The 116,248-nt window shown below is 40.7% G+C and overlaps 2 protein-coding genes and 1 long non-coding RNA gene across 10 annotated transcripts; 1 reads left to right on the forward strand and 2 right to left on the reverse strand.

Moving 5' to 3' along the window:
- Window positions 1-30,719: 30,719 nt before the first annotated feature.
- Window positions 30,720-35,674, reverse strand: LOC126392373 (uncharacterized). The gene is made up of 3 exons (XR_007570173.1): window positions 35,535-35,674; window positions 33,985-34,063; window positions 30,720-33,698 (listed from the first exon to the last, which is right to left on the reverse strand). It is a non-coding gene; the product is annotated as an uncharacterized LOC126392373 (long non-coding RNA).
- On the forward strand, window positions 34,982-95,357 carry znrf2b (zinc and ring finger 2b). 7 transcript variants are annotated; one of them, XR_007570167.1, is made up of 7 exons: window positions 34,982-35,802; window positions 71,237-71,332; window positions 87,159-87,264; window positions 89,584-89,656; window positions 89,773-93,856; window positions 93,895-94,058; window positions 94,125-95,357. XR_007570167.1 is itself a non-coding variant. In XM_050047738.1 (5 exons), exons 1-4 carry the CDS (start codon window positions 35,382-35,384, stop codon window positions 89,639-89,641), a joined length of 681 nt encoding a protein of 226 aa, XP_049903695.1. In that variant the 5' UTR covers window positions 34,982-35,381; the 3' UTR covers window positions 89,642-89,656; window positions 89,773-95,357. The 7 variants fall into 7 exon arrangements, 1 of the variants encoding a protein (XP_049903695.1); XR_007570169.1 differs by having other exon boundaries at window positions 93,895-93,960; window positions 94,059-95,357; XR_007570171.1 differs by having other exon boundaries at window positions 93,895-93,960; window positions 94,092-95,357.
- Window positions 95,358-96,871: 1,514 nt separating this feature from the next.
- Window positions 96,872-114,750, reverse strand: nod1 (nucleotide-binding oligomerization domain containing 1). 2 transcript variants are annotated; one of them, XM_050047706.1, is made up of 12 exons: window positions 114,603-114,750; window positions 113,258-113,448; window positions 112,908-113,082; window positions 104,961-106,770; window positions 104,761-104,844; window positions 102,036-102,119; window positions 101,115-101,198; window positions 100,643-100,726; window positions 100,466-100,549; window positions 100,294-100,377; window positions 100,092-100,175; window positions 96,872-98,412 (listed from the first exon to the last, which is right to left on the reverse strand). In XM_050047706.1, exons 1-12 carry the CDS (start codon window positions 114,622-114,624, stop codon window positions 98,340-98,342), a joined length of 2,859 nt encoding a protein of 952 aa, XP_049903663.1. In that variant the 5' UTR covers window positions 114,625-114,750; the 3' UTR covers window positions 96,872-98,339. The 2 variants fall into 2 exon arrangements, with proteins under 2 accessions (XP_049903663.1, XP_049903664.1); XM_050047707.1 differs by lacking the exons at window positions 113,258-113,448; window positions 114,603-114,750 and having other exon boundaries at window positions 104,961-106,766; window positions 112,908-113,046.
- Window positions 114,751-116,248: the final 1,498 nt, after the last annotated feature.

Below are 116,248 nucleotides of genomic sequence, written 5' to 3' on the forward strand. Positions count from 1 at the left end.
ATGTATTCGGGCTGCTTAGTGTGGGATGAGAGTAGGGCTGGTTGATTCGGAGAAAATCAAATATCATGATATTTTTGGACAAATACCTCAAAAACAACTGCGGTAATATTGTAGGGTTGATGGTTGACTGGTGCTATCACAAATCATTTAAACAATTACATGTTTAATGAATAATCATCAGTAAGGTGGCTATAATGACTAACTGGGTAAAGGCAGAAGAGTCTGGTTTGTTCAGAAATTACATCACTTCACTGTAATGTAGCCTTTAAAACCAGGAAAGGTCAACACTATGATATTACAAGATCCAAAATTTAAGACAATATCTAATCTCATATCGCGATATCAATTTAATATGGATATATTGCCAAGCCCTAGTTGAGACAAAAACATGTTTGTATTAGTATTTGGCCTTTTTGTTACTGGAATATTAAGATAGAGTCTACAATTAGTCTACAGTCACCCATTACAAAACCAACAGTTTTTAATGCAAGGAGCTTTTTTTACTTCTTATTTTCTCAACATGCATGTTTTCCCCTGGGTTTGATTTCAGCAGCCAACTGTCATATCTCTTAGATTTTACAGTCCCTCCAGGATTTCACAGACTGTTTTTGGGACTGTCGTAGCCAGAAGTGTCTGATTTCATGGCGGCTTTTATAAAAAATAGTGATGCATGTTGCTATGTTTATAGGCGTTCTTGCAATTAAGTTGCGGGGGCAAGTGAAAATCACAAATATAGTTGTGATGTGATGCTGTCTCAGACTCAAATCGTATTATTATTACTAGTATTCAGTGTTTCCCACAGAATTAGAATCTATGGGCGACGTTTGACGCAGCGCTGAAGGACTGTCTAGGGTTGCCCTAGATTGGCCCTCATTTATCAAATGAACGTACGCCAGAGTAGTGGGTGTACGCTCATTTCCACGCCAACTTTGGCATTAATCAATTTGGACGTGAGCTGAGGGTACAATCAAATCTCACACCAGGTCTCAGCTCGTGTACGCAAGTTTTAAATCGGTGTGGACTTGCAGTGCAGTGTGTGGCTGTGTCGGATATTGTTATTAGATCATACTAATGCAGTGCTGTTGTTAATAATAATAATAATAATAATACAGTCACATATTCACTTAAAAATATGTAGCCTATGTTGTAAGATTAATTTCTCTTTCATTTTGAGACAGCCTACTTGTCAGACCAGACTACATGTGACATAATTACAAGCAATTTGATTAATTTACATTAACAGGTAGCCTAACCTATTTGCAGTGTGATAGGTCAGATGCTAATTCAGTCAGCTATTTAAACAAGCTTGGACAGTCATCAAACCTTGGCAATGGCAGACCTGGCTTTACTAGAAGACCTCTACGCGCCAGTAAGACGTGAGAGGTTTTTTCGAGACTATAGAGATCTTTTTCAAGAAAGTGACGAATGGCTTATGAGTCGCTTTTGTCTCCCATGCCATCTCCTCCTCCATTTATGCCAGACTTTGGAACCGCAATTGAAGAGAGAGACCAGACGCTCAAATGCAATACCTGTGCTGGTGCAGGTGCTCTCCACATTGGGGTTTTTGGCCACTGGGACCTTTTAGCGGGAGATCGGGGATAGGTCTGGCATTTCACAGCCCTCCATCAACCGAACCATACCAGCAGTCTTGACGGCTATAAAGTCCCTTTCCGCACAGTATATTTCATTCCCATATACTGATGCTCAGCAAACTGTGATTAAACAGGATTTTTATGAGATTGCTGAATTGCTGAATCTCCTTTTGTGATAGGTGTGATTGATTGTACCCATGTGCATCTGAAGCCACCATCCACAAATAACTACACATTCATCAATCGCAAAAACTATCACTCAATAAATGTTCAGGTGATTTGTGATGCCGGCCTATCCCTCCTGAACATGGCAGCTCGGTGGCCTGGGGGGACGCACGACTCCTACATATTTCAAAGCAGCAGCGTGGGAACACGGCTACAGGAGGGCGCACTGCAGGGCCGGAGTCAACTCCTCGGTGAGTAACGGCATTAAAGTAATATTTTACAAGTATTCAAATGACTAACATTTTTGTGTGATTCGTTTACTAGGTGACAAAGGCTGTCCCCTCACCGAGTACCTCCTTACTCCACTGGCCAACCCTGCAACTGACCAGGAGCGCAGGTACAACAGTGCGCACATACACACACTGGCCACAGTGGAACGCTGCATCGGGCTGCTTAAGGGCAGATGGCTGTGGGAGCAGCAGGGGGGACCCTGCTGTACACACCTGAAAAGGTGTGTGACATCATTTTGGCATGTGGGATTCTTCACAATATTGTACAGAATCATTACGTGCCATTTGAGGCCCCAGCGCAGCCAGACGAGCCCATGCCCAGAGGGGAACTGCCCATTGATCCGACAGCCCATAGTTCCGACCATATTAAACCCATTGTTCTGAAGTCCATTCCGAAATCATCATGATGCCCTGTGGTTAAGGTCTGGTTAGGTTTAGGCACAAAAACCATTTGGTTAGGGTCAGGAAAAGATCATGGTGTGGGTTAAAATGAAAAAGAAAGTGACAAACACATAAGCCGTGAGCCTGCTTCGTCTCAAGCCTTTCCCAGCTGACCCAGAGCCAGTCGTGGCGCACCATCAAGGTAGAAATACGCCAGCCGGGAGCCGTTCAGCACCGTGGACCGTCAGACTAATGGGATGTCGGACCAATGGGCTGTCGGACCAATGACATGGACCCGCCCAGAGAGCCCTGTCCGGCACAGCCCCACCTGAGAGCTATAAGGAGGAGACAGGACATCATTCAGCGCTTCTAAAATGTAAAGTATGAAATACTTATGTCCAGCAAGTAAACTATTCAGTACGAGAAAAAACCCCACTGCACAACATTGAGTGATTTATTTTATTTCTGTGATATTCTTTTGAGGTTTTCATTCATCTCTTTTAATGTCTCATTTATTGCTACCAGAGGCCGATTTATTTCTGCCATTGACCGACAGATTTCTGCCTGTTGCCTGGTCTGGCCCTGTGCAGCTGGATCCAGGCCGCTTTGTGCGGCTGAGGGCCCAGCACTGGTACCTGGCTCTACATCTGAGAAAAAATGTTATTTTGTAAAATATCCTAAGCTATCCTAATAAATTGAAAACAGTCAAATAAACTCTGCAGATGTGTATTTCTTCTGAATAGGGCACATTTTAATATTTACCATTATCTGGCTTAGACACAGGTGGTGCGTCGGTGTCTCCTCCGCTCCTCAGTCTGGGTCAGTGCCAGGCTGGGGTCCAGCTGGCCTCCTCCAGTCTGGGTGCTGCTGCACTTAAGAGCAGCAACACGTCTTTTAGTGGCGATTTTCAGATCTGACCACTTTTTCTTGACCTAATTGTACAGATAAAATTGCGATAAGCTTTTATATATTTTATATGACTTGTGCAATATCACAGGTGTATAAATTAAATATTCAAACCTCAGCTGGAGTTGTGGAGCTGTCGACTGCAGCAGTGATTTCTTTCCACACTGCTGCCTTCTGACTTCCTTTGAAGCCACTTTTTTGGCTTCCAAACAGAGCTAATTTGTTTCTCTGGACTTCCGACATTATGGTCTCAATTTCGGCGTCTGAGAAGTTTCTCTTCTCGCTCAATTTCTGCATCACCGTGTTGTAAACTCTAGGGGTGAGGCCTCTAAACTGTGAATATATAGGTGCGTGGTATTCAAATTACGATTGTTTTCATCCGCCACATTTATCAACACCCGATCATTAGTATGCCGTGATTGGCCTGATACAAACATTTCATGAATCACACGTGCAACCTGGCGTAAGATGATTTCTGCAAACATGATGAGGACGAACAGCATTTCCAGGGTAAGGTCCAGGTTTGTACGACCCATCCACCACCTAATCCATTTCCTTGTTAACTACGCTCAGTGCATTAGTCATGTGATAGCAGCCTTTCAAAATATGTGACGTGTACAAATTTGGGTGCATTACTTCTCATGAGAAAACGTACGTGTTTGTGAGAACAGCTTGGAATCAACACATCCCTACTCATCATATTTTGCAGTTTGGGCAGAAGCCACACAGCAGCGGTTAACATCCAACACCAAGCCATTAATCGAACACCGACACCGAAATGACTCGACTCTGTCCTTAAACCTGAGTGAATCAATATCCTGCGTGCAGCTCTACAATGAAATGAGAATTTACCCATTTTAAATTGTCAAATTTGCCATAAAGTTGGACAAAAGTACAAGGTCGCATAGAATTTACAGGGAAGACTGAATTTGTGTTAACTGTTGTGATTCCAACATCCTGGAGGGACTGATTTTAGAGCTTTTTACCAGCATGTGGATGAACCACCATTTTCGGCCTGTACAGGTGGGCTGTGGCCCTAATTTCTACCCAGAGTTAAGAGACTTTAAAGAATTGACCCTCCACTAAGCCCCGCCCCTTTGTCATGATCCATCAAGCTTGTTGGAGTTAGCATGGAGCCCATACTGTCACTAACTGCACTCCTTGAAAAAAATCTTATATATTTTTGGAAAAACAGATAAAAGCCTTTCTATAGGCTACAGATGACAGTCAAGGTCAAGGTCAAGGTCAAGGTCAAATTTATTTATATAGCACATTTAAAACAACCGAGGTTTGCCAAAGTGCTGTACAATCTAGCTAACACCCACATCACTCGTGATCAAGACAGAAGACAATAAATATGAAGGGAAACTTTGCTGAAATTCAGCCAGCTGTGTGGCATCGCACTTTGTGCACTGGGTGGTTCATCTGCACACACTACGATGACACACTGCCGGCTTAATATTGGCAAAGTTTTTCTGCTTCCCTTCGCTGATTCCTATAGAGCAAGGTAGGCCTTTATTCTATGTTATAATTTTTAAAAAAAGTATGTATATATATTCAGTACACTGTGCCTTCAGTAGCTAGTTAGCTAACCCTACACTTTTCAGGGTCTGATTTTGGTTTTGAAACTGGGAAGAAACATGTATGTCCTTTCAACCCCTCCAGGTAACAAGTACCATTAATACATCCGCCCTGGGCACCATGTCAAGCTCGAAATTTACAAAACCAGCCTGAAAATAAAGAAAATCTGACACTATAGCATGAGTCAATGGAGCACAGCTGTGTTGTTGTCGGACCGGTGTCAGAGCTGGCAGATGCCACGCTGTGATTGGCCAATCATGGGCATACATTGATACATTGTTGCACTTTTGTTCTGGTTGGGTTACTGTACGAACTGACTTTTTACAAACCAACCAATTGGAGTTAACATGATGTACGACTGACAGGTGGGGTGGGGGGGCACAGTAAGTCCAGGGCACCGTGTGCTAGTTCCGGCACTGCATTGAAGTTTTACAAGCAGGCCAGAGGAGTAAATACAAATTTCACAATTGATGAACAATAGTTTATACTAATATTAGTTTCAAATAAGGCACAGAAACCCCACTCAGACAGCCAGGTTGCACATGTAGAAATGTGATCACCTGTTCAGAGTCATTGTTAAGCCCATAGCTGTGCACTGTTGGCATGGTCACCAGGGTGCTGTGTCACAAAAGCTCTTTGTTGCTCCTTCTCATGTGGCAAACAACTATAATGGCTCTTTAAAAACAGGAGTGCAGTTTCCGATCCCCTTTCTGGTGTTACATTGTATCTGTACACATCCTGAGGATGAACCTGCAGTGTTTCCCACCTCCTGTGTGTGTGTGTGTGTGTGTGTGTGTGTGTGTGTGTGTGTGTGCGCGCGTGCTGGGACAGGTGGTGAGGCTGAGCCTACACTGGGAGAACTTCTCTGCAGAGGTTGGGCCAGCTGTCTGAATCGCCCTTGTCTTAAGTAAATTATGACATGATGTGTTGACAGACCAAACAAAGGTAAAGAGATCTTCCCATGGTGTAGGATCCCTGGCCTCCAGGCTGAACACACCACACACTGTGTTCCCATACAGACGAGCCACAGTTAATTGCAAGTTAGCCAAGTTAGGATTACATAAATGAAAGTAAAGGCTGTTTACTTTGGCTCTGTGTTTATTCTACCTGTAATTTGCTCTGATAAATACATGTTGGACATGTTCAGTATTGCAAGTAATAAATTAGTGCTTGTTATTAGCTTTATTATTTCCTACAGGCAACTATATTTGTCTGTCTGTCTTTCAGTTACATACAGAAAGCATTTTGTCAGGTGTTTTTATGGATTTCTTTAACATTTCTATAACATTTAGAACATTAAAGGGACAGTTCACCTCTTATTCAAAAATACACAGTTTCCCCTTACCTTGCCATCTAGTTCCATTATATTGGAGAGTAGCCAGCCAACTCTACCGCCGATATCTCCAACACTCAACAATTCACACCAAAACAATCTAGATTAGTAAGTAGCACCTAAAATAAGAGGGAACATAACATGTTTTTTGGGGGGGTGAACTGTCCCTTTAATATAGCAGGACACAGCTGTTTGCTATGTGGGGATAAAGTGGAGTAATGGTGTCCTGCGCAGAGAATGAAGTCACGCTACCTCTCTGTGCATTGTAATGTGAGCTGCTCTCTTCTCTGTAGTAGTAGACAGTCTGGTGGTGTGTCCGTGTTACTGCATGTCACTTTGTGTGTATCCTACTGGCTAGCTAACTCCCATCACTCTACACTGCTCTCATATGGTGGTTACTGCTGATAATGGCAATGCCATTGCTGTGGAAGTGCAGCTCCCACCCTCTGTTTCCTCTCTGGTTAACAATATTAGCTCTTCAAGCATTGTTGCCATTGTTAGCACCGTGTTAGGCTCATTACTCTTAAGATGTAATGTATTACTCATTACTCGTTATTCTTTTCAAAGCCTGCCAGCAGTTATTTGTTAAACTAATAATTATAAAACTTTTCCGTTACACCCCATAAAACCTGTAATTGCGTACTTCCCCAAAATTCAGATGTGTGCCTCTGTGTGAATGTCAGGGTAATCACTGGTATGTGTAGCTAAGGCTAGATAGCATGCAATCTTTTTTTTCTTTTTACCTTTGGGTCTTCAGTTGCCTGTGACTGTTTTTTTCCCAAGCAACATTTCATCCACAACATATCCAATCAATCCAGCCACGAGCTTCATTAGTTCTTTGTAGCCTGCAGCTGTCCACGATTAAAATCCAGTTTCAGTCGTTTAGCCAGAGTAGCACTACAGCCGACCTACGCAGCCGCAGAGAGCTCCCCTTTGGTGGGGTGTATCTCCTGGAGCTGCATGTTGTTGTGCTGTCGGTCGTAGTAGCCTAGGTGTTTCAGACCTGAGGTTTGAGGACGTGTTTTTGCAGTAGAAAGAGTTTTAGTCCGACCACCTGCAGCAACAGTGTTCTTGTCATCTTTCCCCCCAATAAAATCAAAGTCATGGGAAAATTTCCAGCCACTAAGGTAAGTGTTTCTATCTTGCAAACTAGCTTGCTGCTTTGCATGCTTTGTGTGCGATGAATACCAAAATAAATCTGCTGATGTGATGTTATATTTAGAGTCAGCAGTGGAGTGATATAAAAAATAACAACAACAACAACAACTTGTTTGGTTATGGGGTACATTTTATTTTATTACTTAAAATCCATTAGTTATTGGTTACACTACTTGTTACTGGAAAAAGTCATTTTAGCACTCTAACGCGTTACTGCCCAACTCTGGTTAGCACTGTTCATGCTGTTAGCACCGTTAGCTGCTCAGCCACCTTCATTTTGTTAATCATGTGCAGACAACCTTTGGATCGTAGATATGCTCTGTGTGTCTTATACTGTAACATCTGCTTTAATGAAAAGATTCTGCGCTCACATCTTTGTCTCAGTAACTTCTACCGCTTAGTATTTTGATAAAAGCATTTGCCCTTTTCATACTGATGCCAAAAGAAAACAGTCCATAATCTGAAGAAGAGAAAAGGTGAGAATTTGCTGCTTTTCACCAGTCTTGTAAACTTAATGTGGGATTTATTTATTTTTTAATTTTATTTTATTTATTTATTTATTTTCATTTTGGTTTTGGACAAAACAATCACTTGAAGAATTTGTGATGGGCATTTTTTGACTATTTTTGATATAACATCCACCAAACAGTTAATCTGATTAACATTAAGCAGATTAATCTATGATGAAAATATGATTACTTGCAGCCCTACACTGAATCCATCTCATGCTCTGCCCTGTGAATGGTGCCTTTATGTAGTTACAGAATTTACTCTCCTTCTCTCCCTGCTTTTAGTGAAACGTGTTCAGACAGTAAAATGATCAGAGCCTTAGACACAACCTCACATAAATTAATAAATAGTTTTATATTGGTCACTCAGGTTTTTACTGTAACAACAAACAATGTAGAAAGGGAGATTGTTGTGAATAATGCACTGTTACAGCATGACAGGACTACATGAATATGAGCTTTTTTTTGTTGTGTACACTTACAAAATGCCAATTAGTTGCATTCTGACATGTTTTCTTTTTTTATTCTGTTTCTTGTTTTGTTAATAATTGAGATGTTTTTTTCCCAGATCAACTGGGGAGAAATGTACTCCTTATATCAGTTTGCTGGTAAGCTGTTGCACACAGAACATCTCAAAAACCTGCCTCCAAATGCAGTTTTGGTCATTTTGTGTCAAATATTGTAGAAATCTGTTAAGATTTTGTGTCTCTGGTCCCTTCTGAGGTTTTAGCTCTCTGGTTCACAACCATGTACACTGAGAGTCTGAGAGAGAAAAGGAGCTTTTCTGATATGTTCCTCAAGACCTTTTTTATATTCCTCTCAATAATAATAACATATGATAAATAAATTCATAAAATCACTTTGGCATGATTTTTTTGCTCAAAAAGGACTAACTAATTGTGATTTAAATTGGATTTTAAAATCCCTGATATTCCCACAGGAAAGAGTGACGTTTCATCCTTCATCTTAAAGATGGAACACTGCTTTGATTTTTCTCTACAAGCATATTTATTGAGAGATTTTTTACATCCCATCACTAAAGAAAAGAGTTCTCTGCTGTGATATCTGTAATATAGACCAAGGGGCTCATTGACCTTCAGAAATGTTATGGTGCAACAGTGAAGCAATGGATGAAGACATGCTGAGGCCATAAGAGTAAGACATTGAGTCAGGTCAGATAAACACTGAAAAATATTTCTGTGCTTCAGAGTTTCATAAAATCCAGCACAGGGTGAAGACAAAAACAAAGCAACAGTTAAAGAGTGAATACACAGGGGTGGTCTCAGCCCCTTTAATCCAAAGGGGCCAGACTGTGGCCACCTGAGGGGCCAGTTAAATCAACCCTGAAACAAGGAGCTGATTTTAGCAGTCTGGCTGGCTACTTCCACTTTAGCATGTTGATAATTTGAATGGGGATAAAATGATTTAATTTTGTGGCTCATCTAGACTTTCCAAATGTTCTCGGATCAAATCCAAATACTGAGTCATTTTGTGGGCCTGGTGACACTCAGAATAGTCTGTCCACTTGTTTACAGACATCTCTTTCACAATGTGAGTCTATGGGAAACTTCATTCAGATGATGACAACTTCACCTTTCTTCCTTTGGGCCCAATGGCATCACATAATGGACCCATCAGTTGTAATTCCACTGTTTCACCACTATGCAAATTGGCCTCACAGCCCGGCACACTTCCTGGGAGTCTGGTATATGGCTGTTAACTGTTGCGGATTTAAACACATGGGTAACATGTTGAAGTGGTCGCAGTTGCACAAAACTACATGCTTAGATTAAGAAGCCAAACTCATTTTGTTCAGGTAAAAATAAGTACCTTTGTTACTAAACGTATCTCATGTGACACGTTACATACATCACATCAAATCACTCATGTGATATACTGTGTGTCGACATACTACATTATGTTGTGAAAATAACTCATGGTTGACTTTTGGTTTCACACAGGACACGGACATCAGTCTTGTGGATGACAGTCAGGTGCTTGTTTTACCCATCAACCTAAGCAGATGTTGTTGCTCTTCATACTACATCAACTGACTTCCTCCTTTGCTAATTACTAGCAATGTTTAGAATTTCCTGCTTGTGAAAACTTTATATGTAGTCATGTATTTTGAAAGGAGGACAGTCCCCTATGCCGTGGTCTTGTTAGGGAACACACACACAGTCACAGAGAGACCTTAACCACTGGGAAACAAACAGACTGAGAGAAAAAGACAGAAAGAGATGCAGACAGAGATGGGGAGAAAGAGAGGGTGTTATTTCATGTGAAATATTGTTGTCTTGTCTTTCATGAAGATGAGCCATTGATGTCATGTAGCGTCCCAGTGCATTATTTGCTCTGATGGTCACCATGGGACCATAACTAGTCTCAAAATACCGGAGCTGATGTCATTAGCATGACTGACAAGCAGTTATGTTATTGAATTGATGTTAACTTTCTTGTGTAGTTATAAGGCCAGGGTTTGACAGAGGCTTATGGTTCATTTTAGAGTTTTTTCACGGGTCCATTCACAGATTGGCAGTGACATGATCCTGACCACATCTGACTGTTTGATACTTAATTCAAATTATGCCAACTTCACCTCTCTCCCTCCTGGTAGATGTCAGTAAGGGTGCAAAACTGTGTTTGACCATACACACACTGGCTGAGTGCTTACAGCCCAGAGGGGCACTGTTTCATCAGTTTCAATTACATCGAGGAAACTCAATGACAAATGGTGCAACAACAACACAAGTGTCGATTATCTGATACAGAAAAAAAGTCAGATAATAGGGGGGCACAAGGGGTCCAGGCTTAATGCCACAGGGTCACATCCCCCCAACCACCACATACTACACTTAAGCTGAAGCCTCAGGTTAGGCTCTGTCTACACATATACAGGTATATTTGAATAGAGGTTTTTTTTTTTTTTTTAATTCTGTCCACACAACCTACATTTTCCAAAATATCTCTGTCCACACTGGAATGCAAAAATGACTCCAAATGCTTATTCACGTTAGCCATCTTCCTCAGTCTCCCCCAGTCACAAAGGTGGGAAAGTGTACAGGCTTTTTAAAAAAAACCTATTGGAGATCTCATCACTGTTGATTCCCCTTTATTATAAAGATGAAGGAGCTCACTCAAACATATGAGTGATGCTCCGAACATGAATAGATCAACAACAGGCCCACTCTGTAAAGTGTCCTACCCTCTGTTGGTTCAACCGGGACTGATCTAGAATCATAGTTTCTGGTGAACTTTAAACCATGGACGCTGAGGTGGACCACATTAGCCTTGGGCGTATTACAGAACGGACCTACCGGGCCAATGCTCGTGGGGCCCCTGAGCCAAAGTTGGCTATTATTAACTTTGCATTTCTTTTCAAAGGCCAGAGTCAAGGTGTCAATAAAAGAGCCCCAAAAGTTCTGAAAGAAGTTCTAGAAAAACTGAGGGAATAGCCTAAACATTGATTTTGAAGATGAGTAGTCAATGTATGTATGCTATACATACATTGCATATAGTATGCAATTTGGGCCCCTCAGCTCTGTGGGGATAAACAACAGCATGTTGTACCTACCCAAAGAGGAGTAAGGGGGCCTTTTACACATCCGGGCACCTATGGGCGCAGCATACGCCTCTGTTTGCCCATGAAGTGGTGTAACTACTATGCTGAAGTGTAAAGTTATCAGGAAATTGAGGAAATGATGTCATCATTCCCAAAACACTTCTTACCAAATGGAAACCACCAGGGCTGAAAAATGAAGCCAGCACAGAAGTGCCAAAAACTGAAGGTTCTTGGCATGGCTCCAAAAGCCAGTCAATTTCCACAGACCCCCACGTTAAAATGTCAGACTTTACAGCAGAAATAAACATGTTTACAGCCTGCTACAAACACATTTTTAGTCTCTACAGCTAATATCCCCCTTCATAACAACTGTACAGGTGGTGAATGTTTTTTTAAGTTACCAGGCTGTCTGCCGATAGTGTCCTCAACTTTTCGGTCAGATCCACCCCTGACTCCTCCACAGCATCAGCATCTCATCCAAATATGGTCACTTCTGGCTCCAACAAACCAAGATAGTGATGCCCAAAATGCTAAACGCGAGGCTTCAAAACAGGAGTCCACAAACCTAACCAAATCTGCATCAAGAACCCATAACTTCCCGTTATATAGATTTTATTGTATATCTAAAGTATCTAATATATCTAAAGTATCTAATGTGTATACATATATATATATATATATATATATAGTATCAATATCTAAAGTTCTCTCTTGGCAAAAGTTGGAAAACTTACTAAAACTGAGCTTCTATAAGGCAATGAATATTGTGGAGGGCGTGGCTCATCACATAAAGGTGTATAACATCTCAAGGGTTTCATCAATCACCACACAACTTTGTAGGCATATGACCACACATAATCTGAGGGGACCCCTCCATTATTGACCGGATCAAACAAAATGGGGGCGCTAGAGAGCTAATTTATTATCTATGCCTAACCGCCATATTGATTTTTACTAAACTTGGTAGATATATAGAACAGGATGCCTCAAGGTGACTGGAGAAATTTAACTCTAATTGGCAACTGGGTGGCGCTATAACAACAGAAAAATGCTTAAAAATGGCTAAAATGCGACTAATCGCTGTGGCTCCCCCTGTGGCCGAATGTTTTTTTCTAGTTTTTGGTATGACTAAGTCATGGTATGGTATGCTGTACATAATCACGGAAACTGTCAGTGTGTCATTCTGTCTGTCTCACGTTTTTCTACTCACTGACGTGGTCAGTCTATGTGAAACTGCACATAGGCACTGAGGATTGGCATAGGTAGAAGGTGACAAAGCTACCAATGGGTATGGGGTAGTATCTTTAAAGCATTACAATTGTTAAGAACAGTCCAAGTTATAGAGCGCCAGCTGTTCCCTGACCTGTATAAATACCAAAATAAATTATCTTGAGCAATAAATACAAATTGTTATTCACATTTGAAGAATATTACTGAACAGAGCAACTGAATATCATTGGGTTGATCTGTTAAGTAATAGCCTAACAATTTTTTAAATTTAGCCAGTATTTCCATAGTTGATTTGTGTGCTGCAAAGGTCCTGTATGACTGTTGGTAGACTGCAGAGAAGGAGCAGAAATGGAAGAAAATCCATGTATGTGTGTTCATGTTTTTATCCCAGTCATACAAAGGATGTTTCTGCAGCTGAATAGGAGCAGAGAATGTGGCGGGTTGGGGGGAACTGCTCTGATATCTGGCTCATTTGAAGTGTTGATAGGCGAACAGCCACAAAAAGCTGAGTTAATAAGCAATTTAGAGCTTTAGACCCAGTCCATGATGAAAGTTTAATGATATCAACACAAATTTGCTGTCACATAATCTCCCCTTTTAATCATTTCCCACTGTCAGCACAGGGCTAACAGAAAAACAAGCCTAATCCACCTGATTGACATCTCCCACTAAATTGGCTGGGAGAAGGACTGGAAAATATGTCAGGCAATTAATTAAGTGCTTTTTTTCTTCTTTTCAAGTTTTTGTCTGGAATGCAGAGTGGCGTAGCCGGAGTCAGAACACACAGAGGCAGTGTTGGTGTATTACTGAGGTCACTCAGTGGTCACTCGTGTAATCGGATAATATGTGCCTGTAAACTGGAGCTACGCATCACAATCAGAATTCACATCAACCCCATGAGATTTAAAACCACAAAGCTGCCAGACAAGCACACACTATATCACACACACACACACACACACACACACACACACACACACACACACACACAGAGTACAGACAAGCACACGAGTGTAAGACAAGTGCAAACACACATTAACAGACAAACACATGTGTAAAAGTCATATAAGTTTCAGTGTCTTAAGTTTTTGTCATAATGTTATATTTCACCCAAGGCTATGTTACAGCTAACCCAGACTACAGGGTGAATTGTATTATTTCACTCCTTGTGTTTAAGATTAAACCATGCATTTTGAAATCTAAAATAAAGACACAAATGTCAAAAATGTTATAACCATCCCAGTCTCCTCTATCAAAACTTTAATGTAACTTAGTTTTAAAGGATGCTGTTCAAGTACTCAGTACTGTCTCTGTGAAGACTGTGTCGATTTGTAAGCCTGGCTAAAGCTGACATTATGTGGACCAAACTGTAAATGTTTTCTTTCCTTTTTTGACCCAAAGTGCATTGCATGCAAATGTGAAACTTGCAAAGTCAGTCACCTCCCAAACTGCATGACTGTCACAGACACCAACCTCTACATTAGCACCCCTGTCTTTGTACATGGATAATATCCAGATTTGAATGTTGACATTTTGATATGAGTCTGGATTCTTTTGATTCTTTAAAGCTGGTTTAAGGTTCATACACAATAGTTGTCACAAATCCTTAAACTCACGCCTAAAAAAGGCAGCTAGCTGGATCATGACAACGATCTTTTAGGATGAAACCAAACAAATGATAGAAAATTAAAGTTTGTACACTAACAAAGAACCAATCCAAAGAATCAATCTCAATGTAGAATGAGATACTGAGCACAAAACATAGCCTTAATTCAACTGTAAGATTTTGACTGTTAAAGGACCAAGGGAGTCAGAGCATATGGCATTTAATTTTGCGCTAAAATTGGAATTTGTCATGTGAACACTACAGGCCCAGACACACAAAAGTCTTAGCAGCAACAAAAACCCGCCTCATGTCACCTGTGTCTCGGCCAAATAGTTGCACATGAGCACACTTGCATGAAAGCATGAAAGAAAATAACTCTCCACACTAGCAGGTCATGGCGATGTTCTGTAATTGTCATTCAAAAACGGAAACTAAAAGGCTGTCATGACACTAGTTAGCCAGTTTGCACATTAACAACACATATTGAGTTTGAAAGAATAAAGCATATTTACTGTGCACCAGTAAACAATAACACAACCCATCAGAAAACGTTTCTCCTGAAGAGCTCAGTGGCTAAAGAAAAATAATTTTACCTTTTGTAACAATTTTGCTTTGATCTCACTTCCTCTTGACTTAAGCTCTTTGTTTACTTTCCTCACTTCTGTTTCTCTTCTCATGCACTGAGCTGAACTGCCCATCAGAGTGTTTTCATTCACCAACAGGCTCTGCTGTCACTGACACTCATTCAGCATGCTGAATCGGCTAGAAAATATCCGATAAGAGCCGGCAAGGGCTGGCAAGGGCCAACCGTGCAGGACACACTACAAAGACTAGGGCAAGAGATGCTCACCAATGGCCTAACATTGACCGACAACCAATCATCAACTTAGTGTGTCAGTGCCTTAAAATGTATTGAATAACTCTCTTTCCTAAAGAGTGTTGCAAGTGATGCAATGAAAGCTGCTTTTTAAAGACATTTTGGTAGGTTTTGATTGTCTTAGCAGACTTAAAATGCTTGAGAGTATCTTGCTAGGCCATGAGAAGAACCTTACCAATCATACAACAACATTTCTCAAAGCCTGACCACATTCACCAGTAATATCATCTACAGTGATGACCTTGTGGAAACAGTAACAATTTTCTTATAATACAAACAGACCACAATACAAACAATTTGAGGAACTTTTTCATAGGTCTAGGAACCTGGCTTTTAGAATCCCCCTTTTTGTTGTTTCTGCACCACAAAAACAAGGACTGACTGTAGTTCTTAGAACGCCGTTTTGAGAGACTTTTTTAGCGATTATTTCAGAGTAGGTACTCTCCCAGTACAAGAGGAACCATGAGTGACGTAAGTATACATTGATTGGTCAAACACAGCCTGTATAGCCCTGGCAACCGCTATTTTCAAAAACCTGAGACAACAAACAACACAAAACACAACAACGGTTTGTAACAGAAAAAATTGATTAAAACTTGGACAAATGGACCTTTAGCAGATTACAAGCATTTCAGAGCACATGCTAAGACAGTGGAAATACAATGCAGTTTTGACTCATCTAAGCAAAAGGGACACTACTTGTTGGCTGGCTTACAGTCACTTGAGAGCTCCCATTGGCGGTTTGAACACAAACAGAAAAATAGCCCTTGAAAGTATCTAGTTCTCTGGGCTGTTCCCTGGACAGTTTCTCTCGGGGAGTCCCTGGCAGTGTTAGGTCCGAATAGGGGCGATTGCTCTGAGACAGCAAGGGAGGCTGAACTTCCCCTAAAATTTCATAGAAGAAATGGTCAAATATGCACTATTGAATTTACATGAAAATAAGAATTTGCATTGCATTAAACGTGCGCTAGGATGCGTTTAACATCATGATCATCATGAACATCATCATATGATGTTCAAACGTCAGCTGTTTATCACCAGTTTTCAAACGTGACCTCCTTGTCATACATTCTCGCGGAGCCTCCAAGCATTCCTATGAGACAGCGCTGAGCAGGTTTTTTTTCACGCAGCAAAGCGAGACGGTCATTGGATAAATGCGACAAAATCGTCACTTCCAGGGAGGCTCAGCTTCCATGGGACCTAATGGAGCAGTAGGCGGGAGAGGACGCTCAGTGTATGCATGATGATTGGAGGAATTGTCTAAAAGGCGGAACCCCTTTGTGACTGACAGCGCTTTTAAATACACACTGGCATCACCACATTTCGAGCTCAGTCCCATGCAGATATTTGCGAGTGGAGTCTTCTGACAGAGTGCCGTCTGGAGTTCCTTATTTCCATAAGCGATATAGCTCATTTTCACCATTTTAAACCCATCTGAAAATCTTTGAGGTGTGTTTTGCTGTGGTTCTACGGCATGAGTGTGGTTGAAAAACGGTTTCAATTAAATGTTCCTTTTATAACTTACTGCCTCGCTACAATATGACAAATGTTATGATGTAAACTTAAAGTGAACTTCCCCTGTTTGAAAGACCAGCAGCTGCCACTGGGTCTGAAATACACATAAAATGAGATTTATAAAATATTCTATTGCCCCAGTGCATGCTTGGAGGGTCCCTAAGACCCCCACCTCATGCATCTGCAATCACATGATTAGCACTCAGCCAATCATAAAAATGCTTATTATGGTATTATCGCTCCACTCATGTTGCCTTAATTTCAAAATAAGGATCATTTTAGCCTGATAGCAGCATGTTAGCTTGGATTAGTTAAATCACATTTGAGTCTCACATGAAGCATCAATCACTCCCGCTAACATCAGGCTTGTCTCACCCAAATACTTGAGGAATTTTTGAGGGAACTGGTGCTCACAGCCTGCATTTTTTTCTGTCTGTGTGATTCACATTTCACCTATCAATGTTTTAAAAGCATGGGTGTAAGAAGAATTCCCAGTTTATTAAAATTAAGCTTTTGGCTGTAATCAACCCAAGCATCAAAGATTGTTGTATGTAGTGTACTGTAGAAGTAATTTGAAAAAACTGCAACTTGAGGCTTCATGTGTTTGCCAAGAGCCTTAAAATGCCAGCTAAAATGTCCAGTACAGCACCAGTATGCTGCCAGAACCATAGTGTATAATGTGATAAAGTCCCCTCTGCAATTTTTCATTTGTCACACTGCAGTGAAATAGAATAAAGGAATAATCAGAAACAGTTATACTGTTGGCAGAATAGTGTTTCTAGCCCTGGTCTCAGTCAATGCTGTCTCATATAGGCTAGTGTCCAGTACTTGAATTCATATTTAACATTAAGCAAGCTGCGCCTGACTGCACAACTTGTCAACATAAACACTTCAGCAGTGACCAAACCACTCTGATTTATCATAAAATCATATGGATTAATATGTAAATAAAACAACAATAAGTGAAATATTTAATGACAATTACATTATAGAGTTTTACTGGAAATCATTTTTACATCACAACGTATCCTCATACAACGGTTCATATGATATTTTATAAAAACACTAATACATCGGTTTGTATAATATCTGACAAATTAGTGCCCCACAAAGGGGGTCGTCACATTACGTAGCCTACTTGACATGAAGTTCCACAGGTTGGGTGTAGGAAAAGAAACATGATTGGGCAACGTAGGTTAGGTTTAGCCAAGTACAGATACGTAGGTAGGATCAGGAAAAGAAAAATGGTGATAACCTATCTCAAAATAACTCAAAGTTCCTTTGGTTTCACATGATCCCAAACATGAGTTACCCAGGGGAAGTCCTGTCTTATTTACCCCATCCCAACCTGCCTCCTTATATGGACCTTTAGCCTTTATACGACTTCACTTTTTAATTCCGTCAGCACATTGGTAACTTGATCACAGCCTTCCACATTACCTGGGTTACACATTAATTGGCTCATGATTATGTGGGTTTATATACAAATTGTTGTGCATTACTTTTTGTAGGTATATGTACAAACAGTTCACGAGAACAGCCTGTTATTTTGTTATTGACAGTTTGTCTTTTTTTAATTTTATATCATATTTTCACCCTGAATTGCCAAGGTAAACTGTCCTCCTGTGACTCTAGCTAGCCAGGTTGAGGTCTTCAAATATAAACATCAGTAAACATTGGGGAAAAGATAGAGAAGAATGAGCACCAGCCAAACTAGCATCGTGCTAGCCATTGTAAAGATGTTGAAAAATAAACTTTACGATAACCTCCGTGCCACATCAGTTTCCAACAGGATATCAGAACTGTAATATTCTTTGATTCACCAAAAATCCTTGACAGCACCATTCAACCAGGTGACTCTTTTTCTATTTGCCGATTAGACAGTGCAGATGACTCTGACCTAAGAGGGAGAGGAGGATTGTGCTTTACGGTGAATGTGGACCAGTGTGATGGTGGAAATGTGAGAAGCTGTCCTGGTCCTGCTGTGGATCACTGCTATATTAGGCCCGTTTCCACTGAAGAAGTTCCTGGTACTATTTGGGGGGCAGGAACTACTACAGGAACGTCCTCTCGCTCGGCCCTCTCAACCGCCGTGTCTCGACTGAGAGCGGAGTAGGAGGAAGGTTCCTGTAAAGTTACTGGGCTCTGGATGTGACGTAATCGTTGCGTGACCATTTTGACCGGAGCGATGTAGGGGCGTAGGGACGCTGTTAGCTGTTAGCCCTTAGCGGTGTCTATAATACTCAGTAACTCAATAAATGGTCCATGAAAAAAAAATTTTTCCAGCGGATGTCTTAGTTACAACATGATTGCGCTAACTGGAGTAGTTTCATGTCGTATCCCACAACGGGAGGCTTTTAACAGATGACGTCCTGATGTTAGCTTTGCTGCTGCTGTTAGCTGTCCCTGTCAGCTGCAGCCTGATGCTTTCTAGACATCGTGATTTCCCAAAACTGAATAAATACCACACATAGCAACACAAAACTGCTTTGCTAGCTCACTCATGTTGTAACTAAGACATCCGTTGGAAAAAATATTTTTTTTACAGACCATTTATTGAGTTACTGAAGCTATGAACGAGCTAACCCTCGTCTACTGAGTTTTAAAAATGCCAGCTATTTTGTCGCTTTCTGTTGACGTCACATCCCGTCTTGAGTATATCCAATCAGCACCAATTAATCCCCAAGCCCCAGCCAGGAGTTTCTCGGGGCCGTTCTGAGTACCTACTCCGAGGCAGGGACTTGTTTAGCCCCTGTAAAAGTTCCGGAACTCTGTCCTTCGGAGGTGGTTCCTGCGGTGGAGACACGCACCAACGGCCCCTGCCTCGTAAAATTACCCCGAAGTTTCTGCGGTGGAAACGGGCCTATTATGCTGTTCAGAGATGGCTGCAGTGTGGTGCTGCCCATGTTCCGGATAAGCGACAATGCGGCCATCTTGTTGGGGTCATCATGTGTGGACAGTTAAATCATTCCATAACCAGAAACCATGGATTTACCAGAACCATCCAGAATCGTGGACAATTGTAAATCAGCAGGCACAGCAATGTAAGAAGATGCAAAAAAAGGACTAAATGACAGTGTACAAGTCAAAGGAGCTGATGGGATCACGTCACCAGAGTTGTACCTTTTATCATTCCATTTGACAAATAAATGCTTGATTGATTGATTGATTGATTGATTGATTTTACTTATTTATTTTAATGTGTAGTTTGCATATATTGTGGGCAAATTATGTAAATGATAATTATAATAAAGTCACATTTTGTATGACTAACGCTTTCATTCGTAGGCCGAGTAATCTACCGATGTTATCCCTACACAGTAACACTATCAACCAAAGACGTGTTAGATATATTATGTAAAGCTAATAGCAGTTCTTTTTCCACCAGTGTGTATTACCTCACCACAGACTGAACCCACCTGCAGCTGCAGCAAGAGTTGAATAAATACTTACTACTCACAAAATCTTGTAACCAGGTGCAAAATCTTATTTCTACTGTTTTGCTACATTTTGTGTGACATTATGGACATATGTAGCTGCTGAAGTTGGATATTGTTGACAGTCTCTTTTGTCCTGAAGTGCCTGAGCTGATTTTATTAAAGCGACACTGCCACCCAGTGGTGTGTAGGGGTGAAACATGCACATTTGCTCTCAATGGGCCCATAGAGACATCACAAGTGTGTAGCCTTGGGGGAATCTCTCCACAGACACTGGATGTACCATTGATGAGTTGCATTCAGCTGTGTTCTGGTCTCTGTAGTGTTGTCTGTGTGATTATTGACTGCCACAGTTTGAAGGATGTTTGTTCTGGCTATTTTGCTTCATGTCTGAACCTCAGAATCAATCTGTTAGAGGACACAACTAAGTGGAGTCAAGAAGAAAGTCAAGTGACATGTTATTTACACAATGATACACTGACACTCTCCTCTAGAAGCGTATTACTTTTGAATTAATCTTAAGTAACATGGGATGGCAGCAGGAACTGATCTGACCCAAGCCCTCCTGTGTTAACAAAGCCTGAGTCACTATCTTCTCTATGGCTTCATGTTTGCTGATACAGGTTTTGAAAATTTCTGATTCTAAAATGCAGAGAAAGAAAAGAAAGAAAGAAAGAAAGAAAGAAAGAAAGAAAGAAAGAAAGAAAGAAAGAAAAAGAAAGAGAAAAAGGCTAATGTATTTTAACAGTCTTTAACATTTAACACTGTAAACGTCACCCTGAACCAGCCCCCGAGCAGGGGCAGGAAGCATGGTGCCAGGTAATCCTACATTGCTTTGATCTACCCTTGGTTCAGTCCTCTAAATATACCAAACTCTCAGATCTTTGGGGTTTTCACTTACCACCCACACTGCTTATAGTAAACTTAGTCACAGTGCTCAAGTGATTTTAGGGTTGTAACATGTCTACTTTGATTGTTGGCAGTAAGCATAGTAATAGTCTGAACAAAAGAGGAATGGAGAAGGTGAGAGTTTCTGTCATGTTAGACACTGAGTGCAAGACTGTGGCTATTTCCTGGAAATAATACTTTAAACCTGATATATTCTGATCAAGAAAAAAAAGATTTATTTGTTCATTTTTTTACCACAACTAACTATGGTCCAGGAACCAAACGTACCTCCTGTTATCCTCAGTTAAAATACAGGTAAAATTTCTGTCCTTCAAAAAAGGTTTCTGGTTCCTTTGGAAAGTTCCTGTGGCCGAAACTGCAATGAAAGCTAATCGTCAGTCTGTAAAGGGCAAGAATTGCACGTTAATCTTAAAATATTACCTGTGGTCTTCACCCACAAAATGAATATTTGTATAAAAGATAGTTATGCTGTGTTACCTTGAATTAGTGAAGAAAACTCTGTTCTTGCCTCACTCTGCTGTGTTTGGAAAATGGCAAACATGTTGATTTATCGACTGATTCGGGACCGCGTTTAACACCACTGAAACTTTATCAAAGCATCGGTTTGCAAACTCTCACACAACTCTTACAGTAAAATCCAAGTCTTATTTATCCAGTCATATGCTCAGTATCTCCTAATCACATGCATTTTTGCCAAAAACCTTGTTATTAAAAACTAAGCTGAAAGTGAAACTTATATCTTTTCAAAGCCAGACTCCAATAATAAAGTTTTTTAGTGTAAATGCATTTTTTTGGAAGTACTGAGCATCCAACTGGATAAATAAGACTTGTATTATATTGTACTAGTTGTGTGAGAGTTTGTAAACTGATGTTATGATATAGTTTTGCTGTTGTTAAATGTGGTCACCAATCAATCACTTAGTATTTTCTGTGGAGGCATGCAAGAAAAACCATGCTTTCTTCATGAATTCAAGGTAAGATGACACGAGTAATTGATATACAAATGGTCATTTTGTTGTGAGATATTCCTTTAAGGTTTACATATATATTTATATATTTTCAATCAGAGGGTTTTGATAATTGTAAATTTGCAATCACTGGTGACATTCCACGCTCCCAAAACCAGACATGGAGTAGAGCCCTCCTCCTTCACATCGAAAGGGGTCAGTCTCACTTTGTCTCGACTTCAGTCATTTGTTTACTTTACTCACTTCTCTCTGTCTTCTCAAATACAGAGCTGAACTGCCACTCAGAGTGATTTCATTCACAGATGGGCTTTGCTGTCTCCAACACTGCACGCGACATGCTGAATTGGCAGAAAAAATGCAGACAATGGCCAACTACTGCCAACGGTGCAGGACACACTGCAAAAGCTAAGGCAACAAACACGACACTGAAGGCCCGACATTTACCAACAGCTGACCATCCACTTGGTGTGTCAGGGACCTTTGTGCATGTGTGTATCACACAGGCTACTTCATCGCCACCGCTCTGCACTGTGCACATATGGCAGTTACAACTTATGTTGGGACAATGGCGTAGCACCCAATGTTCCATTCCCTCCAGTTAACATCGTTAGCTCTGTTAGCACTGTTGCTGTTGTTTAGCACCATTTATTGAGTTAGCACAGTTAACTGCTAGCCACCAGCTAAGTCTCCTCCATGTTGAGAACTGTGTCCAAACAACTCATTCTCTTGGAATATCATATAGGTAAGTGTGTATTACATGTAATATGTGTTTTCACATATTAGATTACAATATTGGATTGTTTAGGATTTTTCATTACAATGATTTATGGGAGTCTTTGTAACAGTAACTTTTTTGTAAGCTGTAGTCTCCTCTGGTGGCCAGCAGAGGGGATTTTGGTATTCTGTCAGGTACTTAATATTATCCCTTCTAATAAAAAATAGAAAATACTATGATAAATTATTAATGATAAATAATGATTGTTCTCATTACAAGGTGTTATTTTATACTGGGAACATTAACAGGAGCCTAGTAAATAAAACTTGAGACTGTGTTTTGAGTCTTCTGAACTAATCCAAGCAAACCAAAGCAGAGACACATCATAAGATTTGTGATGTCTGAATGATGTAATGTTGTGCTGTGACTCAGGCTGGACGGCCGTCCATGATGCAACCTGAAGTCCTCCTGAAAGTAAAAGGTGTGATCTATGGCTGATGAGGTGAGGGATTTGAAAAGGAGTCTGTGCTTGATTTATGGACTTTGAAGTCTTACAGCTCAATTTGGTCAAAGAATGGGATCAGTGTGGGAATCAGGATTCACAAAGACCTGAATCCACATCCTTCCAAATGATGAAATGTTTGGCTTTTAAATGTCTCCCTGACATCTTGATACTACTTGTCCAAATACTGCTATAATGAGGGCTCATAGATAAATAAGAGCAGTCCAGTCGCCAGAAAAAAAAATGTTGGCACAGTGCATTTCTGCATACCACAGATTTGTTAGATCTGTATGTTTCACATGTATCATATCAACATTTCTAAAGTGACATAATATATGAACTGATTTTATCATCAGGAGGTGGAGGCGATGGTGGATGGCGTGATGGTGGAGGGAGTGTGACCTAGATGAGACACCTGCCAAGACCACTGTTCAAGACCAGCAAACAACAAAACCAGCTGTTCTTTTAGCGACCCATCCCAGTGTTTCCACTGGGCATAGTGCCACGAAAAGAAGCTGTTTTTTTTTTTTTTTTGTTAACAAGACATCAATGCTCTCTCCAGCTGTGATGTGCCAGCAAAACCAGGTATTTTGAGCCTATACATGATCTTTTCCAAAATCTAGTTGTTTTTCCCCTAAACCTAACCACACATGAACCACAGCGTTACTGAAATGCAAAGCTCCGACGTCTCCATTTCATAACAGCGTACAAAGGTAGCGTGTCCTTGGTTTATGTCGGGGCTTCAGGACACTTGGATCACTACAGACGAGCAGTATGGAGATATTTTGTGGTTTCAATTATGTGTTTTTGGACGTTTGAATCTGGGGCGCCATAAGCCTCCATTAGGTGGAGTTGTATTGCTACCCCCTCTCCCCTGGGATCTCAGCCAGTGTCGTGAGGACTCTAAAACTTCACCTGATCCTCTATCGGCATGAGGGTGAGTAGATAATGGCTGAATTTTCATGTTGGGTGCACTATCCCTTTAAGATAGTGTGGTTGATAGAAAATTAAATATATGTCAGGGAAAGTGTTTGACAGTATACTTGCTCCAAGTTCTGGCCACTTGGGGACTGTTCATTACTTACAGGGAGGCCAAAAAGGGGGAGGCATGTTAAATAAGTTTTTAGCACTGGGGAGGAACTTGTGTTTTTTATTTTGCTTAGGGGAGGGGCATCAAATTAAATGGTTTATTATGTATTATTTTACTGTGGGCAGGTTTGGAAGGCATGTTTTCTAAAAAAAAATAACATTACATTATAACAACATTACACCATTTATCATAGCCAGAAATTGTTAAAACACAAATTTTCATTGGATTTTAAATTTTTTGACAATCCTTGGACACAACATGTGCGACGAATGCTTCTGTCAGAAAAAGAAACGAAAGAAGATCTGAGCCTAAAATAGTGATATTTCATCAAAATCTCTTTATTCTAAGTTTCATTTCAAATTTGGCCAAAAATAAAGCGTTTGCATGAACTAACCAGCATGCACGACAAGAGTGAAAAACCAAGGCTTTTTTCAACTCCAGGATTTCGTCTTCAACTTTCACCTTTAAAACAGGGTAAGTTTTATTAATCTATAATCTATAATAAGTAATTTACGGTGGAGGGAGGGTCATGCATTTACAACCAGTCACTCAGGGAGGCTCAAGGAAAAATATTTGTAGCTTCAGTGTGGGTTAAAAAAAAAGAAGAAGAAAAAAACACCCCAGCCAATCCACTCATCACATAAGTAAAGAACAGTCCCTTAGTCTGCAAAGTATCTTAGTTTAACTCATGTTCCACTGAATCAAATTTGACTTTCATGTGAAAACCAAATACACTCAGGCAGGGAAAACTGAATGAAGGTTTATTTGTAAATGTGATTATGTTGTGTTCTGAAAGCTAAACCTATTCCAAGCCAATAGGTGGCGCTATGTACCTGCTGATGTAACTTGAGATGAAGAAAAGACAGGAAGTATTAGTGTGTGTTGTGACAGTGGGGTTGACAGTAAAGCGACATAACACATTATTCTCTGTCCAGTAGGCTCATTCTGTTTAAGTGTGTTATACAAACAGATTACAACTTCACTGAAGATGATTTTTATCCAAGGTTACATCACAGCCCAGTCCATTACCAACTTGATGTTCTATTCCTACTTATATGACACTATCACCAATTACACATTCTCACACAGTATCACACAGTCATACAGTTGTTTCAAAAATTTGCAGACTTCCAGGATCTTTCCAGCACCACGTTGTCCTATACCTTATACCCATACGCACTATAAACTTTCTTACAGCACTACCACCTGTAGTAAATTACCAAAATACACCTGTATTCTATCACTTAAAAACATAATGATAGCAAATAGAAACACTACATAACCCATATATCCACCTGATGTTCATCTATAATACAGTACTCAACATATACATAAACAGTTGTATAAACTTGACCTGACCTGTCCAGCAGCAGACATCAGACAGACACAGTTTAAGACCAGCTGGTAAACATACTGGAGCATTTAGCAGTTAAAGGGACACATATGTACCTCAGGAGTTATTGGAGACCAAACCAGAGCTGAAATGAGCTTGAATATTGGACACAAATACAAATAAATTCTAAAATTAAACTGAGTCTGTTTGGTGTGATTACACAGCTGTTTGCTAACACTTCAGCCAGATCAACTTAATGATGCCAAAATATGCCAGTGTTGTGTTTATGGCTTGTTACACTGCCTTCAGTGTTCAAAAAAAAAGAAAAAAGACAACCAGTCACACTGACTCATTCACACACAGGTGGCTACCATACAAGGTGCCACCTGCTAGTCAGTTTTTAACACACTCACACACTGATGAAAAGGCCATCAGGGGTAATTTGGGGTTCAGTTTTTTGCTCAAGGGTACTTTGACATGCAGACTGGAGGAGCCAGGGACCAAACTGCTGATCTTCTGATTAGTGGACAACCCACTCGACCTTCTGAGCCACAGCCGCCCCTTAAAGCTGCAGCTGTGAGCCGTTGCCTCTGGTTTAGCAACGTTTTCTCTCCTGATATTAACAAGTGTTGTATTTCATTTATGTCAGACTCTCTTTAGACTCTCCTTTTGTTAAGCCTGTCCTTTTTTCTTTTTTTGGGGGGGGGGGGGGGTTTGCTTTGCAGTGGAGGTAGCTGTTTCCAATGCCAGTGAAGCCACTTTCTCTGCAGGATCCTCTGCCATTGAATCAGGCTGTTGTCAAAGGGACATGCACACACATGTGGGTAATAGGAACTGTTACTGTTCTCTCAGACCACTTGAATTACAACATGCTTGAAGGTTACTATGGGGATTTTTTCCCAGTGACACCAAAATTAAACTGCATAACCCAGCTTTAATTACAGTGAGTATCGATCTATCAACCCTAATGCACACATGGGGCTTTGTGGTTGAAGTACTTTGTCTCGGGAAATGTGCCTTACAACAACATAAATGTAGGCTACAGTTTACTGCAGAGTATAGATTACAGGCTTCAAGGCACAGAATCAGTCGTCTGTGGGTGCAAGGTCAAGGTCAAGGTAGAGACAGAGATCTGATCACTGTATTACCAGCCAACGTTTTGTTTTCAGCTTGTGAGTCTGAGTGTTTGTTTTGATTCTGTGTGTGTGTGTGTGTGTGTGTGTGTGTGTGTGTGTGTGTGTGTGTGTGTGTGTGTGTGTGTGTGTGTGTGCATGTGTCATCATGGCAAAATGGAATTCCTGGTGACACTTATTGTAGTAGGAACTACCACAGTGAGATAGCATCTCAACCGTGTGCAAGATGCAGTTGAGTAACTTTACAGGTGTGGAGGTGAGATCAAAATGAAGGCTGAGTTTGAAGACAGGTGTAGTCAGGGCAAGGGGGCCGAGGGAGGGGGGCAGGACATTACTTTAAAGTCATGGATCGCTGTATTTTTGCTGGAGTTATCCAATTGTAAGATGGTCCCTAGTTTTATCTTCTTTTATTTGGATTTGTTTAAGGTAGGAGAAGGGATCTGTTTTGACAGTTACATTAAGTATTAAGAAAGTATGTATATGCAGAAATACTACAGTGAAATTATTATAACGTCTATCACCAAATACAGCTGAACACCTTCACAACATGTTGGCACTTTACATCAGGGGTAGACAATCTGTGGCTCTGGAGCCACATGTAGCTCTTTAGCCCTTCTTCAGTGGCTCCCTGTGGCTTTGACAGTGAAAAACAACACATGAAAATGAATAACAGCTGTTTATTTTAGCATTTTCTTTTATCATTGTTGTAGGCCTAAAGAAATTATGCACCTAAGCACCAAATAAAAAAACAGTTTTCATCAAGTAAAATGTGCTTCTTTTTTTTCTCCAAACCTCAAGAGTGGTGGCTCCCTAGCTAGGCTAGCTCAAGGTTTTGGAGGAGAATAGAAAATTTAATAGTGTGTGAACAGCTTTATTTGCTTTTACCGCCAGTTTTGCAAAGTTAAAGATCCAAATAATCATAAATTGCTCACTGCAGAATAGGCACCTTGTGGTAAAACATGTTAATGAATGCTCATTGAGACCTACTAGTAATGCTGATGGGCTAATTTAGATTTAATAGTCCATGTTAACCTTCATTATAAGGCTTAAATTTGTTTTGTGGCTCAGACAGATTTTGTTTTTATTATTTTTGGTCAAAAATGGCTCTTCTCTGGGCGCGGGTGGCTTAGTGGCAGAGTAGGCACCCCATGTACAAGGCTGTTGCCACAGCGGCCAGGGTTCGAATCCAGCCTGTGGCCCTTTGCTGCATGTCATCCCCCCTCTCTCTCTCCCCCTTCACGCTTACCTGTCCTGTCCATTAAAGGCAAAATGGCCAAAAAAAATATCTTAAAAAAAAAAAAAGGCTCTTCTGGTAGTAAAGGTTGCCAACCCCTGCTTTACATAAACCAAAGGCATCATAACACAACTGAAAACACAATTAAAGTGTTATTCAAAGTAATCTGAGAATTTATTTGGGAATAATTTAAATGTCATTGACTACTTCTGACCTCTGGGGGGTGCAGCTGCACACCTTGCGTCCCAGCTAAATTCACCAGAAGCGAGTGGGTCAGAGTTAGATTAATACTTAATGGTTTGGTGACTTTTTCCCCTGAAAAACTGGAAAATCTCACGTTATCCACCTCTGCTATGATTGTGTGATGACTGATATAAAAAATACTGTTTTATTAGATCTGATGATTAAATTGATTCATCTTATTACGTATATATTGCAGGTTTTCTTCAGATACCGTTGTTAGACTCCTGTCTTTCAATAGAGTTTCAGCTTGTGTGTCACGTTGTCTAAATGCTGCCTCAGAAGCTTAACACACCCCTAATTCCCAGCACAGCACAAGCCCACAAAGATACCATCCAACACCACCAACCACTAAATAATGCTACCACAGTGACAGCTCATTCACACAAACACAAGCCATTAAGGCTAATGTAATTGTGGTTTTGCTGTGTTGCTGCCGGCTGATGGATGTTGTGGCCATCAATCGACAGATAACCCGGACTATTTCCAGCCAGAGGAGATTAGGAGGATTAACGCAGTCGAGGGTGAGAAAACCACTCACCTTGCACACCGGCTCTGTGAACTCATGCTGTCCACACAATGTGCCTGCTGTTGTTGACAGAGAGTCATTCTGCAGGCAAAGCCACAAGAAATCCTCAGGGAGTCATCACTCAAGTTTTCTGCAGACTCTTTTACCACAATGAATTTATACACATTTAAAAGCATGCATTCATAACTGTAACTTCATCATTTTACAATGATGAGTTCAGTTGTTCACAAGAAATCTTTACAGCCTTTCTTTGCTTCTATAGCTAATCTAGGCTCTGCATATACCATCACATCTGCAGCCACTCAGCTCAGTTTCCTGTAGCAATAATTTAAATTCTATCAGACAGACAGATTCCAACTACAGGGACCACATTTAGAAGGACTGACATAAGTCCTGGACTGATGTCATTGCACAAACAAGACGGTAGCAAAAAGAACAAAGTGTTTACACCATGCCAAGACAACACCACCTGAATGCTGCGTGTTGTTTGTGACTTCAAAACATTACAATGAGGAGTTGAGGAGGAAGACCGTACATGTAGCGTGAGACTCTTTGGTGTTACTGACGTTGCTGCGCTGGTGCTGACGTCACCCGACGCGAAGGTCCAAGTCGATCAAGTTTCCATATATACACACACACCATCAGACTAACAATAATCCCTTTAGATTTCACAATAAGAGCATGACTTCCGTTCTGGAAAATCATATTAAAGATTAGGTTGCACAGAGATAACAGTGTATCAAGTGTTCTAATCAGGCCAGCTGTTACATAAGATATGACTTGAGTTCTGGAGTGACTTATGATACAAAAATTACAAAATGTCCTTTAACAGACCTTAACCAGTTCGACATGATGGAAGATGTCTGTTAAAAAGTTAACCAGGGGCGCAGTGTGAATAACCTTAAAAGTAAGTCAACTAAACATAAATGAGTAAGCCTGTTCAGTCTTTAGCAGAGTGTGTTATTAAGTTGCTTGGCAATGCAAGTTGCAGTTAAAATTAATCTTGTGTATGGTAACTTGGCACACACACTGTAAATACTGATATCCATTGTTTGGACAAAGCGGTAGATTCAGCCTGGGCCAGCTTGACCTTCAATTGCCAGCCATGTAGGTCACACAGACACTCAGCAACTTCAGATGGTGTATTGAGGAATATAATTAATCGCTTGTGTCCTTGTATAGCTTTTCTGATGTGGCAATAAGGCTGCTGCAGTGCCTCTATTTCATAAAGGCAGGTCATTACAAGGTTAAACTGTACTGTCATTTAATGTAAAGTTCTGCAGTTGTGATACATAAAAGATGCCATACAATACAGATTTATATATTGCATATTGCAAGGGCGAACTACAAGAAAACCCAGAAACCTGATTTTCACCAAGGGACTGTTCTTTACTTATCAGATTAGGGGGATAGCTGGGATGTGAGTTTGTTTTTTAATTTTATTTTGACCCTCTCCAAAGCTTCAATTATTTTTCCCTGAGTGACTGTCCAAAAATGCATGACCCTCCCTCCGCTATAAATTAGTTATTAGAGATTTTAAAATGACCCTTTGATGTTTGAAAGTTAAAGTTTGTTTTGGCAAAATTTTAAATGAGATATAGCATAGTGATATTTCATCAATATCACTATTTTAAGATCAGATTTGGGTGTAGATTTTTTTCTTTTTTCTGACAGGCAGTATTCGTCCCAAATGATGCATCCAAGGACCGTTGGAAATTAAAATCCAATGATAATTTCTGTTTTAACAGTTTCTGCCTGTAATAAATAGTGTAACATGCCTTTTTTTCTTTAAAAATCAGGGGTAAAAAAACAAAACAGAATACAGCCATTTAAAGTTGTATGCCCCCCCCCCTCCCCAGCCAAAATAAAAACAAAAGTCCCTCCCCAGTGCTTTAAAAAATATGTGACATGCCTCCCCCTTTTTGCATCATCCCTTCCTCCCTCACAAATAACAACCAGTCCCTAATAGTATTATATATTTTTCCCTTAAGTACCATGTAAGTATTTTACACTTTACAGTGAGTTTACAGGTGATGTACAGTGTACTTTACATAACTGCTCACAGTTTTGCAAAGCATATCATAGTAGGTTTTTCTGTTTGTTTGGTTCAGTTTGTTTTTTGCTATCTTGAGATTATGGCAATTGTTCTAAATAAAAGTGCATTTATTGTTGTTACATAATTGTTGTGTGTGCTCAGTTGAACAGGACGGCTACATAAAATGATGCAGTGCATTACTGTGGAAAGATAAGGAGCACTGCCAACAATAAACAGCAGTCATGATAATAATTGTGATAAATAATTGTCTAATGTAGATTACAGGTCTACAGGTTTGTACTTGGGGAACTCCATATTTTCAGAATTCATACATGTTATTCCTATGGTCGAAGAGAGTCCAAAAAATATAAGTAAAGAGGAACAAGACTACTAAATCAAAAAACTAAAGTGCCAAAACTCCAGTTTGTGATGTTATATGGCAGGGATACTCAGCTTGCTTTGCCTGGGGGCCACACAGTTAACTATATACTATACTATACTATACTATACTATATTTATCAGCATAAATAAATTGCCTGTTTTGAACATTTCAACATTTTCTCTTGTCCTCGCTTATCTTCGCCAAGAGGCAAATCCTGTGGCAGCAGCGCAGCACAGGTCAGGTGTAAACAGGGATGTTTCTAGGATATGAGGACATTGTGTGCTCACAATATCCCCCAGACACCTCGACAGAGTCCCTGGGGATCCTCTGCTGGAACTTTATTTTGATAAACAAGTTCTACTTTGATGCTCTCTCTCTGCACTCTGGCACCTTATTTAAATTCAAATTTTAAAAGAAATCCCAGAGTGAATCAATATATTTTCAAAGTGAATAAGAAAATGGTCGGTGGACCACCTGGCACTCTATCTGGCCCACGGGCCTTGAGGTGAGTATCACTGTCATGGGGTATAAACTCGGGCTGCTACATAGACAATGAATTGTGTAAGATGTTGTAGATGACATCCAGCAGCACCCAGGGGAATGTTTTGTGTATATGATAACATAACTGAGAACACTATAGTAGAATAAAACTCACGAGTATAAAAAAGCAAACAAACATTCTGTGTGTCCACAAAATCAGTCTCTTACTCATTGTTTATGGAGCAGCTGCAGACTTTATACTTGATGAAATCACAAGTTTGAGACTTACTTTTCTGGTTTGTGGCTTTGAGAAAGAGTAGCTAATGTGTATAAATATGGACTGAGCTTTCCGGGGCCATTTGAATAACATATTGGAATTCTTAATTTAGGTGGTGATGCCCTTTAAAGGTACAACATTAGAGCCAGGTATTAGCTTATATGTCGGTGCCAATATATAATCAGAAACAGTATAAACATGCCAAAGTATGTCACTCAGGGATAGTGTTGTTTTTATATAGTCTGTTCGCCTGAGAGCAGAGACAAGTTTTCTTTTAGCCACATTAGCAGTCTGGCAGATGTCAGTGGGTTTATTTCTTAACAACTATTAGATATTGTACCTTGTGTGTATTGTTAAGTAGCGTGAATCAGCAAGACTCAGATAGTGACCATAGTAAACACTGCCTGCTTAAAATCACCATGTTAACATTTTAATTTTAAGCATATTAGCATGCTAATGTGAGCCTGAAGCACTGCTTTGCAGCCTCACAGAGTCAATATTGTTGCTGTAGCTTGTTTCTCTGTGAAGTGTCCTGCTCAATGAATTAATATCAATAACGGTATTGACAGTATTTATATAAATTCAGGTAGACTAAGAAACACCTTACTATGTAACACAATACAAACAGCAAACTACAGCAGTAGCACTGCCAAGGAGTGACCAGGGGCTGATGGACAGAGAGTTCAAACAGGTTGTGTGTACAGGCTGTGAGGGTCTGCAGTGATGTTACCTGCCCGTTTCCTGACTCTGGAGGTATATAAGTCCTGAATTAAGGGTAGGCTGCACCAATGACTATTTTTTTACAGTCCTGACTGTCCGCTGTAGTCTGTTCCTGTCCTGTTTGGCTGATCCAAACCAGACAGTGATGGATGTGCAGAGAGTGGACTGGATTATTGCTGTGTAGAATTGTATTAGCAGCTCCTGAGGCAGGTGCAACTCACTGAGCTGGTGCAGGCAGTACATCCTCTGCCAAGCCTTTTTCCCTGATAGTGTCTATTTTGGAAGTCCACTTGCGGACCCAGAAACCTGATGGCTGCCATAGCAGACGCAGAGCTGTTCAGTATGGTGAGGGAGGGCAGTGTTGGAGGGCTCATCCTGAAATCCACTATCATCTCCACAGTTTTTTAGAGCGTTCAGTTCCAGGTTGTTCTGACCACACAGGATCACCAGATAAGGCAGATGACACTTGTATCATTTGCAAACTTCAGGAGTTTAACAGACTCCTAAGGCACAGTTGTTGGTGTAGAGAGAGAAGCAGTGGGAAGAGCACACATTGCTGGGGGCTGCCAGTGCTGATGCTTTGGGTGCTGGATGTGATTTCCCCTTGCCTCGCCACCTGCTGCCCCCGGTCTGTCGAGACGGTTGTGATCCACTGACAGGTGGGGGCTGTCACAGTGAGCTGAGTGAGTTTGGTGTGATGGATGTCTGGGATGGTGGTGTTGAGTGGTGTTGTTGAACAATGAACAAGATTCTTACGAATGTCCCTGGGAAGTTGAAGTGTTGATGTAACACAGTCCCATTTTGACTCCATCATCCACTGACCTGTTTGCGCAGTAAGCAATCTGCAGGGGGTCCAGCAGAGAGCTGTGATGTCCTTCAGGTGAGTCAGCAACAGTCTTTTAGAGGATTTCATGACCACAGATGTCAGGTGGCAGGCTTTTGTCATTTTATCTACTAATGGAGGGATTTTTTTGGACCAGGACAATAGTGGAGCCTCTGAAGTATAGAGCTGCAATGATTAATTGACAAGTTATAAACTATCAAATGAACTGCCAACTAATTTGATGATTGATTAATGGATTTGAAAAAAAAAAGACGTAACTTGTCTTCTCAAGTTCGGTCGACTTGAAATTTTAAGGCAGCCTGAACACAAACTTTTTTTAATGTTCTCGCACTTAAACCTTCAGTTTATATTACTAACGGAATATAGTACAACTGAATTAGGAGTTAATTTGACGAAAAAAGTCAATTTGTTTTAACTCATGAACTTTTTAAAGTAAAAAAAAACTAGTTACTTTGTAACTTGTGCGGTGGTGTGTCTGTGTCACTCTGCAGTTACACCTCCAACACTGGTCGGGGGGTTTCTGTGAAGTTCTGTAAAGAAAACACACATTAAACAATTACAATTTCAAACACAAGCACACAAATCAGCTTCATTATCCACAGACAAAACACCTGTCTTTTGGTGGACACATTTTCCCCACAAATACAACATGCTAATGTTATTAGCACGAGCGTATGGTATTTTACATTGTATAAATTAGCCTAACGGCTAGCAGACATTTCCTGTACTCATATGAAGCCAGGATAAATCACACACAGGACATAAAATGCTATTTTGTGGGTTCTTTATTGTCTTCACAATTTATTGTTTCTTATCTGTGAAACAAAAGTAATTAAAAGCTTTGTTTCCACTGAGGGAAATGGTTTTAAGTTTACAAAAAGAGACATGAGGTCTGCATTGCTGCAACACGTTTCAGGGGAGGCGCATGTCAGGCTATGGTGTCGATTTGATGCAGAAGTATAAATCCCACTTTAGGCTTTGGGAAACACTGATTGATATTTTTCATAGTTTTTTGACATTTGTAGACCAGATTGGAAATCATCAGATCAGTAATCATGAAATTAGGCTAATTATTAGTTGAAGCCCTAGTTTGAGGCAGGGGGGGACTTAACAGTGGTGGCCCCATCTGGCCACCCCTATGAAGCATTTCTGTGTGCGCCACTGAACTACAGAATATCAAATTTTTGAGGCAGGGCATTTTTTTATCTAGTGGACCTAATAAACTGGACAGTGTTAATGCTCCCTGTGAAACACCGCAATGGCGTTACTTTGAAACTCCGTGGCGGAAGTCCGCGTGAGCTCAGCTAACTTGACAGCTAGCCTGCGCACCGAGTCTCCTTGCAGCCACTGATAAAACGGTTTTGTGCAGGGCTTTCTCCTCCATCACTTCCTTCCTTTGAGCAATGCGTAGTGAGGCAGGGAGGTGTGAGGAGCCCGGCTCTTCACTCCTTCATGCTGCTCAGGAGCCATGGCGGAGCGGACACTGAGGAGGAATCAGCCGGAGCTCAGCGGGTCCACAGCGGCGGCTCAAACCAACCAGGATCCACGTTACCTGCAGCACAGCCACAACTATTACTGACGGAATACAATGGTGACGGCTTCTAAAGTTTTACACACATCTTTAGCTTATGTCACAGCTGGTCGGTTCAACTTTTCACTAACTGGCATTTCCCTAATGTCGAGGGGGGGTCACAGCGACGCAGAGTTTGTTCCGCTTTTCTTTTCTTGCAGTAACGTTACGTGTGTCCTGTAAAGCCATCTGCCTCAGGCGTAAATCTGGCGCACTGTCCCGCAGTGGCTCACTGAGCGCCTCTTTAATATTGCAAAGCCGAGTCACTGGAGGTTAACATGGGGGCAAAGCAGAGCAGCCCGACTGCTAATCCAGCTGCTAACGGACGGACCAGAGCCTACTCCGGCTCGGACCTGCCCTCCAGCACGTCCAGCAGCAATGGCAGTAGTGTTAGCAGGACTACCGCCGGGGGTGTGAGGTACCATGCGTACAGTGCGTCCGGAGCCTCCGGAGCCTCGTCCAGCACTAGCCAGCACCTTGGAGCCAGGGCCAGGTCTGTGGGGGGCTCCGGAGGCTCCGGGACCAGACCTCAGTCCGGTATCAACATTCCGAACAGCAGCGGAGCCTACAGCTCCCAGGAGTCCGGCGGCAGCAGCCCGGAGGAGGCGGCGGACAGGGAGCGCTCAGGCGGAGGGCACGAAGGTCCCCGGCTGTTGATAGGATCTCTACCAGCTCACCTCTCGCCTCATCTGTTCGGAGGTAAGAGGGCACAGCCGCTGTGTGCTGTTGACACAGCTCAGTGGTTCACTGAACTGTAGTGACACTGACACATGCTTGTTTACAGCAGTGCTTGGCACATCGGTTAGGATGGAGCCACAGTGTTTGTGTACACATGTAAACTCAAATACAGTTTACAGATCTGTACTGAACACTTTAACCAATCATTTTATATAGTTTAATATATGATAGATAACTTATTGCAAACTATTAGAGTGAGCACAGGGTTAAGAAACAGAGCTCTGGAGCAGAACACTGTTTTGTTTTCACAACTGAATAAAGTCTTAGGGACTGTTCTTTACTTATCAGAGGAGGTGACTGGGGTGTGACTTTGTTTTGGGGTTTTTTATATTTGTTTTTTGATCTTCCCAAAAGCTACAAATATATTTCCTCAAGCCTCCCAGCGTGACTTGGGGGAAATTGCATGACCCTCCCTCCACCATAAATTAGTGGTTAGATATAAAAAAAACGTATCCTTTGTTGTTTGAAAGTGAAAAGTTGAAGACAAAATCCTGGAGTTAAAAAAGCTTTAGTTTTTCACTCGTGCATGCTGGTTAGTTTGTGCAAAGAGTTTATTATTGGCAAATGTATAAATGAGACATGTTGAATGAAGTGATTTTAGATGAAATATCACCATTTTAAGCTCAAATTTGGTTATGTTTTTTTGACGGAAGCGTTCATCCCACATAATGTATCCAAGGACTGTCGGGAATTTGAAAATCCAACAAAATCTTTTGTTTTGACAGTTTCTGGCTATGATAGGTGGTGTAATTTTGGCAATTTTTAAAGACTGATGAGTCAGTTGACTGTATTTTCTTTAAAAAACCCGCTGGTGGGTGTGGAAGGCATGTTTTCTGTAAAAAAAAAAGAAAAGAAAATTGCAGTAAAATAAATACAAAATACAGCCATTTATTTTTTGTATGCCCCTCCCCTAAGCTGAAATAAAAAAAATTAAAAAAACACAGGTCCCTCCCCAGTGCTTAAAAAATTGTTTGAAAAGCCCCCGCCCCCCCCCATAAGTGGAACAGTCCATTGCTTAAATCAATGTACAGGCTGCATTCATTAAAATAATCATGTGACAGAAGAAAAAAACAAAACACTTTTTTGGTCTTTAAACAGACCATATCTGAAAACATATCAATGCATTTAATGGAAAAAATAAAAACCTTACAAAAGCAAAACATGGCCACAGCTAAGATGCCGAGGTCATGACCCCTAATTCAACCCAGCACACTTGGCAAATTTTGACAACAAAACTAATAATGTAGAAATTCTGTGTATTTATTCCTTTAGTAAATTGTCTAATCTCATTTTGTATAAATTTGATTTCCCAGAGTCTGTTTTCAAATGTTTCTCTGCATTTGCCAGGAATCAATGGCTGACCTGGAAATACTGAAGTCTTCATTTATTATTGTCCTAAACAATAGTCCAATTTAAATTTATTGAGAGTTAAAACCAGTGGCATCAGCCAATAAAATATCTATTGTGTGTTAGCTTTGTAAAACAGTCAAACTCCCCCAGGTTGCTAAAACAGTGGAACAAATCGATTTCCTGTATAAGTTAAGGTGTGACTCCCCGCGAGGCTGAGCTCCCTTCACGACAGCTCACTAAACCAAGTACTTTCCCATTGGGTAGTTCAAAGGGTTTCACGCAGTCACACATCAGTCAGTGTGAATAGTCTGTCTCAACGCAGAGTTCATTGTCACACAGAAAGACAGGCACTGCATCCAGGTAGACAAAGACAATATCAAGATAAAATAAAACAAAGTATTACTTTCTCCTCTGCAGTCTCTTTTACAGCACTAGGATATATATTGTACATGAACCCGATGACTACTTTGTGTCTTCTACCATGGTGTGGCAGCGCCATTACTGCAGTGGCAAGTAGCAGTGTCTGCTGATGGTGACAGCAGCAAAGGTTGAAGATTTCCTAAATTATCTCAGCTAATAAAAAAAACTGTGGCCTAAAATGAAGATATTGTTGTTGCCAAATAACAGTAAAGTTTTCCATGGCTAAAAAAACAACAACAACAACAACAACAACAACAACAACAAAAAAGCAGTCCTATGATAGAGCTGCTGGTGTTTGATTTAACAACCGTGATAAGTGGTGACTTTCAGCCATAGTAACTTTAATTAATGGTTGCCATAGACAATAAACAAAGGAATATGTATTTAAAATCGACTTACTGAAGGCTTTTACAAGGACACCTACAGGTTTTGTTCAGGTTTTCAACAGCTGTCATCACTTCGAACAACCATGATGCTTTCGACTGAGTCACCAGTTAAGACTTATTTAATAAACTGAACAACACCGAACAGAAATTTACGTGTTCTGTTTGTGGTGACATACTTCGCTAATTCCGTGACCCTTAGGGAGTCCTCAGAGTTAATGAAAGGGGGCTGCCAAATTATTGTTTGACTATTCAAGTTTTAATTGTTTTTTTGTTTTTTTTTCTTCTCCAAAAATGAAAATAGGTCTGGAAATACACATTAACATGAATCCAACATATAAGCAAATTTATATTGGCCTATTTATAAAATAAAAAAACATTTAATGTGTGGTTCACAACATTATTGCTAACTGTTATCCATGAATTGTGCATTTATGTGAGCTAGCTAACGCTAAATCACTGTGCAGCACCTGTCCATAACGGCAACGTGAACTAGCTAGCTTAAAATTCCGCACTATTGAAACATACAGGTCAGTTGGCTGGTTAATTGTGATTATTCCAAATGTACGGACATTCTTGTGAGCCACTATGGATGGTTTTGTAACTTTTCCAGCAAGAGACTGGAAAAGTTCAAGAGAAATGTTGAAGACACTGGTCTAGCCTTTACTTGGAGGTTTTTTAAGAGCGACACACATTGGGTTTGTGTACTTGAAATTTCGTGTGCTTTTTGGGGTGACGAGAGCAGTCATGCTAACCAAAACCCAAAACTACACCAATATCACAACATTTTGGATTTTAGGCTGAGGAAAGACGTGTTCTAACTGGCTATAGACGCTGGTTTTAGCGCAACATTTCTTCAGGTTGTCTTTCTAGTGCCCAGTGGATGAAGTTGAAATAAGAAATTATCTGTATGACACCTTCTTATTTTACTACAAAAACCTAATACAGTGGCAGCTGGTTGAGTGAAAACAAGCTAAGCTAACGGTACTTGCTGTTGGCTATATTGTATGTAATTTCCAGCTAATATCACAACAAGAAACGTATGTTTTCTGTTTTAAAAAGCAACGTTACAGACATAGGAATATGGCAAGTAGGCTACTCACTCATCTTCCTTCAAATGTCTTTATGTCTCCAGTTTGATCTCGAGCACGCAGCACATAGACATGGTTTGTTTACGTGATGTAAGGGAAGTGCATATTTATCAGACTCAGTGTGGACAGAGAGCTCTGATGTAATTTGATGCTATGCAGTAGTCAAACGCTTTTTTCTGTTGGGACAGGGTGTCATTATGTTCCACTCTGGGAGGGTTGTGGGACACCTGGTAAAATTCGGTATACCATTCTAGTGTGGGTTGAAAACTTGTAGTTATTTAAAGCCGGAATATCTGATCCTAAGATAAGTCAATATGGTATAGCATCTGAGTATTTTATGTCACCTTTTCAACTTGATCCATACTCAGAAAGTGGTTTAATAAGCAGACCCACTGAGACGCTGAAATGTTGTGCTGATATGATATCACTTACACAGACTGATGGAGACACTGGCCACTGACTGAGTGGCCCCTGCTGATTTTAATAGCATTCATGTGTGAGGATGATGACTCACATGTGCGAGTTGCCAAACACTGTTAAGATAAACAGTGTGAGCCTCCTTGTGAATGTCTTCTTGTTGGTCCATTGATCAACCGTGACAACCGTTTGTTATGCTTTGTAGGAAAGTCGAGGATTTTGCCTCAAGTAGACCAGAGATTAGTTTTGATATTCCTTTTGGCTGGTTGGTTGTTCTGTGTCTTTGGTTTCTTGTAAAACTCAAGTGGTGGAAAGTGTTTGCTCACAGAGGAAAGGCAAAAACTCTCTGAATTCTTAGAGGCACTTGAGGAAGACAATAGGCTTGTTTGAGATGAATCGAGCGTCGCCTGGAAAGTGGATGAGAGCAGGTGGTTGCAGCCGGGAGAAGTGACAAAAAAGCTGCAGGCGAATTGGACCGTTTCCAGCAGAATAAAAAGAATATACAGAAAGTCATATAAACATTCATGAGATTCACAGTGAATAAAATGTTATTCACAATACTAATCTATTCAGCTTTTACTGAGTCACCAATAACTGTTGCTTTAATGATTCTTTGGTAATACAAGGCCTGATAGCTGAGATATTTCTGACAGCATTTATTGTTGTATTGCAGAAATTGTTTCACATACAAATTTCATATAAACTCAAAGTCATCCAAATCCCAAAATAAATCCAAAACACCATCAACAGTCAGAATAACCTCACAATACAAGGAGAGAGGAAGAGCAGTAACGCAAGCACATATTTCTATCATCCATTTGTCAAGCACTTTCCATTAGTACAAAAGAGCTCTCATGTCCTTACTCTTATGAAGAGTTTTCAATAATTACATTAGTATTATTCTGTTACTGCATGTGAAACATTTGGAATTAATTTATTCTGCCTGTGACATGCAGTGCCAACTGTCTTCCCACTAACTTCCTACCATCTTCACTTTCCTACATGTATCATTTTTTCACGTCCTTCTCTCTCTTTATCTGGCCCAAATATCCACATATGAAAGAGGCAGTTGTTGACTTAGCACAAATGCTTAGTAATTTTGGTGACTATAGAGAGTCTTTGAACATCTTTATCAGTAAGATATGTATGCATAATGGGGGTGGAAAACAGAGCTTGTCTTAATCCAGGGATTTTCCTGAATTGAGGATTTTTTGGCGACCCCCAAAGAGGTTTTAGCCAGAGCCCAGAGCCAAAGAAAAATCACCAGCAAGAATTGAGAATAATTCAGATTCAATTCAAATCCTCTCCGCATGTGTTTGATAGCATTTTATCAAAGAAATGTTGGACAAGCAGAACATAAACTTAGGCTATATCCGCACTAACATGTTTTTGTTTTAATTTACCATTTTAATTTTTAATTATTCATTTCCATATGTTTTTTTTTGTCAAAGCCATTTCATTTAATTGAATAGTTTTTTTTAATATAAAGAGTATTCTGAGTTTTTATAGTTTATGGAAGAATAAGCCTTTAATTTTGTTATAGACTGCTACGGACTATTTTACCCAAAAAAGGAAAGAAGAGAAAAGAAGAGAAAACAAAAAAAAAAAAATCATGACAGATGGATTTGCATTTTTGTGGGCATATAGCCTGTTGCAAATGGCACCTTTTTTTTTGTTGATAAATGCAGGTGTAGTTCCAAAGTGAGTCATTCGCAAGGGCCCCCCAACACATGAGCCCCAGTGCAACCGCACTGCCTGCACTGTCTATATTAACACCGATTGTTGCATTTTAGTCTGGATGGGTGGAAAGGGAGTCTTCTGAAAATGATAAGCTCCCTGATTGGGTCCTCCTATCAATCACGATGTGTCAACTTAAAACGTTACAGCAAGGTCTACATACTTTTTGTGATTTCATCCTTCTTTGTGTGATATCGTTACTCCTTTACCACTGCCATGGTTTACTTCGTCGATGGCTAATGCTCCTGGTATCAGTCTGGTATGTTGCTTTATTTATTTCATAGCGACTCCTTACTCCTGTTACTTTCAGTGACAATCCCACCTTATCTTCTGTCCAAGCAAAGAAATCTCAGCGCAGGGCTCGGCATTAATGCTCACCTGGGGCAAGTAAACTGTGTGATCGGAAAAGTCTCATGCAGTTTTCCAATTGCACAAGTGAAAAATAAAGGTGATGTTAATGTAACATTATCTGAAAATAAACTGCGTACTGTATCGATGAAGTGGAGCTTTCTAAGCTGAACCGCCAAGCATCGAACAGGACGCTATAGAAGATAACTCTGGGGTTGACAACGTCATACATGACATAATGTTACATGAGATATCTCTCTCGCTATAAGCCCAGAAGCTAACCATGGTGCCATTCCATGGGGGGGCTAGTGCAATCGTATCCCTTTGAGAAACTTTGTAATGATACCTATTAATTTTCGATTTTCCACGTTTAAAACAGTAATTGTTGCTGTTAACCGTCCACTAGCCATCCGTGATACCTTGGATTGAGTCTGTTGACCAATTAGAGGCTGTGTTCCTGCCTTGTCGACCAATCAGAGGCTGTGTTTCTGATTGTGTGTGGTCTCAAACACCAGAACCCAGAACACATAATGCACAGCTGTCTTGTTTTTGCCCTAAAATGTGCCTTCAACCATCTAAAATTGACCAAGTATCAGGCAAAACATGCAATAAAATGATGTTTAGGTTAGAATCATCTCATACAGCCCTGGATTTCCTAAATCAACTCACAAGTGTAATTCCTTGTGAGGTGCTCATCATGCCATAGTCCCTTTAGTCTTACTATTTATTTTGTCATATTGCATAACGCACTTGAAAATGTAGGTTATTCATATCAGTCTGCATACAAGTGAGTGTATTTACTAAAACAAACACACATGCATGCACAGTACACACATTCGGCCGCTGTGTACACAGGTTGTTAATGTGAGTGTGAGTCAGCAGAGAAGTGCCTAATAATTAACTCAACTCGTTAAGTCTCCCTCGTATATAATAGTGCATGGTTGAATAAATAGTGAGCGCAAACACACACACACACACACACACACACACACACACACACATATACATATATGTGTCTGCAGGTTGTGTTAGCAGGTGGTGTGGTTTTCTCTCTCTTAGTGGTGTTGGATCTTAATTTAAAGACTTCTAGATTTAACAGCCTCAGAAGTCTGATGAAAATGCAGCGGAGCATCCTGGAAATATTTAAGACAACAAGTAAGTGAATTGTCAGTTTGTTCACTGAAGCGTGCTGAACGCTGATGATGCACCAACGTCTGAGAAATACAGATTAGGGTTAATCTGCACCGATCAATTCTACACAGCAACCTGATGAATGGCACAGCAAGGCTTGTATATCATTGTGTGTGTGTGTGTGTGTGTGTGTGTGTGTGTGTGTGTGTGTGTGTGTGTGTGTGTGAAGGACAAAAGGAAGGGAGGGAGGGAGGACTCGTGGTATCTAGCCATAAGATCTAGATGATTTTGGTTTTATCTGCCCAGGTTTTGAGATATGTCTCTGAAATTTCTGCCACTGCCCAAATACACTGGAGGCTCAAATAAATTAATGAAATAATTAAAGAATGACATTCAAAAACATTAAGGAAACATCTCTTAAACAGTTCATAATTACTCAGGGTAATCCAAATGCTTTGTTGCCAACAGTTTTCATTGGAAACTACAGTACCTTCTACAGAGGAAATCTCTGTGAAAACTGTACATTGTTCATTCATTCATTTTCAATAACCACTAATCCTGTTGGGGGGCTGGAGCCTACCCAAAATGACACTGGGCAAGATGCGTGGTAAACCCTGGACAGGTTGCCAGATTATCTCTATTCACGCTCACATTCACACCTATGTCACCAATTAACCTAACCTGGATTGTGGGAGGAAGCTGGAGTATCCAGAGAAGACCCACACTCACACGGGGAGAACATCCAGACCCCAGGTTCAAACCAAGGACCCTCTTGCTTTGAGGCGACAAAACAAAACTTTGCCCCACTATGCTGCCACTGTACATTGTGCTCTCTGAATTAACAGGGACAGTAAAATGAACAAATAAGTAAATGAGTGTATGTTTGAAACATACACAGTAAAGAAAACATTTATCCTCATCAACCGCTAGTTGATGAGGAAAACTCATCAAGCAGTTCTTATTCCAAAATCATAAAATATCGTCGCTTGGTCGGTGATTTTGGCGTCAGACGCTGATGAATAAAGACATCCTTTTTGCGGTGGTAAAATATGCCGCCAGGTGGCATCAGTGTATAACTTCACCGGACAACAACACAATTTAAGAAGCTGGAAAGTCCCTACAGGATGGGCAGATGGGTGGTGGTGGATAGGTCCAACAATACCGGACTCCCACCCAAAAGCCCGGTGTTCGCTTCCTGTGTGAATTGAGCCAAACCATGATGTTCTTTTCCAAACCTATCCATGTACTTTTGCTGCACAGGGAAATAAACGTAATTACAATGTGTTTTACCAACATTGTAAGTTTATTGGACACAGTGTCCTGGGACGTCAGCAACAGACGGATCCAGGATACTTAACACATTATATGTACACGTGAAACGGATGAAACAGTAATATCTGACGAGTTGGGAGTGAGAATGTGTTGAACTCACCTGTTGCTGGGCTGAATTTTTGAGAAAAACATATTTACATGAATTTGACGGTTGTTTTTGCAGTGTGTTTATTCACCCCACAGCTATACTGACGTTAGCCCAAAACTAGATAATCAGCAAGTTACACATACAAAACTTAAACGTGTTGACAGCTCAACCTCACACTCTTACTCATCCAGAGGTCTTCAAACAAAGTTCATTTTGTTGTTTTCCCTCAGACTAGAACCATGAGTTATCAATCGGTTAATTGATTAATCAACTTATTTGTCATATACAATCATAAGACACAATTTCAGTGAAATGTAACCCTATCAATTTAAGCATTGAAAAGAGTGATGTATGTGTTTGATTCTACAAGAACAAAAATCTAAGTCTATCTTCGTAAATTGATGATCACAAAAGAAACAAAAAAATCATCTCTGTTCGAAGTTACAGTTAAAGTCTTCTGCAGGATTAATCTCGGGGTTAAGGCAAAGTTGAGATAAATTAACAGCTTTTAAGACTATGGTTTTGTTAGCTAATTCAGAAAGCGATGAGACGACCCAATGCGAGCGGACTAGAATGCCCATCATACACACAACACCATAGACGTCGGAACTAGGGGTGTGGGGGGTGCGGCTGCACCCCCTCCTATCCGCACCCCGCACCCCCGCACCCCAGCCTCCCTACCCACTGCATTACGCTTTAAAAAAAATAAAGAATCTGAATTTAAACTCAATTTGTCTGACTTACATTTATCTCTTTCATATCATTAATGCATAGATCTATGCTTTTGATGTGATATGCAACCTGCCTGACTACATACAGTAGCCTTGGCATCCAGGATGTTGTGTCCATCCTGCAAACCTTGCAGCCCCAAACCCGCTCCATGCTGTCGGAGGTGGAGAAGCTCATTAAGCTCTGTCTGGCCCTGCCCATATCTGTCGCGGCATCCGAGCGCTCTTTCTCAGCCTTGCGCAGGCTGAAAACCTGGCTGCGCAACACCATGACGCAGGAGAGACTAACACATTTGGCCATTATGAACGCTCACAGTGACTCACAGTATGGATGAAAGTGATGTCTCGACCCTGCTTAAAATCTTCATCAGTAGATCAACTGAGAGAAGGTCCACTTTTGGAAATGCATGAAAGCCCTGAGTCAGGAGCGCAGACTTTTCTTTTTTTTCATTCAAGGTTACAAATAATGCTGTTATGTTCCTTAAATGGCTTGATTTAGTTATCAAAGTTTCATTTTTTTAACAATAAAGATGCCGTGTTCATCCATTCTAGTTCTCTTATAACTACATGTTATTATAAAATAACTTCAAATCAAATCCTTAATCATTGATAAGTGTGTGTGCTTCCCCCGCCCCTCCCAACAAAAATCCCGCCCCCCCTCTCAGAAATAGTTCCGACGTCCATGCACAACACTGGGATGTAAGGCACCGCCCCTGGATGAAATACCAAGTTTTCAGGGAGTTCCCTGTCTTATCTAAAGTAGTCCTTACTATTAGTGTAAATTCCATTCTTCAGTCGGCACTCATCCTGTCATGCTTACTTCTTTGAATGGAATGTACCGGTAGGCTACTCAAGATGGACGAACCATGTTATTGAGAGCTCTCGCTCATCACTGGCTAGCCAGTTTGCTATCAGGGACTAAAAAATATGGGTGTTAAATTTTAGCTACGAGAAATCTGAGGCACTAATAGAAATTGTAAAACTGACATAATATCAATTCCGAATTAATTGTCTTAGCAGTTGATATAGTATACTCGTCAATACATGGTCCAGTAAATTTAAAATGTCATTATACGGGTTGAGTAGCCTTTTATTCACTAGGTATTCATATTGATTCTTATCTTAATTGTCATTTCCATACAGACCTAACAACTGTGCTGCTGCCATTTTGTACTTTGAATTTAGGACAGGGTCTAAGCCATCCTAATTTATGATTCCTAATTTAGAAAATCCCAACATTAGGATGGTTCCGTAATTGCTAAGACAGACTAGAATTACTAAATGCAGTTATGAAACATGTTTCTGTACCAAAAGTCCTACATGTCATCAGAAACTGAATAAGATTTCAGACCTGGGAAGTTTAGGTAATGAGGCTCCTGGACTCTAACAACTCAGCCATGCGTCGTTCCAGGCGACTGAACTGAAGGCAGTATTTTGCTCTGGGACCTGACTAAATCTGGTATGTAGATTGTTACAGCAAGTGAAAACCATATAGTATCTGCACCAGTGGTTACATATTAAATTGTTTTCCTGAAAAATCATATGGTTGAAAGCTGTCATAGATGTATGACACCCAATACATTTATAATGAAATCGTTTTTTCTTTTCAAACTTTTAATATCACTCATAGGTTCATGGGGTTTTTTTGGGGGGGGATTTGGGCTGTAGGTATACTGCAAGTATAATTACCTTTATCCACTGCATAATAGACAGCACGAGTCCTAAACTGAAACCATCCGAGCACATCTGGAACTTAAATTATCTCATTCCCATGCATTAAGAAACTTGCACCGCCTTTTTTTTTTTTTTTTTTTTTCCACAAAGCGGGCTCCATGCAAGACAACTGAAAAGATGCAGACATGGCAGGCCCTATAGGAGAGCTTTGCTTTGCTTTCCAGATAACAGCAGCAACCATGCACATTCAAAAAAAGGAAATACTGTATCTCTGGAAAGGTACACTGTAGCCTCAGGCTGCTACAAAAAGATCTGGGTTGAACTCTGGATGTCTTCAAATCTTTGAATCATGGGAAAGGTTATGTGTCGGTTATGGACTTCATTTCCTGCACAAGCAGTCTGTGTGTATGGAGCGATGATGTCAGAGTCCAAAGTCTTTAACCATTGTGTTTGGGCTGCCTGTAAACTCATGCTGGAAATACTTTCCTGTTGTCAGTGTGTAATTTGAATGGATATAGCTTCTTATCACAGAGTGTGATAACAGGTCAGCAATCTGGTTTTCCACATGGATACAGATCTCAGTTGCAGCAAACTTGTGATTTCATGGATGTGCTCATAGTGGGCTGGGCCCAGACTGAGAAATTGGATTTAAGGACCTTTAGGGACTTTTTATTTGGGCAAAGATTTTCCATCTGCACCTCATTTATTCAGTTGCTGTTTCCTGTTTTTCTGCAGAAAGTAATTATAGCTGGGTCAAAGGTTTGCTAAATCAGTGTTAAATGTCGTAGAGAGCTATAGATTTTCTAAATTGTATTCTGTGCATGTCTCTCTATAACAATAGCAACACCAGCTGTAATAGTCTTCTGTTATATGCGTCCCATTTTCAACAGACTGTTATCCTTTCTATATAGTACCTCCTATACATTTTTATGACTGCCAAGAGGCATGGAGGCAATGCAGCAATGTGGCAGTGACACCTCTGCAGTGTTGCTATCCTGCTTTTTTTATTCTGGGTATTTCTGAAAGTGAAGTAGCGACAGCACAGTAAATCGTCTTTCCGAACATAATGCCCCATTATCTAACAGGCAGTTTTTTGCTGAGCATATTCATGCTCCCATGGGGATACACCCTTTTGAATTGTAAGACCTGATGCTCTTCCTCTATCACCACCCTCAGAGCAAACTTTTCAGTATGAGCCCGACTACTGTTATGTCTCAAGCTGTTTTCTCTGAGAAACAGGTCCAGACATTGTCCGGTGCCCCTTTCAAACATAAAGCACACAACCAGAGATTGTCTGTGTCAGAAGCATTCTCAGTTACTGGAAATACTACATTAGCTTTAGGTGAGGTTTGGCCCCTAGGTAGAGCGTGCAGAAGGCAGGACATGATGCAGATTACACTATGGTTACATAAACGTTTTGTAAGTTGGCCATAAATAGCAGAGTGTTTTACCGTTCCTTGAATTTCTCTGACAATATCAGCTTCAGCCCTTAATGCCAGATGTTCCCAAATCTCGTCCTCTCTCCAGTTTGACATTTTTGTTGCTGTCTTCCTGTAAACGACCGTTCTTCCTTACCCTTTTATATTTGTTTTCTTACAGTTTTGTGCAAGGCGCATGATAGAAACACGCCCACTTGCTCACCTTGAATTCTCTGCACGATTAACTGCTCTATTCACACATGGGCTTAACTGGACATTACATAGACTGTGTACCAGGGAGCCCCATTGGGGCTCCACCTTGGCACCCTGAGACAAATCTTTGCTATTATCGTCCTATCAGGAGGCATCAACAATATGCTATAAAACACCATGATGTTGTTCATCTCCCTTTTCACTTTGCAATCTTGAGCCTACACACAACTGAGACAAGGTTTTGCTTAATTTTGCTGAGTACTAGGATATCTCAGCATCACCTGCGGTAGTCCTCTAGCTAGTCTGTGAGGGATTTCCGGCTTTTCCACTACCTCTTTGACGACAGTGCCCACACTTATGCGAAGCCCCCTTTCCACCAAGCAGTCCAGTACTGTTCAGTTCAGTTCAGTAGGCATATTTTCCATTTCCACTGTGAAAAGTTGTGGATGGTACCAATGGAACCGCCTCTGTTGGGGTGCCTAGCACACAGATCTTGTAGTAAAAGGTGGAGCTAGAAATGCTGCTCTCCATTTCTCCACAGTGTCTGCATTGTACTGAGCGCTTTATAACTGGCCACAGAGAGATGCCTCTTCACACCATTATGTATCATGTTGGTGCTGATATGTGCCAGTATTATTGTGCATCCCTAATATGAACAGTTTCTTTTGTCGTCATAATGCAAAGAGAAAGTTAAGGATTACAGTAAGCCACATAAAGCTGATCTACTGTTTCTATTTAGGACTGAATTCCTAAGAACTACACAACAGAAACAGGTAGATTATTACACCAAGGCCAGACTGCAGACAACATATGTAGCATTTGTCCCTGTTTGACCTATGATTAAACAGTACCAGCTGTCTGCTCTCTTGGAATACTGTAACTCACCTCAGACAAGGTCCGATGGTAAAGCTGTGGCACCAAACAATATCAATAAGTAATAGAGTTCAATCAGTTTGATGAGTTGTAAAATGCTCTGCTGTTATTTTTTATTAGGTTGTAATATGGTAACAAGGCAATTTAAAGGGATAGTGCACCCAAAAATGAAACAGCACACCTAATGGCAGACGGCGCCCCAGACTAACGTCCAAGAACACAAAATTGAATCCACAAAATATCTCCAACATGCTCATCCGTAGTGATCCAAGTGTGCTGCAGCCCCGACATAAAAAGTTGTTTCGAAAAACGTCATATGAGCGCGGAGCACAGAGAAGAAGTCAGAGCTACAGGCTACAGTGAGGCTAAAAACAGAGTTCATATGACGTTTATCGAAACACCTTTTTATGTCGGGGCTGCAGCACACTTGGATCACTATGGATGAGCAGTATGGAGATACTTTGTGGATTCAATTTTGTGTTCTTGGATGTTAGTCTGGGGTGCCGTCTGCCATTAGGTGTGCTAGCCGCTCCCCCCGCCGATCTTCACAAGGGATGTGAGGACTCTAAAACTTCACCAGGGCCTCCGTCGGCATATGGGTGAGTAGAAAATGGCTGAATTTTCATTTTTGGGTGCACTATCCCTTTAAGGTTCATTATGATTCTGTGTTAATTATATGTAATGATTGCTAATCAAACAACATGCAGTCTACAGTAGATCCATTACTGCACTACTTTATTATATATGTCAGAAGTCATCATCAGTCTCAGTATTGGCCATACCTCTAATATTGCTGTTGTGAATATTTTGTGAAATTTTTTTATTAACTTTTGCTCTGGCTCTTGCAGATTGGTGTATTTATGAACTTAGAGTACCACTGACTTTTCTCACAATGGTCATGAAGAAAACACAAGTGCAGAGCTTCTGCTGTCTTTATGGACAGATGGGATCAGCTTTTAAGGGGGAAATCCACACGTAAATGGAATCCACATACAGTGTGATACCTCTGTGATTTTGTACAGCTGAGGTGTAATTTATCACCTAGACCAAGTCCTTCCTTAAAGTGAATAGTAAAGAGACAGACTGCATTGATGATGTCACCTAGAGACAACCTCTGGAGCTGATCCACAGACAGTAAAATCACAAAGCTGCGTGTTATTTTACCATTCACTCTGATATGGGGACATTTTCAGATTCACAGCCAGAGGCCCTAAAACACATCTGAAATACAGTATATCACAAGGATGTGTGAATGAAGTTCGCAGTACCACTTGACCTGCAATTCATGCTATTAACTGATAGCAAGCCATCTTGACAGTGGTCATTTTAGGGGAGAGAGAGCTGTCAAAAATGGAGGAATCTAGCTGTGGAGCAGAATTCACTTTTATGTAACCCTCCTCTGTTGGAGTATAGACCGAATCATATTTGTTTACAGTAACTTTGTGGGTAATAAAACCCCCACATCACGCACATGAAATCAAACCGTGCTGAGCATATGCTGCCTCAATTGGTTAGTTTTTAGTCACTTATAAAAAAGCCCACCTAAAAATATCAGTATCACTTTAAGTGTACACTATATTTAAAACATTTTCACCACTTTACCTTGCCTGCAGACACAGCCCTTTTTGATGGGAAACTGAAGCTGTTATCTCACAGCCACCAGACTCCAGTTACAAAAACAGTCTTTACTTTCAGACCAGCAACACCACTGTCTATTGCTGCCTTGATCAGTTAGTGTGTAAGGTAAAGCAGAGTAAATTTTCCAAATATTACATTTATAGTTGGCTTCAATGCGTTTTGCTGTGGCCCTGTCCACAGCTGTACATTGCTTAGCCTCTGTGCAAGTAGATTTGGTTTATCACAGTAGAAACGTCAGATAGGTTGGACTGTCATGTTTAACTATGCATCCTAAAAAGTTACAGCAGGAATTCTCAACTTGCTTTGCTTGGGGTCACTTTTGCAAATTGACAGGGGGCCAGGGGCCAGTAGCAGAAGCCCCATACACGTTCACAGGGGTGTTTCTAGGATTTTAGGACATTAGCGGCTCAGCTAGAACCTCTGTCGGGGGGGGGATCCTCCAATGGTACTGTTTTTGATAAACAGCATCTATTTTGATACTTTTTTATGCACTCTGGCACCTTTATGTATATAGAAAGTACAAAAATAACTCCCAGTATGAATCAATATATTTCTATTGTGAATAAGGAAATGGTTGGGGTGCCACCCAGCACTCTATTGTAGTTCAGATTTGGCCCACACAGTCTGTAAGTTGAGTATCACTGCATTACAGTTAAGGCTTAAAATGACATCAGAATTGAACAAGTCTTTACAGTTTTACATATCTCCATAACTGAAATCATTTGCCAGTTTTCGCAAAACATTCTCACTCGAACACGTCACATATCGCCGTTTGGTCTTGGACTCTCCACATCAAGATGGAACATGCAAGGAACCCTGGGAATGTAGGTTGTTGACATTCTGGGACGTGTCAAGTTCAGCCTCTTACATGCATTGTTGGTTTTTAAAATACACTTAAGTTTTCACAGGAAATGTACAGATTGCATACAGTCTCTTTCAAAATAAATGCACTACGTCAGTACAACACGCTAATTGATGGGTTTTTTCCGCACGTGGTTGGGTTTAGGAAAAAAGAACACGGTTTGGCTTCACAATCTTACGGGAAGTGAACATCGGCCTCCCGGGAGAAAGTTGGTGGTTGTTGGACCCATCCATTGCCACTCCTGCCAGCCCTATGTGGAATTCCACCACCTTAACTTTCATTGTTGTCCCTGCATGTTTCCCCCCACGTATCATGCCAACATGAAAGTACGTTTTTTTTGGTCAGTGTCTGATGCTGGAAGTCACTGACCAAGTGCCAGATTTCGACAACCTGGTTAGTTATCTATTTGGAAGTAATAGTAGTTGTTAGCGCATCATCACAGTGGGTTGGTCTATAATCTGTTCCTTAAAAAAGCAGCGGTTTGCAGACAGTTGTCAGACACGAGTTGATCCCACAAATACGTTTTATAATTTACCCAGCTAAGCTAACAAAGAAGTCTGTTAACTGACAGTTTCTCCTCTTCAATAACAGTTTGAAGAAACTAGTGTAATGAACATAATGCAAAGGGCTAGCGCTAGTCTGACCTGCTAACGAACCTCACCAAGTACAGCAGTTCACTAACTTGCCTCGCAATTAGTCACTACTTACACAACAATCGACAACCAAATATTTAGCAAATGAACAGATGAATTAGTAGTTCAGGTCAATGCTGTACATTGATTTTATTTTACTTATTTATTGGTACAATAAAGCTAAACAGTAGAAATAAGAACAAAAGAACAAGCAAACTGTGCAGTTGAGCTTTAAAAAACCCCTGAAAGGCTTATAGAAGGAATTTCATTTCAATATGCATTACAAGCAAATAAAGTCATGTAATCTACAAAAGTAATTAAACAAGCAAACAGAGAATCAAAAGGCAAACAAAGTAAGCAATATAAAACAAGCTAGAACAAAATAATGAAGTGAGAGTGTATTTGGGTAAGTGCTGTGTGTGTGTGTGTGTGTGTGTGTGTGTGTGTGTGTGTCCTCTGCAAAGCTGCCCAGGTGGAAACTACACGTTTTCATGCATTCAGTGATAAAAAGATTACCTTTCTTTTCACATAAATCAGTTCAAATTTCCCACGAGATCAAGCTGTGACAATTGTTTGCCATAACTAATGAAGGCTGTTGTAGACAAATCCTTTGGTAATTTCATTTTTGTGTTTTTTTCCCCAAACAGTAGCTGCACTTTTTCATTCCTTTTGATGAAAATCAGCAGGAGTCTGTTTTTTAGTCTGTCAGATTGTTCAAAGAAGGTGGCTGATGTAGTCCGCCTGCAAAACCAGGAGGGTTTGTTGCTCATCTGTTTACTCCAAAGAGCTTAAGTCAGCCAGAGAGGCTAGCAAGGAGACATAGCATTGTTTGATGGTTTTCTGCTGTTGCTATCATTATCCATTAACAGGGATGATCTCTCTCACACTGAGAACAATAATGTTGTGTGTCACAAGAGAAATGCTTACAGGTCAGTGTGAGGTTTCAGGAGGTCATGTGCCACAGAGCTGAGCTGTGGTGGTGTTAGTGGGTAAGTCAGTCCAGGTTAGCCGAAATCTATCTTGATGAGATAAGCCAGTGGCTACCTAACCTGCTCTCCTAATCTCTGCTGCTGTGTTCCTTCATTTGAATACTGCAGCAGATGTGCGCTGGTGTCTCACTGCTTGGACGTAGCAGCTGTGACTCACCCACAGCTTTGTGAAGAGGTGTTTTGAAGCTTGGGTTTGCTGCTTGCTTCCTCCTTTGTACGCTGGAGCTCATTTTCTCACCTCCGCACACCTCTGTACAGTCCCTGACTAAATTGCACTTGATCAGCTGATTGTCTGTTTGGGAAAGTTACCAAAATTGTCCTGCTGCCACTAATTTTGTCATCGGAAAGGTGTTGAGATGGATGGTTTTAGATACTGTTTGAGGATCCCACAACCACTCTGCCTGAACTATACTGAAGCCTTAAAGGAACAGGTCACCCTAAAATTAAAATACATATTCTTCCCTCTTACCTGTTTATTTTATCAGTCTAGATCGTTTTGGTGTGACATCAGCCGTATATGTGCTTTTCCTGCAAAATAATGGAACTAGATGGCACTTGGCTTGAGGTGCTCAAAGAGCCAATAATAAAAAATAAAAAATGAAAAACTTAACAGCAATGTCTCTTTTAGAAATCATGACCCGGTTACTCAGGATAATCCATGGACCTTGTTGTGAACAGTTTCATGTAGGAACTATTTTCTTTCTGTCCAATACGCCAGCCAACTGTATCACTGCACCGAAGGAAGCGTACATCTACTGCTAGCTCAGTCAGAGCTACCAGTAGACGGGCCACTCATCATGAGTAGATGCACCTCTCCTCCTTCACAGTGATACAGTTGGCAGGTGTAGTTTGGTCGAGAGAAAGTAGTTCCTACATGAAACTGCTCACAGCAAGGTCTGTGAATTATCTTGAGTAACCAGGTCTTGATATCTGGAAAGAGACATTGCTGTTGAGTTTTTCAAATGTATATTTTTGGCGCTATGAGCCCCACGAGCGGAGTGCCATCTAGGTCCATTATATTGGAGAGAAGGCAGACATCTCTACGGCTGATATGTCAAACAATCGGCAACTCACACCAAAACAATTGAGAGTGATAAACATGTAAGAGGAAAAGTATGTAATGTTGATTTTGGAGTGAACTGTCCCTTTAAGGGCTGGCTTATACTGGAAGTGGTTTGTACGATGTGTTGTCCATCGGATCACATCGAACTGTTCCAAATGGCCACACTGAAAGGCAGGGTGAAAAGCCGACCCTTGAGTGAGGTTTCCTCACAGGGCAGTGCTGTTAAGGCTGTTTGCAGTTGGACAGTGGCGCGCATTGTCGGACTCAACATAAAAGCATACTTTGCTTATGTGAGGAAATTCAATGATCGCGGTCTTGAAACTTTGCTGCTGAAAATGCTGATGTGACGGAGCTCTTGGTCACCAGTGTTAGCAACTGTTAACTCCCCAGTGTGTCAAGGAATAGGACCAAATAAAGAAACTGACTTCTTTCTGAACTTGTGAGTGGATCCGTTTTAAATCCTGCGGGTAGACCAATAAGGAGCAGTCGGGTCAGGTGCCGCTCCCACACTCCACCCCATTCTATCTACTTCTTACTGCAGACACTACGAGACAAAAAGAGTTGCATCATGCAAATTCACCATTTGATTAATTCAGTTATTTTGATGTTTAAAAATAATGACAAAGTTTAAGTCTTAACTGAGAGAAAAAGAGAGAGAGAAAGCTCATGTGGGAAAAAAGTAAAAACTGAAAGTGAACTGTTTAATTATGTACCATTTCATTTATGAGTGAAGTGTGTGGCCCTACAATGCAGAGTAGATTTTGGGGAAGTTGATGGTGCACTGAGACTGAAACAAACAACAAATAAACACACAGTTTCACTTCAACAAGTTGTGGGTCTGAAAGATCATAAAGTGCTCCGTAGAGCTGAGGAGAAATGCAGAGTCAGGTGACAGCTCTGTGTTGCTTCACCACAATGACTGACTCCCATCACACATAGACTTTTGATTCATTGTCAGTATAAAAAATATTGATTGCGGCAGCAATTTAAGCTGCTTTTGTTCTTATTAGGTTGTACAGTCCCAGCTGGCCTCCAGTGTCGTTAGATGTTGATATTTGGTTGAATTTAGGTTGTGACATCAGATGACCAAATTCAATGTCAGGACAACATCCAATGCTAAAGTCAATTTGACATAGAATACAAAAAAAAGAAAAAAAAAATAGATGACGTTGATATTTTGTTGGTTTTAAGTTGTGTTGTTAAGTAACCAAAATCCAACATCTTTCAAATGCCTCATGCCAACATCATCTTGATGTACAGAAACGGTATTTAGTCGTAAGGAATGTTTAACCAAATTGCTTTGATTTCTTTTTTAAAAAAATGGGAAGAAAGCAATGAGCAGTTAAAGAAGAAATGACCCAAAATTTTGCAGGAAATTAGGAAAAAGAGAAAATTTAAAACAAGAAAAAAAAATGTTTTATTTAAAAACAAATGGGAAAATAACCTGGAAAGAGTGCCTAAATATTATAATAATTCTGTAACCTAATTTTAAATTGTAATAATAATACTAGTAATCATAAATATAGTTTTTCCCTAGTTTTTTGATAATTTTCAAAATCTTTTAATTTTTTTTATTTTTTATTTTTTATTTTTTTCTAATTTGTGGGACATTTCTTAACAAGTTGCTCATTGCTTTTTTCCCCCCATGTTTTTACTCTCAACATATAATTAACAAACTAATCAGCTACGTTTTCAAAGTACCTTCCCCAACATTGCCAGCATGTCGCCAGTTCTTCCTCATACCACTGTTGTGTCTCATGTACACTACTATAAAGCTCATTATGTGTATGTATATGTGAGAGAGTATGATGATGGTGTGTGAGAGTGTGAATTATGGTGTTTATGAGAATGCAGTGACATTGCAGGAAGTATGATTATGATCCGCACAACCTCTCCTAGTTTTTGATTATCATACAGTCAGCTGATTTGAATTATCTCATTGTGTTCCAGTACAGACAGTCAACACAGCCCTCCTGCTGATAAGACCAGACCGACCACACACACACACACACACACACACACACACACACACACACACACTGAGTCAAAGTAAAAACACTTTGGGTAGTGTATTTTCCACACTAACTGGGCTAGGTTTACAGTGTGTGAGTGTATTCAGTGCATGTTGTGGCAACACTCACACATGCCCTGTCCACATGTACAGCATAAAGAGCCAATCAGCAGGCACTTAAAGCCTTTGGTTTGTTTGCCAGCCGTCTGTGTTTTTTTAACCACCTCTTGCTGTTTTTCTTAAGTGTTGTCCATCTGCTGAGTCTCAGATGGCAGATGATTAACAGTGCACACCACCTGGTGCAACCTTTACTGACACTTTTACTGACCACAATGATGGATGTGGAGACAGGGGAATTCACCATAGAATGATTTAGGTGACTATTGTGTCTTGGACATTAGTCAGATGGAATAAGTTGAAACAATGGTGCGGTCCATGTGTTGCTTTCAGTATGTGTTTTGGTAAGATAAGATATCCAGTGGAAGCTGCTCATAGTGATCACAGCTACAGTGATCAGCTGTTTATATGGATCAAAAAGCTTGGCACAGAATCATAGCTGTACAAATTCTGTTTAAATAATTCAGTTATAGAAATCAAGTAGCCCTCTCACAGTGTTCATTTTGGATCTTTTTACATGGCACCACACAGAAAAAAAGCAAAACTATGATAATTCTATTTACTGTGGTTTTGTTTACTTTCCTCCCATGATACCTTGCCTCGCTGTAACCTGTCTGCTTCCAGCTGGCTACCTGAGGCTGAGGCTGAGGCTGCTGCTGCGTGCACAGTGAAAAAAAGAGTCATTTTCTTCTCAATGAAAAATGTAGTATCCTTGAAGCTTAAGACAAACTGCCAAAAACGAGCCAACGAGATGCAGCGGCAAAACTTGTTGTTCCTGAGGCTACCTTGTGTCCTCTGCTTAAACAACTAGAAACAGTCATGGCTGCTGGTGATGGAGACAGAAAACGCATGTGCACGTGGAAAGCATTTGTGGTTGAAGCCGCCCTTCTCAAGTGGATTTATAATGTCCGGGCATGCCATGCCCCCATGAGCGGACCCTTAGGGAGGGATATTTTAATTACAGTGTGCTATATTTCATATACAGTGCTGCTCTGTGTTATAGTGTATTTGAATTATACACAGTACGGTAGCCTAATTAAATTTGCACAGTTGTGTGAAAAGCATTGGACACAGCTGCATTATGAAACAGTCAATAAAATTCAGTGAGTAGCAAAGCTGTCAGTTTCATTACTTTATATTAAAGCTATGAATATTCAAATGTGATTTGGATGGTGATCTGCATGAGAAATAAAGGGAAAAAAGGGTTATAATAATCATTTGCATATAGTGATCAATTAGATGCGGACAGATGTGATCACTGTGGAGTCCAGAGCAAATCCCTTGCTGGAAAAATTTGTTCTGGACTCCATCTTGCAGTTCCACAGAAGATGAAATCATACATGCTACACAGTCAAATTTGCACATACACATACACACTTTCTGATCTGTTGTACAACCCCTGTGGCCAACATCCTACATTACCAGTTAGTGTGAAGAATCTTAATAAAACATGGGCAGGAATGAGTGTTCATAAAGCTTAAACCTGCTCTGAGGAACCCAGGATTTTCCACCGGATAGTAAGAGCTGGAACACTGTGTGGAGACTGTGAGTTGGATCAGACACTATTTTCTGTGCCTGTCTGATAATTGACTGTTTGTAGAATGTTCGGAGGGACGAGTGTTTTTTTAACCTCCATTATTATCATAGCAGTCTGTAACAGACGAGTTAACATACCAGACTGTTATCCCACACCAGGGGTAGGCAACCTGCAGCTCTTTAGCCCTTCTCCAGTGGCTCCCTGTGGCTTTGACAGAAAATTATATGGAAATGAATAACCTTTTTTTTAATTTTAATTTTCATTTATTCAGTCATTCTTTAACTGTGAAAATGCGTAGATGGTTATTACTGCACACATCTCTTTGTTTCAGAGTGTCTTAACTGTTGAACCTCTGTCTCTGTGTATCAGACCAAGGATGACTGTATCATCTAAGAACTTTTGTATGCAACCTTCAGATCATTAATATACCAGCAAATCACAATTTGCTATGTAAAGATAAAGTGTTGTGGGAAGCTCAGGCCTGCACTATTAAGCCAGCTCAACTTACCCAGGATATATTTCATTATCTGACTTGACTAACCTTACCACTCGCCATCTTGATAACCGGCACTATGAAGCTGGTTATCAACCAGTTCAGTCAACTCTGGGTTTTCCTATACAGCCACGAGTCTTCATGTGAAAGAGACATCATCAGAACCATGAATGATGTAGGTTACTTCTTATCATATGACAAAAAACCGTACTGAAAGTGTCTGTGAGTGCGAGATAGTAAAATGTCAATGGCATGGGACATAAAGTTCTCTGTAATCTTGTAACGGAAAATGTAGAAACTTTGATAACACTATCCAAAATTTCACCTTTGGCCGAGACTTAAATATGTGTAGGTATAAGTAGGCTAAATGTGACATTAGCAGAGTATTGTTTGCTATTTAGTTGGATGATGACAAAGCTACTCTGAATATGTCACGTAAAACACTTTAACGTAACGCCAGACCGTTTCCGCTACCAAAGTAAAGCGTGGAAACGTCGCCTATTTGGTATTGACTGATGTGGTCTGTATGACCAAAATGTTGCATTGATAATAACAGGAGCCAGTTAACAGTGTGTGGATTATTTTTCTTATAAAATATTATCTTTTTTTTCTAGTTCTCATCACACAGGTGTCTCATGTTATTTTGAGCTGCAGTGATGGAATCAGAGTGTATTGGCAACACTGTCAGCTTTCATTGAAGGTTTAAAGTTAAGTTAAGTTAAAATCCTGTTAAAATTATGTGCTTAGTGTGTAACAACCTCTCTGTTTGTCACAAGCTCAGTTTTAAAACCAGTGGAAATAGAGCCCCGCAACAATGAAATGACCCACTATTAGTACTGACCTATAACAATATATAGGCCACTCTTTTTTTTACCTGAGACTCTTAACTTTTGCATACTTTTTTCTTCAATGATCCGATTGGTCAGAGGTTGGGATGTTGACAGGCTGTGATCCAATACACTGAACATAACCTGCTGCAGTGCAGTTTAGCTGTTCAGCGTAAGTTACCGTGGTGATAAGAAATCATATGAGCTTTTTTACCAAAATGTTGACAGTTTCATGAAATCCTTAACTTTAACTTTACCTTAAATACTGTATCTACAGGAATTGATTGATTCTGAAATGTCGCAATACCTTGTATTGTCCCAAGTATGCTCCCAGAGGTTACAATAAGAAGTGTACACCTTCAAAATATGATGTAATGCAATACACTAGCCCTACCTTTTTCCTGTTTTTTAGCAAAATTTCAAATGTTGTTATTGTGATTGCTGTTTTTGTCATTTTGAGACTTTCTCAAAAATCACCTTACCTGGCCCTGATTGGGATATTTTGGTCTTATCGCCGCGGCCTCCTGGTGCTCTGTGTTTGTGTGATGCTAATATTTACTGAGGGAGAGACATAGGTTGAAGGCAGTGTTGCATTAGCTTGACAGGAGGCAGGCCTATCATCATTAACCCATTTTCCTAGAAACTGAGAGCACATTTATTTATACTCCTCTTGTTGCTGGCCTGGCCCCAGCTCCCCCTCCCTCCTATTCTTTTATCATTCCACTTCCCTCTTTTACCCTCTGCAAGTCCCTTGGAGTGCAGGTGAGGATAATATGAATTATACATGCATCAAAAGGGAAACTTTTTCTCAGCTCAGCTATCAATAGGATGACCCTCAGTTGTCTCCTGCATCGACTCAGCTCTGCTGCCTCCCAGATTTCTGTCTAGTTCTCTGACACAGACCAAAGGATGGGGATCAACAGCATCTTATCAAATCTGAATCCAGTATGGAATCCACTGATTGACTGCAAATCATTGGGAATCCGTTATCAAATCTATTTCGACTCAGCCTCAGATATTTCTAAGTAACTAGAGTTATGATTACATCTACTGGTTATTAAAATGGCTTGTTAATATTGTGCGCATTATTGCATTACTGCTGCCCATTTGCTCTAAGTACTAAGTTTGCTCTTGTTGATAAAATCACCAAAGTCGCAGGTGAAGACATTCTGCCAGAAACAAATGTGGCATTCTGTGAGATTATTTTCATCTTTATTTCAGTCAGGAACACTCTCGTCATAGCTTTAACCATTTATTCCGACAAATGGAAATACAGTTATGTTTGGCGCTGAGGGCTCCGCTCTTGAGGTGCTCTCTGGTTTAGACAAGTAGCATGCTATGCCAAAACAGGGACCACAATGCAGATAACCCCCAGTGTATACAAGAGTTGGCCCAAGCAAGACAATAAAAATACTGTTTTGACCTTCGAGCCATGTTAGGACTCCGAGTAAGAAAGGTGGTGGTTGAGATGGTAGATGTAAAGTTTTGCCAGCAGCAGTGTGTTGCAGCATTTTGGTGTAACAGGTATCATTGAGGAGGAAGCTAATTTAAATGTTGCACCTTGTGTGGGAATGGGCTGTGATTGGTGTATCACCGATTAAAAAACAATCATGTCAGCTGATTATTGCTGGGGCATATGACTTCCATGTCTTGTGCTGGTGTTTGCAGCATAGTGTAAACCAAGCAGCAACCTCCAGGGCTGAAAAATGAAGCCAACACAGAAGTGCTAAAATCTCCAGTTCACTGAATGGCCACTTGAGACTGCCTCCATTTTTATATGACTCAACATTACATTTTACTGAGGCTTAAACTTGCACATAATTAATGGTAGCCTCTTTGATTGGCAGGCTGTCTGCCGATAATGTCCTCGGCTTCTCAGTCAGATCCACCCCTCGCTCCTCCACAGTGCCAAAAAAACAAGATGGCAGCAGCCAAAATGCTGACCCTGAGGCTTTCAAACAGGATGCCACAAACCAATGGGTGACATCATGGAAGCTATGTCCGTTATTTTAACATTCTGTGGTGTAAACATGCGGCACGCCCATTACAAAGATTTACCAAAATATGCTAGCCCCAGAAAAAAATCACTTTTGTTTCTGCAGCTGCAACCATCTGTCACATGTTGTTGTTCTTCTGTGCAGGTTCTTCTTCTTCTCCTATTGACATTTAACGGCAGACTAGAACAGTTGTAGGTGTGTATGCTGCCCTGTCAGGTCCGGAAGAATTGCATCCCTGGTACCTAGAGTACATGAGAAGAACGAGTATTTTCACATTTTAAGAATTTTAGGATCAGCTTAGTAAGTGTTAGTTTTTGTGACATCCCTACTCTGCTCTGACAATAGAGCTTCACATGTTACCTACCTACAGCTGATACCACCCGCAGCTGGTGTTCAACCTAACCAAACCAAGTCAGCTTTGACAAAAGGGAGAAACCTGCTACCTGAACGTCTTGTTCACTTTCAGAATCCAACCCTATACAGTGCAAAGGCTTCCTTCATGGGAAAACCACACATTTGGTTTGAACTGGTGGATCAGAGAATAAAATGTGCATCAAAATTGGGCAGAAAACCAAAAGAATAATTTATCGGAACTGCCGAAAATTATTCATGGTGTTAATAATATTTTGTCCGTCTTTGTGAGTGACTCTGTTTTTCCTGGACAAGAACCTTAGCTCCCTCTTTAGTGAAGAATCTGAATGCTGCCCTCATTTCCAAACTGTCAGCACACATGGCAGAGAGGAGCACTGCAGGAGGAGAAAGAGAGGAGGTGATTCGGCCGGTCCTGATTGATGTCTGCCCTCTGAAAGACCTTCCTAACTCCTTTCATCCCAGGCAGTTTTCAACTTGAGAATTTGCCTGCCTTTGGAAAAAGTAAAGCAGGAAATAAAGTGATTATAAGTGCCTGTGTTGCGTGGTGGGGTGTAGCCAGGCTTGTCGATGATCAGCGAACTGATCGATAAAATGATGTTTCATAAATCCCATTTATAGCATGGTGTCCAGTATGTGCTGATTCAGGTGGAGCAGAGCTGAGTTAAGCACACTAGATAATGAACATGGCACCCTGGGATGCTCTCCAAACAGCAGATTGAATGGGGGGCAGTGATGTGGTGCTTATAGAGTCAAAACTGTAAAGAGTTCTGGTTAACATTGTGTGAAGTTTTTAAGCTGTGGCCAAGTAGCTGCTGGCTTGCTTGAATGCAAAGAGGATCATAGCATTTGTGTTTTTTTTGTATTTTATTACTGTTCAAATGTAGCCAATTATATGTCTATTTAATATACATATACATCTGTTACTTGTTCTGTAAAGGGGGATTTCTGCATTATTAACAACCTTATTGGCCTACCATAAAAAGTCTTGTGTAAACTTTATTGCCTACCATAATAAAGCTTTTAAACATTCTCAATCAGTCAGACACATTTTCATTGTTAAGCTGATATATAACTGCATAGTATCGTAATGACCCAAAATATAAGGTGACTAAAAATGGCAACCATATTTTTGATTCGGCAACCAAAAGCTGATGCTTTGTTGCCAGCCCAGCAACCACTTCTATAAGTTACTGTTGAGCCCTGTTATTGTTGTTGACATTGTGTCAAAGAGATTTTTTTTCAACTTAGTGGGGATTTTGGAGGCAGTTGGGGTGAACAGTTAAGCTAGTTCAGCCCTTCTATCCACAAGCTAGGGATTCCCAGGCACTCCCAGACCAGCTGTGTGATGTACAGTAGTCTCCTCAGCGTGTCCTTGGTCGACCCCTGGGATTTCCGCTTGGCTTGGACGGAACAATTACACCAGCTATCAACAGTAGGCTGAATCTATGACAGGTAGACCATCTTGTATGGATTTTAAGCCATGCTCGTGGGATGGCTCAAGGGATATCTGTCTGTTAGTCTGTCTAAGACTTTGGTCCAGGCTGATATAACAACTGATGGATAAATTGACATGACATTTGCTATTCAAGATCCCTAGGGGATTATTCCTAGTGACTTTGGTGATCCTTTGACATTTCCTTTAGCGCCACCATGATGTTGACAGTTTGGGTTTTTATGAAATAGCTTAACAAATATTAATGGATTAGTGTTACATTTGAAACAGACATTGATGTCCCCCTCAGGATGCATTTTAAAAACTCTAATCCCATGACCTTTCATCAAGTGCTGTCATGAGCACTACATTTTTGTTGGTCAAATACTTTCCCATCAGCCTCAGCTATTTTATGTGCCTATATTAGCATCCTAAGGGACTAGATACAATGTTAACATTATTCCTGCTGACTGTCTAAAGTCTAAAGTTGCAACTTTGTGGTCTATTCTGGCTAAAATGTTTTTCCAACTGGCCGTAACACTGCATGAGATGCGATGTCATTAAAATTACTGCAGCTCATTGTATTGGCTGTAATAGAAAATACAATTTTTTTCTCATCCCCTTAACTGTGAAACTTCTCAGTAAGTTTTCTTTCAACCATACTTTCACCATGCTCTTTATTTTACCTTGTAGATTGACCTACTCTGGTAATGTGCTGCCACATTATTGCAGACTCTCTTTGCAGTTAGCTTGAAATTTGCTTTACCTCCTAAGGGATAAGGCAATAAGGTGAGTGTAACTGTAGCAACAGTGGACAGTGAGAGTCAATCAGAGAATTGTAATACAGTTACTGTCACTCATGTTGCAGTACGCCACCAGTTTTCAGAGTTGATGCAAAACAAAAAATAATCAATCAACTTATGTGTTGTAGTGATGAGAGTCTGTGGTGAGTTAGGCTATTTCAGCAACCCGCCAGTGGCTGGTGACCTCATTTATTTTATTCATCAACATTGATTGTTACTCTCAAAGGACATTTTTTGCAGCAGTAGCAGTTGAACTACTCCCAGCTGTCATATGGCAAAACCACGTCTCTTTCACCATTATCCAGGATCTAATTCATTTGGACCTTAAGTGAGTGTTCTTTCCAAAGATGGAATTGACTGTTCATTGCCAGCAACTGTCATACTTGGGTGTGGGATGTGAGAAGAGAGACTATGACTGTTATTATCCAGGAGATGACGGCTTGACAGTATCATATTTTGTAACTTTGCCAGTAAAAGAAAGAATCATCAGCAGTCGGTGCTACCATGTACAAATATATAACAGGAAAAGTGCCTGATTTTTAAAATTCACCCTGCTTTTAGTTTTCTGTGTGACCTCTAAGGGCCTGACACACCAGGAAGATTGTCGCCAGTCATTCAATGTCAGCCCGTCAGTGAGCGTCTGTAGCCCTAGTTTTTGCGGTGTGTGTGCACTGCTGGGGCTTATAGGCCCTTGTCAGTGGCTATTTGGATGATTGGTGAATCGACAGCATAGCCTGTTGGTGAGAGAAATAGCCCTAACTGGCAGTAAAGCGCTGGGCACAAGAAGAAAAACAGAAATGAGGAATGCAAACAAACGGCTGAAGTCAAGAGAGCATCAGAGGGAACAAACTTGTTGTATTAGGTAACATTATTTGTTTCGGCCACTGAGCTCTTTAAACAGAAACGGTTTGTAACTGTTTGTGTTATTGTCTACAAGCACACAGTAAATATCATTTGTTTCTTCAACATCGGGTTGTGCTGTTTAAGTGCTTACTGGCTAGCTAGCATCATGTATCGGTCCTGTCGGTCTTCCAGTTTCCTTTTTTGAATGATGTGTAGAGACTACCTCCGCCTTCTGCAATGGGTAGGTATTTCCTACCTACACCGACTATCCCAGGGACATTGTTTGGTGCAGTCTGCAGCTTTCTTCACGGGAGTATTCTTTATGTACACTGTGGAACAGAGTGCAACTACAGATTCACCTCTGGGACCTTCCATGTATTCCATGTTAGATTTGTTGGAGTTCCATCAGTTTAAGTCTTTTGGAAACCAGACACATCCTCCCAAATATTTTTACTTAACCAAATCAATGAAAGTGTGACTACATTATTTGTACAACCAATCATTATGAATGGGGCAGCATACATTATTACACAACAGACTAGCAGACAATGCATTAATCTCTACACACTGTATGTTTACAATGAGGTTTGATACAAGGTACGAAACTTGTTACAAACTGCCGCAGTGCCTTTCTTTCAAGGGAACACTATACTTACTATTTATTTGGCCTAATGTTGAGGTAACTTACTTAATTCTCTTCGTCCCCTGTGTCAAATAAGGCCATTGTAAGCTCCTTCCATTGATCCCCATCCCTGGCAAGATGTTGAGCCTCAAGCCAACTTTAGTTGGGCACAGTTGTATGCCAGGTCATTTCTGTTCCCCTCGATTTTCTTTTCTCTAAAGGAGCCCAAGGAAAGCAGCTCCATTACTAATTTCTTGACGTCCAGAGCCAGTCCACAGACAGTCACTTATTCCCAGGATATCAAGGTGATATTTGGTTATTGTGCTGAGAACTTGTTTTGCCTCAGGTGTCTCTCATAAAACTGATTCTGACTCAAGCATAGTTTTTGGCCCTAGTAGATTCTCATTTGCATCCCTGGCTTCCAGCAGGCTTTTTATCAGGGTTTGGATACATTTCTTTGAGAGTTCTCTGAGTGATGAGAATCAGCTGAAGGCATACTACTTGCCAGGCAGCTCTTTTTATGCCTCAGCGGTTGCTGGAGGCATTATGTTTTTGGGTTGTCCTTTCATCCATCCCATTTTCATGAACGTGATATCTCAAGAACGCCTTGAGGAAATAACCTCAAATTTGGCACAAATGTCCATCTGGACTCAGGGATGAATTGATTAGACTTCTGTGCCCGTCTCTTTCTCTTGAATATTATATATCTGGAATGCCTTGAAGGAATTTCTTTCAATTTGGTCAGGTACTGAATTGGTGGTGTAATCTTTGGTGTCCACCTTGAAACTGTGGTGATTTTGTAGGTCTTCTGTGCTGCCTGGTTGAAGCTCTGTGTGAAGGATCCACAGCAACATCCATATTTGAAGTACTGTCAGCTGCCATGGTTACATATGAATCTGGACAGACATGAATGTAAACTGCAAAGTGACTGGTTGGCGAAGGCATACACCCACAAGGTGGTAATTCTAGTTAGTCCCTCTAACTTAAGTTTTTACCTGGTGGTATTGTTAGTACCATGCCCAATGCCCCAAGACCCATTGCATGGTTCTTGCTCAGCTCTTCATCTCAATATTGTACACACATCAGCAAACCTCTACAATTACAAGTCTCTCCAAATGCGACAAACCACAGCTGCAGCAACCCCAACTGCATGCATCCTCTTGTTGCCGATTGGTCTGATACATCTAAACCAATCACTTCCTCATCCAGCTTCTTCAAAAACACACCAGCAAACAGAATGTATGTATGTATTTTTTTCTTTTCAGACAATGCTGATACAAAAGATTTCCCTAGACTTAAATCTAGATCAAAGTTTGTGCAAATCTTTTCCATCAGACAATGATGCTATACGCACCCTTTCCAAGATTGAGCCAGGTGGATCAGTGGTCACCCTGCATCAAAGATTTTATGGGGAGGGGGGCATTTCTGCTTTCTTTTGATAGTGAGGCAGAGAGGCAGGAAAGGTAGGGGAGAGAGAGGGGATAACATGTAGAAAAGGACCCAGGGCGAACTTGTACCGCTATGGTAAGGATTCAGCCTTAATGATACCGTAGAGTGAAATATTTAAAGACAAGATTGTGGAAGCAAGTAGAAGAAATCAACAACAAATATGTTGTAGATGTAGCCACAGAGCAGATGCTGCGCAATCTAGCACAGGGACCATGCTAAGCCATTCGCCATTGTGGGGGCCATTGTTCTCTCTTTTATCTGAGACCAGAACAAGCTTCCACCAGCCGAGCAGGTAAGGCCTATGACAAGCCGCAAGCCTCTCCACCACTATAAGGAAACTGCATGTGTAACATGGGACAGCAGTGGGACATGAGATGTGCTGCATATCAATGCTGTTAAACAAAATTTTGTCGACTCTAAAATCCCATGTTTACAGAAACTAAAGGAAATTAACCTTGTTTTCTGCCAAATGAAGAAGTATTTGAAATGAAACCACAAAAACCTTCTAAACTGGCCGTCTGAGCTTTTCTTATGAGAACAGTGTCGTACTTTTGGCTCTTCCTCTTTGTTCTTCCTCTTCTTACCGAAACCCAAAATGGTAAGAGAGGATGTGCTCTTCACTCTAAGCAAGTGAAAGGGTCTCTTTGTCCCCATGCTTTCATCAGAGCAGAATGATGATGATGATGATGATCTTCATCAGATTAGGTGTGTTTTGTTTGTTTGCATGAAGAGAAAAGAACTTTTAAAGGATTTTCTCTTGCCTCATCAAGATCAACATTCCCACCTTTCCTTCCTTTTGTAAATATACAATTTTAAACATTTAAGCCTCAAGGCAGCAGATATCTCAGATCATGCTACCCTGTTGTCTCAATTCACTATTTTTTTATTAATACTGTGGATATGAATCCCACCACAGCCGCAGAGTTTGCTTTTGGGCCATAAAAATAAGTGGAAACTGAAAAATATACATTGCTCCACGGTTATAAATAATACTTTTTTTTTCATTTATGTTTACACATTCCAAACTGTGTGAGTGATTCTAGGAGATAAATACTGAAAGAGGCCAGAGTTTTAATGCAACCAAGAGCAGGTATGACCTCAGATAGACATGCAGTAGGACACACACATCAATTTAATTTACTGGAGTGAACATCCCATACAGTTTACTGGATGAGTCATCATGGCTTCACAGGGTGTGCTCAGCTTTGGCTTTTAGCATTTTTCGGAATGACTCGTGGAGTCGTGCAGAGCTGGAATTCATCACCATTCCTCTTTCAAATAAATACACCTAGACTACACACCTAATTGTCAGCAGATGGCCAGGAGATCATGAGAGATGGCATCCTGTGTGTGTTGTGATTCACTTAAATAGGTCAGACAAGCAGTGGATCGCCTGCTTCTGGCTGCGCTAATCTATTTATCCCATCAGAATCGCAGCATGTGGACAGATTTTACCATTGTAGAAAGCTCCACACACATCATACAGTACACACGTCACCTGTCAGTGATGCGTGACATTCTGCCCCCTGCTGCAGAGCTGCATGCTAACAGCTAATGGGTGATGGATGAGGGTTGCTATGAAGGTGCGGTGATGTCAGTGGAAACTGCAGGATTAGCTGTCGTGTCTTAGATTGTGACAGCATTGTTGTGATGGAAATCGAAACAAAGGGATAATTACAACCAGCACTGTGGCTGGAAGCATTTAGGGTAGATAATGTTTGGATCATCAACAGCGACCTTTCGTTCAAATTTGTCTGCTTATACAAACTGTCACTGATTGATGTAATAGTGAAAGACCCTATAGCCAGAAAGCAACATCTGTTTAGCTGTGAACGCTGGTGGTATTCCTATGCACAGGCTCCCTCTGGTAATTCATATGAAATGCTTCTTTAAAGGTACAGTTCACCCCAGAATCAAAAATACATACTTTTCCTTTTACCTTTAGTGCTGTTTATGAGGGCTGTACCCAAATATTCGGGTATTCGAATATTCGTTTCTATGGGTAGGTATTCGTTATGAAAAATTGGTATTCAATATTTGTTTGTTTTTTATTTACTTTTTTTTTTTTTCTTACATTTTTTTTGGTGCTAAATGTAGTCTTTTTGTTGTTGGTAAATGTAGGTTATCAATAAAAATCAAAACTTTTAAATTGCATTGTTAAAAATGTGAAAATATAGTAAAGCCTACCAACTGAGCTTGTGCGCACAGCACGCTTGAGCGCATCTGTCTGAGGCTGTGGATCAATGCCAAGTTTTACCACTTTATCACTATTCCCTCTAACTTGTAGCTGTTTTTTCGTTATCTTTTGAATTTAATATGAATTATGGAACCGTTTTTGTCAACGTTTGTTTCCCCCGTTTTGTACAATAAATTATTGTTTAAAGTTTCAACAAGTTTCTTTTGGAGTGCGTGACACAAGTGTGTTTTGAAAACGACCGCGGACTGTCACCTGCTCAACGCATCAGTACCTTCGGATGCCATGACAGTAATAGCCAATAATGTCAAAATATCATTTACAGACCGATTTAACAGACGATCACTGCTGCCCGACCCGCAGGTCCATTTGCGGGTCCCGCGGGTTACGGGTCGACCCGCGCATCACTACTCAGCTCAGTCTATAAGGCTGTACACAACAGTAAGGCTATAGACATTATATTCTATTCAGGCCGGCAGAACCAGCAGCGCATCGGCTCTACACAGGCCGGCAGAACCAGAGGCGCATCGGCTCTATAGTGCACGTGTCTGCCAGCCACCAATTACTTGCAGAGGCTTCCTACAACTTGTTTCAACGGTTCCGATTTAATCAGAAGACAAATTAAACAGGATGACTAGCCAATGTGAAAATCAAAAGAAAGCACAGAATAATGTACTGAAGGAGACTGTTGTGCTATCACATTATTTTGTGGTTTGAGAGCAAAGATCCAGTCGCTGCTGTGCAAAACTCCGCAATACACTTAGGTCCGAAAAAACCCCAGAGTCCACCCCCCACCCCCACCCCCGCCGTGAACGAAACTGGCGAGTTGCCAAGTGTTGGAGATATAGGCCATAAAAATGTCTGCAAACTTTTATGTGCATCACTGCACAGAAGGAAACATGCATCTACTGCCAGCTTACCTAGCACCACCGAGCTAGCTAAAGTTACTGGTCAGCCGAGGAAGACGCCCTTAATGTTTACATCTCGCGCTGTCATGAGCACTAGCCTCTCATCCATGAGTAGATGCATGCTTCCTTCTGTGCAGTGATACGGTTGGCAGGTGTAATTCAGTAGAAAGCAAAAAGGTTACTCCGTGAAACTGCTCACAACAAGGTCTGTGTATTATCTTTAGTAACCAGGTCGTGACTTCTGGAATTAAATTTGAGGAAATTCTCTCAAAGCCATCTTGACATATTGCGTTCACGAGAATTAGACAGATACAAGGTCACAATGGCCTTGACCTTTGACCTTTAACTACCAAATTCTGATCAGTTCATTATTGAGTCCAAGTGGATGTTCGTGCCAAATTTGAAAAAAAATTCTCAAGGTGTTCGAATGATATTGTGTTCACAAGAATGAGACAGACAAGGTCACAGTGACCTTAGATTTTGACCACCAAAAGCTAATCAGTTCTTTATTGAGTCCGAGTGTACGTCTGTGCTAAATTTGTCGGTATTCTCTCAAGGTGTGGCATCCAGCCATGGTCATCGCCGGCGCAGAGGTATAAAAAAGGATGTACTTGCTTACTTTTTAAGGTACCTTTTTACAAATACATCAAGAATTCAAGGTGATTGTCAAACTGGTGAAAACTCTCACTAAGTTGGAATCCTTAACACATCACTGTGATGTTTTTATATGATTCGTATTAAAAAAAAAAAAAAGCCTATGCATGATGTTATCACAATGTAATATGGGACAGACTGACAGAGCATTCATCAAACAGATGAATTTAAACACAACTGACGGGATTTGAATCCTGTGTGGGAATAGCAGACTCCGCATACTCTGAGTCCATTACATGGAAAAATGTAAAACCAAACAGTATCGAAAATAGGGCATGATATCATTAAAGGCTCAATGAATATAATATGGAGATAATAATCAGGCTCATTCTAAGCTAAATTAATGTCTGTTTTCTTGTTATCACTGTTTGATATAACTCAATAATTCATTACAATGATGTTAGCTGCTTTTAAAGGTTGTTTCTGGCAGGGCTGTCTTGGGTTAAATCCACAGATAATGATGTGTCTTCTTTGTTTGCAATAAATACAAGAAGAACTGGGAGTGCCACCCTCGCAGTACTGGACAAACTGACAAACGATCAGTGGAAATGCAGTCCAAAAACACCACAGTAAATGGTGCTGCAGGGAAAAGAAAAGAACTTGAGAACCCTGTGTGCCGCTTTATTGCTTGAGATTCAGTTTAACTCTGATAGGAAATAGGACATTTCCCTCATTTTCTACCTTCCACCTACCCACTGAGTGTATTATCCTCTTATTCATTGTTTGTGTGCTCCCTTTCATTCTTCCAGGCTTCAAGTGCCCTGTGTGCTCCAAGTTTGTGTCCTCAGATGAGATGGATCTTCACCTGGTCTTGTGCTTAACCAAACCCAGAGTGACATATAACGGTAGGTCCATGTTCCTTTTCAACTTTACAAGTATAAAGAAGGCAAAGACGTCTGTAGCTGCATAATAATCAATGAGCAAATGAAACTATAAAATTAATAACAATATGTTAAATAAAGCTAACTAAATACATACTTTATTGTATTGTGTGAATGTGCAAAACAAATGAATAAAAAGTAATAGAAATATATGAAAATGTCTCAAAAAAAGAATATGTGTAGAATGTGTAATGACACCTCCAATAGGCTTATAATTATCTCAGAGATAATCATCACTGTTCAAAAAATGACCAACTTTCTCATGAAACTAGACAATCACAGCTTTCTGGTTATGTAACCTGATCCTCTGTTTTCAGGCTGCTTCCCTGTGAAATCTTGTGTAATCTTTCTGTAATATTTCCAAAACTGTAGGCTAACAATGTGGTTGCCGGGGGGCAGCTTCTTCTTTATTTATCAATGATCTGTTATACTGTTGTGTAACAACACCATAACCAAGACCATGGTTAACGTGACTGGGTTTCCTTTACTAAACCCTTCTGCCCTTTGCTCTGAGAGTCACCTTAGGTGTGGGCTGGTGGATCAGTTACAAGCAGCGTGATACAGTCAGGGTTTATTGCAGATTTTACAGATTTCTGAATCAGTTTTCACACCGGTAGAATGAACAGCAGTCAGACAGGTAAAATGCTTTTTATACAGTAGCAGTTATGTGATACATCTGAGTCTGATGTTGATATTTCAGCCAGTATTTGTTTGGTAGTATAAAAGTATCACATAAACATGTTTTGAAATGCACAAATTTTAATTTCTGCCTTACGCTCTCACAATCAAAACAAGAGATGGACTTGTTGAAGCCTTGAAGTAGTGTGGGATCATGGATATTGTTGTCTTCTTTAATAAACAACCACCATTGCTGATGAAAATCTATCTGACATGACTCAGGCAGAAATCATGTCATACATCATCATGAAATAGCCGCAATGTTATTGCTAAGTTACCATTGGCATGAGGTTAGTTGACTAGTCGTACATACTTGGCTAATTCAATCATGGGGTTGCCCAGCGCTGTTATCTGTGGCCAAAATAGTCATACTAATAATAACTTTAAGAGTGTGCTAAACACTCTTTCAAAGAATTAGACTGTATTTGTGGTGGTAGCTTACGCAGAGCAGGGGCTGATCCCAGACTGCTCTGACTCCCCGCCAGATCTAGAAACTTTCTGTTGCTGCCTGTACAGATGGAAGACCCAGTACTTCTGTACCAGGCTGAAGTTGACAAGGCGTCCCAGAACGTCAACAACCAACACACCCAGGATACTTTGCATGTCATATATCAACCAGACGTTGATATGTGTCAAGGTTGGAGGGGAGTAAGAATGTGTTGTAAAGTTAGTTTCTCATTTAGCTTGTCTCGTAGCTTCAAATCACTGTGCTGTGAGCAGCGCTACAATGAAATTTTTTTTTAGCCATTTTATATAGTTAAAAAAAATATATAAATTGCATACAGTTAATGAAAAAAGTGCTTTTTGGCAGAAAATATGTGGTATTACTGTTGTTGAGTAAAGTTCTGTGAAATCGTATGATGCACAGTGACATATCATCTAGTGTTTCCTGTGTTTCTTCTAAAGTTAGAGCAACTAGAAGGGCTTAAGAGGATGTGATGCCATTGACAGGCGACCAAATAAAAAGGCACCTTTTTTAAACACAATTACAGATTCCTAGAGGTTTGAACATTGTAGGAGACATTTGGGATAATGTTAGTACACAACTCAATGAAATATATAACATTGGTCCATCGTTTTAGAGATTTCAGTATGGAAATGTTACATATTAGGCTATATCTCTGTCATGGTGATTATGTGGCATTGGACATTTTACAGCTGAAACATAAACTTGTCAGTGCCCTCTGCTAAACAACTGTGAAATGGTGGCTGTTTCCAAATGATCTCAGACATATCTAAAGTCAAGCATGGATTGCAGACCTCTGAATTTCTGCCCACATTTCTGACTTTTTCAGCATTTCAAATAGTTCTGGTGCTGTGTTGAAGAATTTCTCCCCCGAGCTGAGAAAACAACTGAACCATCAGAGTTTTGTTGGTGGGATTACAAATGGGAAGGTCAGCCTTTTGTGCCAGAGCCAGAAAAATGGCGACGAGCATGGATGAGCTCAGTGCTGTTTTACAGGTTGTTGTAAGCTGACTTGCAGAGAAAACAACCCACAAATCTTTTTATTTCTTTGATCAGCGGCAAAATGTAACTGCTCCAAACAAACATTTCCACAGCTTTCCTGTCAACTGAAAAAAACGCTGGCGGGAAGTCGCTTGTTACTGATTGGTTTGGCCAAAATAAACCCTCTTAAAAGAAATACGAAACTGCTGACAGGAACTGGATTTAGAAGTGAAACAAAAATGGTTTTCAGTCAAATAAGCAGGCTAATCTTTTGCATTCCTGTACTGAAAAAATATTGTTAGTTATTGACCAGCATATAGACTGATAAAAATACATAATACAAAAAGCTAATGATAATATGGACCTTGCAGATGATAGTCAGACTGTATCTGTCTCAGTTAACAGACAGGAGTAATCTGGACTGGGCTGCTGTTAAAGGGGAACTCTAATGATTTACACGTCAGAGTCTACTTACAGGTGTCGTGGAGTACTGATGCATATGTGGAAAAAAGCTGCATGAATCCCTGTAGTGTCTCCAGAAGCAGCTGTATGATGTCTCAAGGTTGAAAAGTACATGTTTAAAAATGAAAACAAACAAACAAACAAACAAACAAAAACCTGTGTGGGGTTAGAAAGAAAGTAATCTTACCAGACCTCTATCCTGCTGCTCAACTCTGCTGAAGGCTAGAGGCTCGAGACTACATTAGCCTCTAGTAATATAACACACCTGAATTTCTGACTGCTGTTGGGAGAAGTTTGCCTGCAGGGGTTTTTGTCAGAAAGCCTTTTCTTGGTTAGGCTAAGGGAAAATATTGTAGTTTGGATTAAAATGAAAAGATTTCTGCCAATAAGGGCTTGGAATCAATGCAATGCTGAATCTGCATAATTAATTACAGCTGACAAAAACAAGATCAATGGACAGTTCTGTGGATACAAATGTGAATAATCACCTCTGTATAGATAACTGACAGTTAATTTGATTTTCAAAGATATGTGAAATTGGTAAAAATCGTTTATTTCTGTTGTCATGTTCAGCTGTAACTGTAACATTTAGATATATACTTAATCATGGTGGTCTGACCTATCTGATGTTTCCGCTGTGCTTATTTTTTGTACTGTGTTGATTTGCTCTTGTCTTTGATAAACCCAATCTGCTGGCACAGAAGCTAAAAAGTGTACCGCTGTTGATGGGGCCACAGCAAAATGTATTTTAAAAGACCCACCTGAAATAATTATGATCACCTCAGGTGTACGCTGCATTTAAAATATTTTTACCACTTAACCTTAATCGAGGCAGCGGTAGACCAGCAACTTTTGTGTTGCACAGAGTAAAACTTGAGCAGAGCATTAGTTCTGGCAGGACTCAGCTCACTTCCCAGCTACAGCAGCTGATCTCAAGCGGCCCAATCAAAATAAAGAAATTGGAAATAGAGTTTTCTTTGACTAAAGTGGTCCTGACCGAATTACTGTTTTGGTCAAAGGAGTCTGGTGGTTTTGAGATAACAGCTGCAGCTCCCTGTCCTAAGGGCTGTCTGGCGACATTGTAAAGTGGTAAACAGTAAGTAGGGGGTAAGTAGTAACATGTAACCAGTTATGATATGAAATTACAAAATAAATGTAACTGTAATCAGTTACAGTTACGAGAAAAAATTCATTGTGTAGCTTTGTATGTTTTTGCCATGCAAAAATGACTTTTGGCATAACATATCTATGGACATTTTTCAGCTTTATTGCCCAGTTCGAAACATTTATTAGAAAAGTAATCAAAAAGTAATCAAATATAATAAGTTACATTGCTTTGATTAAGTAGGCTAATTATAATAGTTTCATTACTTATAACAATTTTTAACAGGGTAACTAGCAGAGATAGGGGACTCGAGTCACATGACTTGACACGAGTCAGACTCGAGTTGCAAATATGATAACTTGAGACTTGCTTGACTAACGTTGATAAAAGACTCGACTTGACTTTGACTTTGTATTCATGACTTGAGACTTGAGACAGATGACTTGAAAGGACTTGGCTTTGATTCAGTATTAAAGGCACGCTAAGCACCATTGGGCGTCACTTCTGTTTACATTCAAGGTTATCACACGCAATGGAGCTAGCTCGGTCCCCCTTTGGGAGCAATGCTACTGATGTTGCAGTTGTGTGTCTATGCATACATGTTGACAAAAATCAAGTACACCACAAGGCTGACCTCCGGCTGAGGTTTGAATTCAAAGTTCTTTATTCTTTATTTGTCATGTGCCCAACACTTCCAGTGACACAGACACTGGCAATGGAATTCTTTGTTCTCAGGCTCCCTCCAACAAGGCTCATACAAATATGAATGAAAAGAAAATCACATGAGTAAAAGTGAGAATCTAAGACAGACATGAACATGAAATAGCACAGAAGTTGAAATATAGGAAAGAGAGCGAGTGAAAGATGTAACCAGGTAGTGACAATAAATCGAAGTAGTATCTGATGTATGAATCTGATGGGACTTGTGGGGATTCTGTCTGTCTTAAGATCATTCATTACAAATCACCTCACCCTGCGCTCCCCTCTCGGCAGGGGTGACCTACTTTTACTCCCTCTATCTGTATAGAAACATGGAAGCAGTGAAACCTTGTGTCGACTGGAAACCATCAAGGAAAATGAACACAGAACAGCAGACAACTGCATCTCTGGTGTGTTCATGTCATGTCTGTGTTTGAGAGAAATGTGTTGAGTTTGTTACTCCACGAGTTATTTCTCTCCACAGTATGACCCAGCGCTCTGTGCTCTGAACATAAATACTCACACGTCTCAAGACATTTCAACGTATACACACTTTGCTCCACATTTCCCTTTCAGCCTCCCTTAGATTGTCTCAGATCGAAAAACCTGCAAGTTTTAAGAGTTGTGTGTGTTAATGTTTGTGTTGGGCCATGTCTGTTGTGAACTGTCTTGCCCTCAGCTGCCACTCATGAACTCCTTTTTCCATCACTATGTGTCCTGGGAATGTAAGGCAGTCTCTTTGCCCCACTAGTGGTTAGGCTGAGTGATACTGTCCAGATTTCTGTGAAATTGGGGTCAGATGTTCTTGGTCCCAAGAGGAAGAATTCTAATCTTTTTGGGAAAAGATGTCCTGAGCCGATTATAAGGATTGCTAACAGGGTTGATCTGGGCATATTTTGATGGATCGGCTAAAAAAGCTGAGTGCTACATCTTCTCTCTAGCTGATCACATCCTATCAATATTAGGAGTGACTCTATTCCAGTTAATGTTTCATTCATAACAAATCATTGTTGTAATTTAAGCTTATCAACTTACCATGTTCAAGTATCTCGGGATTTTATTTATTCACATTGTGTGCTCAGAGTGTTGAATGGAGCGTGAGATAGATTGGCGGTTTGGTGCGACGTCTGCAGTGATGCAGGTGCTGCGCCGGGCCGTCACCTGAAGGCGAAGCTTTCAATTTACTGGTCCATCTACCTCCCAACCCTCACCTATGGTCATGACCTCTGGGTATTGACCGAAAGAATGAGATTGTGGATACAAGCAGCTGAAATAAGTTTTCCATCGAAGGGTGGCTGGGCTCAGCCTTAGAGATAGGTTGGGGAGCACAGACATCTGGAGGGAGGGAGGGAGGGAGGGAGGGAGGGAGTAGAGCAGCTGCTCCTTCACCTTGAAAGGGGTTTGTTGAGGTGATTCAGGCATCTGATCAGGATGGATGCCTCCCGTTAAGGTGCCGACACACCAAACCAACATCAAAGAACTAGCGGCGACGAAAGCCAACTGTTGCATCGTCTACGTTGCCTCACGTCGCCCTGTGTCAGTTGCATTTAAACACACTGCACGGACTACATCCGACGGCCAAGTGGCACCAACGTTCTGCGCCTGCGTGAGAGAGAGCGGAGTGGGAGAGGCAGCTGATCTGTCGGGCAGCTGAGTGAAGTGGAGCCTGAGGAGGAAGCACCGGTTAGCCCCGGTTTCACTACAGGCAGATTAACTCGCTACAGGGGTGAGGGAATAAAACCTAAACAGCCAATCAGAGTGATCTCTTTCAGCGACTAGCTCCGCTGCCGATTTAACATGTTCAGTCGGCCGAAAAGCCGCCGACGCTGAAGGGCCGACAGTGCGGGACACACCGCAAAAACTAGGGCGACAGACGCTCAACCGACGGCCTGACTTTGGTTGACAGCCAACCGTCAGCTTGGTGTGTCAGGGCCTTTAAGGGTGTTCCAGACACCATCCTCTGGTAGAAGGCCTCAGGGTAGACCTAGAGCATGTTAGAGGGACTACATATCTCATCTGGCTTGGGAACATCTTAGAACAAAGTGTTGCTGGTGACGGGGCATCTGGGGTGCTTTGCTTGGCCTGTTTCCCCCGTGACCCGGCCCTGGATAAGTGGATGAAAATGGATGGATGGCTGGAACTTGCATCAGACTGGACTCAGTATTGGCAGATATTTGGGGACTTGGATCAGGATCAGGGCCAAGACAACTCAATATTTTTTTGTAAACTGACAGTTTGGTCCGCAACAAGGTGTCTAAAAAACTATTAGCAGCTAATGATGTGCACTGAGGACATGCATTCTCCCCATAGGGTGGACCCTCTACTCTCTGGGCGCTGATCTAATCATTTTCCATGAAATTTGCTGTCGATAGTCATTGTCCTGAGAGTTAAATCCAATACTACATTTACACCTGATATTAATATTTGATGTGTATGGATACCTTATCTGGATAATGATATCTGGTTCGTCTGCATTTGCACATGGTATTAATGAGCATCCTAATTATCTGGATTCTTCCCACATTATAAACGAATCTCATAATGAACAGAGACAGAGCTTGTGGACTGAACAAATATGGAACGACCCAGGTAAAGGGATTACATGCAGCCGTATGGGCTCTGCTTATGTATTTTACTTTGCAAAGGAAGGAGCTGTCTGTAGATTATTGACAAGGAGCATGAGATAGCAGAAAGAGGGAAATTTTGGTCATCTAAAGAATGTGTCCAAACTGTACAGGTTGCTTTTAGGCCAGGCTGTGATCTGATCTCAATGAAAGCCAGATGACATCCAGATGTGGACAATATGGTATATCATTCCATTTAAAAGTGTGTTCTGTGTGCATTCATGCATGTACATCTGTTATAGATATCAAATGTCATATTTTTATACTAGGGGTAAATGGGTACTCATATTTATGGTTACCCCTTGACTTTTTCTCTAGAAGCATCATCGGGCCAAATATTTCACCTAAATTCTGAAACAAATTACTTTGGCCTTGTGAAAAGGGTGAGATTTTAAGGGATATTTGCTTATAATGTGGATAATCATGTACAGAGTCACATCTTACTTTAATGGCAGGTATTGAATATCAGCATCATATATTTATAAGAGGGGGTGTAAATTAATGGCAAATCTGTTAGCAAGCAAACTTGATGTGGCAAAAATATCTCAACAACTAGATAAAATGTGGTACAGACATTCATGGTCCCCAGAGGATAAATCCTAATGACTTTTTGTTTCCCTAACTTTTCCTCTTGTGCCACCAGCAGGTTGACACTTAAAGGGATACTACATGAATTTTCAACCAGCTTTGTGTCATAGCACTGTGTGTAGTATGTGTAAATGAACTATGGTTAACTGTCCTCCATCAAACCAGTCCCTAAATCTCCCTGCTCCCTTCCCAGTGAAACTGCCGGATGACACAAAACATTGTTATCTGGCTGGGTTTTTGAGTTTTGCTTGCTCTCCTGGGCTGTTGCTCGAAATGCAGGCTGTACTCCTGCGTGTTTCTATTGTCCACCCACCCACTGCCGCCACAGACACAGAGTGTGTAGAAGCAGATCAAGAGACAGACTCTCCCCCTTCTTTCTCAAACTCAGACTGAAATCCAATCAAATGGTAGAACTCGGCATTGCTGACCGAATATAAATCAAGATTATGTCACTAAATTGCCTATTTCTCGCCTGAAATGTTTTCAGAAACGTTTTAACTCGCTGTTTAACTGTAATATTAGATTGTTTGTTACCGGACAGCTGCTGTTATGTCAAACAGACAAGCTTGCGTTACATCACCCACCAGCAGGAGCATTTATTGGTCTGGTGTGATGCAGTGCATTCTGGTAGCCTAGTTGTACGTTTTTCACCTCTTGAGCAAAAATTAACGCCACAGCCATTTTTCTCTGTTTTCTCTGATTATGTAGCATCAGTTTTAAAAGTATTTGCGTCTTTTATACTGCACAGACACCCTAGTTCAATGAAAAAACTATCTTTCCAGCACTACAGACCTTCTTTAAGGCCTTTACTGAAATGTTCCAAAAACAATTGTCATTGAATTAAGCGCACATATCCCTGGTGGCCAGAAGATGAACATTAGTGACTTCGGTGATACCATGATCTTTTTTGTAGCACCACCAGCAGGTCAAAGTATTTCACTCATGCTGTGAAATACCTCTTCATCTACAATATGGACTGACACAAAAGCCTGCTGATTTTGGTTTTAAAAAGGAATTCAATTATTAATATAATTTATTTAGCTTTTATGAGGGGAGTGGAGATTTGTGGTGTTTCCATCTTTAGGACTGACTGCAATGGTATGAGATTTTCACAGCATGATAACCATCTCACAAAATATCACAGTATTACACAATTATTTTTATAATCAGTCAGAATGACCCTTAAAGGAATGACAATGGAAGGGATTCTTCAGTTGAACAAATGTTTATGACCATTTTTTCAATGAAAATATGTGTAAAAAGTCTCCCTTAAAAAAAAAGAAAAAAAAAGTGAAATCTCCGTCCAGTTTTCAATAAGCAAATGTGCATGGTATGATAACCGTCAACTTTCATATCATGATATACTTGAAACAAGTATCCCGCTGCAACCCTAGTACCGACTTGTATTGCACAGCTTACAAATCACTTTGTTCAGCTTCTCAGGCTCTCCTTTTCATTTGGTTTAAAACCAAAGAATAACCAAATAGGTGCATTCTTTTTGCTTACAAAAGCGGACATCTCTCCTGCTGGAGTCAGGGCTGCATGGTTAATTACATACAGTCTCAGACATGTGCTAGCATGTTGTTACTTTTTTTATACGCTACAAAAATGCAGTGAAGCATAGAGAAAGCAAGACAAAAAGGAGACTATAGCACAAAATTCATAACGGGCGTTGCACAATCTATTATCTTTCTGTTATCATGGACACGTGAGGACTTCTATCATAGCTAACCAAAATTGACCAACTGCCCAGCTGAGTTTTGAATGAATGTCTCACTAACTTTTGGTAGACCTTCATGTTCCCCTCAGATTGAATAGTAATAACTTTGATGATTCAATATCATTGTGACCAAAACATCTTAAGCTGTAGTTCAGTTTAGCACAAATTGATGAATTATAGTATGCTAGCATGCTAACCTGCTAAACTAAGATGTTGTAGTACTTAGCCAAGTACAGTCTCAAAGAGCCACTGGCATGGTTATAGACACTAGTTTTGTTTTTCATTTATGCGTCTAGCATGTCTCTTGCTGTTGCTATATACAGGTCCCCTGATTAGACTGACAAGTCCTTTAAACTGTCTTTAAATAGGGGGATTTGGTGTAAAGACACGGGTTAACAAGAACCATAGCCCAGCGTGAATTTGTGTGAGTCCCCACATGATGGTCGCTTGACCCAGTGATCACAGCTAATCTGTGGTGTTTGTGGCCATTCTTATAAGATAATCACTTCCTACTGTCTGTCTGCATGCTTAACACACACGACGCACGCACGCAGGCACACGCACACATGCACACAAAAACACACACAACTCAGATGACCCTGAAGATCTGTAATCAGCATGTTTATGTTCCTCTCAGTTGTTTGCTCTTAGCACTCCAAGGACTGCCCTCCACTATAACCCTTCCCTTTACACACACACACTCAGCAGCTTGTGCAATGTCCATTTTCTTACAACGCCAAACTAAGTAATGAATCTTTGTCTAACCTTAAATGTTAAAGTATGGACTGCATTACTGTAATTAGTCAGAACAGATACAGGATATAAACATGTATTTTTGCCATCCAAGACTTCATACAAGGGGCCACCTGCCACTGACATAGTTTGATCATGACTGACACAGCCAGTCAGAATGATAGTGCTTAAAACTAGCACGTCTGAAACAGGAAACGATATAGGTGAAAACTCCCCACACCTCACATCGATAAGAACCAGTGGGTTGACCTTGAAAAACTGTTTATTTTCACACACACAAACCTCCGGTCCCTAAATATATCTGTCGTCAGTTCATGACACAGACACGCAAACAGCAGCTGTCATGTGTACACATAACATCACAGCTCCCCCTGCCTATGTGTGTTTCCATAGAACTGCATTATAGAGCCTGAGATTTTTCCTGACCTTGTCTCAGATTTATAACCTGCTGTGAAACAGACAGATGACTCTGTCAGAGCCAAGTTGTTCATTCTAGTCAACACCCTAGACGGAGAAACTGCAGCTCAGAGGTCAACCTGCTGCAGTAAAAGCAGTTTGCTGCTGATCCCTGATCCTAGGGTCATTACAGAGGTCAAAGGTCAGCTGGACACTTCTTTTAACTCATGTCTGGCTTTTTTTAATTAGGGTTGTCACAATGTTTTTTAAAGAAACTGGCATCAATATTTTTGGCTAAATGCACAGATACATAATACTCTATGACACGTTTGACCATTATCAAATATACGAATTAATCAAATTCTAATAAAAGCATCTTAACATCTTAAAGAGCCTTTACACCATCATGGGACAGTAAAACTTAAAGGTTTAGCATCTCTTTAAGGCAGGAAGTGAAGGGGAACTCTGTTATGCATTAAGCTTTTAAAATAAAAGTAACCGTTAAGCAATCACATGACTAAATACAATTCGATCAGAACCACTTTAGTCAAAGAAAACTGCCATTTGTTGTATAATATTTGGTGGTATGGCTCTGTTCTGGGACCTCTCTGCCCTTCCATGTGCCTATGTAGAAAGCCTTAATGCAGAGAGAGCACACCTCTCTGCCCTTTCGCACACCTGGGAAGCCTTAAGACATAGAGAGCAAACCTCCCTGTCCTTCCACATGCAAAGAAGGAAAGCCTGAGGCAGAGAGAGCATACCTCCATGCCCTTCCATGCACATACATGGAAAGCATAAGGCAGGGAGAGCAGCAGCAAAGACCCCTGGCAACAGAACAGAGCAATCATTCGTGACAAACAGAAATGACATTGATAAGTCAGACACAGCGTAAAAAGGAGGAGCTGGGGTGGAGTCGGGTAGCAAACCTGCTTGCAGAGGAAGCAGCAACAGCAGGCAGGCCAAAGCAGTTTAAATAGGGTTCTGTGAATGAGATTTGCTAATTAGTTACATAGAAAGGAATCATGTGATCTATCAGCTGACTCCCTTCCATCAAGCAGCTGCTCCATCAGCTGATTGGGCCACTTGAGATCAGCTGATGTAGCTGGGATGTGAGCTGACATTGTGTTCTGCCTGAACTAACGCTATGCCATGCTATCAAATGGGATTTATACTTCTGTGTCGAATCAGCGCCGTACCTACGGTGGAGGCTCTGCGTTGATGCAGATTTCACAGATAAGAAACAATAAACTGAAGACAATAAAGGCCCCACAAAATAGCATTTTAAGTCCTGTGTGAAATTTACCCTGGCTTTATATGAGTACAGGAAGAGTCTGCTAGTCGCTAGGCTAATTAATACAATGTAAAATGCCATAGGCTTGTGCTAATAATGTTAGCATGTTGTATTTGTTTGGAAAAAGTGTTTCATTGAAGAGAGTTGTATTGTCTGTGAACCTTGTGAACTGTAGTTTAGCAGAATTTTGTGACTTTACCTTTGTTAAATGTTGCTGTTGTCCCTGGCTTCATATGAGTAGAGGAAATCTCTGCTAGCTGCTAGGCTAATTTATACAATTTAAAATGCCATGTTAAATGTGTGTTTTGGGTGTGTTTTCAATCCGCTAAACTTAACAGCCTTCATAGAAACCCCACCGCCGACTAGTATTGGAGAGGTGGAACTGGAGAGTCACACAGACACACAACACAAGACACCACACAAGTATAAATGCTCACAATGTTGTAGGCTCTGCATAGAACTGGGCACAAGTATGAACCCCGCTTAAGGCCACATTATACATTTCATTTCACATTTGGGAGCATAAAACCACCTAAACTTCTATGTCTTAGAGGTTTGTTCTCCATTTAGTTTCAATGTGTAAAAACGCAACTGTGGACAAAAATAAATGATCTACAGGAAACAAGTGTATTTACTTCCTTTCCGAGAATGCGATGGAAAGACAACTGTTACTCTCAGGAATTGATTAACCTAGCTTCGCATAAAGACTTGAAATGGGGGAGTCGGATAGCATGGCTCTGTCCCAAGTTCAAAAACATATCTACTATCACCTCTTCTTGCTTCCAGTCTTTATGATAAACTAGGCTAGGCTAATCACATCCTGATTTCCGGGCATTGTAACATTTGCACACAAGGCACTGAACGCTGAAGTTTTTCTGGCAGAATCAGTTGATCACAAATGTATTACAAACTTTCTCTGGCCAAGCCACCTGACCTCCCGCTGACTCCCTGCACACATGAATGGCATAAATAATAAACAACTCCTCTAGGCTTTCCAAATTTTATTGAAACAAATGGTTCAAATTCTGATAAATACACAGTTAGTTTGGGGTGTGCTCAGACAAAATGTATTCATAGTCTTACAGCTCTTCCTTTTGCTATGAATCTGAATCATGTGATCCTGCGAAACTGTCTGTTTATGGATTTGAGACACCTCCTGTCTCGCTGTATCTTCTGGTGTGTGTACTGACAGGGTGTGGAGAGTATTAATGCTCAGCAGCGAAAACAAACATTTTTAACAAAGCTGATATCTGCACCATACGTCAGTATCATTATCATCTCACTTTCTGTCTGTGTCTGACTGTGTGAATGAACAACTGACTGACTGGCACGGTCAGTACATTAGGAGATGTTTTCCCCTCAGCTGAGCTGGATGCCATGTGCTGCAGCCCATAATAACTAGCTTTTCCGGGCGTATGTGGGTTAATCCACTGTTACATAAGGCCAGTCCTAATGACTGTGTGTTTTGCTGCAGGTGATAGGTTTAATGGTGCACACACTGACTTCCACTTTAGACCCAGACCAATGTTATGCACAGCAGGAAAAGATGAATACTGCTGAGTGTACACACACACACACACACACACACACACACACACACTGTTAATGCGCAGACGGTAAACAGGGGCTGAGTTTCCTGGTGGCTATTCAACCCAGACTAAGTGTAGTAACACTGATAGGAAAAGATTTAAAAGTGAGCTAACAAATAAATGCTGCCTTCAGGGATATTTTGGAAATACCAGAAATGTAACTTGAGCATTCATCAACATTATAAGGTAGTGGTTAAGATGTGATCTTCAAGTACAACAATACACCTATACTGTCTGTATTATTACTAAGGAAATAATAGAAAAAGTAGTGGTAACATATCTAACATATGCACATGATTCATACCAATTGTATTGTTTGTGTGTAGTACATATGCTACTCATATATTTTATATATAAATATATAGTTTTGCATGTGCATACTGCATGCATATTGTATTTATTACTTTATTACATACTTATATGTATACAACTATAATATTACTGTCACACATATCATTGCAAAGGTGGATTTTGGGTTGCTTTTGCACAAAGACTTGCACAATTCTCTTACATATTTTAAGGTAATGTAATGTATATATGGTATACAGCTTTTTAATGACATCTCTCTAATTTACTTAATTTGTTATTAGGGCCTTGGAACGAAAGTGCCAGGGCCCAACGGTCCTTGACGCTGAATGTACGAGAAACCTACAGTTTCTGTGGAGATTGTTATTCTTCTACCCTGTAGTTGCATTTTTGGGTGGCTTTGGATGCTGAAAGACTAACGAAGATTGGCACACACATCAGAACCAGCGAAAAATTGCAAAATTCTGCAGTGACCGCACTCAGACGCCCCCAAATGTACACCACTGTTGGCATAAAGTTCCTTTGATGTTCATGAAATTTCAGCGAATTATTGGTCTCATCCTCAAGAGCCTGAACCTTTTTTTAATTTTTTTTTTTTTTCCACCTGACAGGAAGTCAGCCATCTTGGATTTCATGTGTTCATTTTAATTTTACAAACATGTTCGAGGATTTTAGGATGCATAAAAACTCACAAAACTTTGCACCCATGTTCAAACTAGTAATTATTTGGATTTGGTGGTGTAATTGAGCCTGGGTGTGGCATGTCTGCTCTATAACGCCCCCCAATCACTTGTAGCCTTTGAACACATTTTTGACATTCTTGGTTTATTAAAGAAAAAAAAAAATCATGAAACTTAGTACACACATGGAAACCTATGAGCATTAGGAGAATATACAGTGATTGGGTTCATGCGTGTTTAGCCGGCTCCATAGCATAGTCTAATGCGTGGAAGGCCTCAGTTGGTCTCGGTATACGGCAACATGAGGTTTAACTAATGTGTGTTCTCTAGCACCACACAGTGGACACAAGAATTGGTACAAACTTTGCAATACATTATTTTCAGCACCTTACACTCTACGCAGGAAATACCTGTTAACTGCTGCGTGCATTGTCCGACTTCCTTGGAAATGCACAGCCATGTCGACAGGTATCCTGCCAGTACCCTTCATACAGGCGAAGGTATGAGGGCCCATTTATTGCTGCTTTATTGTTTTTATTTTACCCACCCCCAAGATCAATAAAGTCTAGTCTTACCTTAATATATTTTGCTAGGATGTATTTATCATCTTGTTTCTATAGTCTTATACAAAATCTGATTTTCAGTTCATGATTCACAAAAAAAAAAAAAAAAAATCTGTGTATCTTGAACAACAGAGACATGGAGTTTTTGTTCTCCTTGTGTTTAATATATGATGGTGGAGCCTGAGGATGTGTGTTGGACATGGATGTAATGGATCCTTCTGTTTTATTCATTGTGACATACTGTACCTTGACAACAGTTTACCATGAGTATTGCTGTGGATATTCATTGTTGCCAGGGGAACACAACCCCCAGGAGCAGATGTGAACTTTGCACACAAGATGTCGTAATCTAGTGGGACAATTACTCTTTTGATGTCAGTGACCTTGTGGGCTGTCCTCAACCTCCGTCCTGAAGTTAAATATTATGTTTTAAGTAGAGGGAAAAAAAGTAGAGAGAGCTTGATACTTTATGTTGGAGACAGACACCAGTGTCAGTTTCAGTTTACAAGAAATACAAATCCCATAATTGATATATTGGACTACATTATTTTTCAAATAAATCAAATCAAACTAATTAAGACAAGATTCCTAAGATTTTGGTTAATAAATAAAAAGTTGTGATAACATTATCAGTCTTATCCAAACAATACACTTCTCTGCCAAAGATGATATTACCAGTAAAAACAGTGTAATGGTGACTTTTAAGTGGCACACCTCCTTTGGATCTTTAGAATTTTAGTCTTGTTAATAAAAAGACTGTCTGTCCTGTATATCTGTAAACTCATATGTCTTGTCAGTAAAAATATAAGAGTTTGAATGTTTTTTTGTTATGAAGGGGCCCTGTGATCTGTACTGATGGTTATAGTGTAATATGCCTGCTGTCTTACAGAGGATGTCCTGACCAAGGATGCAGGAGAATGTGCAATCTGCCTGGAGGAGCTGGTACAGGGAGACACCATCGCTCGCCTGCCCTGCCTCTGCATCTACCACAAAGGGTATGAGGCTCCATTTTGAAGAAAAAAAATGCTGCATTACTTTTTTCTTTACCTCCATATGTGAGAGATGTACCTGAGTGCTCTTCCTCCATTATTGAAATATAAGTGCTTACATTTCCATTAGGGTAAATATGGTATAATTATGATAAAGGAGCAGTGGGTAGAATTCAGTGGCATCTAGCACTGAGGATTGCAGATTGCATCCAGCTGAATCTTCTCCCATGTGCCAAGCATGAACTCCCAAGTTTATCAGAAGTTGACATGAGGCTTGAGCTGTCTGAGTTAGACAAATCAATTGGATATCTTCTTGGTCTTAGTCTCTTTTACATTACTTTCCTCCCATGATTTGACCAAGCTTCCCCCAACATAAGGTGTTAGGCCACCACGAGCCATCAGAACAGCTTCAGCGTGGCTTGACATTGATTCTAAGAGTCTCTGGAACTCTACTGGAGGGGTGATCACCATACTTCTAAAAGATAGTCTCTTATTTGGTGTTTTGATTGTCGTTCCAGAATCTCCCATAGGTGTTCAATGGGTTGATATCTGGTGACTGTGAAGACCGTAGCATATAATTTATATAATTTCCATACTCATCAAAGCATTTAGAGCCGGTTTACACATGTTGTCAACGTGTCTTGGGTTATCTGATCACAAGTGGATGGCACTAAATACAAGTTTATATGACCATCAAGATGCATTGTGATCCAATCACTCAAACCATTTGCTAAGATGGTCAAGCACGCTTTTGACAACATATCTTTGGTAGTGTAAACAGTTATGCATCCTTGAGCCCTTTGACCCTCTAGCATAACTGACGTAGGAAGTTAACGAAATCTAAACACAAGTGGTCATGTAGAGACTCATGATAGACACGTGAAGGGCGATGTGTGTTGGCTGTCCACCACTTGTGTTCAGATGTCCAAAATGCAGAAGGAACCCTCGTACCCTATGGATGGGAAATTGATTGACTTGTTTCATCACAGGATAAAGGTGATGACTGAGAACAAATTTGTGTTGATTCCTCCAAGGGGTCAATCGGACTCAAACCATGCCAGCAAAATATTCCCCACAGCACAACAGAGCCAAAGGATGCCTTCACTGTAGGGGTCAAACATTTAAGCCTGAACCATTCTCTTGGTGTATGCCGCATATGCACTCACCCACTGGTCGAGACTGTGGCGAAGGATGACTCATCTGATCATATCATTTTTCCCCACATCTCTGTAAAGCTGTGACTACGGTTTTCGCACCACTGAACTCTCAAATGTGCATTCATCTTTGTAATGAGGGGTTTATGCACTGCAGCTGTACTATAATATTCCTGTCTATGTAACTGTCGAGGGGCTGTTCCTGCTGACACAGTCTGATCACGTCCTGCATTGACATTCTCAGTCACCTGAGGAAGAGTTGCTCTTCTGTTTTGCATGCATCCGAGCCGCTGACAGTGGTGGCTGGAGGCATGATGTTTTTGGGTTGTCTGTCCGTTTGTCTCTTCCTCATGAATGCGATATCTCAAGAACGCCTTTAGGGAATTTCCTCAAATTTGGCACAAACGTACATTAGATTTTGGTGGTCAAAGGTCACTGTGACCTAAGAAACCATGTTTTTAGCTATAACTGACTAAATGTGATGATTTTGACATAATTTCACACAGATATCCAATAGGATATAATGATGCTGCGATGACATTTTAGATCCAAAAGGTCAAAGGTCAACTGATACTGAATTGGTGACACAAATCTTGGGTGTCTTCCTTGAAACCGTGCTGATTGTATAGATCTTCTGTGTTGCCAGGGGGAAGATGTGTGTGAAGGATCCATGTTATGGAATTTGTAGCTACTCTTGCAGCAACATTTATATTTGAAGCATTGTCCACTTTTATGTAAATCTGGACAGATAGCAGTAATTCTACATATCCCACTAATGTATGAGCATTACGCTCATCAAATGTGCAAGGTCAACCACAATTTTCCGACCGTTTACTGACGTATTCCCATAGTTTTAAAGGCAGATGTCACTTTAGTCACTGTTCCTATTGAAACACCAACCAGCTGAGCAGTCTGTGTGACTGATTTATTCTTCTTGCCACACACTGTATATATGGTGTGTGTGTGTGTGTGTGTGTGTGTGTGTGTGTAGCTATGACAAAATCCATGTCAAATGCAAATACTGTATGTACTGTCTTATAAAAACACATTTGACATGACCACCCTTCTCCACTAGGTGTCGACAGATCCAGGATTTGATGAGCTGTCGTATACTGTATACTGTTTCACACTCTGCTGTTACTCATCTCTTCTTCCATGCTTTTTTTCCCAGCTGTATTGATGAGTGGTTTGAAGTAAACAGATCATGTCCGGAGCATCCATCAGATTAAAGCTTTTTTGCACAGGTAAATTGTTTCCAAACACACCAGATTTTTTTTGGTTGATAGTCACTGTAGGATGTTTTTTTTATACTTGTTAACTGCTTTTTATTTAATATCCTCTGTTGGTTGTGTGCTGACAGGTACTCAACAATGTGAGGGATCTACAAGATGATGTGTGGATCCAGGGAGACTGCTGGACACTGTGATCAGTTTAACCCCCACCCCCACCCCGCCCAATAATGTAGTACCACTGTGTGCCAAATCTCATTTAAGCAATCTTCAGGGATACAGACTTTTGTGTTTATGTTTGAGTTGCACATCCACGCTCAGTCTCAGACTGGATGGATTGATCTCCACCTCACATCCTCTCCAGCCCTGACACAAAGCCACACAGGACATTGTGGCAGGCAGGGCTCTTCTTCCTGAGTGGCCATTGGACAGCACATGTCAGCTGATTGTACACCAGGATACTGGAGGAGGTGGTGGACATGGTCCTGGAGGTGGGGGCTGGGTGGAGGGGGGGGTGAGTCGGGCGATGTGTGGATTATCCCTCCCCCTCTTACTCTGTCCCTCCCCTCCTCCTTCAGCATCAGTGTCTACCAGTGCCTTGTTGTTATGATGCCCAGCCACGACAGGGCAGGACAGAGGAGTCCAGACTGTCAGCAGAGCCAGCTGGACCAACTGGACGGACTTGCGGGACCATCTCACCACAACTGCCATTCTACCAGTCCAGGAGAAACAAGCCAGAGACAGGACAGCGGCAGAAATATCTGTCTGCGTAAGCAGCTCGGACGTTTTTAAAACTGAAGCTGCTGCAAACAATGGTGCCAATCAACTGTGAATATCGTCGAACACTCACACTCAATCATCAGTGCTTTTTAATCATATACCATGGAGTAGAGGTCTTCAGGTACAAAAACCTGCCTCCAAATCTGAAATGGATCCTTGACTTACCAGCCTGAGCCTACAGTAGAGTATCGCTGCTACCATGACATACAAATATGTAACCACTTGTAGATCCCTCTCACTTTGTAACATGATACTTTTCTTGTTATAATGACATGATGCAAGCAAGTTTCTCTGAGAACTTGTTATGAGGAGAAACTGTTCTTGTTTAAAAAGTTTTGTTGATTTTTTTATAACAGGCGAGTTTTGTGATATAACACGGTAAATTGACATGTTGTTATAACAAGAAAAGTTTGTTCTTAAAATGAAATAACTTGATTTTTAGTTACAGCAAAAAAAAAGTATAATTTTATAACATGAACGGGATCTCATAACCAGAAACATTTTTACACAGACCAGAAAGTGAAAATGTGTTTTTCATTTCTTTTTTTGTCTATTTTGCTTTGTGCTACTCCATGGGGTAAAAGCTTCTCTTGTTTTCATAATGTCTGTAATGTAGTCGTTTATGTAGGCTGTGTATTAATTATAGCGTTTGATCAATCATTTAAGTTGCTACAATTGATTGTTTCCTCAGTGTGCAGGTTCACTGATTATCAGTCTTTAAAACAGGTCAGCAGTGTCAGGTGCACAGAATTACCACAAATCAAACACTGTCATACAGATGAAGAGCAGAATGGGTTTAATATGTTAATGAAGAATGAAAATGAAATCTAGATTTTTTTTTTAATTAAAAAAAATAAAACAAAACCTAACGTAGATAGAAGGTTTTTTGTGCAGCAAAAAGATCCACTTTGAAATCCAAATTTCTAATTTCATTGTTTTATTCTCTACTTTTTCCATAATCCTTTTGTAGTGCTATGACGCAGTTTTTCTGTGAGTGAGTATCCGTTTTGTCTTGTGTAGGACGCAAGGATGTAGGCGACATAGGCAACATGATGCACAGTCCTGCCAATGATGTCTCACTGTTCCACTGATCTACAGGTGGCAATACAGCCCAGTCGCCAGAAATAATGTTGGCATCTTCCATTTCTAAAAATCACGGACACATTTCATTTATAGGTTTTTATGTAGTGGATCCATTTAAACATTATGTTTTAACAACGCTGTGGTTAATGTGTGGTTAGGTTTAGGCACAAAAACAGAAATGTTATGACTATAACCTCCGTTACCTGAAGGAGAGGAACAAGATACAACCCTGCTGTGCAGCTGGGCTTGGTGAAGAGCAGCTATCGAACTGAAGAATGACTGTGGTGATGGATGTGTATATACATATGTGTGGGCGGGGCCTCACATACGTCACCACAGGTCATCTGATTTAATAGGCGTGAATAGAAGTGTCTTCAGGTAGGTCACAAGGGGTGTGATATCCCATAGTATATGTGTTGTACCGAGTGAATCAACTGAATGGGAACACTTGGTTATGGTCAGGAAAAGAAGTACCCAGTTTTGGTGGCACAGTTACCTCTGGGAAAGCAGCGATGTCTTGGTAAGAAACAACTACTTTTTGTTGCACAGGAAGGCAACACAGTGACAGGTCGTGTAAGAACACCCACATTTTTTGGCTAAAAAGCTGCTCGAAACAGCGATGACTCGCCAAAACACAACAGGTTTTGTCGTTTGTCGGTCTCCAACAGTGACCTGCAGCTTGGCAGGCATTTCACTGAGTGGACATGCCATCCTCTATCCCCTCCTCCCCCTGAAGACAAAGTCACCTCATATACTACGTCACTTTAGAAATATGATATGTATGAAAGGTGCAATTGTAACATTTGTGGTTTGTAGAAACACACAGTGCCAACATTTGTTCTTGCAACTGGGTTGGGCAGATATGCAGCAATCCACCAGCAAAGGCAGTAAATATGAATGTAACCAAGGCAGGCTTTGTATTCATGAGAAAGGAAATGTATTCATTACATTTGTCAGGGCCGGAGGATTTGCACATTTTTGGTGAATGTAAACAATACCTCCACAGGGGGACTGTAATGTGATCCCACACAGTTTCCTTGTACTCAACTCTGCAGGTTCCATTTCTCTGACAGTGTTTGAATAGTTCTAATTTTGTGTACATGACACTGCTTCCTGTACGTGTTTAAAAAAGTTTGGACTGTGATAATGACTGAGCCTGCACACAGAGGAAGGAATCAGCAGAGACACCTGTGCTTGTTACAGTTACCTGAGTGCATACCAGTTGGAACTGCAAACTTTGCTGTTTTAAACGCACCGATCCTTTACGATAACATTCGTAGCAACAACCAACTTTTGGTCCCCCACTGGCAATTTGTTCTACTAAACCTGTTATGTACAGGTTATGGGAGAAGTTTCTATGGTTGTCGTCCTGCAGGAAGTCATTGACTTGCTTGGCTGGTGATTGGTCGACTCAGCTACAACAGACTGGTCACAGGTTCAGGCAGCATACAGACCCAGCACCAAGTTAAGTTGGCCAAGGACTGAGGGACAATGAATGAGTGGACTTTTAACACCACCAGTGTGTTAGTTAAGGCTTTCATGGGCTCAGGTTTGCCTGAAGACCTCTACCATGGAGGAGCTAATGTGTACAGATTTTTAATCTAGTAAAAAGCGATCACAGATGATTTCATCGACAAGCTCATCATCCACCAGAGAATATGAACTCATCAGTGAAATCACCAAGTGCAGATCCCAAAGCTACAATGGAATCCTTTATCTCCACCAACTCCCTTTTTCCATTACGCAGAGCCTAATGCTCGTCCCACCACCCTGAAGACTATTTTTATACTGGAAAAACAAATGAGCTGCTTCACTGTAACATTAACAGCGACTTTAAAGGCAATCCTGTGGAATCTCAGCTTCTTATGGAGGTTTTTAAGGCGGGCATGATGAAGTTTTCATTCAAAATGTTTGTAAATGAGCAACACAATTGCCAGAAAAAAATGTTGGCATTATATGTTCCTGTAAACCACAGATACATTATATTTGTATGTTATTATGTAACGGATACACTGACCCTTTACGTTTCCCCGCACTGTGGCTAATGTGTGGTTGGGTTTAGACACAATCCAGGCTGAAAACATGGAGATATCTCAGTAAAAGATAACTGCATTTCATGGCACTATCCCTGCTGGAAAAACAGCAAAGATTTGCTAAAAACACCCACATTTGGGGCCTAAAAAATCCACTGGAAACACAGCAATGACTTGGTAAGTCACAACAGATTTTGTTGTTTGTAGGTCTCAAACAATGGTCTGCAGCTTGGCAGGTGCCTCTCCTAGGTGACACTCTATCCACATCCCCTCTCTCCTACAGTAGGTGACACGACATCCACCATCCCCTCTCTCCTAGGTGACACGACATCCACTATCCCCTCTCTCCTACAGTAGGTGACACGACATCCACCATCCCCTCTCTCCTAGGTGACACGACATCCACCATCCCCTCTCTCCTAGGTGACACTCTATTCACCATCTCCTCTCAACTAGGTGAGACTCTATCCACCATCCCCTCTCTACTAGTTGACACGCCATCCACATCCCCTCTCTCCCAGGTGACACGACATCCGCCATCCCCTCTCTCCTAGGTGACACGACATCCACCATCCCCTCTCTCCCAGGTGACACGACACCCACCATCCCCTCTCTCCTAGGTTACACACTATCCACCATTCACTCTGCCTCTTGATGACAAAGTCAGCTCATATACTACGTCACCTTAGAAACATTGATATGATATGTATAACATGCAAATATATTGTATTCATGGTTTGCGGAAACGCACAATGCCAACATTTTCTCCTGGCGACTGGGCTGGAATGAAAGATGAAGTGTCCCATATGGACTCCACTTTTTCTTACTCTCTTTTTTTTCAATGCATTTCTCTCTTTGTCTCTTTGAAGTTACCTCCAGGTAGGAGCACATGGTAGTGGGGGAAAGGTGAGGAAAAATAAAGCTGGAGCTTTATTTTGAAAAAGAAGAACCCTCACCACTGCTGCTGTAATGCTCCTATACACACATGCAGTATTAGACATCTCAATGAGTCAATTCATGACTATTTGGGATAGAGAATACAGTATAAATAAGCGGTATCCAACCACCCAAGCACATGTGTATGGAGGCTTTTTTCCAACCAATCAACAGAGCAGCTGGTTTTCCAGGTCAGTGCACCTTTGCTGCTGAATCCCAAATCCACTTTTTTCCTCCACTCCCTCACAACCTCTCCTATCAGACACTGACCTGGGTTCAGTGTGACACATTACTCACACTCTGCACCATACATCAAACTCCATGCTACATGTAGAACATTACTAGTAAACTATGACAGTTAAAGCTACTTGAAAATCCTCAAAAAAACACATCTGCTGATGAGTAGACCTAACTTATCAGTATTGATCATTTTATTTGGAACCACTAAAGGAAGAACTGAGTAAGCTTTGGAGTTTTGGGATCCACCCTAACACACTCATGACTACTGCGTCACCATACTGTGTATGTAAAACCTGACAGCCTCACAGCGATTACCTGAGCCCTGTAATACACTGTCCCAGCACACAGCGGTGCTACAGAGTCGTGTAGTTTTCCTCTGCAGTGTGTGGAGGTGGGAACAGTGAGGACTCTCCTCATCATCTCTGTTTGTAGCAATAGTCTGAACATTTGGCTGACTGATCTCACAGGGCTCATTCTCTACCTTCATCTCTCACGTTAATCTGCTATCAGTTATTATTTTTCATCATTTTCATGACTGATCCTACAAAGGTTTGACACTGACCAGTAATATCTTTTTCTGTCTGTGAATTTTAGAGGAAAAGTGCAACAGATCTGGCCTTAATAGATATGATGATGACATTCAACCGCCTGTCCTCGTGGTTCTTGATTGTTTTATTGTTGTGTTTTGAATAGCTGTTTGCAATAACACAATGACTCATCAACCTTGCAGAGGAGAAAAGATTAAACTTTTTAATTTGTGATTAAAAAAATGAAGACAAATTGGACCCTATTTTGTTATGTTTTTGTGTCTAAGTGAATATCAGGAACAACAATTTTTGAAATCAGTCCAGTATTGAGAGAGCACTGCAACCACCAGCCGTAAAAGAGGTTGCAATGTAACCACTGAGGGCCTGTTAACACGCCAGTTTACAAAAGCTCCTTTTCCACTGCACAAAAAACCTGCTAACCTCCGCTCACATCTGGCTTTTTAATGTAACGGGAAGGTCACAGTTGGCATTCACACGCAGGTCAAGTGACTCTGTAGTATCTGTGTATTCTTGGCTCTGGCTCTTTAGTATAAGGTCTTCTTTTTGCCACTGACAGGTTTAGATTGTTAGTGTGTCTACAAACTTATGGAAAATAGACTTATTCGTTAAAGAGTAAGATTCTTTTTGTTTAACCAGAAACAGTGCTAAAATCTCCATCACCAGACCCACCTGACTACATTTAAATAAACAGAAATTGGCAAAAACAAGTATTTTAGTGGGTGTGCATTGACAGTGCAAACATTGCAGTCTGTATGACCACTACCATCTGCAGCAGTTTTTCTCAATACTGGACCAATTTCAAAAACTGTTTTTCGCATTAGTCAGATACAAAAACATGGTTAAATAGGGTCCAGGTTGAAAAATACTCAACTCATCCTTTAAATTATACCGTAAACAGAAAGGTAGGATTTTAGAAAAGCTTAAATTTGGTGGTGCAAGAACATTTTGGAAGGTTATTCCTCATCCACCTACTTGATGTCTCTTGAGCGTCCTCAGTGGATGGAGGACAACTCAACCAAATCCATGACAAATGAGCAACTCAGCCCACAGAGGAAGCTTCATTAACAGCAAGTAAGAACACCTTGTGGTTTTTTTGTCTTTGATAGGAGAGCATTTTTCTAATCAGTTTGTAGAGATAGAAGAAAGGGTGATTTCAACTAAAAGATACACATTGGTTTAACACTATTATCCCATCCATACAGAGCCGGTCACAGTATATTTTTCTTGCACCTATCTCTCCAGGTTGTGTCAACGTGTTAATCGTCACATTCTTCTGTTATACACTATGTTGACACAAACATTTTATTTTGCAACTACCACACCCACCACATCCGGTTGGGCCTTCCTCTATTTGCACATGCAGTGGGAAACCCCCTGTATACAGTCAGAGCCGCAGCACAGTGATTTCAAAGAAACACAGTGATGTATTGGCTCAGGTTTGGGAGGGACTAACGGAATGTTTCGTCTTTGAATTGTACTTGGAGTACGTGAGGCACTGAGGATGCAGTCTGAAGATAAGCCTTATATCAATCTACCTAATATAATGTAACAGAGACAGTTTGCTGTTTAATATGTCACTGACAAAGACAGAAAATCACAACAAACATAAAACATGTTAAAATATTTATTTTCTGTAAAACTACCTACAAAAAGCTTTTTAGAGTGGATCATTTGGATACCAACCATTCTCTTGTATTTATTGCATTTTTATGCCATGTTATTTTTGGGCCATCTAGTAAACCTGAAAGTGTCCTATTCTACTTGTTTTCAATTCAAATCCATCAAACACACAGCTTAGTCAAAGTTCAGTGAAGCATTTTACCTTTTGTACACATGCTCACTTTATTTAAGTCAAGAAAAACTGAGATGAATGATAATGACTGTGGTGGTGCTCCATTACCCTCACCAGCTTGTTTCATCAAAGAGGCACTTGACCCATTGACCCATACTAGGGACTATGAATCAGTATATCCTGGCCTCTGCTACTTCCGTTTTGATGCCAGGTCACACTGGACGAGGAAGCGCACTGATATGTCAATTGTCATGCGAGCAGTCAACCGGCCATTTACACCAGGAACACTTCTGTGTGTTGGTAAACGAGCTATTCTGCTCCTCTGCTCTGTTCCAATCACACATAGAGCTCTCTCTCTCTGCTTGTGTGAGTGTGCTCATGCCACTGCTCCCTGTTCATACACAACTGACATATATGTATGTGGAAAAGTAACCAACAGATGCATATTCTATAATTTATTGGAATCAGATCCTTTATATGTGTGTTTTCTTGCCAGATTCACTCTCAGCTAGTGGAAAAAACAGACAGCCGAAACTATTGCTGCGGATCACTGGCAGGCACTTTTAGTGTGAACAGCCCAACTGGTCACATGGGCACGTAAAGGAAGTGACAAGCGCTCTATGTACCCCTTATAGGGAAATCTTCTTTACTGAGCTTAGCGCTATGTCCTGTCATCCGTCACCAGAGGCCATCAGCCTTTTCACCACCAGCACTGTCCATCAGGAGTTATTCATACACTGATGTCACTCAACAAAATACATTCTTTTCTGGATCCAGTTGCCACAAAGTATCAAACAAACAGTAAACATCATTTACACTGAAGTACACCTCAATACATTCCATCAGCGACGTGTGAAACAATAAAGCTATTGTTCGTATGTATACAAATCAAAATATACACCATATGTTTCTACAAAGGTTCATGAAGAAGGAAGTCCTTGGTTTGTTTCCCTCTTCATCATCAGTGCTTCCACTTCCTTTTTTCTGTAACAGTCGTCATGTCAGATATTTGGTCAAAATTACAGCAAAACATCCCCAACATGAAAAAGTTTTCTCAGTGCAAAAATGGTTTCATCAACAATGAATGATATGAATATACAGTATCTAACATCAGACTTTGTGCCCACAGCCACACAGTTACTCAGCTGAAATCATACATACTCAATCATACTGTACCAAATCAGTCTGCTAACACTCTGCATTCATACAGTGAACACACACTACAGTACACGTTTTCTGCCATGCCGACATTACTCAGTGCATGCACGTCTCACGTGAGTGCCCAGTCAGTGGAACCGCAGCCTTTTCTCTTCCACAAACTGATTCTCTTCCTCCTCAGAGAGCTGGTTTCCTTTCACGCTGCAGAAACACGATCAGACACCATCAGACATTCATTCGAGTTCAAAACACAGTCATGCGCCAAAGGGAATACCCATGGAAATGGCTCTGGTGCTGTGAAGGGTTTGTCACCCTGATTACCTCTACAGCTACAGTGAGTAACTAATGTCTGATTAAAAAACACAGTAAAATGTAAGACACATGAGCTTCCCAATGCCACACCATAACTGAATTAAATATAAGTAGCCTATTTATGTTCATATTTATGTTCAGCAACTCCAAACCTAATTGTCCTTAAGGACACATTCACTTGAATTCAGGTTTTTCCATAGACTGGTTGGAATAAAAAAAAGCAAACAGTTGCTTATTTCCACATCCAGCAGTTACGGAGCAACAAGGTTATTCATGTGGAGTGGTCCCTGCGTCCACCTGATGAATGTGAGGCCAATATTCACTCTCTTTTAGCTCTGTTTTTGGTCTCTACCAACTCCTGTGAAAAATCTCTTTTTAGTTGCTAAATGCTCAACCATGTTAACAAGCTGGTCACCAACTGTGTCTGTCAGCTTTATGCAGCTGAGCAGGTAGTGCACAGTGACTTATTACAGATGTTTTGTTGCTGCCATGTGGAGCTAAAGACAACACTACAAGCTGTGAGTGAATCAGAACACTGAAGTTAAGGCAGAGATAAACTATGAGCTGAAACTCACTGCTTCATCACTACAAGCAACTTTTCATAATGCTTCCACATTGTCATTATGTACAACTAATAACATTGATTATAGCCACTCAATAAATCCTACCAGCTATTCTACCTTAAATAATAATATCCCACTACAGAGCCCCTAAAGTCTTGAAAGGGGATGGGGTTTTTTGTGTGTTGTTGGATGTTTTTTGTGCACACAAGTTTATAACCTTGTGGGAACAAATCATTACTTTGTGTGCACAATTTAATTATGTCATGGGAACAATCTTGTGCACATGATTTAATTATCTTGTGGGAACAATTCTTATCTTGGGTGCTCCAGTAAATATTTTTGTGGGAACAAATTATTATCTAGTGTGCACAAGTTAGCCTATTATCTTTTGTGCACAAGGTAACAACCCATGTGAGCAAGATGATTAACTGGTTCCTACTAGATAAATAATTTGTGCACACAAGATTTTAAAAAAAATCACATTTCTGGAATTTGGAGGCAAAAAAACAACAACACAAATAGGAATTCAAAATTGCAATTTCATATATCATTTTAAAGTTTTACTTGCAGCCTTGAATCAATAATACATCACTGTAACATTAAGCTCAATGAGACCAATGTAATTATTTAAAGGAGAAATTACACAACCTTACCCCTGCAAATCTAAAGTTAAATATACGCAAGAAAATCAAAATCAAAAAGCAAAAAAATCATTTTTCAGCTTTAGTCTTAGTTGGTGTGGTGCGACCATAGCTTGTGGTGGCTAGTGTTGTGTCAGTTTACTGACTTTATGGCTCTTCTCTGCTTGTCTTGTACAATTGTTATGCTAGCTCAAAGTATTTAGCATTACCCTGTTATTGTCATATGTGGTGTGCAGCACTGTTACCACAGATGGAAGGCTACAAAACAGCAACTCCTTTAAAAACAGCTGGTCCCCACTATTTGGAGGCTGTTAGAGAAAAAGAAAAGGCCTGAAAGTCACCATGAATTATACTTGATCCTCACCATATCTCTTTGAGTGCTGTGTTGTGAGTTAGGGCCTCAGCGAGCTGTTTGATCCCATCCACAGTGAACTGGTTGCTGATTAACCTACAGACAAATATACAAAGCAGGTGAGTTTCTAAAAATCAATGTCTGGCCAGGGTATTGAACGGGTCTCGTCCATGGTGAGATGATGTGTGTGTTCATGCACGTGTGTTTTCTTCACCAGAGGTGGAGTAAACCCGTGTTCGCTTGGACCAACTCAGCCAAGTGAGGAGCTGCGTCATCAGTCAGCTCATTCTGCACCAACCTACAACAGCACACACAGACTTCTGTTCAGAGAGTCGTTCTGTTAGAACTGTGAAAATCACTTGGCTCAAACTGAGCGAGCTGCCTACCAGAATATCCTGAGGACGCTGTTCTCTTTCAGTGCTTCTGCCAGGCACTTCCCACCTTTAGATGTGATGCCATTGGCTGAGAGACTAGAATACACAAACACAGAAATGACTCTGAATTTAATCAGCCAGTTTGAATCAGTAGGTTTTTAATCATCTTTGTGGGTAGCTCCTTCTCACCTGAGGTTGGTGAGCCGAGGATGCTGTTTCAGAGCTTCTGCAAAGGCCTCTGCTCCCTCATCGCCGATGCTGTTCCCCCACATTCTGCAAGCAAAAATCTTAAAACCGTCATCTGAGCTGCCTTACTTAAGCCAGCAGTATCCTCCTAGAGAAAATGAATTCGGCATCTTTTCAATTTCAAGAACTGTGCGACTTTTGACTTCATGCGCAAATTCTAAGAGTTTGTGAAATGTGGGTTCTATCGTTGCATTTAATTCATGATTTTATTTTTCAAGATAACATGTTACGTATTTTGTCTCATTTGAGAGATACTGATAAAATGTTTTTTGTCACCAGTTGAAAAATTCCTCCATCAGTCCTCTCTAGGCGCCTCTCCATTGATCTAACTGCTTTCGTGAGCACAGCGAGATCAGAATATCCTGCATTAAGTGGTCTAAAACAGCAAAGATATTTTACAGCAGTGAAGTCTTACCCAACATCAAATATGGAAGTGCTCTTCTGAATGGCGCTGGCCAAATACCTCCCGCCAACACTGGTGATCTTGTTTTTACCAATCCTAAAGACAGAGAGACATTAAACAACAACATATTTAAAGGACATTGTGGTATTTTTCAACCTGGACCTTATTTTTCCATGTTTTTGTGTCTAAGTGACTGATGAGATCAACAATTTTTGAAACTGGACCAGTATTGAGAGAGAACACTGCGGCCAGCAATTAATGTTGACTGAGAGTGCTTGTTTTTGCCACTGACAGGCTCAGATGTTATGAGTGTCTTACAGCATTATGGAAAGGACCCATTGCGGCCTGTTTTGTTTCCAATTCTTGTGAAAGAAGTCTTGTTCTGAAATCAGCCAAACATTCAGCCATGACACATTCTTTAGATTACACCAAACTACGCTTTCTGTACTCCAAAACAACAAACTCTTCCCGACACTCCTCTCTCCAACAGTTCCACCATTTTCTTCCAGCGACAGGTCATCTCTTGTGAGATTCAAAAATGACACTTCTCCTTTAGCGAGACTTGGACACAATAAAAAACAGACTAGTGAAAGGTAAAGAAAAACATTTCAATTCACTGTAGGGTATTTTCCATAATGTCTTAAGACACTTAAAATAATAATCTGAGACTGTCTGTGGCAAAAACAGGAACTCTAAGTGGACATAAATTGACCTGCCCCGAGTGGTTACATCGTAGCCTGTTTGGCCACTGCAGCGCTCTCTCTCTCTCAGTACTGGACCAATTTCAAAAATTGTTCCCACAAGTCACTTGCATACAAAAACATGGGAAAAATAGGGCCCAGGTTGGAAAAAACTTGAATTCCCCTTTAATTTTACAAATATTATAATTAATATAATATTCTCATTTTATATCAGTGCAAGTTGGAAACATACTTGACAGTTCGCAGCTTTGGGCATTCCTCAATTATCCGAGCAACTAGTTTGGCTCCGGCATCTGTGATTTCGTTGTTGTAAAGCCTGAGGACAAAAATATAAATTATGGTTAAAGATGATGTTCCTCAGGGGACCAAAATTTTTGCTTTGAACAAACTGTATTTAAGCAATATCACACGAGAGGGAGTGATGTTGTACTGTGATATCGTCACGGCTGTGATTCGGTCTTCGGCACGAGGCCGAAGACATCACTCCCTCTCGTGTGATATTGCTTTTATACAACAGTTCAACAGTTAAATAAGCAAGGCTGATTAAGAAATGTTGAAAAATGAGGACAAAATAGATAATTTAAGCATTTTATTTGTCTTCCGCCAACAAAAATAGATCCCTCAGGATTCTGCTGTCACCGTTGCTATGTAACGCAGACATGGTGCGCCAGGCACTTACTCTTTATACACATTTATCTGCACATTTCCATTAATTGTGCAGCCGGTGAAATAAGTCTCTGGTGACTGCATGGTCGACTGTCGCTTCACACGCACAGCCGACTCTGCCTTCTGATCTGACAGTATGTTGCTTTTCTCCAAGTCACTTAGCTCCGCTGATGAAACACTGACAAACCTGGATGTGTGCTCAGATGGATTCAGCTTCTCCTCTCCCTCATCCTCCTCTGATGACCATTCATAGTTCAATTCAAAACTTATTTTAGGAAATAAATCCATATTTTTGGCTGTTTGACAGTGGATGAATTAATTACCCTACAACGCAACTGCTGACCTAACTGACACTAACCGTCAGTTTTGATTTGATTGTTGATTGCAATCAGCTGTGAGGCGGAGTGATACATACACAGTGAAATAACCGTGATGTTGTACTCCAATATCATCACGGTTTTACTGTCTCTCGACCAATCAGATTGCAGGGCCGGAACTAACTGTTGTATAATTCTAATTATACTAATTATTCTAATTATACTAATTCTAATTATACAACAGTTAGTTCCGGCCCTGCAATCTGATTGGTCGAGAGACAGTAAAACCGTGATGATATTGGAGTACAACATCACGGTTATTTCACTGTGTATGTATCACTCCGCCTCACAGCTGATTGCAATCAACAATCAGTCGGCCTCGTGCCTACGACCGAATCACAGCCGTGACGATATCACAGTACAACATCACTCCCTCTTGTGTGATATTGCTTAAATATAGTACAAAGTGTAAATTGACTCATTCATATAGCACTTTTCTAGCAACGACTTAAAGTGCTCCACAACACAAGCAGCATTCAAAGCAGACACTTTAACATGTAGCCTACACTGTGTTAATCCCAACGACTGCAAGGGCCTGAATGAACTTCTGACCTCCCAATTAGTAGACAATCACTCTATCTCCTGAGCCAAGGTACTCTAAACCCAGTGGTCCTTTTTTATTCCACTGTAAAATTACTAATTTCCCTGCACCACAAGTTTCTGCTGCTGCTAAAGGCTCGGGGTAAACACATCTGCAAATATTTGCTCCACTTCTCATTATCTTCCATTAAAAACCATGAACCAGGAACACAAACAAATAAATAAATTACAGGTGCATCAAGCAGCAGAGCAAGTCAAAACATGTTTGGAATTCTCAGCAGAATGCCATCATTAGCATACTAGGTTACAATCTCCACACCTAACAGCAATTGAGTCACCTACACTGAGTGTGTATTAGCAAGCAGAGCCAAAGTGGGTCAACTATCAGTAACATTTGACAAGTGTACCATGCCTCCAAACACCAAATGCTGCCGTTGTAAAATAGCTCAATAGTTTCAGTTAGACATGGGGAGTACTGAGCCTGTGCTCGGCCAGCAAAGATTCAAGGTGTTCTTGTTCTGTGGGCCCAGTGATGTGGGAGACCCGGGTAATTTTATGCACAGGAGGTCAAACTTTATTGGCTTTGGCAACACTGTGCAACTTCCACAGGAATGAACAAAGCCTCACCCCAACGCTGTATCCAGTTCTCTTTATACATCAATGGATTTAACTAACTTCGTGCTTAAAACACATAAAACCTGGCCTGGTAGTGACAACATGAAACAAAAGTACAAAATTCAGCTTTGTTACTACTCACAAGGTTCACAAACAAGACACTTGTCCTTTTTGCTAGACGCGTTTTCCCCAAATACACAGCATGCTAATGTTACTAGCATAAGCCTATGACATTTTACATTGTGTTAATTATCAAGCTGCTAACAAACTTTTCCTCAACTGTTGGAACAACACCATCATTAAACAATGGTAACGTTACAAAATTCAGCTCCACTATAACTCTTAAGGTTCACCAACAAAACAATTGTCTTTGACCACATGTTCTTCCTACAAATACAGCATGCTAATGTAACTACCATTATTTCTCATTGCATAAATTGGCCTAGCAGCTAGTGAACTTTTTCTCTAGGCTTACTCATATGAAGCCAGGATCAATCCCACACAAGACTCCAAATGCTATTTTCTGAGGGCTTTGAATTCTTTGCAATTAATTGTTTCTTGTCCATGACATATAAGTAAGTAGAGGGGGACCTGCCCCCTATGTTGGAAATCAGTGGCCTAAACTAGCTAACTGTAAATTAATTAGAACTAGCTTCACTTGAGCAGCTAAAACAGACATACATTCTGCTTATGCATTGATGCATCAGTGTTAACATTCATTGATGTCATACATAATAACATACTGACATACTTACTCACCCCAAGATCTCCACAATTTTGTGCTTACACAGTTCCTCTGCAAGAACCTCGATGCTGCTGTCAGACAGGCGATTGACGCTCAATCTGAAGACAAGTAGTTTGGTTAGTGTTTGGTTACATCAGTTATAACATCAGTGTGAACATCCCTCAGTGGAGAGCAGGAGGTAGGTAAAACATATTTTTATACATTTTTTTCTTACCTCACTACTGTCATCTTAGAAAAGGAGGGCTTCAGCTGCTTCACCCCGTAGTCACTGATGTTGTTGTTGTCCATGTCAACGCCCAGGAGCTTCTGACGGTGCTGCAGTACAAAGTTCAGGGCGGTGCAGTCACCTGAGTACACGTCGCAGTAACCCAGCTTGATGAAGTTCGCTGTGATGCCTTTTGCTGTCATCTGAGCGATGTCTTTGCTCCCTGTCTCAAAGATGCACCTCAGCATCCACAAGAAGTTGGGCAAAACATGAACTTTCTTGCCGTCTTCACTGTTGTAGTGGGGTAAGCCGTGGAGGTGGGACTTCACACTGGTGGACAGGTAGGATTTTAGCAGGGTCCGTTTTTTCTTTAGTAACACAGGGGATACCAGATGTTGAATCAGGCCAGTGTTAGCCTTGGACAGCAGTCCACACAGAAACAGATTAGTGAACTGAAGGTGCTCATTGGATGTGAATGGCTTCTTCTCACTGGGCTTTGAGGAGCCACAGACACAGACGTTAAACGGCAGACAGGAGACTTCTCTTTTCCTGCTGCACTCTGTGAAGAACTTGAGGATGGAGCTGGCAGCAGCCTGCTCATCCAACACTAGAGCAAATGCTGCCAGGAAAGACTGGAGGGTGATATGGAGGACTTCAAATGTAGCAGGGCTTCCATTGGCATCATACTCACTGACAGGTCTTAGAAAGCCCAGCGTCAGGTCCTCCTCCGTCAGGCCACATGCAGTGATCTCCTCTTGGGTGCAAATGAAGCTACCACTCTCCATACCCTGAAGTGCTAGTTTGGCAAATGCTGCAAGAGGCCTGAGCCCTGCTTTGAATGTCTCAGAGGCACATCGGGTGCTTTTCTTCAGCAGAGACGGCGCAGGTGAGGCTGAGCGGGTGAGGAACACCTCCGACAGCAGCAGGAAGATGTCTGTCAGTGTGATGCAGGTTTCAGGCAGATGGAAACTATCATGCATGGTGTGCAGGTGCCTAAAGCTCTTAAATACAATCCAGCAGAACAGCGGGGTGGAGCAGAGGCCACACAGGTGGGGGCTAGCATCCAGCTGAACTGAAACCAGCTCTCTGTGCTCCTGCTCCTTAAAGTGCAGATCAATGTAGGTCTTGAGATGAGCTGGGGAGAATCCCCGCAGAACCACCTTCTTTCTGATCACCCTACTCTGGATCTCAGTCCCTGTCCGGGCCGTCAGCACCTTCTGGGAGCCCTTGAGTAGCTTCCCACTGAGCAAACTGATGAGCAGCTGGAAGGGGTGTGCCTTCACATCTGGTGACACCACTTCAGGAACATTCATCAGATCATTCATCTGAAGCTCATCGTAGCCATCAAATGTAAAAAGAACCTTCTCAGGGAAGCGCACGATGTAATCAAACACCTCATTATCTGGATCAAGATCTGGGTAGCAGTTGTATTTGAACAGAAGGTCTCTAAGGGAGATCTGCTCTGTTTCTTTGAGGATGCTGAACATCCTACAGCGGAACTTAAAAAAGAAGATGGCATCCGTCTGCAGCTCCTTTTTGGACCAGAGGTTCTGAAGCTTCTGCAGGAGGATGGATTTTCCCACACCGGCATCCCCCATAACATAGATGATTTCACCTTGGGGATTGAAGACTGCATGGTCTCCCAGGAGCTGGTCCAGACTCTCTAAGAAGCCCAAACTTTCATTGCAGTCGTTCAACAGTTCCATCAGTGTGTCAGTGTAAAGGTCCTCTAGCCTCGTCTCCTCTCGCTGGCCGTATGACATGATGAAGCAGGTGTCCCGGCTCATCTCGTGCTTCAACTTCTCACAATACCTGCTGACTTAAGCAGGGAGACAGACAGTGAATTAGTGGAACATAGAAGCTGCAAATGGTGTTATAAGGTCCAGTGATCCAGTATTTTCTATTTAGGATCTGAAAATTTTATCCAATCCAAAAATGAATATGTTAGGGATTTTTGTGTTTCATCTTTCTCTTTTAATCTTTGCTACAAACAAAACTTCCCTCAAGACGACAAAGTTAAAGGACAACTTCGGTATTTTTCAACCTGGGCCCTATTTCCCCATGTGTATGTGTGCGTATGATTCATGGGTACAACTCGTTCTAAAATTGGTTCAGTATTGAGGGAGACGGATGCAGCTGTGAGCCGCGGAACGAGCTCAAACGGTAACAGGGGCATATACGTCCCGTATAAGTTTGCGCATTAAAAGTGCTTTTTTTCACCACTGACCGGTTCAGATCGCCAGTGTTATGAGTGCTATGAGTGGAGTCAGCTGTCAGTCAGTGTTGGAGCAGAGAGGGGGAGGGCTGCCCCGCTGGGTACTGTAAGTAAGTATGTGTATATGAAGTGTGTGTGTTACGCTAGAAGAGTCAGAGTCAGAGGACGGAGTCTTTTACGTGCTACCCCCTGGAGTGTTACCGGAGTTTTTGGAGTGCTCAAATAAACGGGCCTTTTTCCCGAACGCAAGAACAGCATGTTGTGTAACACCCCGTACAGCTTTCATAGGCTGCCTTTGTCGGACGGCAAGATGCTGAAGTTGTGGATAGTTGTGCTACAAATGGATGCTAACAGTCCTGTCCAGACACTGCGTCTTGCAGACCATCGGGTCTGCAGTGCTCACTTCTCCCAAAATGACTACTGCCAGCGGAAGAAGAGAAGACATCAATCCCGAAACACCTCTTCCTCAAGAAAATGGCTGCCCCACGAGTAGAGGGAGCTACAGACACAGTGGAGCAAAGCTCGTGACATCACACAGCCCAGAGGTAAGGGAAAGGCTAAGTTAGTATGCTATTTACAGAGATAGCACTGGCAATCTGAACCGGTCAGTGGCGAAAAAACACACATTTCATACACACATACTTACTTACAGTACCCAGCGGGGCAGCCCTCCCCCTCTCTGCTCCAACACTGACTGACAGCTGACTCCACTCATAACACTGGCGATCTGAACCAGTCAGTGGCGAAAAAAAGCACTTTTAATGCGCAAACTTATACGGGACGTATTTGAACCCGTTACCGTTTGAGCTCGTTTCGCGGCTCCCGGCTGCATCCGCCTCCCTCAATACTGAACCAATTTTAGAACAAGTTGTACCTATGAATCATACACACACATACACATGGGGAAATATCCTTTAACAGTCACTTAATTCTTTGAATCCCTTAGTGTCATTTCGCTTCCCTGTATGGATTACAACCACAGCCAAGGAAGGCTACAATGTGCCAAATTTCCATGTGGGCAGAGAACCTGTGTATTGTTACACACTCACACTGACATGGGAGTACCTTACATACATTCAGTGGTGGTGACAGGATTCCAGTTTTTGGTGGGCTTTGGAAATATGCAATTTTTTTCTAATTATGCTTCTCATTTAATGTTTAAATCACGATAGGCTAAGTGTTTCACTAATAATTGTTCGTATACGTTAATGTTAACTTTCACCGTGCTGTGTGACAGCTCATCAAGCTGTCCCTCGGAGTTCTCAGAAGTCACACAAGCGTTTCCAGAAAACACAACTTTCTCACCTTACCCAGTGAAACCGCCTGGGCACAAATTTGTTGTGACTCATAATTGTTCGGATTAATAGAACAACAAATAACAAAGAATTCATTTACAAGCTTTCACAGAACTCGTGCAGTACAACCCAAGTCTCATGTATCCAGTCATATGCTCAGTACTCACCAAACACATGCATTTCGGTGAAACCTAACCATTGAAACTGAACTGAAAGTGAAACTTATCTACAGCGTATTCTCTTCAAAGGCAGACTCCGATACTAAGGGATTTTTGCAAAAATGCATGTGTTTGGGAAGTACTGAGCGTACAACTGGATAAGTTTTTAAACATGTTTTTTTTTTATATAGTTTTTCGGTTGTTAAACGTGGTCTCCAATCAATCACTAAATCAATATGTTTGCCGTTTTCCATGGAGGCATGGGAGAAAAAGAAAGTTTTCTTCAGGAATTCAAGGTAACAAGGCTAATTTATTTACAGAGTGGTTGTCTTTGGGTGAAGTATTCCTTTAAAATTCTAATTAAACATTAGTCTATCAGTAATCGTTTATGAGTCCCCCTCCACTTAAAAATGTCTTTTTCTTCTGTTTATGTCCCCCAAAATGTCTGAACATTACTACAGTGACTTCACTTTACATTTCTAAAGGGGTCCATGTCTATGCACTCACCTGAAATCTGAGATTCAAACGTATGCCAGGCAAGATAGATTAGGTATGTCACTAAAACAGAAGCCAATCACTGTCTAATACAGGAAAAAGGTGTACAACAGATTCCTAATCTGAGTCTGGGTCTGACTGAATCTCTAATGTTTCCTCTAATGCTAACGCTAGCCATCTTGCTGCACACTGCTCTTCCACCAATCACCAGTCTAGCTTTAGTAGTGCCATGTTAGCACTGGAGAAAGGCCCTTTTTATTTATTTATTTATTTATTTTATTTTATTTTTTTATGTGTTTTAAAATATGACTCATATCAGAGTATTTTAGCTGGAGGGGGACTTCACCCTGCATTCAGGTGGTGATGGAATAATTAGAAAAAAAATTGTTCCTGATTGGAAATATTCACATCAAAATGTTGGCCCTGTCATGTTGGTGCATGAGTTGCCAAACTGGTGTCATAAGTGCAGAAACATGGTGGACGAAATTTAAGTGTTTGGCTGATGGTAATAAACTTCTTATTAATTCACATATTACATGTCAATTTTTTGCTCACATCATTTGTATTATGGTATTAGGTTGTAACTGTAAGTTGCTGTCCATGTAGAGTGGCATAGGTTAGTTGTAACAGATATATTTTAGCATAAGTCAGGTATAGCAATATTTTAGTAGTTTTAGAGGATGTACTGGTGCAGCAACAAGTTCAGGATAAAATCTCTTGGTAATATAAAGCATCAAACTACTATCGACATGTTTTCTAAACACTCCCTTCATTGTAGCGTCCATGTTGTTGCCACATTAGGACCTAAACTTCTGAAGTGGCTGCAAATTTTATCCAGATTTTACAGAGCACTCCTGCAGAGATTTTACCAGCACCCTGTGATTTTATTGTGGACAATTTTAACAACAAACTCAAGTCAACGCTGGACTCAGTGGCTCCACTTTTAATCAAAACAATTAGAACAAAACCTACACCCCCATGGAGAAATCAGGAAATCAAACAACTGAAAAGATACTGCAGGAGTGCTGAGAGAAGATGGAGAAAATCAAACCTAACAGTCCACTACGAAATATTACGTCAACATCTCAAAACCTACAATAACGCAGTCAAACAGGCAAGAATTTCCCACTTCAAAAAACTAATCTCTGACAATAAAAACAATCCCAAATTCCTCTTCTCCACAATTGATATTTTAACAAACAGTAATTTTAACAGATCACCTAAGACAACAACCAATGCCCTTTGTGAGGACTTTGCAGACCACTTCAGAAGTAAAATCAATGACATCAGATCCAGTCTCTTATCGCAACAGATTTTAACTGTCGACACACCTGGATCATTGCTTTTACCTGAGGAAACACTGGAGAGTTTTGCCCTGGTTGATGCGAGGACACTTGGTCGAGTTTTCTCCCAAGTAAAGCCCACAACCTGCCTTTTAGACCCAATTCCCACACCATTTTTTAAAACATTTTATGGATTCTTTGAGGAACAGCTACTGTACATGGTGAATTGCTCTCTTCAGACAGGTGTCTTCCCGGCCTCCTTGAAAACGGCGGTGGTGAGGCCCCTTCTGAAGAAGAGCAATTTAGACCCCAACATTCTTAATAATTATCGACCTGTATCCAACTTACCATTTTTAAGCAAAATTTTAGAAAAACTGGTTTTTAACCAAGTAAATGATTTTTTAAATACAAATAACACTTTAGAGAAGTATCAGTCTGGTTTTAGGATGAACCACAGTACCGAGACAGCCCTTTTAAAGATTTTAAACGACATCAGGTGCAATTTAGATAACCATAAACTCACAGTCTTGGTACTACTGGATCTAACCGCCGCCTTCGATACAGTAGACCATCACATTTTATTAAATAGACTGAGGCACCTGGTCGGCCTCTCTGGTACTGTTTTTAACTGGTTCGTCTCTTACCTTACTGATCGACACTTCTTTGTAAGTATGGATACATGTTCCTCAGGAACCCATGAGATAAAGTTTGGGGTCCCCCAGGGGTCAATTTTAGGTCCAACTCTTTTTAATCTCTACATGCTTCCTCTGGGGGACGTCATCAGGAGGCACGGCATCAGCTTTCATAGTTATGCTGATGATACGCAACTGTACATCGCCGTGTCTCCTGATGACACAGGGCCAATTGATGCCCTTTTTAACTGCATTTTAGATATAAAGTCATGGATGGCAGCGAATTTCCTGCAGCTCAACCAGGACAAAACAGAGGTTTTAGTCATTGGTCCTGAAGGCCAGAGAGAGAAACTTTTACCAAAACTACAGGATTTTAAACCAACACAATCTGTAAAAAATCTGGGTGTGATTTTTGACTCTGAGCTCTGTTTTATTCCACATATTAAAAACATAACAAAGGCAGGTTTCTACCACCTTAAGAATATAGCCAGAGTCCGCCCGTTTCTCTCTCAGGCCAGCACGGAGGTGCTGATGCATGCTTTTATCTCCTGTAGGTTAGATTATTGTAATGCCCTGCTCTCTGGTCTTCCCAAAAAGAGTATCTCAAATCTACAATTATTACAGAATTCAGCTGCACGAGTGCTGACGAGGACCAGAGGGCGGGAGCACATTACACCAGTTTTAAAATTGCTGCATTGGCTCCCCGTGCGCTTCAGGATCGATTTTAAGGTTCTTTTATTAGTTTTTAAATGTCTTAACGGTCTTGGGCCTTCTTATTTATCTGACCTGCTTTTACCATATCAACCCTCGCGGACCCTGAGGTCCTCCGGCACCGGCCTTTTAACCATACCACAAGTTAGGACTAAAACACACGGGGAGGCGGCATTTAATTATTATGGCCCCCGATTGTGGAACAGCCTGCCGGAGAACCTCAGAGCTGCAGAGACTGTTGATGTTTTTAAAAAGAGGCTCAAGACTCATCTTTTTAATCAGGCTTTTAACTGATCTCTTTATTTATCTATTTTAAATTCCTCTTATAACCGATTTATCCATCTATTATCTATTTTTTATTTATTTTTTATATTCTTACCCTTCCTCTTTTTACGTTCTTATCTCATTTAACCTTTATCTTTTGTTATTTTAGTTAGCCTATAGGTTTTAGTTTTGATGCATTTTATGTCTCTGTTTTAGATCATTCTTACCTAGCTACTAACTCAATTTTATGAGCTAAATAGCTTTTTGTTGGGTGGGAGGGTTGGGTTTTCTCTTTTCTTTTTGTTTTCTGTTTGGATCTTTGTTGTTTTTAACCTCTGTGAGGCACTTTGTGTTACTGTTGTATGAAAAGTGCCATATAAATAAAGTTGATTTGATTTGATTTGATTTGATTTAAACCTCATGAACATGAACGACCTTCCAACTCATGTGGGTGCAGCATTAATCTTAATATATAAAATAAACGTAGCTGCTTCTGTACTCAGTCTCCTACTTAAGCATTTTGAATGCAAGACCTCTTCTTGCAACAGTATATTTTTACTTTTCTACTCGTGTCTTCACTCATTGATCTAACTATGGACAGAACAGAAGAAACCCCTCTCTGTAAGATGCAGTACAACAGCATCACAAAAACTATGGCCTCCACAATGAAAATGATAATCTTCATAAAGGTAGGACTTATTGTAGAACCACAAACTAAGCCATGTTTTTCTCATTTGTAAACAGGTGTGATTGATTTGTGGTCGTATACAATAGTCTAACAGAGCAAAACTAAGACAGACAGATGGGCCTTTTAGTGACACAAACATCTTTATATGTTATCTATGAAGCATAAAAGAGATCATGTTGGAGGCAAAGAACAGCATTAGTTCTTATAATACTTACTGGGATCTGTGTTAACCACTGTTATCAGCGTTACATCACTGCTTGGGTTGTAGTTTATCTCTTTCAACCATGGCTGCAGGTCTATGTAGGCATCACATACTTTATATATGATGTAAATGAAGAATTCACAGGCCTCCTGGCCTTTGCATTGGACCAGCTCCAAGATTTTGCGCACCTAGAAAATAATGACAGGAAAGAATGTCATGTTGGTTACAACTTCACAACCGTCCTACTTTATTTGAGATTTTCAACCAGCACATAATTTACAGAGAAATAGTATGTCCTTATAGGTATTTTCAATAGAAACAAAACAAATGGCCATTATTAACGTGTATTATTGGTTTCCCTGCCTGATCCGTCTTGGTGGCAGTTCGCTGTATGATCTCAACATCCTCTTCACATATGAAGCCGCAGGCCAACAGGTTGTCCAGGATGCACTGAATGCTCCTCAGCCTGGACACCAGCAGCTCTCTGTGGTAGGTGAGGATGTTAAGACACCACACCTTGTCTTCTTCTCTCTGACCCATATTTACTGCAGAACCTGTGTGGGATTACAGATGAGAAGGCATGGCTTTTTTAAGAGTCAGGACCAGCCACAATGACTCAAGACATCTTCTAAGACACAGTCTTTAAACTGATATGCCAGATAATGAAATTAGAAAGACATACACAAAACACTACTTATCAGTGCCCTACTGCTTTAAATACTGGCAGTAGCAGTTTTGCAAAAAAGTTAATACAATATAATCAATACTCAGGGTGGGAATCACCAAGGGTCCAAGGATATGATGTTAACACAACACATAAGCCACGATACAATAGTATTGCGATTTTAAACCTGTGATATGCTGAGTATTACGATAAAATATATTGCTATATTTTTCAATTTATTAGCTTTATCCAACTGCAAATTATGTCCCAAAGGAAAACTTTGTCAACATCAAGAGGTTAGTCAAATAAAATAAAGTAGTTCACCTCACTTCAGTCATTTTTATTGCAGCAAAATGTATCTAGTGGACTGAAAAAGCAACTGATTATGATATTCTAATAGGCTAGAAAAAGTTTCATTTGTATTTGTAATATTAATCATTTATATAACTTAAAAAAATCAATACTTAGTGTACGTGTAACGATATGATATTGTCACGCAAAAATATCGCGATACTATGCTGTATCATTTTTCCCCCCACCCCTGGTAAATAAACAAAAAAAGTGTCTAACAAGAACTTTGTTTAAATGACAACTGCCCAAAACTTGTTTATCATTTTTGACAAGTTAATGTTATAAATACTTTGAACTAATTCAGTTGTAAAGTAATTATGACTAATATTTATACATAATTCTCCCTCTTTTGTGCCACAGCAGCTTCTTAAATATTTTAATGCGTCCTATTTTGTTTATCAAATGAAGAAGAACCGGTTAGTAACACTATTACACACCAACTCAAAGTGACACTCCTTAAGTCAGTCTGAGTACCTGCCAACTATCAAAGCTCATAAACAAATCTGTCTCTGTGTTTAACACTGGAGAGTTTGTTGACAGAAAGATGACAGCTGAACTCACACTTACAAATATTGAAATAACCGCTGTTTGGCGACATCAACTGTGTTTGTTTCTGTTATCTCAGATAAAAGCTAACTGTCACCTGGTGAGCTCCAACACAAACATAATGCTACATAAACAAGTGAGTCCTACCATTGTGTTGCGTCCACACCATTACGCTGAAAACACTGCACTTTAAAAACAAAGTGTTAAAAGAAGCTAACTCTTGTTAATGTCCGCAACAGCCATTGAGTAACTGAGTGTACACCGCTGTACACACCCCAGCTACAGCAACAGTCCTCTGAAGCTTCCAGCAGTATAGGAAGTGAAAGTATTCAGCTCTGAACGCGTCATTCTCCACATTTCACAACCGTCGTGCCGCATTCAGGTCACCACGGAAATGTTGGCTAAAAATTACACTAAGTGTATACAAAGATTAATAACTATTTACAGAGCCACGCGTTCACTTTCTTTTACCCTCAATTCAAGGGTTGCAGATTTTGGAGTCTTTTTTGTCCTCTATGCCTAGAGCCACTGCAGTGTCATTTTATTCTTGTTTAGGGACTGTTCGATATGCAAAAGAGGGGAGAGGGTGGAGGCATTAAAATACTTTATTAAGCACTGTGGAGAGACTTTGGGGTTTTTTGCCAACTTTAAATGGTTGTATTTTTTATTTATTTTACATACAATCTCAACCCCAAATCCGCCGCTGGGTTTGTTCGCCAGAATTTCCAAAATTACACCACTTTACACCACGCTCTGAAAACAGAAATTATTGTCAGATTTTCACATTTCTGTGAACAGAAACATAACCAAATCTGAGTTTATAATAGTGATATTTCATCTAAATCACTTTATTCTACATGTCCCATTTAAACATTTGCCAAAAATAAATTGTTTGCACTTAACAGATCCTGTAAAACACATTAAATTCTGCATCCCTCATGCCTGACAATAGTAAAAAAAACCAAGACCATTTTACAGATCCAGGGCTTCATTTTCAGCTTTTAACTTCTAACTTATGATCATCAAAGGGTATATTATTTAAAGCTAATAAAAGCCAATGTGCCAGGTTTATCTCACTCTCTTTGTATTGTTTGCTTGTTGCATTGTGAATATTAAAAAATATGGTTATAATGGTGGAGGGAGACTCATGTATTTTCCCCCAGTCACTCAGGGAGGCTCAAGGAAACATATTTGTAGCTCCAGGGAGGGTCAATATACATTTTAATGACGTTACACCACAGCTACCCCCATCTCCTCTGATAAACAACATCTTAATATAAGATGCTGACCTGAAATGTCTCCAGTTTGAGTCTGATCAGGGATCTTTGCTAGATCTTTCTATCTCTCTCCTCCTACTCATCTGTTTCTATCTGCCTGTGATGAAGACAAAAAATGCCCCCCAAAATATTTGCTAACACTGCTAACTGAGGTCTCCATGCATAAAAAAGCTTGTGGCCCCCTGCAACTCCTTAAATGAATGTGTGAATGAATGAACTCTCCACATACACTCCACTTCACCGTTTCTCTTTTTTCAAATGTAAAATAAAAAAAAAAGAAAAGAAAGAAAGGTGGGGTAATGTTGGCCATGTAGCCTATAGAAAGATCCACCACTAGCAGAGAGAGACGTGTGCTAAGTAAAGGAAAACAGGAGGAATAGTATTATTTTAATCCTGCTAACCTTCCTGTCTCTATGATTTACCCCAACTCTTGTTTTCTAACTTGATTTCACCTAATGTTAACTTTCACCATGCTGTGTGACAGCTCATCAAGCTGTCCCTCGGAGTTCTCAGAAG

This window comes from Epinephelus moara, chromosome 6 (assembly GCF_006386435.1).
Source record: "Epinephelus moara isolate mb chromosome 6, YSFRI_EMoa_1.0, whole genome shotgun sequence".
Classification (NCBI taxonomy): Eukaryota; Metazoa; Chordata; class Actinopteri; order Perciformes; family Serranidae; genus Epinephelus; species Epinephelus moara.

Excerpts from the sequence above, each read along its gene's own strand:
- znrf2b (XM_050047738.1), top strand. The coding sequence starts at position 35,382 with ATGGGGGCAAAGCAGAGCAGCCCGACTGCTAATCCAGCTGCTAACGGA. Across the intron at positions 71,333-87,158 it reads ACCCAGAGTGACATATAACG|AGGATGTCCTGACCAAGGAT; the intron begins GTAGGTCCATGT and ends GCTGTCTTACAG. Across the intron at positions 87,265-89,583 it reads CTCTGCATCTACCACAAAGG|CTGTATTGATGAGTGGTTTG; the intron begins GTATGAGGCTCC and ends TTTTTTTCCCAG.
- nod1 (XM_050047706.1), bottom strand. The coding sequence starts at position 114,624 with ATGGTGTGGACGCAACACAATG. Across the intron at positions 106,771-112,907 it reads AGTGGTTAACACAGATCCCA|TCAGCAGGTATTGTGAGAAG; the intron begins GTAAGTATTATA and ends TCCCTGCTTAAG. Across the intron at positions 102,120-104,760 it reads AAAATTGTGGAGATCTTGGG|GCTTTACAACAACGAAATCA; the intron begins GTGAGTAAGTAT and ends TTTTGTCCTCAG.